At 27.6% G+C, this 144,179-nt stretch overlaps 4 protein-coding genes and 1 long non-coding RNA gene across 9 annotated transcripts in view; 1 reads left to right on the top strand and 4 right to left on the bottom strand.

Annotated features, from left to right (window-relative positions):
* The window catches only part of LOC100208712 (kelch-like ECH-associated protein 1), a 32,966-nt gene extending 19,031 nt beyond the window's left edge, over positions 1-13,935 (bottom strand). Inside the window, exon 1 of the mRNA XM_065801090.1 lies at positions 12,716-13,935. Within this exon, the coding sequence (XP_065657162.1) occupies positions 12,716-13,303 (588 nt within the window). The 5' untranslated portion in view covers positions 13,304-13,935. The remainder of the gene's footprint in view (positions 1-12,715) is intronic.
* Positions 13,936-36,350: 22,415 nt separating this feature from the next.
* LOC124806487 (uncharacterized) lies at positions 36,351-36,823 on the top strand. Its single transcript, XR_010639567.1, has 2 exons — positions 36,351-36,534; positions 36,644-36,823. It is a non-coding gene; the product is annotated as an uncharacterized LOC124806487 (long non-coding RNA).
* Positions 36,824-37,413: 590 nt separating this feature from the next.
* Positions 37,414-56,274, bottom strand: LOC101236554 (S-phase kinase-associated protein 2). The gene is made up of 13 exons (XM_065801097.1): positions 56,030-56,274; positions 52,679-52,718; positions 42,256-42,376; positions 42,047-42,164; positions 41,528-41,565; positions 40,094-40,172; positions 39,956-40,017; positions 39,754-39,852; positions 39,616-39,670; positions 38,244-38,310; positions 38,109-38,160; positions 37,898-38,005; positions 37,414-37,699 (listed from the first exon to the last, which is right to left on the bottom strand). The coding sequence occupies exons 1-13, from the start codon at positions 56,207-56,209 to the stop codon at positions 37,504-37,506; spliced, it is 1,215 nt and encodes a 404-aa protein (XP_065657169.1). The 5' UTR covers positions 56,210-56,274; the 3' UTR covers positions 37,414-37,503.
* A 46-nt stretch (positions 56,275-56,320) lies between these two features.
* Positions 56,321-101,825, bottom strand: LOC100197936 (protein phosphatase 1 regulatory subunit 21). 2 transcript variants are annotated; one of them, XM_065801096.1, is made up of 28 exons: positions 101,692-101,825; positions 98,239-98,307; positions 98,026-98,103; positions 95,306-95,371; positions 92,448-92,752; positions 91,935-91,981; positions 87,485-87,532; positions 86,844-86,896; positions 85,785-85,874; positions 85,619-85,678; positions 83,848-83,949; positions 79,525-79,613; positions 68,938-69,074; positions 68,743-68,820; positions 67,331-67,392; positions 67,193-67,258; positions 65,915-66,001; positions 65,582-65,647; positions 65,398-65,490; positions 64,393-64,431; positions 64,137-64,199; positions 63,916-64,014; positions 62,605-62,688; positions 62,357-62,389; positions 62,195-62,269; positions 60,311-60,352; positions 59,965-60,063; positions 56,321-56,718 (listed from the first exon to the last, which is right to left on the bottom strand). In XM_065801096.1, the coding sequence occupies exons 1-28, from the start codon at positions 101,749-101,751 to the stop codon at positions 56,554-56,556; spliced, it is 2,355 nt and encodes a 784-aa protein (XP_065657168.1). In that variant the 5' UTR covers positions 101,752-101,825; the 3' UTR covers positions 56,321-56,553. The 2 variants fall into 2 exon arrangements, with proteins under 2 accessions (XP_065657168.1, XP_065657166.1); XM_065801094.1 differs by having other exon boundaries at positions 65,582-65,650.
* Positions 101,826-132,619: 30,794 nt separating this feature from the next.
* The window catches only part of LOC105843033 (F-BAR domain only protein 2), a 90,587-nt gene continuing 79,027 nt past the window's right edge, over positions 132,620-144,179 (bottom strand). For 3 of the 4 annotated variants that reach the window (XM_065801099.1, XM_065801101.1, XM_065801100.1), the window contains exons 23-27: positions 142,026-142,161; positions 134,435-134,634; positions 134,144-134,205; positions 133,900-134,064; positions 132,660-132,982 (exon numbers count right to left, since the gene is read on the bottom strand). In XM_065801099.1, the coding sequence (XP_065657171.1) occupies positions 132,957-132,982; positions 133,900-134,064; positions 134,144-134,205; positions 134,435-134,634; positions 142,026-142,161 (589 nt within the window). In that variant the 3' untranslated portion in view covers positions 132,660-132,956. Of the gene's footprint in view, positions 132,983-133,899; positions 134,065-134,143; positions 134,206-134,434; positions 134,635-142,025; positions 142,162-144,179 lie in introns of all 4 variants that reach the window. The other variant, XM_065801098.1, reaches the window with a different exon arrangement.

The raw sequence follows: 144,179 nt of genomic DNA on the forward strand, positions 1-144,179 counted from the left end.
AACAATAAGTTACTAAAATTTAAAACGCATTTTCAATGACTTTAAAAGAAACCACACTAATACTTTCTTTAATAGCGTTACTTTTAAGTTTAATAATTAAGTACGCAACTGAAGAAACATTTTATTTTTTGCAATGTTTTGGAAAAAATAAATGTTTATATTTTAAAAAATAATGTACGTAATATGTATGTAATGTAATATGTATGTAATGTAAAGCAAAGTACGATAATTAAGCAACTTGATGCGGTAGTGGTGTAGTGGTAAGAGCGCTCGCTTTGTAAACGAGAGGTTCCGAGTTCGACTCCCACCATGTCCCTGGAAGTACCGCGCTCAACTTAGTTTCTCCGCGCAGCGGCCTTGCTAGGCAAGGTTCGTGTTTCGGAGTTAAAGAGTTGAGAGAGGGCTGCACCACGAATAACGACTAAAAAAAAAAAAAAAAAAAAAAAAAAATGAGTATCCTCCTCGACTGTAGTGGCCCCCCTCGGGCCTTGAGGAGGTGAATAATCTTAAAAAAAAAAAAAAAAAAAAAAAAACTTAAATAATCGAGCCATTTTAGTATAACAATAACTTGATTACTCACTTTGAAAAAAAAATGAACGCCTTTTTTTTTAAACAAAATTAAAAAAAGCTTTATTATACACTGCTAAAATTTTTAACATAGTTTTTTAACAGTTTTAGTTTTTTTATATTATTAACTAGATAAATAGCAAACTGTTTGACTTGTATTTCAATTTAGTTGCCAGCTTTTCTGTTTTTTTTTTATTTATGTTTTGTAATTTAGGTGTTTTGATTTTATTATTATTATTTTTTTAATGTCTTTTTATTTATAAAAAAACTTTATTACTTTGTTTATTAAAAGACAATTGCGAAAATGAATAACAAAAAAAGAAGAAAAAAGTTTAACAAGTGGTTTCAGAAAGAGAAAAAAATAAAGAAATAGCTAATAAAACATTTGAAAAACAGCTGCAAAAGATACCAAGACACACATCTTTTTTTGCTTCAACTTCAAACACAATACAACTAGATAAATATCAATAAATAGATGAAAGTACCAATATGACCGAAAAGTGTTCTGGAATAGACACATCAAATATGTCAAATACAACTAAAGTACCGCTAAAAAAAGCAGAAGTTAAAAACATGCAATTTTTCTGATATTATTTGAGAGCAAAACCATTCTGATTTTGAAAACTTTAAAGATGTTATAACGGTAGAAGAAAAAAAACTCATTTTATACCTCGGTCCTAGTTGCCCTGAAGGACCTTTTCCTAAAGATTATAAAAATTGTTCTTTCTTCATAAATTACTATAAAAAGGTTACAAAGTCAGGAATATCTATAGAAAGGACTTGCTTATGCTAATCACCAAACAAAAACTTAGTTTACTGTCAACCTTGTTGGTTATTTTCAAGTGAGAAAAAAAAAACAGTGGTTGGATACGGGGTATTAATGACTGGCAGGGGCTTTTTTTTAAAAAAAAGAAACATGAAGTTTCTGAGGTTCATATAAATACTTGTTTTATTTTGAAACAGCGGAAAGAGGAAAAAACAATAGATAATATGTTAGTCGAAAATATTCAAAAAGAATTTTCAAGGTTATGATGGGGCAAGCAACATGAGTGGTATTTACTCTGGGGTACAAACAAGAACAAAAGAAATAGAAAAAAACGCAACATTTATTGATTGTGTAGCCCACAATTTAAATTTAGTTATAAATGATGCTATAAATGGAGTGCCAGATAATAGCATTTTTTTTCTTGTATACAAGAAATATAAACATTTTTTGGTACTAGCATAAATAGGTGGGACATATGATCAAAAATAACAGGAGAATCAGAAGTAATGTTAAAAAAACTAAATCCTACATGCTGGGCATCTTGTTTATCATTTTGTTTAGCCATAAAAAATAGATATGTAGATGAAGTCTTCTCCGTTCAGCCAGCACTTTTGCGCTCAAGCCTTTTTGCGCTCGCTCACACACCTGTAAAAATTTTGGCGAGCACATAAAAAAGCATTTGCCAAAAAAATAAAAGTGTTTTGCTTTAAATTGCAACAAAACTTTTTTGTTCATTTGTTCAACTTTTATAAAATTAAGAAAAAATGGCTTTTTTTTATCAGTTTTTTCTTTTAAATTATTTCATCTAGTATTTATATAAAACATTCTTTTTGCTATTTTTATTTTAATTTAAATAGTAGAAAAAAAACAATTTATTATATTGCGCAAGCTAACTTAAAAATGACTATCCTGTCTGCGCTTTTTTGTGCGCTGGCATTAAATTTTAAACAGAAAAGACTGTAGATGTAATAAAAGCTTTATCTAAAATTATTTTGGAAAGCAATAAAAAAGCAGAAACAGCACAAGCGACCAGCTGAAAAAAGAAAATGGATTGTTTAGATTTTCTTTGCGTTTTGGCATCAATTATGAAATATTAGCACCAGTAAATATTGTTTCAAAATTATTGCAATCTAAAAATATAAGTTTCGATAAAGTTAGTTCATTATTAGAAACTGGAAAAAAATAAATAAAATCACTGAGTAATAATTTTGATAATATTCTTGCAAAAGCAAAAGCTCTTGCTATAAAGTGGAATACTCCCTACAAATCAATCGTTACCTATATATACTATATCGAATGTCACACATATCAAATATATTGTTATCTATATATATTATATCGAATATACTCTACAAATCAATCGTTACCTATATATACTATATCGAATGTCACACATATCAAATATATTGTTATCTATATATATTATATCGAATATACTCTACAAATCAATCGTTATCTTGCTCTACAAATTTCATCTTTTCTCTTCCAGTAACTTCCAATCTTATAGTGGTTGCTTGCAGCCTTGTTGGAAGCAAAGATGTAAAAAAAAAAAAAATATATATATATATATATAGTTCCAACTTTTAAACAGACAAGAATGAAACAAACAAAAAAACTGTTTGATGATAGTTGTGCAGATTTTTATTTTGAAACAGCTGAACATCAATTTAAAATTAATGTATTTAACACAGTTATAGATATAGTTATAAGTTTAACACAGTAAATAGCTATTTTTCATTTTTAAATCCCAAAAATATAGTATTATAAGATTCTGACAAAATATTTAAACATGCCACAAATTTGCAAATCAAATATCTGATAGATATATCCGATGTCTTTCCAAATCAAATGATCTTGTTTAAAAAAAAATTTTAAAATGGAGATTAAAGATGGGGACAGTATTTTGGGTTTGCTCAAATTAACAACAATAACATGTTGTGATATAAGTTACTCTTTCACAGGAATAATCGCAGCACTTATGCTTCATTTGACATTACCCGCTAGTGTGGCAACTGCTGTAAGATCTTTCAGCATATTAAAAAGATTAAAAACGCCTTTAAGGACAATGATGGCACAAAACCGTTTGTTTGAGTCAAATTTTTTGTCGTTACACTACTGAATGCACGCCATTCCTGTCCAAGCCTGATATATATATAAATATATATCATGGCCTACTTAAAGTTGATGGACTGATATTTCTTATTTTTGCTACAAAAAAAAAAAAAGAAGAACTCAAATGAAACAAAAACATTTTTTGATTCAGCAAGTTATCTCTCACATTTTTAATTAAATGCGCAGCATCATAAATTTTTATAGCCTCTCAATTTTATTCAACTGCAGTTGAATAAAATTGAGATTAAAGTTATCAGAATTTAAAAATGACTTTGCCATTGATAACAGTTTATTAAACACAAAAACATTACTTGCATGATTATCACACGCAATAGCTCCCACAACAAAACCACTATTAAAAGAAAAACTAAAAATTTCAATAACCTCATTTTTTAATCAATTTTTACAACTGAAACAGCTTTTATAATGTATGGAATGTTTTCTTTTAAACTATTTATCATGAAGCAAACAAAACTTTTGTGAAGCTCACCAATACTGTTTACACCTGTTATAGTTCTACCAGAGTATTTTATACATTTCTGTTTCAAGTAACAATTAACTACTAGTTTAGAGTACACTGTTTCTTTTTTTTTGATATTTTATTTTTTGAGTCCTTCAAAAACAGAGAAACTATTTTTTGCTTGATTTTGTAAATAGGTGGGAAAGTTTTTAAACTTTTATGAGCTAAGATAAAATATGACAAAACAATTAATTTAAGTTTTATATTAAATCATATTTTAAATATTCGCTGATTTGATTGTTTTGATAAACACGTTTTTTTGGAGATTTTCTTTCTGCTATTATTGATGTACCACTTCATTAAATGTCAAAAAGAAATAATTAAATCATTAAACCAAAAGAAGCGAAATTATATAAAAATTTTAAAAACAATCACCATTTCATAAAAAACATTGAGAAAAAAAAATTATAAAAACTTTTTGTAAAAATGCATATTTTTAATTTTTAATTTAAAAATGTCATTTTCTTGGCAGTGAAATCTAAAATAATTTTTTTATAAAATGATGATATTTTTAAAACTTTAATATAATTTCGCTTTTTTTGAGACCCAACATAATATAACTTTAAAGAACTACTTTTTTGATAATTATAGGGACCTGTCTCTGTTAAAGAGCCTTGAGCTATATCTAAAAAATTATTTTCTTTTTCAAAAGTTTTTTAATTCTAGTTCTATAGAATTAAAAAATGTGTTCTATTTTATTAAATAGAACACATTTAGAGGGTGAGAGCAGATATTTGAAAAAAAGTTGTTTTAATGACCACCATAATTTACCTTACTTGCAAAAAACTGCAAAAAATTTAGTTAAAAATACACATGAGTTCCAGAAATATTCTGAAGTGACTACAAAGCAACTTTGACAATAGTATCTTCATAATGGCTTAAGGAAATTTCCTAAAATTTGGTACCCCAGTAGATTTTTCCTTGCGGAATCCAAAGAGCACCCTCGAGACATGATTGTCTCAGGAAATTTTGTTCAAAATTATTGACTTGTAAATTCATGATTTTTGGAGGTAAAATAAAGACAATGGCCCAAAATCTCAAATTGAAAGTTTAATTGTATATCATTATTTTATCTTAGGTCTACTGAAAAAAATTAGATTCATCAATTGTCTCTCTAATACTTGATCAAAATTTGCGCTTAAAAATTGTGTCTTTTAGAAAAATTTAAATTTTGTAACAAAAGCAATTGAAATGTTTTTTAAAACATTTATTTGGATAAAACATCAAATAGTGTTATTTATTGACTAGTTTAGGACGTTTATAGTCATAGGCCAAGGGAGGGTCAGGGGGCCCAACTCTGCCCCCCCCTCCTCTTAATCTCTCTGGATTTTTTTTTAAATGCATTAAATGATATAATAATAAATAATAATTAAAATTCAATTTAAAAACATCATTTTTTTTTTTTAGTTAAAGTTTGAAAAACCTTTTTTTTTCATTATTTAGCTCTTATTTCAAAGTAAGCACTCATAACTAAGATCTTTTCACAATTTTAAAAATCATAAATTTTAAAACTAAAAATACTGAAATGATTTTTAAAACATTTTAACAATCAATATCTTTATGGTATTATTTAGTAGATTATTACTAATATAGTCATTTACATAATAAGGTGGACAGTGGGATTTATTTAAACCCCCCTCCTTCTCAGCCTTCCATCCAAGGATTTGAAAAAGAGAAAAAAAGAAAGACAAATTCTAAATGCAAAATAGGTAAATAAAATTACAACAAAATTATTTTAAATGCATTTAATTTTTTTTTTGTAACCAACTGTTTATAATTTCCAAATCTGTATCAGATATGTTGTACGTACGACCTGATATTGTTGTGGGTGTAGAAATTAGGCATATAACTTCAGAATTGAGCACCCAACACTCGTCATTTCTCATTGGCCAAAAGAAGTTTTTACCTGGTCCATGCGGATGCATGAATCTGACTTTTATATCTTCAGCAATCCCTACCCACTAAAATCCATCATAAAAACAGGGAATATAATCCATTTTTTTTAATGTTTAATGAAATCTCTTTATTATGTTTGCTTTTTGGAATGATATCAAATATTTCAATACATGTATCAATACTTGTTTTTTTATAACTTATAGGAGCGTTCTTCCACCTAAATATCTTTTTTCTAATTGTGCTCGTGTTTTCATCTCTAGAAAATAATTAAAAACAAATTCCATTTTACAAAAGGAGTACATTAAATTAACATCTAAAATATCCCCAGTAGTTATTTGTTTTAGATTTTCTTGACATACTCAGGCCTTGTTACGAGATTTTGCTGCGTAGCGAAAACGCATAACGCATTTCTAAGTTACTCAACTCATCAAATATATATTGCATCGTTAGAAGTTATATTGCGTCACTCGCGTCTTTTCAAGTACCGCATTGTAATTAAAGTTATTTTATTAACGCGTTAAAAATCATACAAACAGTTTGTTTTTTTCTCACTATAACAAAAGTTACAAATAAAATCTAAGTTCTTATATAAAAAATTATTTTTATTATTTTTTTCAAATATGAACTAAATTTTACTTTGAAAAAAATATTTTTTTCATGAAACGTAAAATAATGTTTGTTTATTTTCTTATGATTTTTATGTTTATTTTCTTATGATTTTGGTTTTTGGTTATTTTATTAACTGTTAATAAACTTTTTCTTATTTAATATATGAACTCATTTTAATGTTTTTAAACAAGAAAGAGTTTTTTTTTTTGTTTATCAGTTACCGATAACATATTCGTGATCATAATTTATTTTTATAAATTAAACGAACGTCATTAAAACTTTACGTTATTGAATTTACAATAAACAAAATATCTTATTAATAAAATATTTACATCAAAATAAATCGTGCATTTTTTAAACTATTATGACTAAAAATCAATTTTATATTTAAAAGAAATTTATATATTTAATTCCTTAAGATAAAACTTAAAACACCTAATTTTTTTAACTAATTTTTAACAACAACAAAAAAATTATTTAACAAACTGTTTCTTTAACAAAAAATCTATTAGTTTACAATTGCGGTTAAATACTTTATTTCTTCTGAATAAACGTCATGTTAACGACAATCAAAAGATAATTTAAATATTTTAAAAGATATAAGTTTTTGCGTAGCTAAAACTGTAAAACTGCTGAACGCGTAGGCAAATCGCCTTTTCGCAAGCAAAATGCGAGCTGCGTAGCGCTTCTTAACAAGGCCTGCATACTACTCTTTTAACAGTCCCACCAATACCATCGTAGGGGGATTTACCATGACTGGTAGCAAAAAATACCCATTCAGCATTTATATCAAAGTCTTTACTGTGATGACAAAGATTGATAAAGTTTTTAAATTTTTTAAATCGTGCTACAAAACCATTGGAAAAGTTTCACACTTGATACATCAGGTAGATTTTCTTTGATATATCTATTTATATCTTCCTGAGTCTTGTAAATAAATCCTGTGTCAACATCTTCTGAAAGGTAACAAAAAGATTTGTGTTTGAGAACTTTTTTCTCTATAAAATAAAGTACAATTGTAAAAAATAAACATTGACTTTTACTCCAGTGATAACTTTGAACCTTATCCTAAACAACATATTGATGATTTTCAGCAAAATCTCCTAAAATTAAGCATTCCTTTTGGTTAAGATTTTCTTTGCAGTTTTAAAGTATCTACTTTGTGTTTTTGCAATATATGAATGAGTGGTAAGGTTGTCAATGCTGTCACATAATAAATCATTAAATTCATCTAGTGGCAATGATTGTAATAGTAGTGTTGTACGATTGGTAATCTGCCATTGCTTGAATACTACATCTTCTTCAAGCTCATGGTCCATAAACTACTGCACTAAAAAACTTTTTAATGCTTAAATACCAGGGCATTGGTTATATCAATGCAACATACATTCTGCATTTTTAAGCGAACAAATAATATAATGCCATGAAATCTTTATAACTTTTATTCCACCTAAAGGCATCAATGAGAAATTTTGTATTTTGCTGATGTATTTATACACATACATTATGAGTACCTGACCCATTAGTTGTAATACACAATTTAGGTTTAAGAGAACAAAACTTTGACAAACTGACTTTGATGTTAGGGTAGTCTTTTTTAAATGCGACATGTAATCCATTAAGATTGAGTTGCAATAATCTTTTTTGAACATGTTGGTTTTTCTTTACGCTTACAAAATTTTTCCTGGCATCATTCTCGAAAATTCATCATTTTGATAAAAGTAAATCACTAAATTAACTGTTTCTGGTGAAAGTGGGTTTCCAGATTTTTTTTACGGGCAATCATAGAATTCCATGCTTATTTTTAACTTTTCTTGCAGTTCGAACAAGATGCTCAGCCACTTTAAAGTAGCTTGACATTTTTGTACATGTCCATGATTTTGTTGCGAGTGTTAACATTTGCACCTTATGACGTTAAGAGTCAGTCTCTGAATTTTTTTTTATTTCATACATTAAAATGTCTAGATCATGGTCATTGTTAATATTGTTGTTTGAAATTTCTGTTGTTAAAGAAGTTTCTTTAATGTTATATGCTAATGAGACCATTTTTGCAACTCTGTCAATAGTGTTCTCAAACTTTTGTTTTGCTGCAGGCAATTTGCTGTGTTTTTAAAGGATTTTTGGTTGGCGAAATTCCAAGCAATTCTATAGTGGTATCTAACTTAATTTTTTTCTCACTTTTTGATTCCCATTCCTCTTGTGAATTTAAATCTCTATCTGTTTCCTGCTTTTTTGTAACATTTACTGCAGAATTTCAAACCTGGGGTTACAGAAACATTATTTTGCGGAAAAATTCTGCCAAGTCTAGGGAAATCTTTATAATACCTAAGAAACAAATTTAGTTTTAAGTTTTTAAAATAACTAAAAGTATAAAACTTTTTATTAATAATAAAATGTTTTTCTTTTAATTTCCATATCAATTCTGTTGTAATTAATGTTAGATTACCTTTTATAGAAATTTTTTTACTTTCCTCATGTGTTCCAAAAGGATTGCAAAACTTTGTAATTTTTCTCTCAAACTATTTTCCATAGAATTGCTCATGATAACAATATATATTTCTTATTGAACAATACTTTTCCTTTAAATTTGCTCGCAATCGAAAATGCATCAAAAAATTGCGCAAAACATAAGTTAAACTTTTTTTTTTATAACACAAGTTAAATCGTAGCAATTTTTTTTTAATAAACAATATATACAGCAATATAATTTTAATAAATGGAAAATTAATTAGTTTGGAAAATTAATCTTTGCTTTCACAACAAAATCATTAATAAAATAGTAAACTTTTAATCTATAAAGTAAATAAATTAACATAATTTTTTTATTTGTTACTCACTAACTTTTTTAAATACAAAATCACTTGTAGTTGCAAAGCCGTAATTAGAAATTTTTAAAGTCATTTAAAAATTTAACATATTTTAATTCATTTATGCAAACATCGAGAAAAGAAAGAAATTTGTTAATATCAAACATTATTAAAAATGTTATATTAAATTTAATTCATTAATATTAAAAAAATAAAATAAACATTCCTTATAAGGGAATGTTTATTTTTAATAATAAAAAAAACATTGAATAATATTTTTTTTTTTTAAATAATAAAAAACATTTAAAATCTAACATATTTTAATTCATTTATGCAAACATCGAGAAAAGAAAGAAATTTGTTAATATCAAACATTATTAAAAATGTTATATTAAATTTAATTCATTAATATTAAAAAAATAAAATAAACATTCCTTATAAGAGAATGTTTATTTTTAATAATAAAAAAAACGTTAAATAATATATATTTTTTTAAATAATAAAAAAGACATTAAATAACATTTAACTCATTTTGTGGTAATTAATATTATTGCAGTAATTTAAATATGTCTTTAAAAGATAAAAAAACAAAGAGAATTTTATGACGTCAAATTCACATTGGGCTATTGCTTTACGCATTTTTCATTTAAAACAAGGCCTGACATATGTATGTATGTATGTATGTATATATATGTATATATATATATATATATATATATATATATATATATATATATATATATATATATATATATATATATATATATATATATATATACACCTTCACTTCCAACAAGGCTGCAAGCAACCAATATTAGAGTTAGAAGTTACTGGAAGAACAAAAATAAAGTTTATAGAGCAAGACAACGATTAATAAATGTCTTAAATATTGCAAGTTACATCAATCAGGAAACCAAGATGAAGGGAGTAAATCCTAAAAGATAAGCTATACATATACACACACAGATATATACAGTCGTGGACAGGAAAGGCATGCTATCACACTCTATTCCTGACTACATGTTTTTTTTTTTTTTTTTGCAACAACTTAACCACAGCTTTTAAGATTTTTGAAAACATTTTAAAAATACGCTAAAGTTTAAGGTAATAAAGCAAAAAATTGCTTTTAAAGATTGTATACTTTAATTGACATATTTAAATTATCGAAAGATATCATATTGTTAAAAAATGTATTTTTTATGATGAATGTAAATGTTTTTAAAACAATTTTTTTTTATAATATCTTCGTTTCCAACAAGGCTGCAAGCAATTGTGCAATTAATTTTATAAACAACAACGAAAATGATATTTTAATAAACTTTTTGATGAATCCATATATTTAATAGTCGAAAACATAACAAAATTATTTTTTTACTATGCTATGTAAACTTTCTAATAAAATTTATTTACAATAAGCTAAACGCTTTTAAATAAATTTTTAAAACACGATAAAATAAATTATCATAGAATATTAAGTAAAACTTTTATTTTGAAAGTTTTTTTTTTTAGTGATGAATGTAATTTTCTTTAAACAATTTGTATTCTTAAATAACGACAACAATGAATGCATTTCAACAAACTTTTTTTAAAACTACTTTCTGATAAATTAAATAAAGTTAGTTTTTTATTAAATATAATTAGATATAAGAGTTTGCCTAATTTTATAAAAACATTAGAAAAGATTAAAGTTTTATAGTTCGTCAAGCCAAAGCAACCAGTTATTCAACCTTAAAATAATTACTTAACATAACTAAAAATAATTTTCTATAAGAGTTTTAGCTTTTTAGATTTATATTAGTTAATTTTTTTTTTTTAGAGCTATAGGTTTTAATTTTTTTTTTTAATTTCTCTTTTGTTAATATTTCTTTTTTATTCAGTTTAGCCTGTTCATAATTTTTGTTCTTTGTCAATTTTATTCAGTGCATTTTTAATAATCTAAAGATAATTAAAAAAGCCATGGTCAAGCTTCCAAAAAAAAACAATTACATGCGTGGTCTAGATTGGGGTGCAATTGCATGCCTTTCCTGTCCACAACTGTGTGTACATATATATATATATATATATATATATATATATATATATATATATATATATATATATATATATATATATATATATATATATATATATATATTCCCATTACCTTTTTTTCCTCTATTACACATATATTAAATAAAAATAATAAAATGCAGTTATTCAAATATCTAATTATTTACAATTGTGACCCTCATAATCACCCATATAACTTTTTATTCAAAAGTAAGTTTTTTCTTGTTACCAGAAAGGGTGGCTTGTCCAAAAACTCATTCACTCGTTTCAAAATATGGGTCATTTAAATGCATCATTCAAACATAGCAAACCAAACATCACATTTTAAAAGAAAATTGAGTGAAACCAAAAAATACAAACGTTATTTTTTAAAAACAAAGTATTAAAGATACCTACTTTGTATTATCTTATAAAAATTGGTTCTTGTTGTCTGACAAAGATATTTAGATTAAAGCATTATGCCTACTTAACATTTTGTTAGACAGTCACCTCAATTTGAACCCAAAAGACAGATTCCAGACTACTTGATGAAAAAAATACACCATCTGCTAACAATTGATGTCACATCATTTGTTTTAATGTTACACTTTATAATAACATATTGCAGGAAAAAAATTTCAACCAGGTAATCCAACTAAAGTTCTGAGAATCATACTCCCCATTTAGTTCTCTTTCAGATGGCAGAATAGAAAAAAATAGTTACACACTTTACAAAATTTAAAAAAAATCAAATTATGACAAGCATTTGATATTTCCAGAAAACTAACTTTCAGAGCAACATAAACTAGAATAGAAAGATACAATCAACTAAAATAAAAAGAAACTAGTGAAAGATACAACATCATAAACTAGTGCAGAAAGCATAGCAACATACGTATTGATTTTTAAAATGTATTTTAAAACAATCAAAAAATCATCAGACTAGTATTTCAGGTACTATGACCTTTCAGTCCATAAAAAAGAAGTCTGCCAAGAAATGAGTATTTATGAAAACCATTGCCTAACCCAGACTCTAACCATAAGGGTTGCTTAATTAAAAACCATACCTTAACCCTAACCCTAAGGGTAAGGTTAAGGTATGGTTTTGACTAATTTTTGTGAAAGACTTGTTTTTTTGCATAAACATCAGCCTAAAAATAGTAATTTAATGTAAAAATAGTAATTTAATAGTTTTAAAAAACGTTTTTTTTAATTTAATAATAAACTATAGTGTAATACATTACTTTTATAAAATAGTTCACCAATCTTTATTTCACCACAAACAACAAGTTTACAATTAATAATAATATTTATAATGATAAAAACAAGAAAAACAACAAAAGCAATTATTCAAATTACTTAATTATCTAAATATAACACTTAATAGCAAAACAAATCAAAAACACTAACCTCAGTTTCAGAACGTACACAAAGCTCATCTTGATTAAGAAACCATTTTACTTGCTCTAATGAGAGGTTTAAAAATTCATCTTCTCGTACAACATCACTGAAGTGCCAATTGCAATACGTTTTGGCTCTAGATTTTAATTTTGAGCAACCATATAATTCTGCAAATGAATATATTCCCAACGCGTTGGAAGGATGCAGTTGACTTTCAAGAAAATCACAACATTTTTCTTGTATTAAATTTATTTGAAACATGGTTGCAACTTGAAGGATAGCTTGTACATTTCGTTGCGTAATAACTATTTTAGAAGTATAAACAAAATCTATTATACTTTCAACAGATTCAGGATCTAAATCTTTTAAAGTTATTACATTTTGTCGACTTTCAACAACGTCATGGTTGAACATTGAATAAAAATAAGGTACCGAACAAGCGAGCAGAATTTTGTGAGCATATATTTTTTTTCTTCCAACAACTAATGTAGTGTCGCAAAGAAACTTATCTTTCTTTAGTAATGGTAATTTACGAAATACTAGTTTATGATGTTGCTCTGAAATATCGAAACACGTTTCGTGACATTCAGTAGACATCTTATAGTTATAGATTTTAATTATAATATAGTATAAGTATTACTTTCAACAAACTCATGCTTTAATTCAAATAATTTATTTAAGAAAGTTGCTTAGAATGCTGTAAAATTGCTAGAGCTAATATATAGTCTGTGGAGGATAAAATTTTAATGCACAACTATTGTGACGATATCCTTGACAACTTGGTACTTTAAGTACTTTACGATGACAACTTGGTAATAAGTTATAAACTTAGTTTTTTTGTCGTGTGTCGTGTCGTGATAAGCGAAGGGTTATGGCTATTCACACGAGGGTACATTTGACGGAACATTCCGTGGAACATGAACAAATATCCCCGTGAATATCGTGTGAACGCGGCTTGAATAAAAATTCATGGAACATTTCAGAAACTTTTTTACCGTCCCCCCACCCAGAACAAATGAATGTTCCTGAACATTTATTAGTTTTTGTATAAAACATGGTATATTCAACTATTTTTAAAATAAGCGTATGACACAATAAAAATGGATTGCAAGATGCAAGTTCGTTGTGAAAGGCTCAAATTATTCTTTTTATAAAGTTGTTGTCATATTAACTAGAGTTTTTAGTCCTTGATCTCTGCATTGTTCTTGGTCTTGGTCATATATCAAGACAAGAGTATCAATACTATTGAACAATTTTTTGAATATTATTTCATAATTTTTTTCATTGAGTTAAAAACTTGTGGTAATTGCATGCAACCAAGGAAATTCTTATCGCGGATGAGTATTAATCATGAGTAGACCAGATGGTGGGCGATGATTTAAAAACGATTTATTTGACCATCAAAAATATTATGTTATTTTTAATGATATTTAAAATTTGTATAAATAGAATAGAAATTTATTTATTATTAGTTTATTATTGGTTTAAAAAGAAGTTACATTCATGTGAATCTTAAAAAACTTAATCCTCAAATATACTATTATTAAAAAGACAGTATTCTTAATTGGGATCAGATTTAATCTGAATTGAGAATAAGTATAATTCAAGGTAACACGTAACTTGCGTTAAGAAAGTTTAATTTTCATTGTTTAATAGTTTTTATTTAATTATATTTTTAGCAAGCATTGTTATTAAAGCATTTATAATAAACTTATAGAAATTTTATTTATAAAATTCAACTTTGAACTAATAAGCAGAGTTGTTTATCATTGTCCAATTATGATAATAACAATAATAATAACAATTATTATTATTATTATTATCATTATTATTATCATCATTGTTATTATTATTTAGATTAATATTATTAATGATATTATCATTGGTATATATTGTTATATATTAGCTTTGTCATAGATTTTATTATATTAGCTTTGTCATATCTTGTTATTTTAATTTGTGAACATTACTATTAGTATTTCCCTCATAAATATTCCGTATTTGCTTATTATTAGTTAATTTACTATTTGTGAATAATTACGAAAGAATATATTCAAAATATATATTATTGATTGACTGTATTGATATGACTGCACCATATATCTTTGCCACAATATGCTCCAATTATCGACATTTAAAAATAAAAACAAACAATAGTGCTGACAAATCAATGTTATTAAATGACATAATTATTACATTGCATGAAAAAGTAAAAATAAGAATAAAAATAGCATCTGGCTACCAGTTTTTAGCAATTTATTAAATTATTAAATAAGCCCATAACATTTATACCAATTGTAAAGTTTGCCCTATTATTAAGTATTTTTTGTTGTTGTTGTTGTTGTTATTGTTGCTAGGTTCAATGTACTTATCCTTTTTAGTAGGTAAAACTTTAAGTTTACACAATGTCTCAGCATTCAGATAAAGACAGTATTGGCGCCAGCACAACACATACTGGTCTTTGCATATCTCTTATAAATAAATTTGTATGGAATATCGCTAACACAAGAGTATTATTAGATTTGCAAGAAGAAACACAAATATTTACAAACAAATGGCGGCTGAATTTTCGATTACATTTAATATCGTACCTCTATTTACTGGATCTCAAATTCCATCTAAAATTAGTATTTTGAGGAAACAATTTAGGTATGTACATATTCTATATTTAATGTATGATACCTTACTGAAATGCTGAAAGTATTTTACAAAATTACCATGTATAATAATATCTAATTGCAATTTAGTTTGTAACTGAGTGATATATTAAAAATTACGTAAAATTTTATTCAATATTGTAGATTTACAGCTCGTTAACAATCTTTAATTGTCCCATTTAAAGTTATTTAATTCTTATTATATAGTATTAATGATCTGTTTATATTTATTAATATTTATTTATATTTTTCATAGACAAGAAAAACTTCAAGTAGGTTCATCGGGAGGAACTCCTAGTAAATGTGGCCTTATGATATTGTTGCCTAGATAATAGGTGGTGAAGCTTCCCTTGACAATGACCTTTTATCTCAAAGCCAAAACTTTTCTACTAAAGATTTTCAAAATGGTCAGGTAAGCTTAGTATAATTTATTGCTGTATATTTTAAAGTGCTATATATTTTTTAAAGTAATAACACCTGATGACTAAAAAATGACAAAATTTAAATCTATTTATGTATGCTATTCATAGTCATGCAACTGAAATAAATTAGTATATTTATAGGGAATTTAATACTCTATTAAAATTATATTATAGTTTTAAAATATTAATTAAAATGGCTCTGTATAAAACAAGTTTGCAAGAAGACCTAAGAAAACGCATTTTGCCAATTTAGAAGTTTTCATCTGGAAAAGCCAAAAATCTTCACAGTAAAACACTTTCTAGATGAAGGAGCATCGAAGCGACCATATATCGTGCTCTAGAACGTGTAGACAATAAATTAGGCTATCAACGAAAAAAAAGGAAGAGGTCCAAAGACAAAAAAATGGACAAAAAGCACATAGACCAATTAAAAAAAGGCATCACATCATTGATTGTGACTAATCGTATATATCTAAAATTCTTAAAAACAAGACGAATATTAGATATTACAAGAAGAATAAGATTCCTCGTCGAAGCGAAAGCCAACTAGCTTGAATCAAACCTTTGTGTCGGCATATATATAGCAATTTTAGGAATTTTGATTTTGTCTTAGATGACGAATCATATTTCACATATACGAGTACAACATTGGCTGGCAACGATGGCTTCTATTCTAGTGACGTGTCATCAACAACTAGCGACGTCAAATTCAAAAGAAAGAAGAAGTACGAGGAAAAGGTGCTAGTCTCTTTGATTATATCGCCCAAAGGGACTTCAAAACCAATGTTTTTTGAAAGTGGCCGGGCAATCAACAAACAAGCATACATCGGATGTCTTCGCAAGCGATTAATACTCTTCATTGATGAACATTATAAAAATGAAGAGTATTTTTTCCGGCCAGATTTAGCTAGCTCGCACTATGCAAATGAAGTGGTTTCTTTTCTCGATGCCAATAACATCAAATGTCTGCCAAAGGTAAAAAACCCACCCAATGTACCAGAAGCTCGACCAATTGAGGACTTTTGGGGTCAGTTGAAACGCTTAGTCTACGAGGACACTTGCGGTCGCCCGATGGCAAATGCAACTCAAATCTTTCGAAGGGCTACTGAAAATAATGTTTTGATGTAATTGAATCGCCCGGCCGGGCGACTATTAAAACTGGTTCATTTTTTAACTTATTACTTAAATTTAAGTTACTCATTATTCAAATTAATTTTTTTGCCGCAGTTTGCATTTCTACATTTAGTAACATTTTTGCCACTAAAAGTAAATTTGTTCTTTTGTTTTTGAAAGACTATTACTTTTTATCAACGAAATATTAATTTTTATCAAGAAAAAAGCTTTTGATAATTACTTTTTATCCTAACGTAACAATAAAGCAATATTTTTGAAGTCTTATTTTCCTTCTTTTCTGTTAACTTACATCATTCTGTTTAAATTAGAACGCCAGTTTTCGTTTTTTATAAAGAATGTGAATGAAAGTTTTGAAGTCATAACTGCTGTTAAATAGCAAACATTTTTACAAAATTAAATTATTAAAATTTCTTATGTTAAAAGTTTATTTATCAAACACTTTTAATTAAATAATAAACTTTTTTTATTTAATTTTGTTAAAACGCTTGTTAAAAGCACCTTCTTTAAATAATATAATAAAATTTTAATATACAAATAAAGTTTTATTATAAGCTCTATAATACATAAAACATACTAGTAAACATTCCATTGTTATATTATTAAAAATAATTTAAATATGATACATTTTTTTTTTAAAGAATAACTTCAAAATAACTTTGTTTGAAAGCTATTTTATCTTTCAATTGTTGTTCATTAAAAGTTTAATAACAAAAAAACTTTTTTTTCTCTTTAAAAAAGAGCGAGTGCGCAATAAAAATACCAAGTTATTTAAAACGCTAGTTTAAACGTTTTTAAAAAAAAACTTTGTTTTAAAAAGTCCTTAAAGTCGCATTTTTCATTCAATCAAAGGTTAATTACATAAAACGGACGCAAATAAAAATACCAAAATATTTTAAACACTACTATATAAATGTGTCAATAGTTTTTTCACAATTCTCATTTATTTAAAGTTTAATTACATGAAAGGTGGCGCAAATAAAAATGCCAATCATTTTAAATGCTACTTTATAAATGCAACGATAGTTTTCTTTTTTTTTTAATTTAGTTTACAATTATTAATCGTAATATAACAATACATAAACTTGGTATCTGAAAGAAGATCCAAAAGATCTTGTCGTCAGAACCATATAAAATATATCAAACGTGTATATATAATATAATAAAAATACAATTGATTTAATAATTATTAACAATGTAGAATAAACAAAAACAGAAAATAATTTTACATTTCAAAAATATTTATATATATTGCCAGTAGAAAGAATAAAGTTTTTTAATTTAGTTTTAAAAACAGAAAACGAAATTGACAAATCAAAATTTGGAACAACAATTTTGTTCCATAAATACGGTGCTCGATAGTTTATGCAAAATTGATTAAAATCTGACAAAAGGGTTCAATTATTAAATTATTATTTCGTAAAGTATATTTGTTTATAGCTTCATGGGTAAAAAGATCTTTAAAAATGAACAATGGTTGTTCACTTTTACAACGAAACATAAAACATAAAATGTTATAGACATTGACTTTGTAAACGTTAAGTGCTTTAACGTTTTTAAACAAAATATTAGAATGAGAAAAACGATTTTCAAAACAATTTAAGTAGAGATTTCGTAACTTACTTTTAGAGGTACTTCACCAAACAATATTGCCATAATTTATATAGCTATGTATAAATGAGTAGTAGAGTTGAATTAAATTTTGTTTATTTAGATAGTATCTGATCTTATATAGAATTCCAATACTTTTGGCCAATTTAGTCGAAATAAAGTCGATATGATACTTCCATGTAATATTTTCATCAATGTAAATGCCTAAAAATCTTGTGACCGACTCCTTTTTTATTTCAATTTTATCAATAAAAAGTTTAGGTAAATTATTTGGTAAAAAACGCTTTTTTGCGAGGGAGTGGAAAAGGATCCATTTTGTTTTGTCAATGTTTAAAGTTAACTTGTTGCACTTAAACCAGTTGGAGATGTGATTGAGTTCTTTATTCATATTTGAAAAAAGCTCATAAATGTCACTGTTTGACAGAAATAAATTAGTATCGTCCGCAAAAATGATACTCATAAGGTTAGAAGCTTTATTTAAATTATTTATATAGACTAAAAACACAAGTGGGCCTAGAATAGAACCCTGTGGAACACCACATTTTATGTCAATTAATTTTTCAGTTTGAAAATAATCTCCCATAGAAAACAAATTGCTTTCTATTTGTCAAATAACTTTTATACCATTTTATTAATTTGCCATTAATTCCATAAAATTTGAGTTTCTTAAGTAGAATTTTGTGATCGACCGTGTCGAATGCTTTTGATAGGTCAATGGAAAATACCTAGTGTATATTGTGATCTACCAAATGAATTGGAGATTTCACGAATGAACTGTGTAATGGCTTGTTCAGTTGAACAATTTTTTTATAATCGAATTGATTTTTATATAGAAGTTTATTTAGATTAAGGTAATTGTATGTTCTATTGTATATAATTCTTTCTAAAAATTTCGAGAAGGTTGAAAGAACTGAGATAGGGCGATAATTACTAATATTTGATTTTTTTCCGTCTTTGTAAATTGGAGTAACTTTAGCTATTTTTAATTGGCCGGGGAATACACCTTGCTGTATAGATGCCATGAACACTTTATAAAGAATACATTTTAAATTTTCAAAGCAATCTATGACTATGTTTCCATTTATTTCGTCGGCACCTGTAGCTTTGTTTCTTTTAAGAGATTTGTAAGCTCTCTCAAACTCATCAAAAGATAAGTCAGAATATAAATTATCTATAAAAAGCGAATTATTTATAGGCTCTAGGAAATCACTAAAAGTTTTTTCCGTAATAGGGATCTTATTTGCCAATTTAGTTCCTATATCAATAAAATATAAAATATTAAACTCGTTTGCAATTTCGTTTTTTGTTTGTTTTTGTTTTTGTTATTCACCTCCTCAAGGCCAAGAAGACCACTACAGATGAGGAGGCTACTTAATAGTGGTTATAACCCTCTCTCAACTCTATAACTCCGAAACACAATCCTCGACGAACAAGGCCGCTGGGCGGAGAAACAAGTTGAGCGCGGTACTACCAGGGATGTGGTGGGGATCGAACTCGGAACCTGTCGCTTATGAAGCGAGCGCTTTACCACAACACCACTACTGCATTTGGTTTGGGTTCATATATATTTGTTTTATTTATTTTAATTACTTTAGGAAGGTAATTTGAATTTATTTTTTGTTTTCCTGTTATTTCTTTCAACGTTCTCCAAGTATTTTTTGAATCGTTTTTAAATTTACAAATTAAATTTGAATAATAATTTTTTTTAAGTTTTTTGCAAATTTTTTCAAATAAATGTTGGTAATTTTTATATTTTTGTTGGTTTTCATCTGATTTTGTTTTTAAATATTTTATATATAGTTTCTGTTTGATTTTAGAGGATTTTCTAAGTCCTTTGGTAATCCATGGACTATTCAAGGTTGTTTTTTTTTGTTATTTGTTCACAAAGTGGAAAGTTTGCATTGTATATTGAGAAGAAAGTATCAAAGAACTTATTATATATTGTATTTGCGTCATCACTAAAGTTAATATGTTTCCAATGCAGAAGTGATAATTGATATTGAAAGGATTTTATATTGTTTTCGTTGAAGACACGTTTTTTTATTATATTTTGTCTTTCGGGATTATTAAAGGATACAGTATGAATTGTAAGAAAAATGGGGAAATGATCGGATATGTCGGTTTTTATAATTCCTTTTTGTAATTTCTTATTATAAATATCTGTTGTAAAAATATTATCAATCAACGTCGTTGAAGTTTTGGTTATTCTAGTAGGGCAATTAATTAAAGGAAGAGCTCCTGCCATAAATATTTCATCATAAAAACTTTTTACTTTTTTATCTTTACTATAAATTAGACAGTTCATGTTGAAATCTCCAATTATAAAAGTAATTTTGTTTTCTTAGCTACCTTTGTGAATGAAATTACGCTGTAAAAAGAAACTAAGATTTTCAGACGCACCATCCGGAGGTCTATAACAGCAGCTTAATAGAGTACTTTTTTTTTTATTGTTTAAAATTTCAATAGTTTACGATTTCTTTATCACCGTCAGAAACGCACGTATCATTCCCAATGTGATATACAATGTGTTCCTTAACGTAAATCAGAACTCCTCCACCCCGTTTATTTGTTTGTCTTTCTAACAAAATTGTTTCAAAACCTGGAAGATGGAAAATAGAATTATTTTTAAACTCATTCGAAGAAATCCATGTTTCTGTTAAGCAAATTAAATAAAAATATTTTCAGTTTCATCTAAAAAATCACAAAACTTTTCAAAATTTTTATTTAGACTTATAATTTTAATGTGAAGGATTCTGATTTTTTGATTTTCAGTGCCGTTTTTATTAAGAAATTTTTTTAACTTATTGGGATAAAGATAAGAATAACGTGTGTTCACATCATTAAAAAAGTTGACATCTGGATCTGAATTAAGATTTGATTTTAAGTATTTATCATGAAAATTAAAAGCAAAGGATTCGTAGTCATCCATTTTTGTTTTTAAATTTGATTATAGAATATTAAAAGAACTCCTTTAAATTATAGGTCACGCGTAATTAATTTATTGTAAGTTACTTTAGCAAACTTACCTTTCGCTCGCAATTCCTTCGCTTCTTTGAAAAGCTTTCTTCGTAAATTTATTGTAAAATCGCTAAAGTTTCGTTAACGTACAACCGCTCGTTCCAAAGCTTCATCGTCGTATATTTGTTTAACACTAGGGCTTTGTCTTTGTAGTTTTGAAATCGAACAACTATTGATCTGTTTTTTCCTGTTTCTTTTCCAACTCGATGGGCTCTATCTATTAAAATATTTTCTTGTATATTAAGCTTCGTATTGAGGAATTCTTTGATTTTTTGTTCACTTTCTTCCCAAGTTTCATTAGCTTTATCTTCAATCCCAACAAATCTCAAGTTGTTTCTACGGCTTGTGTCTTCTAGTTCTGCTATTTTCTCTTCTATGTTATTGTTTCCATTTTCAATATTACTTATATCTGGTGATTTTTTCGACTCTGTTTTTTTTAATTCTGTAAGTTCAATTATTATTTTATCATAGCTTTTGCTTATAAATTCAACAGCTTTCTGTACCTCAGATAATTATTTTTTTAACATAAAGTTTTCATCTTTTAAGTTATTAAATTTAATTTCCATTTTTTCTATCCGATCATTAAAAATTTTCATCGTAATATTCTCATGATTTTCAAGGATTTCTTTAAGTTGTGCTGGTGTAAAGTTTTTCGCCATTAATTTAAGTTTTTTAAAACGCTCTTAAAAACACGTTCGTTCGCAGTGAAATTTGCGTGGGAAAATTTTGATTTCTTTGCGGTGGGAAAATTTTGATTCCTTGATTTTCTTATAATAAATTTTGATTCCTTGATTTGATTTAAAAAAATGAATTCTTTGATTTGATTGAAAAAAAATGATAATTTTGATTCCTTGATTTTCTTATAATAAATATCGTAACATCAATAATAGTTTTCTTATAATAAATATCGTATCGTAACCGCTGAAATTGAGAAAAGATAAATAATCTTTTTTATAACTTTATATTCATCAAATATGAAAATATAATTTTATACATAGTGAAAACACACACTTTAAAAAAACTCATTTGATACATATTTAGAACATAAATAAAACTTTTTTTTTTTTATAATAACGGACGACTCAAAATAATGGCGGGCGACCAAGATTAACTAAATTATTTCTCTCAGTCGCCCGCCGGACGACCGACCAAAATCCTAGTGTATACCACTGGAGGATAATTGGCAAGCAACAAGCATTCCTCAATTCAAATGGTGTATCGTGAACTGTCTTAACAAAATGGATCCGGAAGTGGCAAAACGTTATGCCTCAATGACTTCAGTTCGTCTAGATCGAATTGCTTTTAATGATGTTATTGAAAACAAATAAATATATTTTTTTTAATATATTTATTTTTTATATATCAATATATCATATGATTGTTATAAATTTATTTTAAATTAAATTTGAATAAAACTGCAAAAACTAAACCGGTAAGAACAAATAAAAAAGCAAATTTTTCTTCAGAATATTTAAAAATAGCAAATAAAAATCTAGATGTTCAAAATCCGTTCACATGAGCTATGAATCAGAGAGGTTGCTTTAGAGCGTATATGGGATGAAATTGAAAATGCATCTCAAGCTCAAGTAGATGTGTCTAAAGCCCAAATAGAATATTATAAATTCTTAATAAAAAAAATTCTATCAATAAAAATATTTCTTTAGTAATTAATTATGTTCAAGTCAAAAGGTCAATATCTTTTTCAACAGTATACCTTGTTTACATATCTATGCAATATATATTTAATAAGATTTTTCAATGTTTTAACTAAAAGGATAGTTAGTGAAATATTGTACAAGCTTGTAGATGAATCTCTATTTATGTTACCATATTACAATTATCAAAGGAATTTTTACTTTGTGATTTCAAGCATTAAAATGCATCGCTGGAGATATTTTTTAAATTTGTCATATTATTTAACAAAGTGTATTACATATGGTACTTTTTTTTGCATCTCTGTGCTATATATAATTAGTATTTTTAACCAAAGAAATATTTTCTTTGCGATATGATACAAGCCTGTAGATGAATTATTGTGATATATTTTTTTATTACGCCAGCGTGATTTGTTTTTTATCTATACAAATTGCATTGCATGTTTCATTTTTATTTTTGTTAACAGATCATGTTGTATTAATTCTAACAAAATGGTTTTTAACAATGTGTTCTAATTTCCCTTGAGTTGTAATATAATAAATATTATATTAATGTAAGGTATTTATATAGTTTTAATAACTTTTTAGGGAGATATCTGTAAAGGAAAAAACTATTGGAAAAACATGGAAAGCGTTTTGCCCTTCAATCAAGAAGTAGAACATTAATCGATGATGAATCAATCACCTACCCATTTATAACCAATCACCTACTCATTTTCATATTTAAATTTAGCTTCCTTTAAGTTAAATCAATAAGGGGATCAAATTGACAGAAAAGTTTGGGTTAAGTCGAAAAAGTTCTAAAATGGTTTAATGATATTTTTAATCAAATGAAGGAATGTGAATTTAAAGAACATTTTCGAGTAAATCGTAGCACATTTAATTTCCTAGCTAATGAATTGCATTCACATTTTGGCAAAACTACCACAACTATGCGAGAACCTATTTCAGTAGTAAAACGTGTTGCAGTTGCATTACATTATCTAGCTTCATGTGAAGAGGATCGTGTTGTGTCTAGCCTTTTTGGAATAGGAAAGTCAACAGCAAATTTAATTGTTCATGAATTTATTAACGCTGTTAATGAAATTTTGCTCCCTAAATATGTTAAATTTCCATTGTCAGAAGATAATTTAAATAAATGTAGTAGAGATTTCGAATTTCTTCTTGGTTTTTCCCAATGCGTTGGAGCTTGTAGTTTGTGTAAATAACTGTATTATATATAAGCTATTGTTGTGTTGCAACAGAAGGAACGTTGTGGGTGCGTCATTTATTACATTGTATATAACGTTTATAATGTTTATTATACCCTCGGGGGTATTTGCAAATGTATATATATTGAGTAAAGATATTCACGAAGAGTGTGAGAAAAACAAATATAGAATTAATATTACAAGCTATTTCGGCAATGAGTATCGTGATAAAGTTTGCAGATTTGGTGTCGCAATACTATGGTTCGGGTGAATTTTCAGAATGGATACAGAAATTGGAACTGGTAGCAAAACTTCAAAAAATGATGAGTTGCATGTGGTGCTCCCCTTGTTTCTCTCTGGCGGAGCGTTTGTCGTTTATCATGGTCTTAGTGATGAAATAAAAGAAGATTACAACGAAGTGAAAAATGCACTGACTAATGCCTTCTCTGCTTCTCCTCTAACAGCATTCGAAGAATTTGTAAATCGCCGTCTTAAAGAGAACGAGTTTGTTGACGTATATCTCGCAGAATTAACGAGGCTGAGCAAGCTAATATCATCTCACGTAAGCGAAGAGTGGATAAGGTGCGCATTCATTCTCGGGTTACCTGATGAAGCAAGAAAACAGCTGCAAACCGCATGCTCAATATCAACAATGTTGCTGTACCAGATCGCTGAAAAATCAAGAAGTTTGGTAATCTTACGTCGTAAAGAATCATGTTTTGTTAGTTGCGCGAATCCTGTTGCCATCAGTCCAAGGCAGGTTCCTCAAGGACGCGGAAAAAAGACCATAACTTGCTACCGTTGCGGCGAGGATGGACATATCAGTCGAAATTGTAGCGAAGAAATTGACAAGAAGAGGTGCTTTGTGTGTGGAATGGACAATCACCTGGCCCTGCACTCCTATAAAAAGTGTACAAACAAAAAAACTTGGAAGGAAAGCCATCCGTTTTTTTTTAAAACCGCCAACTCTCTGCGTATATTTAAAATCGCCAACTCTCTGCGTATATGTTAATGGAAAAAAAATTAAAAGCATTGTTGGATACTGGATGCTCCAAATCCATTTTAAGTCAGGAAATTGTAAACGCAAAAAATGTCAAACATGCAAGAGAAAAGGTTGTTATGATGAATGGAAACTCAATTGAATTAAAACACCAGATTGTTGTTAATCTTTCTATAAATGATACCACCATCGATATGGAATGCCTGGTGGCAGACATTGTTCCCGAACATCAAATGCTACTTGGTATGGACGCAATACGACTGCTTGGAAGTGTCCAAGTCGGGAGAGACGGCGAAACCATAAACTTCAATGTGGAACAATTAACTATCGGTGCTACTGCTGTTTCTTAAGAAAAAACAAGTGAAGTATCCTCTTCTACTATTCTAAAGCTGATTGATAAAGACTTCGTAGCAGAATTCAAAAATGGCAGTTGGAGCGTGACTTGGAAATGGCTGATGGAACCACCAACTTTAACTAACAAAATTCCAAACTATCATGTCTCTGAGGACGTTAAAAGTGAGTACGCAATGGAAATAAGTGAATGGATAGCACAGGGATGGCTGAAACCATTTGAAGGGAGATGTAATGGCATCATTCCATTGATGGCAGTAACTCAACGAAATAAATTAAAAATACGTCCGGTAATGGACTATCGGTTGAATCAATTTGTATCCAGTCATACTGCAGATGGCGATGTTTGCAGTACCAAACTTCGCAACTGTAGAAAGTTGGGAAAAAATCTTGAGATAATCGATTTAAAGAAAGCGTACCTGCAAATTCGTGTCGACGAAGCATTATGGAAATATCAAGTTGTGGAATATGAAGGGCAGCGTTACTGTTTAACAAGATTGGGTTTTGGTTTAAATGTGGCGCCCAGAATAATGACTAAAATCTTAAAAAAGGTATTATCCTTAGATAAATTTGTTGAGTCTGGGACGGATTCATTTATTGATGATATCATTGTCAATAATAACATAGTGCCAAGTTGCAGAGTTCAAGAACTCTTGAAAAAATATGGCTTGGATTCTAAGTTGCCAGAAAAACTTGTCGGTGGTCGTGTGCTTGGATTGCGAGTGTACAAACGATACAACCAAGTCCGTTAAAAACGTGACAACATACCCAAAGTTCCTGAAGGAAAAATGACACGTCGGCAAATCTTTTCTTGGTGCGGACAGCTGACTGGACATTTTCCAATAGCAAATTGGCTGCGCCCTTCGTGCAGCTATCAAAAAAGTGTTTCAAGTAGTTGTGGATGGGACTCTTTGGTGAACGAACGTGTTGTTAAATTAGTACGCAGTTTAAATGAAAAACTTACAAAGGAAGATCCAGTTCATGGGTCATGGAACGTCAAAAACATTTCTGAAGCAACAGTGTGGTGCGATGCAAGCAGTTTAGCTGTTGGCATAGTTTTGGAAGTGGCTGGGGAAATAGTAGAAGACTGTTCGTGGCTGAGGAAACAAGATGATACGGCTTACATTAATCTTGCAGAGTTAGAAGCCGTGTTAAAAGGAATTAATCTAGCAACAAAATAGGGATTCGAATGTATTACAATAAAGTGTGATTCGGCTACTGTTGTCGGTTGGTTGAGCTCCTTAATTATCGGTGACAAACCCGTTTGAGTACACGGTCTTGGAGAACCACTTGTCCGTCGCCGGTTGTCTTTAATTAATGACCTTGTGAAGGAGTGCAATATAAAATTAAAACTTTTCCTGGTAAAGTCAGCAGAAAACAAAGCCGATGCTCTTACGAGGGTACCACAGAACTGGATGCATTCAAACCATTCTGCAATGATAACAAACATTGTACCGCCTTATGTGAAGTCGTTTCATAATCTTCATCACTTTGGAGTCAATCGAACACTTTATTTGATAAAACAGACATATCCGAAGGAGAATGTTTGCAGGAAAGACGTTGAATCAGTCGTGAAAAGTTGCGAAAGATGTTTATCAGTGGATCCTGCGCCAATTAGATGGGAAGAAGGAAATCTTGAAGTTGGAAAGAGCTGGCATTGTTTGGCTATTGACATAACCCACTACAAATCAGAGATTTATTTGTCTATTATTGACTGTGAAAAAAGGAGCAAGTTTGCAATTTGGAGAAGGCTACAGAACGAGAAAGAAACAACAGTGTGCTTCCATTTAGAAGAAATATTCCGAGAAAGAGGACCTCCGTGGCAAGTTCTACTTGACAACAGCAAGACTTTTTGCTCAAAACTTGTTGATGAATTATGCGCAGAATGGGGAGTGTCCATCCTGTTTTGTTGCGCTTACAGGCCATCTGGAAATGGAATTGCTGAACGTCATCATCGCACAATCAAGCGTATGGCAGCCAGAAGTGGCAAAGACCCCTTAAAAATGGTATATTGATATAACATAGCTCCCAGAAAAAATGGCGAGGAAACATCGCTCCCCTACAAAGCTATATTTTCCTATAAGTGGAAACCACACAATTTCTGCCAGAACTAACGTGGAAGTTCTCCAAAACTATACACAAGAACAAGAAGTATTTGTAAAACCACCTGACTCAAAATGTACGAGCAAATAGAACAGAGGAAGAGTCTCAGATGAAGGACGAGAAGTTTCGGTAGAAATCAATGGATTGTCGAGACACATGCCGGACGTCCGTCCTGCTCCCATTGTAGCTGACTTGTCTATCAGAAAATCGGAAGAACCCATCGCGGATAACCTGAATCTCCGAAGATCGACGCGAGTGCGGAAGTTTCCGAATAAGTATGCGGGTTTTGTGATCTAGAGATCAAGGGGTGTTGTAATTAGTGTAAATAACTGTATTATATATAAGCTATTGTTGTGTTGCGACAGAAGGAACGTTGTGGGTGCGTCATTTATTACATTGTATATAACGTTTATAATGTTTATTATACCCTCGGGGGTATTTGCAAATGTATATATATTGAGTAAAGATATTCACGAAGAGTGTGAGAAAAACAAATATAGAATTAATATTACAGAGCTGTTGATGGATGCCACATCCCTATTTCAACCCCTAAAGATCAAGCAATTTCCTATTATAATTATAAAGGGTGGTGTTCCATTGTACTTTTTGCCGTTGTAGACTGTAGATGCCGTTTCATTTATAAAAGTGTTGGATCACCTGGCAGAAATAATGACAGCTATATTTTGCAGAATTCTTCTTTGAAAGCAATTTTAGAATCAAATCTTTTTGATAAATGTTATAAAGAGTTTTTATTTTTATTTTTTATAATTCACCTTCCCAAGGCCGAGAAGGCCACTACAGATGAGGAGGCTACTTGTGGTTATAATCCTCTCTCTTTAACTCCGAAACACAAACCTTGACGAACAAGGCCGCTGCGCGGAGAATCAAGTTGAGCGGAACCTCTTGCTTATGAAGCGAGCGCTCTACCACTACACCACTACCGAGCTGGGCTGTTCTCATGTTCCACTATGTTTGATAGGTGATTCAGCATTTCCTTTAATGCATCATTTGTTAAAACCGTATCCTGAAATTCTAAGTCATTTGCAAACATATGGAATGCAATATTATCTTTGCTACAAGAATTGTTAATGTTTGCGCCACTCTTCACAACATTTGTGAATATTATGACGACATTATAATAAAAGAATGGCTTACGCATCATCATGATGACAGTATGGCTCAACCCAATACAGTTTCTACTGCTGGGAACAATGGACCAGGAAAAAATGTTCGTGACTCAGTTGCTAAATACCTTTATAAAAAAGACAAATACAGTAGTAATAATGTTTTTTTATTACTTAAAGCTTTAGCTGTAATATGGTTATGCATTTATTTGTTTTAAACTAAACTTACTTTACTTGAGTTTATCAAATGTGTCTAAATAAATAAATTTTAAATACGTATGAACACAACATGAGAATAGTTTTGTGTCGGGATAGCTTATTAATGTATAATATGTTTATTCAGTACTATACCACTGACGGATTAATGTATAATACTGACGGATTAATGTATAATATGTTTATTCAGTACTATGACTGACGGATTCAGTAATACACTGACGGATTAATTTAGTACTACACTGTTTACACTGTTTACACTGACGGATTAATTCAGTACTACACTGACGGATTAATGTATAATATGTTTATTCAGTACTATACCTCTGTGTCGTCAAAAGCGACTAAAGGAGATATGACCTATCCATAAAAGGCAAGCTTTATAAGAAACGGGATAACAAAATTCCAACGTCACCTTTTGTATGGCAGGTATTTTGGGTTGGGTTTCTATTGTCTAAACCTAAGCTAGCTGGACCCTCAGTGTTGTTTGCATTTAGTTTTACCTCTCGTAAAATAATAAATATTAAAAATTAATAAAGTATATAAAAAATGTGTATATGCTAAATTGTTTGTCACTAATTTTTATTCGAGTTTTACTCACCGTTTGTTTAAGCTTTATGTACCGTCACCGTTTGTTTAAGCTTTATTTACCGTCACTGTTTGTTTAAGTTTTATGTACCGTCAAGCCAAATTTACATGAGAACGCTACAACGTACATTTTGTAGAACATTTTATTCCGCCAGTGTGAACATGGTATTTCACTAGTTTTACAAATTCTGCAATAATATAATAAAACGTAAACTTAAAAGATTTTTTTTTATGACTTCTTTTTTAGCTAGAAACGCCAGTAAGCATAGGTTATTTTTAATATCAAGTTATGTTTGCATGGCAGTGGATAAACGAATAATATAGTTTTAATTGTTGTTTACTTAACATATGTCGAAAATATTTTTTTTCCTTTTGTTGTATTGTATTATCAATAAAGAGGCATCGGTTTTGGGACGTATTTTTTTCTGAATATTGAGTAAAAAAGTGTCCATTTTGTTTTATCAATTTTGAGGGACGATCTGTTTTTTTTAAAACCAATATGAGATTTTATTTAGTTCTTGTCGTATTACTAATAAATGTATTTATGGTTTTATGAGGTTGAAATAGGTTTGTGTCATTCGCAAAAATTATAGTGGTTAAGTTAGAGGCATTGTTAAGGTCATTTATGTATATTAAAAATAATAGGGGGCCAACTATGGACCACTGTGGGACATCACATGTTACATTCATTAATAACGGCAAAGAATAGTCTTGGATATTAACAAACTGCTTATAATTACTAAGATAGTATTTGAACCAGCTTGAGGATTTATCTTTAATGCTATAGAGTTCTAATTTTTATAATAGAATGCGGTGATCGACAGTATCAAAAGCTTTTGACAAATCGATGAATACTCCAAGTGTTCAATAAGAATTTTTAAAAGAATCAGAAATGCATCGTGTTATATCTACGTGTTAGTTGGAGTACTCAGTAGAATTGTTTCTCTGGAAGCCAAATTGATTTTTATATAAAAGTTTAGTATCACAAAAATAGTTGTAAACTCTGTTATTTATACATTATTATTTCTAATATTTTAGAGAAAACTGGAAGAACTGAAATAGAACGATAATTTGTAATGTTGCAATGGTCACCTGATTTAAAAATAGGAGTTATTTTTGCTATTTTTAGAGAGTCTGAAAAGGAGTCTTGAGCAATAGATGCTTTACAAACTGTAAAGAGTATATCTTTTAAAGCGTCAAAGGAGTCTATTTGTGCGGACGTGGCGCAGTGGTAAGAGCGCTTGCTTTATAAGCAGGAGATCCAGGTTCGAAACGAGCTTTGGACATATTTCGCGTCACGGTAAGGAAGGAGGCGTGAACTTCCTGGTTAAATGCACTTCCGCGGTGCTCTGTGACAAGACCGTTAGGACTTCTTGGGGCACCTAAAAAAAAAAAAAATTTAAAAAAAAAAAAAAATATTACAACATTTCCATTGATGCAATCAGCCCCAATTGCCTTATTTCGTTTTAATGATTTAAACGCTACTTCAAATTCACTGTATGTTAGGTTTTAAAAATTTAAAGTTGAATTAGGTGATGTTATAAACTCATCAACTGCTTTGTCATTAAGATAAGAAATTTATTTGATAAGCTTGTTCCGATTGAAGAAAAAAATTTGCTAAATTCAAAAGCAATTTTATTAGGGTCATTAAATAATTTGTTTTAACTTTTATTGCATTAGCACTGATATTGTACTTTTTTTATTTTTCCCCGTGATCTCTTTCATTAATTGCCAAATACGCTTTGAATTATGTTTGTGCTTTGCAAACAAGTTGGAGTAGTAAAGGACATGATACGTCCTTGGCGTTAAGGATTATTTTACGAATAAAGGAGTTTGCGTCATTGATGGCTTTAAATGTTTTATATGTTTTTAAAAAAGAACCGTAAAAAGATTTGTTTCATCATTGAAGTTAATATTACTCTATTTTTGATTCGATATGATCCTTAAATGATTTCAAATTATTATTATTGTATACAGGCTTTTTTACAGGTTTAATTTATAGTTTGCATTTATAAAAAAAAAAAAATAGGAAAGTGATCTGAGATATCTGTTTTAACAACATTTTTTTAAAGCAGCTTATTTAAAAAATTATTGGTCAGAATGTTATCAATTAAGGATGATGAATGATTTGTTATTCTTGTAGGTTTATTTATTATAGGTATTGTTCCCGTTTCAAATAAGTCGTTGTAAAATTTTTTTTTGTTTGTTTTGGTTTTTATTACACTCAAAAGAGACGAAATTGTAGTCCCCTACTATGTAATATTTTTTTTCTTTCTTGATTAATTTTAAATATCAAGTCATGCTTTAAAAAATTGCTTAAGTGTTCAGTTCTTCCAGTAGGAGGCCGATAACAACAGCTTAGTAGAACATTTTTAGATTTTTTGTTTATAATTTCAATTGCTTAAATCTCTTGATCTTTATCAGAAACATTTATATCGCGTCTAATATTAAAAAGAATATTTTCTTTTATGTACAAAAGTAAGAATATTTTATTAAAAAACAAGAATTGGGTGAATGATGAATTGAATCTTAATGAAGAATTTATTGGTTTAATGCGTTAGAGATCGCCAAAGCTAATACTATTATGAAAGTGATTTTGCGGGAATTTCTCTCTATTTTAAGCTAACACTTTGATTAAAAAATTTTTTTTTTAGATTATTAGCACACAATATTTAAAACACAGTATTCTGATATAAAAAAATTATCAAAAGGCATAAACAACATGGAGATATAATACGAGTTTAGTTTATAACTTTTGATAGTTATATGCACACAGTTTTATATTTGTACAAGTTGTATTTAATTCTTTTCTTCCAATTATGATTTATATTTTGTTATTTGATTTGTTAAGATGTAGATAAATGGTTATGTAAAATAGACACTAGTAGCAAATTTTTTGGTTTCAGATGTGGTTTTTTGGTTTTTAGTATTTTACGATGCTTTCTTAACGGTTTGACAATAATGCTTTTATCCCAAACATCGGGTTTTAAGTAAATTTGCTTATTCGGTACTCTTGATTTTCAATTTGAGAAAATGATTGTGCATACTTTGATGTCTAAATATGTTATAGCCATTTTTTTGTTTTGTAGTTTCAAGTATCTTCTTTGGATATAGATAGAGTTTACAACCTGCGTCTACAAGTATAAGACTATTGAATAGTTTGTTTGCCTATCATTAAAATTAAGTTTCACTGGAATATGTGAAATTTGAACTATATTTTTAACTCTAACTATATCCATCGTAACAGTGTGTTACAATGGATATTGCTAGAGTTAAAGTTTTAAATTACCTTAAAAAAATGCTCAATTTTCGGACTTAGTACTGAAAACCAATGTACAAATCGACAATTTTAAATTCTATATACATTAAAAGGCATAAAAGAGTAACAATGTTTTAAAGTGGCAAAATAATACAGTGGCGAGCAAAATAATACAGTGGCGAGCAAAATAATACAGTGGCGAGCAAAATAATACAGTGGCGAGCAAAATAATACAGTGGCGAGCAAAATAATACAGTGGCGAGCAAAATAATACAGTGGCGAGCAAAATAATACAGTGGCGAGCAAAATAATACAGTGGCGAGCAAAATAATACAGTGGCGAGCAAAATAATACAGTGGCGAGCAAAATAATACAGTGGCGAGCAAAATAATACAGTGGCGAGCAAAATAATACAGTGGCGAGCAAAATAATACAGTGGCGAGCAAAATAATACAGTGGCGAGCAAAATAATACAGTGGTGAGCAAAATAATAGGTGTGAATAATAAATTTCACTTAAATTGACATTTTACAGTATATTTTATAAAGTGACATCTAGGAACTGATTGCTACACAAACTATGCTTATTTTGTTATAACAGAGAGCAGTATATTTCCAATTTCTTACAAATTTATGAGGGGAATACCCTATTTATATATTTAACAAACTAATAGGTGTGTGTTTATTTTAACCTGTTTGCTGAAGGATTAAAAACATCTTATTATTTTTATTTCTTGTTGATATAAAGGTAAGATCAATATTTATGCAACTTATATAAAATAATGACATATCATATTTGTATTGAATTAGAATTAGATATAAAATGGGACGAGGGAAATATTGCACAGCAATAGAAAGAAAACTTATTAGAAATTTAAGAAAACAAGGAAAAACTTACAAGGAAATTTCAGTTACGATGGGATGTTCTCAAAGTAAAGTTACAAATGCCTTAAAACCAGAAAAATCACGTGAGAATAGAGGAAGACCACGCAAAACGTGTCAAGCATACGGATGATCACATTACAATTATTTCAAAAAAAGACCCATTAAAGCCAGCAACAAAAATTTTAAATGAAATTAATGAAAATATTAGTGTTTCGACAGTTAGAAGAAGGCTTTTAGAAAGTAAGTTGCCAGCTCGAACTCCGAGGAAAGTACCATTACTTGGTAGAAAGAAAATTCTGAAAAGAAAAATTTTCGCAAAAAATCATATTGCTTGGCGGGGACCAGATATGACCAAATGGCGTAATATTTTGTGGAGTGATGAAACTAAGATTAATTTATTTAATTCTGATGGAAAACAGTATGTAAGAAGACCATCAAAGCAGGAACTTTCACCTCGCTTCGCTGCGAAAACAGTGAAACAGGGCGGAGGAAATATAATGGTGTGGGGTTGCTTTTCCTGGTACGGTGTGGGGCCACTTTTTTGGATCAAAGATATTATGACCCAATATACATACGTAGACATACTAAATAATGTCATTTTGCCATTTGCCGAAGAAAATATGCCAATAATTTGGCATTTCCAACAGGACTGCGACCCAAAACATACATCCAAAGCTGCGAAAGAGTGGTTTACGACCAATAATGTAAAAGTTTTAGAATGGCCACCTCAGTCACCGGATCTAAATCCTATTGAAAGTTTATGAAGGCAGTTAAAACTTAAAATTTCTGGACAAAATCCAAAAAATAGAAATAAACTGTGGGTGATGCTCCAGGAGGCTTGCTACAGCATTCCTGTAGAAGTTTGCAGAAAACTAGTGGATTCAATGCCGTCAAGATCCACGGAAGTATTAAAAAAATAAAGGGTATGCAGCAAAATATTAATAATTTGCAACCCTATTGACTTCCATCTTCATTTTTTATTTTACACCTATTATTTTGCTCGGTGTGGAATTTATTTTTTTAAAATTAAATATATTATATATATTTAATAACTTAATTTTTATTAATTTCTGTTTATTTATGTAATAAAATAAAAGTTCTAATAAAAATTCAAATTTTTATTTTATTTGTTTCAAAGATATTCTCGTATTTGTTAATTTTTTGGTTCGCACCTATTATTTTGCTCACCACTGTAAATTCCGGGTAAATTGATAAGGAATTTTCCTTTTATAGATGTCATGGTACGCATGAATGTATTTTTATTAGAATGCCGCAGTCAATGCTATGATGAATATTCACCAATGCAAGATCAAAACCTGAAGTTACAAAGCATAAGATTACAATTGAAATTACAATGCTCAACCATAAGATTATTAAAGACAATCAATTTTGAAAGAGCTTGATTGTGAAGCAGTCAGAAAACAGTTGATTGATACCAAAGAGTTTTATGAATTAACAAGATTTTATAAAAGTAATTTTGATGCATCTCTTTATAAATTAAAGTTAAAAATGATTGAGGAAAACATACAAAATAACTGGCGTTAGTTTTACCAATATTTGAGTAAAAAACCACCTTTTTCCAAAGTCTTTCTTCTTAAAATTGTTACTGGTTTCCACAGCAAAAAATGCCTAGATAAATCATTATTTAGTGCACTGCATTGTACTAAAATGTATCTAGAAAGCAAAATGATCCAGTAACTTTTAAACCATATTTTGCTTTTGCACGTGCATAAAGAACGAGCAGATGTGTTGGATCTCATTGACGTGGCCAACAATTTTGTAATTAGATTTGTGCAATGTTTTTCAGTATTTGGAAAATTTTAACTTTTATAAGAAGAAGCAAAAATTTTATTTATAACAAAATTGACATTTTTCTGTGGTTTAGCTTTGTTTTTTTTACGCACTATCTTAGGTTTTTCGATGAAAACATCAATGTTGTACAAAATTTTGTAAAGATGATACCTGATGTAAAAGCCTAAAAGCATATAAATTAACATAAAAATATCATTGCAAACTTTTAATCGCTAACTAATGCTGAATAAATTTAATTAGTAACGATAAAAATCTTAAACAATATTCAGCTATTTACATTTTGCATATAAATAATGCAAAAATTGATTAAACGTTGATTTAGTTTTATTTGTAAATTTACATTTATATTCTTTTCAAGCAATGAAGGAAAGCAAATCGAATACAAGTTTTCGGTTGTTACACTCATACTCTTTAGTTTTTATCGCTACTTAAAGTTAAAATATAAATTTACTAAAGGGAAAAAAATGTTACTTCTATGCAAATCTAAATTTTGTTTTGCTGTCACAACCATGTTGACGTATTTTTATTTTGATGCATTGAATCAAAGTTTTATAAGCGTCCATGGTTACAAAAACAAACAAAATTTGTTATTAGTTCATTTACACAAAGTTATACAGTAAATTCAAAAATGATACCAAAGGACGCTTGCAATGAAGACAATGATTTAAAGTATGAAAGTCTCCTTAGACGTTATGAAATATTAGAGACTGCTTTCGAGATGATTTTAGTAAAACAAGAAGTACTGTCAGAGCATAATCGTTCTCTTGAGCAGCAAGTGGCAAAACTTCAGCTCCTGCTTAAAATTTCGGTTAGCTATATGTTAATAAGGGTTATGAAATTTAAATTTTCTTACTGAGTTCAACTAAGACTTGTTTTTGTTGACAAATTTTTAGTAATAACATTTTTTTATTATTCAGGACGACAAATTGCTTAAATATCAACAATAAGTTTTCGCTGTGTTCATTTTCCTAAAGAATGTGTGCAGTACCGAACAGTTGTGTGTGGCAAAATAAAACTACTTCATATGTATAATATTTTTAAATATTATTACAATAAAAAATCTAAAAAAAGATACGTAAATATGAATCAAAAGATAATACTATGAAATAAATATAAAGGAAAAGGATAACTAGCTACACCACCCCTAATTACAATAAACCATACCTGTAGCTAAAATACCCACATCACATATAATACAAATATATATATATATATAAAACGTTAAAACTACATAATTTTGTTTTTTAATGGTAGAAGATGGTTATGAGATGGATTGAAATATAAATAACAAGGTATCAGATTTGATGGTTAATTGCTGAATATCCAAATTTATTAATTACATACAATATACAAAAAGATAAACAATATGATAAACATTACTAAAAAGAATTTTTTTTTGCTTTGATGATTCTTTCGTTGCGTAGAAGAGCGATTGAAAAGTATTAAAAGAGCGTAGAAGAGCGATAAAGGTTCCATATTGGATTTTTTAGAAATTAGTATGAAAAAAATTAGGTACGGCGAAACGTTTTTAAAACGTTAAGTTGTAATGTTTACAATCACTAACAATTTTATCAAACTTTTTTATTATACAAAAAAAAAAAAAAAAAAAAAACTCATATACCGCTCCGCCGTATCTGTTCATATGATGGTATTAGATTTAGTTCTAAAATACTTTCAGAAAAGAAAATTTCAAAAAAATATTTCATCACGTAATAAAAAAGATACTTGTTGTAAATATAACCTAAAAAAAACTCATAAGAAAAAGAGTTTTTGAAAATCAGATAATAAATCCAGCATATTCCTCCCAAATTTTTCCTTCGTATGAAGTAGTACATATAGGTCGAGCAATCGGTGAAAAAGAGCTTTTGTTAATCGCAACATCTGATCGCAAATTTGCAAATCTCTCTAGCGCGGCAGAATTCACAAAGCCAAATAAGTTTAACTGGCACAAACTATCTAAAGTTGTCAATTCACTAAAAAAAAAAAGGTAAAACTTAAACAAAAACACGATAAAACGGTAAAAGAACAAAATGATAATACAATCAAAATAACTTGAGAAGTTATAAAAATGAAATAAAATTTTAGTAGATATAACATATTTAAGTAGATATATACTGTAAACCATAAATTGCAGCAGATGTTTTTATGACGGATAGCAAAATACAACTTACAGCAACTGTTCTGGTTTTACATCAGAACATCTGCTTATCGAAAGCTCTTCTAGCGATATACAGTTGTCAGCAATCAACTTCATTATCCCAATCTGAAGCGTCACATCACTGTTAAAAAGATAAGCCCCAATTAGATTTAATATTATTTATATTATTCATAAAATATGTAAATATTTTATAATCTTCCCGGACTTAAAAAAAAACAAAATACCTTAGATCAAGAGCTCTTAGCTTTTTACAAGCCATAACCAAACATTCCATTGCTATTTATATATAAAAAAAAATTGTTTTTAAATGTAACTAATAAAAACAAATAGATTTGCCAACAAATAAAAGCTATACAGACCTTTTCTGTTGATACCGCCCCTCAAACCACTTAGGTTAAGCTCTTTTAATTCAGATAAGCGACAAAGCTAAAAATATTCAATAACTAAAAAATAGTACTAAGATACATATTAAAAAATTTAAACAATTTAGTCAAATCTATATTTTAAAAGAGAAAAAATTAAAATTCAGGCTAGGCTGCTAGAGCAGGTCGAACAATGCACATGTTTTTAGGCGTTGATAAAAAAAACAAACATTAAAAGTCCCATTCAAAATGATGGTATTTAGCGTGATATTTTTTTAATCTGATTTACATTTGCTACCCTTTACAACATAAATATTGGTATTTCTATATGCATGAATAGATATAAAAAACATTAATTGGGTTAATTATTTTTCTTCTAAATAAACTTAGTACAATCACTATTATAGAGTTGTCACTATATAAGTTTAAAAATGGTCATAGTACTTTTTACAGGAAACAAATGACTTCTGCAACACGAATCCAATCAACCATCTTAAGTAAGCATTATATATTCATAGTAGTGTGTGTGTGTATATATATCTATATCTATCTATATCTATCTATCTATATATATCTAGTAATTACGGTATAATAGAATTATAGCGAAACGTGAACATTTTTTGTAGAAATTTATACTCCCACAAAAGCGAAGTGTTCTTTTACTCAAAGGAGCATATGAAAAAAGTAAGTTAAAAGCAAATTCCGTTTAATAATTTAAGTTTTTTTAATTTAAATTGTTTAAGGGGTATCTTACCCCACCCGATACTATTTTTTTTTACCTTACCCAACCCTATTTTTGTTTATCATTTGTTAATTTTGATATTCTAAATTATACCATCATACTGAACACTGAATAATGATGTTATATTTCGGTCATATATATTTTAAAGTCACAACTAGTATGCAGTGAATAAAGGCTTATAAATATCTACAGTGGTTTATTTATCGTATATTCTTTTGTTATTTCATGTTTCAGTCGTTCAATGACTATTAAAAATATTTCAATTTGTATTTTAAAAAAACTTTCTAGAATTTTAAAAAACCCTAAAATTAACAGAAACATCTATAATACTGGATATAAACGGAAAAAGATAACTCTAAAAACCAAAGTAAAAAGTTATCTGTTGTATTTTATTGAAACAATTTTAACACAAATTCTTCTATTTGTTTTTTAGAAAGCTGTAGTAAATTGGAAACACATTTTTTAATCAACTTATTTTTAATATGTATCACTATAACTTTTATCCCTTGTGTATCACTTTGTGTAGTATCACTTTGTCTTAATCCTTGTGTAGTATCACTTTGTCTTAACATAAGCACATAAATTAAAATATAAAAACAAAAAAACTTTACAAAAAAAACAACACACAAAGCGAATACAATCTCTTGTTTGATTTGTCCAAGCTAAATTCAAAGATTCTAATCTAAAATTAAAAAAAAAAGTTATGTAACAAAACAGAACTCATAAATAACTTATTAAAGCTCAAATAGATAAATAAAAAAAAACCTTCTGCATTGTTTGGTTAAAATATTGATAGATGAAAGCGTAACTCCAACTGCCATTGATAAATTCAAAACTTGAAGTCTTTTGTTATTAGAAATTGCTCTAAATTTAATATTGATCTGTTCAATTTTCATCCAAATAAATTCTTTTTAAAAAAAAATCTTTTTTCAAGAGAAAAGAATTTAATTACATTTAATCAACGTACGCAACTTCCAACACCCCAGCTTTGCACCCCTCAAGTGATAAGTTCACAAGTGAAACACATTTCTACAAAAAAAGTAAAAAGAAGACAAAATACAACAACATAAAACATTTGAGAATAAAAATAAAACTGCAAACTTACAATTAGTAAATCAAAGAGTGTATTTTGTGAAAATTGTGTCATAGAAGCATCCAAATATTTCAAGTCAAAGTCTTTACATCTAACAAAAAAAATAAATTATTTTGTACAAAAATATTATTTTTAAAAATTAATTTTTTGGCTGTAATTTGGCTGTACCTAGGGTTATATAAGTTAATTTGGCTGTACCTGAGGTAGGCTCAAAGCTATAGAGCATTTTTTCCAAATCCCTGCCCCCCTTCCTCCAAATAAAATAAAAAGTTATGGGGATGGCATTCTGTTCACTTGAAGCAATAGGTGTGTATACATATAAAATATATATGTGTATGTATAATATATATATATATATATATATATATATATATATATATATATATATATATATATATATATATATATATATATATATATATATATATATATATACATACATATATATATATATATATATATATATATATATATATATATATATATATATATATATATATATATATATATATAATATATATATATATATATATATATATATATATATATATACACACACATAGGAGCTATTCTAGATATTTTTCGACAGCACCGACTATATACAGTCACGAGCAGTGAATTGTACACAGCTGTAATTTTGGTTACTTTTTATCTTTTCGTCTCGTAATTCAATGGTTACATATTCTGTATTTTTTTTTCATAACTAATCCATAACTAAGAGAAGAAAATACTACAATATATATATAAATATATATATATATATATATATATATATATATATATATATATATATATATATATATATATATATATATATATATATATATATATATATATATATAAATATATACTGGAGCTAGTTGCTTCTGTTTTTACTCTTTGAACTCTATAGCTTTTACTCTTTGAACTCTATATCCCTAATTTTTTGTAAATACTAAAGTGTAGTCTTGAATAGTAGAGCTTTGAGTTTAGGTAACATTTTCAAATTGCATTCATTAAAAAAATAACTTTCTGAGGACCCTTTTGGGGACTCAAAAAAAAATAATTTTTTTTTTTTTTTTGAGTCCCCAGAAGGGTCCTTAGAAACTATTCAACTAAAATAATTGTTAATGTATTAAGTGCAAAATTTATAAAAACTTTTTTACTATTTATTTTGCTATTTATTTTGGAAACAATTTTCAGCCTTAAAAATCAATATTACCTTAAGCTGGTAGCAAATAACATTCTTTAATAAACCTAAACAGTAGTCCACTTTTTTTCCATTGTAAAATTTATAAAGATATACATTTTTTCATAGAAAATACTCTCTCTCTCTCTCTCTCTCTCTCTCTCTCTCTCTCTCTCTCTCTCTCTCTCTCTCTCTCTCTCTCTCTCTCTCTCTCGATATATAAAAATATATAAACTATTTACAAAACATCTTTAGATTAAAAATAAATTAAAATTTACTCATCCTCCTCATCACTGTAACAAATTGGAGCCAGTATCTAGTATAAATAAAATTATATATAATATAAATTATGCACATCATTTTATATAAATTATGTATAACTTACTATTATGCATAAATTATGCATAACATATTTAAATAAGTTTAATTTATACAAAATATTTAATTAACATGACAAATGACAAGATAAATGTATGGATATAATACATTTTCATTGGCTCAAGATATGGCAATAAACATAAGGCACCCATGTTTATAGGTGTCAGACTAATAAATTTTTAAAACAACCAAAAGCAACTTTAAAGGCTTTTAAGTTCTTTTCTTTGTACTCTTTTACCTTAAATTCGCTCAAATCTTTAAAATCAAACAGAACTTAAAAAACAAACAGAGCATTACTTCTATTTTTATATAAACCAAAGCTTAGCTACTATTTTTATATGAACCAAAGTTTTGCTTCAAAATTTGAAAGAAATTTTAGAAATCATTTTTTTAAACTCGGCAATATATTAATTTATTACCTCTGCTTTGCTTAATCGCAACACTGCAACACCTCTATGAAGAAGAGAGCCAAGCATTCCTTCTTTTTTAAAACGACAATTATCTAGATTTACACTATGCCAAAGTTCGCTATCATGCCTATTATGAATTTAAATTTAACAAAGTAGGCAATTTAAAAAAATTATTTCACAAGTTGATAGTAAAATAAATTTAATAAACCTAAACTTACGTGAGAGTTTTCCACCTTTTATTAACTCTTGCAGCTTTTGTTAGAGAATTAATTGGTAAATATGAAAAAATCCTGATGATAATTTCATCACTTAACAGCAAAAAGTTGCTGATATCTTCACCTATATTGTACAAACAATATTTAATTAATAAAATCAAACATTCAGTACCTACTGAACTTAACACTATTTGGATCTGGCATTTTTGATACAATGTAATTTTACATCATTGATACAATGTAGTTTTACATTGCTGATACAATGTAGTTTTACATTGTTGATACAATATAGTTTTTTTACATTGTTGATACAATGTAATTTTACATTGTTAATGAAAAAGATGTTTCTATTGGTGAGACACACTACTAAAGGTAGAAATTTCTGCCTTAGAGAAGGATGTTACCTTAGTAAGGTATAATTTTTATTGTATGATTTGTAATAAATACAATAAAAATTATGACCTTAGTAAGATATAATTTTTATTGTATTTATTGTGAAAATTGTATGAAAAATCACTATTTTTAATATAAATCTCAGAAAATTATATATAAAATTATACCTTACAAAGGGTATATCACATATCCTACTCTAAAGTAGAAACTTCAACTTTTTTTTAAGTGTGTAAGGTAAACTTAGTAATAAAATATTTAAATACATTCAAAATCAGAAAGTTGAAATAATTAAGTTAGCAACTAAATCTTTTTGATTATTGGAATAAAAATAGTTTTGAGACCGTAACAATCTTTACTTTAAAGTATAAAAAAAGTGCAGAAATATTATTGAATGAGCAAAAATACAGAATGATAAAAAATAGCAAATTTTTTGGTTTTTTTTTTTTGACTTTAAAGTCAGAAAAAAAAAATTAATCAGGTAATTAAGTGCTTATGAATTTTTTATAAATGAATTACATTTTTTTGAACAAAATGAATTTGAAGTAATAACTTGAACTGTTAACAGTTCTTTTAAAACCCAAATAATAAATATAGCGATCATAAGAATTTAGGCAAAATAGTTATTTAATTTTTTTTGTAAAAAATCTGAAAAATCCCAGAAAACTCTACGGTCAACAAATTGGGGAAGGTATGTGGGTAAATTCTGGATTGGTGGTAAAGGGATAAAATAAAGTAACTAAAAACTACTTAATAATTATGTTTCTCTAAAATTCTTTAAAATCTCTATATATTACTGCTGAACTTAATAGTAGTAGTAGTGCCCCTTGGCAGCCATTGAAACCAAGGTATTGGCAAGAAAGAGTCGCAGCACTTTGTTTTATAAGAAAACTTGAATGAACATTATGCAACGAACGTGTATATCTAACGCACACAATTTCAAATTATATAATGTTAAAATATACCGAAACATTTTTCAAGTTTTACAGTTTGACTTTCACTTGAAAATTGCATTGCGTCAACCTCTCCTTTATTTTGACCTATAGCATTTATTCCTGTAGTGTTATATTTACTATATAGTTTTAAAATTTTTGTAAGTCGATGTACCAGCGTGGCTGAGTGGATAGCGCGCAGAGTTACTGAACATAAAAGCCATGGTTCAAGTCCTATGACTGGTGACTTTCCTTTTTATAAATTTTATTAATTGTTTTAAAATGCAAAACACTCTTGAAGTTTTATAAAGATTATATAAAAACAGATGTAACAATATTATACACTTTAACAAACAAAAAGATTTTTAAAAAAGCTAAAAATTCTAAAAACATCAAAAAACGGGGAGAAATTTGTTGCCTATGTGTAATGATTGAGATACTTATATTATTTTAGTTTTACATTTCAAGTTTTCTACAATTAAGTTGTGTTCCTGCAAGGAAAACTCGTATATAATATGTTTATATATAGAATATAAAATCTATAGAACTATAAAGTTGTTTTGTTTTGCATTTTTAATAACAAAAATTTAAAAAAAAGCAAGCTGATGATTTGAATTTGCCACACGGTGACCTTAACTTTTTCTAAAACAGTAAGCAGGTTTACAAAGTATGTTTTTAATAAGAACATAATTCGAAATTTTACATTTAAAATAAATTATTTTATTAAACTTATTAATTTTAAAAATAATAAAAAATTAAAATTATTTAATATTAAAGTAATAAGAAAATTTAGAAATTTACGGAAATTTTATTTTGCCCCCATTTAACATTCTAAACTGAGTGCACAATAATGACAGAATTTAGAAAACTATAAAAAAACTTGGACGATTTTAACTGATAATGCACAAGGCATTGTACAAAATTATTTAACTTTTATACTTCTGAAATATTTTTGAACCTTCTATTATTGCTATCATAAATAATATAATTACTTAATATACTTTTATTTATAAATAGTATGCTTTTTTAATTTTTTAATCTGTTTTTAAAGTTTCTAAATTTTAATTTTTTAATGTTTTAATGAAACATGTTCTGCTTTGTAGGTGATGTATTGAAATTGTATCTTGACAGGCTGTTAATTTTATAGAAGCTAAAGATGACCTTATTTTAAATTTAAATAAATTGTTTTGTTTTTTTTATTGGCTTTAAATAATTTTATGTTGGATATTCAATCATGTTTTATGAATCTAATTATTTATTACAGCGTTAATGTCTGGTGGTGATAGTTAGATTTCATAAAGTTAAATTTACTTATAAAGAATCTTTTAAATTTACTTCTTAAAAATTAACCTTTGCGTTTTTTTAATTTCTAATTCAACATTTTGTACAAAATGTTTAAAATGGAATATCGATATTTTGTTTGTTATTTTAATTTCAATACCACAGCTTATCACATACTGTTGGTTTTAATTTCTAATTTATCTTCATCTTTAAAATTGATATAGGAAAAAATTATTATTTTCTATAATGATTGTGTTATTCTATTTTATGAGATATTTTAATTACAAATTTTAATTTTCAATTTAATTAACTGTATTTTTTTGATACTTATTAAAGCCAATAAAGTTGTAGCAATCCCAGCAACAATAGTTGCTGCAACACCCATTATCTGTATCTGGTAAATAAATGATTTAAAGGTTTTATAGTTAAGTATGAAACTAAAATATCATTCAGCTATATCGATTGTTACATTTTTTATCTTTAGGTTTATCTTTATGAAATGTTTGTACGCTATTGATGTTTGTAAGGCCCCGCAACCTATAGTGCACACAGGGTGTGAGCCCATAAAAGGGGAAAAGATTTCCTTTATTTTGTTAAAAGGGGAAGAGATTATGTTTACTGAAAGTAAAGTGGTTGGAGTTAGAGTGGGCAGGGGAGAATACTTAACTACATCTACATATAGAAGATGTAGTTTAATGTTTTTTGTTTAATATGTTTATTTTTATTGATATTTTTTGTTAAATTTTGTTTGTAAAGAAATAAATCTGTAAAAAAACTACCAATTTTGTTTCCTTTTTTTTATACTAAGCTATGTTTATAAAGAAATTATGTTGAAAAGATATACCTTCTGTTTCTACACTTAACACCATCAAAATTATAGCAGAATATGCAAAATATTATGATTTGCTGCTGTGATCGTGTTTAAGATTCTCCATGTCAAAATAATATTTTATTGTCAGTTAAGATTTTGTGAATACTTCAAATTGCAGTTAATAATTTTCATAATAATCAGCAACAATCACTGAATTAGGAGGTATCTAATAAGTATATACAATGTAAAAATTTTTTCACTGTGTATGTACTTTATCGATGTGTCCTAATCTGTTCATGAAAACATTAATGTTTTTAATTAAAAAGATAATCTTATTTTAGATTAAAAAAAAACCATTTTACAATATGCTTTTTTTTATTATTTGCTTTTTTGTTTGTTTTTAAAATGTTTTCTCATGATGGTATAGTTTTTATTTCTTTAGTTCTATTCTGGTGTATATGATTCATTATAAATTTACTTAGTCTACTGTTAAAATATGGTTTTAACTTGTTAAAATTTAATTGTAAAAATTTACGATGTTGATCATTAGCTAATAGTTTAGAAAGAAGTTAGTTTGCCAAATTTAGGTAAAAGCTCAACCCCCACCTTGTTTTTTAACAGGGACTGTGAATCCTGGAGAATTTACAATATGAGGAGAGGGAGCAGTGGGAAAATAATAAGCTACATCTATAATTAGTATTTTTGTAGTTAGCTAATCTACCAATTGTTAATTGATGATGCAGATGTAGCTAAATTTTTTTTGTAAAACTTTTCTTTATATTTTTTGTTTTGTTATTATGTATAAATAAATTGATTACCAGTTAATACATGTAGTGTATTTTTTGCTTTTTTTAATTAGATTACTTTATTTAGATTAATCAGATGACATATTTGTTCAATATAGACTTGAATAAAATTGAAAACTATTGAAAATTGTTATGTTTTGTTAATTTGTTAATAAATGTGTAAATAAAAATATCTTTTATTTTACAAAGCTATTACACATTTTTTTTGAAACGATAATCTGTAATGATTCATATTTTATCTATGTGAACAAAATTCTATGCTAATATCTAACATTTAAACTTCGAGTTTTGTAAATAATTAAAAATTATACCAAATTTTACAGATTTACTTTTATCTAAAAATTTAGAAATAAGATTTTATATTTTTTAAGTAAACTCCTCTTATTAAAAATATATAGAATATATTTTTATGGGATATATTAGACTTTTAGACTAGTGTTTTAGTTTTTATCGTTTTATAGTCTTTAGTTTTTAATGGTCTAAGATATTAGTTCTAGCCATTAGTATAGCGTTAAGTACAAATGTCTGTAAGTGTAAACATCTTTGCATATGTTGAGTTTGCAGGCAGTGTATGGAACAATCGTGTATAATAAATCTATAAAATGATAAAACTTTTGAATTTTATTTCAACAATTAGAAAACTTTTTGCTATATTATAATTTTTTTGCTATAAATATATAAGCAATATTTAAAAAATTTCAAAATTTATTACGCAAAGGAGAGGTCATAAACCCCCAAAACGACAATGATGACAGCACACTAAACCACTGAGCTATCAATGATATGTGTTAAGAATAAAAACAAACATATTTATAAATCTCTTATAAGGTCTACGTATGCAGAAAAGGTAACAAAGAATAGGTATAGAAATGATCAGTGTGGAATAGAGAAGTACAGATATGGTAGGTTTGGTGAAGATCCGTGTTTTATGAGTCCGGAAATCTAGGATATATAAGGAAAAGCATAGAAAAGGTTGGTGTGCAATAGACTTACAAAGACCCGTATTTTTATGGGTCGGATGAGCTAGTTAAATATAATACCTCAGTTAACAATCTGCGAAGCATAATAATTTATTTATTTTTTAAATATAAATGTCAGACAATAGTTTAGAAATCAATACTTTTTATTCTTATAATTTTCTGTTGCAAAACATTTGTCAGCTTTTCTTTTACTGCACTTTTTTTCATTATCAATAATGGATTCTTTAACTATATTGCACCGTTCATGTGAGGCAATTTTTTTTCCGCATTGATTTTATATTAAAAAAACCTTCTTCAACTTTTCTATTTTTCCAATGGAATTTTTTTTTAATATAGCATTTGCTTGCAGTTTGAAAATGACCACAGATGTTTTTGTTAACTAGGTCATGCAATGTATCTCGTCTTTTAAAGTACCTTAGCACTGTGATCTTGTTTGCTAATAATTGATACTTAACTGAAGCTATAGTGGAGTATGTTGAAGCATGAAGTTGGTTTGACTTTTTGTTAACTATGGTACTTATTATGCTCAACTTCTGCACACCAATAGTCAAGATGTAGGAACTTTCCATCGGCAAATATGAGTGGAAGCACTATATCTATCTGAAGCTGCATAACTTCTTGATCAAATACTATTTTATTTATATTTACAGTGGAAAAGAAAGTTGGGAGTTTTTTTAGCATTCTCAGTAATTTCGTGACCTTGAGACATTAAGACGATCGCAGTGAGACATTTTAATAGAGGGTTCTTAAAAGGAAATTTATTAAGTAATTAAACTGATGATTATAGGTAAGCTTTGAAGTCAGGATTTCGAATAACTGTTCTTGACAAATATTTTTCAGCATTACTTTCAAAGTATATGTAATTTGTATGGCGATACACATTTTTATATTTTAGGTTTAAAAATTTCAACTTTGTTAATGTTTTTTTCATTTTTTATCATCTTTGGCTTGATAAAACAAGTTAAAATTGTTTTAACCAGTTCAATTTGCTCATAATAAATTTGATGGACTAACAGTTCTTTTCATTCAAAAGTTAAAAAAAATGATTTAAAAATAGGAAGAACTTCAAATTAATATAAAGTAATGTACAAATTAATATAAAGTAATTCGTCGGAAAAATAAACAACTCTAGCTTTTCTTTCTGTCAGCTTTTTCTACTGCATTTTTCTACATTTTATTCTGTCTAATAGTATTTTGTCCTGTTTTGATAACCAAGAAGAATAAATTAAGGTAAAAGCAGACATTGTCTCAAGCATAGAAGGGTGCAATCTAAAACAGATAACCACCAATGAGAAACCCTTTGTTTTGGAGTGTTGTGACAAAAAATTTTCAGATATATACAAAGATCTGGAATTAAAATCTTTGTCCAGATCCAAATATCCAAATCCAAATCAAAGTATCCAAAATCCAAAAACTTAAAATCATTGTAGATATCATCCAGTAAGTTTTCAACTACCTTGCTGAAAAAAAAAAGTAAATTTTTTGACAACATTGTGTACATGATGACAAGTATCACCATCAATAATAAGTGAGCTTTTCTTAATCTTGTTTTAAACCCACTGATTTTCCCCCTCATAAAATGGTAGAATCGATAAATTGAAAACTAAATTACTTAATGGAATTGCGTCTTTGTTAAATAAATGAATAACAAAATTAAAAAGACTTTCAGCATTTACTGTAACAAGCGATAATAATGCATAGTGTTTAATACAACTTTGTGAATTAAACTTTTTAATAATGCATAGTGTTTAATACAACTTTGCTTTTTTGCAATAATGTGCTATTACTAAATTGTGTTTAGAAATAAATGCGTGAGCCATTGCTTCTGCATTTGATGACTGGTCTCTAAAACTTACAATAGGTTTAATGGTAGACTTCATTCTATTTGTGCAAGTACTGCCAATATGCACATTATCTGGAATACTGTATAGCAATATACATGTATCTGTTTTTTATAAATTAATAAAAACTGACAACAGTCAATGACTTAATTGTATCTTTCTTATGTAGGCTGAATAATACACTCCATTATTATTTTTCTTTTGAAGCCAATTCCAGCGAAACTTGTTTTTAATATTTTTGTCTATTTATTATCTCCAAAATATCAGATAAACTCTTTACTTTCATTTTATAATTTTTTCTTCTTGATACTAATAATTGACAACAAAAACTTTACATCAATTAAGTTCTTACGAAATTACGAAATTTACATCAATTAACTTCTTACAAAAAGGAATTTCTAATAATCGAAAAAGTTGATTTGAATGATTTAAAAAGAAAAAGAAAAAAGAAAATTGTAGCAAATATTGATCTTATGAAAATTTCAGTTATAGAAAACATATTTGTTTAAATGCAAACGTTGTCATATTTAAAATTTTATATAACTTTTTCACAAATTGGTAGCAAAAAACATATAGAAATGTGGAAACTTAGAGGAGTTTTTTTTTTTACTATGCTTATGGTGTTTATAGCATACATATTTTAGAGTATTTCAATGAATGAACTTTTAGACAAGACACATTTTTCAACCATCAAAGGAAAGCTAACAAGTTTGAATTTTGGATACAAAAATGATATTACATAGATATTTATTTCATTTTGGTTAGAATAATATACACTCATTATGTACATACAAAATATGCACTCATTCTTCTAATGATGCTCTGTCTCTTCAAGACAATGTTCAAAAACGCATTGTAAATGTAGTTGGAACCGCTCTATTCTAAGCTCAGTAGTTGGACCCACTCTATGCTAAGCTTAAGCCTCTTTCCGATTGTTGTAAAGTTGCATCTCTTTCTCTTTTCTACAAATACTATTATGCTGCTCAAAGGAGCCATAATCTCTAATTCCATCAACTAAAGCTCATTCTTCCTTGACTCGTCATTCAGCAAAGTCTCATTCTTTCACTGTATCTATCCCCGCATGCTATAAAAACTTTTATTCGTTTAGTTTTTTTCCACACACTTCAACTCTTTGGAACTCTCTCCCATCTTCATGTTTTCCTGACTCATATAACCTTTAACATTTAAGTCTTCTGTCAACCGTTTCCTTACTCTATAACTCTACTCTTTTTTTCTAGTAACCAACTCCTAACTTAATCAAGCCTTCCCAGAAAACGTGTGCGGTTTTTTATCTTGTATGTCCATGCATTAGTATTTTATTTTGGACAACTTGGTCACAGTTTTAAACATTAAAAAGAATGATTTTCCTATATTTTAATTGTTGTTTTTTTTTAAAGAGGAAAGCGAAAATATAAGTTGTCATCTGTTTATAAAATATATTTGTATAATTTTAATGTAACAAGTATATATTGTCCCTATAAGAAAACGTCTATGTAATGCTCACTAATACTTTTATATATGACTTTTTGTATTATAAAACTTTATTTATTTTATCTTGAGTAACCGCACGTTTAGCTAATTTGGATAAGACATTACCTTCATACACGGAGTGTCTGTGGTTTGATCCCTACAACTGTCCAAAGTTTTTTTGTTTTTCTTTTTAATACCGCTGGTCATATGTTGCTTTGTAACCATTTATCTTTTCTTATTTGTATATAAAAAAATCTTTTTGTTGTATGTTTCTGAATGATACACATCTCATCGCATTCAGATTTCTTATACCGTTTAAGCCTTTCAGTGTATTTTTAAAGTAAGGGGCACATACTTATATACATAGTTTTTAAACTTCAATTAGACCATGCCGTCTACACATAGCCCTAATTGTTTCATGTTACCTTTCTTTTCCTGTACTTTTTTTTATCCCTAATAATTTAACAGAGTTGTTCAAATAACATTAGTAATTCCAAACTTTAATTAAAGTAGAAAAGAATCTAGAAAAAATAAAGTGGATAAAAAACTTTTATTGGTTGATTTTAAAATTAACGCATTTTTACGGACCATTAGTAACATTTTTCATAATGCTAAACTTTGTATAAAGTACATTTTTATAAAGTCGTTTAAGTAATTGGTAAAAGTTCCTGAAGATTTTAATAATATTTGAACACCCACTCTATTTTTCTAGAAGCTTTTCTACTTTTAAAATCTACAATTAAAATTTAGGATTACTTATGTTGTTTGAACAAAAAATGAATTATAAAAGTTATAAGTGCGTTACAAAAGTAATAACACTATTATAGTGTTATTACTTTCATAATGCAGTTAGTTACAAGATTGTTTTTATTTTTGTAGTCGTAAGTTTGTTTTATTTTTTATAACTTTTTCACTAACAAACTTAAGTTGATTCGCTCTTGAAAACAAAGAACACGGTTTTACATTAACTAAAATTTTGAAGACCAGATATTTTTCCAGATTTTGCATTTCGCGATCGCTTAAATCAACCCAGAGACGATTTTACAGGGAGGAGGGTGTGTGTGTGTGGGAGTGTTCCACCCCCCAAAGAAGATAATTTTAAAGTTATGGTCTGTTTTTGACGAATTTAGTTGGCAAGCCGGGTATTTGAAACAATTTAGTCGGGTAAAATTTAATTTTGAGGACCTTTATTTTTTTCTTTCACTCTCCCTCATTGTTTTCGTAGAATCGTCTCTGATTGAATCCTTGTTTTTACATTAAAATTATACAAATATATTTTACAAACACATTGCAATTTATATTTTTGCTTTCCTCTTTAAAAAAAAAAAATTTAAATAAAGGAAAATCATTCTTTTTATTGTAGACTTAAAACTGCTTTTTTTTTTTTGCTTTGCCTTATCTAATTTTGTTGCTGAAAATAACAACCACTCTAAAGAAGCAAAAATAAAAACAGTACACAAATTATTTAAATTATTAATTTCTTATTTTTTTCTATTTTGTTAGTTTTGCTTTTTTGGTTTTTGAAACTTTTTCCGCAATGATTAAAACTATAAAACTTGCAAACGGCCATGACCAAGTTATCAAAAAAAAATACTTGCATATGGCCATACAAGACGAAAAACCGCACGCGTTTCCTGGGAAGGCTTGCTTAATAGTAGTTGCTTGCACCCTTATTGGGAGTGAATCAGAATTAAAAACAACAACAACAACAGCAACAAAAACATACAAAATATGTACTCATTGTGTACATACAAAATATGCACTCATTGTGTGCATACAAAATATGCAACAAGGCCTTATTATAAAGAGGGTTATCAAGACTAGAAAATATGAGACTACATGCTTATTTAAATAATGATTTTAATTTCAATAATAGATCAATCAACTTCACTATGAAATCTAAAAATTAAATTACCTTGCTCTTTACAAACTCCACTTTCTCCACTGCTTCGCAACTATAATTTACAACATTAGTTTTAAGATACTTTCTCAACTGCTTCAACATGCAACTGCTTAATAACATAATATAACTAATAGTTATGCAATATTAACAATGTATTTATTTATACAAAACAATGAAATAAATTAAAAAAAAAACTCCAAAGAACAAATAAAAATTAAAATAAACAAAAATGCTAAAAATAGAAGAAAAAAAGTAGAATAAAAAAATGACGTGTCAATAACTAGAGTGCTCAGAGTAATTAGATCATCAATGAGGTTGTATATATATATATATATATATATATATATATATATATATATATATATATATATATATATATATATATATATATATATATATATATATATATATTTAAACAACTTTAAAATGTATTCATCAAAATAGAGCGCTCAATGTTCTTAAAAGAACAGAGCAATTATAAATAAGTAGAAAATCACTTAACAAAAATTTCTTTCATTTAGCACAGTGTTTCATCAATAAAAACTCATCAGAAATGAATGATCAAATTAATAAAACTTCAATTTATACCAAAAATTAAATTACAGTCGCAAGTTGCAAATGTCTTAACTACTGCTTAATTTTCTTAACATACAGCTTAACGACTGCTTTGATGTAACAATGGGCAGTTATGATGGAGCAAAAATTTGTGAATCTATTGGACTATATATTTTAGATTTATTAAGTAAAATAATCAATACAAAAGATTTAGGTCTTTATTGCAACGATGGTTTAATAGTAATCCATAAAAAATCTGGTCCACAGCTCGATAAAATTAGAAAAGATATTTTTAACTTTTTCAAGATAATTTTTAAAAATATTGGCTTTCAAATTGAAATAAACATAAATTTAAAAATTGTGAATTTTCTTGATGTCACATTTAATCTCTCTGAAAATTCATATAAGCCTTTCAAAAAAAACAAACAATGAATTATTATATATTAATATTAACTCAAATCACCCACCCCAAATTCTAAAACAAATCCCAATTTCAACTAATAACAGGCTAAACCAAAACTCCTCTAATGAAAATGTATTTGATTCCTTTAAATGAATATTTAAAGATGCCCTTAAAATAAGTGGTTTTGAAAACTTTGAACTAAAATTTTACCCTGAAAAAAAGAATACAAAAAAGCGAAATAGAATTAGAAATGTAATTTGGTTCAACCCCCCATATAGCAAAAATGTTTCCACTAACATAGGAAAAGTGTTTTTAAAACTGGTCGATAAGCTTTTCCCGTCCTCTAATAAATAAGATAAAATTTTTAATCAAAATACAATTTAAGTTAGTAACAGTGGCACAAAAAATATGGAAAGAATTATAAAAAGTCACAATAATGCTTTGTCAAACAAAAGCAAAAAAATCCTAAATGAAAAAACTACAGAAAATTGTAATTGTAAACAAAAAAACAATTGTCCAATGAGTGGAAGTTGTTTATCAAAAAATATGGTATATAAATGTGTTGTTTCCTCTAAGAATGTACCTAATAAACAATACATTGGCATAACAGAGGGTGAATGGAAAAAACATTTTGCCAATCATAAGCTTTTAAAAATAAAAAGTATTCAAAAGACACCATGCTGTCAAAATATATATGGGAATTAAAAGATAAAAATATTGATGATTTTATACTAAATTGGTCCATCCTTAAAACAGTGCCTGCATATAACAATATTTCCGAAAAATTCTTGTAGGCATAGTATGCCTGCAAGAAAAACTTGAAATAATTACACATGCAAACCAAGAATGCTTATTAAACAAAAAATCGAAATTAATTTCTAAATGTAGGCACAAAAATAAGTTTCTCCTAAAAAACTATAAAAAAAATGAGCTCAAATAATAGTTACCTTAAATCTCCCTTTTAAAAAATATTTTTTTAAAAAAGCATAAGTAATAATTTCGTGAAAATTAAGCAAAATCCACACATTTGTGGAATTTGCTTAATTTTCACACATTTGTGTCAGCAAATTCCACAAATGTGTAAAAATTAAGCAGTAGTTAAGACATTTGCGACTTCCTGTAATTTAATTTTTGGTATAAATTGAAGTTTTATTAATTTGATCATTCATTTTTGATGAGTCTTTATTGATGAAACAAAGTGTTAAATGAAAAAAATTTTTGTCAAGTGATTTTCTACTATATATATATATATATATATATATATATATATATATATATATATATATATATATATATATATATATATACACATATATATATATATACATATATATATATATATATACATATATATATACACACACACACATATATATATATAAATGCGCTAAGTTGTTCATGGATTGTATCACTCTTTTGGATTACAGTGCAAAAGAGTGATACCATCACTTATCTTGCCTTTACAGTACTTGTAGGTACTGTCAAGGCAAGATAAGATTTGTTAAAATTTTGTGCTGACTAGCAGGAATCAACTACTTATGTAAAAAAAGCTTATGATGAAAAAACGCTTTTTCTATCATTTATGAATATTTGTTGTCTTCAAAGTAACTTTTTATCTGTAAATTCTAATCTCTTTTATAACTAACCTCACCAAGTTTTTTGAAATTTTTAAAAAATCTAATATTTCATTTTTAGATATATGTATTGATGGCTATTATATGAATGGATATATAATATCCTTTGTTTTTCCTATGACTATTAAAGTCTTTCAAAGGGTCGCCATTGCAAAATGCTGACCCTAATTCCAACAGGCTGGGCAGGTAATATAATAACTTAATATAGTATACACTTAATATAATATAAATTATTATAAACAGTTAACATCATTTTTTTTTTTTTTTTGTTATTCACCTCCTCAAGGCCAAGAAGGCCACTAAAGATGAGGACGCTACTTAATAATGGTTATAACCCTCTCTCAACTCTATAGCTCTGAAACACGAACCTCGACGAACAAGGCCTCTGCGCAGAGAAACAAGTTGAGCGCTGTACTACCAGGGACGTGGTGGGAATCGAACTCGGAACCTCTCGCTTATGAAGCGAGCGCTTTACCACTACACCACTACCGCATATAATATAATATAAACTATAAGAAAACATTAAACATGTATAAATAAGTATAAAAAATAAGTATATATAAAAAAGCTATAGGGTCATAGGAACTGAAATTTTTACAAAACTAAAAATTTGTAAAAGGTTGCCTATTCTTACTTCTTTATATTGAATATATTTGAATACAAAATGAATATTCTTTTAATCAAAACAAAAATAAGTATAAAACCATTGTAGAAAACAAAAACTATAAAACGTTTAATAAAAAATAAAAAACTTTATTGTTTTATTATTACCTTATTATCCCATTTCATAACATTCCATGATGTTGATGTGGAGCATTTCTCCACATCAACATCATCATCATCTTCACTGTTCCGCACAACTGTGTCTGTCTTTTTACTTGATAAAAAAAAGCTATTTTTGCGTTCACCACCCCAACGATGTGGTATTGCTGCCATTTTTTTTGCAAGCATATTTTTTAACTTAATACTACCTAATCCTTTTTAAATCATTAAAAATTATTTACATATCACTAAATCTTGAAACTCCATTAACATCATAAGATTCCAAAAATACACATTATGTTTTAAAATTAACATTCTTTGATTTTAATATGTAATTTCATCTCTATTAACATATACCAACAATATAACAACATATACCCTTGAACTACATAATAAATTTTGCAACTAAATTAAAAACTTTTAATAATTTATTTTTGTTTTCGCTTCAAATAAACAAATTAAAAAAAACTACAAATGCATATAAAAAAAGATTTTCTGTATATATATATAAAAAAAAAAAAAAATAAAGCAATTTAATTTTTCCACTTAGATTTATTTTTCTTGTCTAATAAAGCTCCTGATTTAAGATTGTCTATCTCATCTTTTTGTAAAGTAAGCTTTTCATTCATTCCACACAAGTGATCAGTAAGTGTTCTCATCTGTTCTTCATAACTTCGTTTCGTGGTTTCCAATTCATCCTGTAAAAAAAAAAAAAAAAAAAAAAAAATACAAACAAAACAAAGAATAATCAAACATTATTTTACAAAACATTAGACAACAATAAACTTTTAAAAAAATTTTCTTCAAACTGTTTTACAAGGAGGTGCAGCCTCCTATAAACTTTTGATAATTTTTTGCTTTTAATTGTGAAATTTGTAAATTTGTATTGTAAATTTTAATTGTGACATTTAGAAGAATATTTTTAAAACAGAAGATTCTCTTCGATATTACTAAAACTACACTACCTCTAAACATTTAACTCTTATAAATTAAAAAGATTGGCACAGTAAGCTCAAAAATTTGAATGATTGTCATAGTAAGCTCAAAAATTTGAATGGTTGTCATAGTAAGCTCAAAAACTTAAATGATTGGTACTCCAAATTAAGTTAGCAAATTTTTTTAACTGATTAACTCATTAACTTTAAACAATTCAAAAAATAAGTTTTCTTTAAAATTCATTAATTTTGATAATTTTTAAATGTAAATAGATCAAAATAGAATTTACAAGAGATATCACTGGATTTTTTTCAATTTCTTTAAATTGAAACACTGCAAAAATATGAAAAAATAGCAGTACTTACAGTGTGTCAGCACATGTGATATCTTACCATAAGATACACATGTATAAGCAATAATAATGAAAAAAATTGTATTTTTGACAAATAAACAACAATATATTAATATATTGTATATAATATATCAATATAAACAATATATTGTTTATAAAAATATCCTAACTTGTTTAAAAACAAACTAAAAAAAGACAATCCCAAAAGTACTGTTTAGAAGTAGTAAACAACAATTTTTAATAATAAATATTGAAACTTTTTAATAATATTGAAACTAATATTTATATATTCAAAACTTTTATCGCTGATGAAAATTAGCAGCAAAAACCTATTTCTAGAAATAAAACAGATTATATATAAACGATTACAAAAAAGTTTAACTATTGATTAAATATTTAACAACTAAAGAGATTTAAGATTGATTTGCAAGTTAGAAGCAATCAAAAAGTGATGATTCTTTTTTCAAGATTGGAGTTTGCTGTGCCATCAGCAAATAGAACCAATAGACAAGAAACAACACAAGATCAAGAAACAATACATGACCAAGAAACAACACAAGATCAAGAAACAACACAAGATCAAGGATAACCCCTTGTAATACCCTAGAGATTACTGGAAGTAAAAAAGAGTTTTATCCATCTTGGATAATGTAAATATTGTAATTAGAAAGAAAAAATTCAATAATATTACCCCCCCCCCCCATACAATGTACAAAGAAATTTGAGAATGAAACCAGAGAATGTCATATCATATCAAGTCTTTAATAAACCAAAAGCAATAACCCTTGCCTCACCATTTTATTAAAAATAAAATCTTTCTATTACTGTGGCTTCTAATCCAGCAGTAGAAATCGAAATACATTTTGACGTTGTCGGACTCGAGGTGAGATATAAGAAGTTTGTTAAAGACTCAAAGACTTTGCTAATAATAGTAAGAAGACTTATTTATTAAGATTTCAAGCTGTTAAAATAATAGTATTAAAGATACTTAAAAACATTTAAATAAATACTATAATAATAGTTATAAGTATAATATTATTTATAATAATAAGTTAATAATTTATAAAATGTCTGGCTGATTTTTAATCAGCAGAAAACTATCATTATTTTTTATATATATAATTTATAAGGATGGTGTCACTTATACAAAAACTTGATCTTTTTTCATGACTTAAAGTGCAATGAACTTAGATACTGATTCAAAATAGTACATTTATTATTATCAACATCTTTCCTATATCTTAATAAAAAACTAATTTTAAAAAATTCTAAAAAAAATTTTATTCTTACTTTGCATTATTATTTCTTATCATTAAAATATACTAGTAATTTTCTTATTGTTATCACTACAATTATTATCACTACATTTTTGTTTGTTTAACTTTTTCCTCTTGTTATTATTACCTGCAAATTATGATTTTTTTTTAATTATATATGTTCTATGTGCTTATTGTTAATCATATATTCAAAACTTGATCTCACTCTTTTGATCAAGCTTCTGTATGAGTGACATCATCCTTATAAATTTTGTTAAGATCAAGCTTCTGAATGAGTCACACCATCCTTATAAATTATTAACTTACTATTATAAATAGTATTATACCTATAACTATTATTATAATATTTATCATCATTATACCTATAACTATTATTATAATATTTATCATTTAAATGTTTTTAAGTATTTTTAATCTTGCATTAATTTGACTCTTTTGAAAAAAATTGAGCTTGTTGAGTATTTTAAATGATTTCAAATTCTAATGCATTATTAAAGCTTTTCATATCCCTTAAGCAATTAAACTCAGAAATTGCATCCTAAAACTTTTTAAACAACATAACCTCTTCCTTGAACATTCAATCTGAAAAACAGGTTTTCTAAAATGCATTTGAGATAAAACGATATTGCAATTTTACAATCATGCTACTTAAACAGCCATTCAAACACCCAACAGACTACCCAATATTCGCTGTTGTAAATATTGAGAATATTCGTAAGCTTTCTAGTTTTTTAAAAATATAACAAAATATTATAGCTCATGACTAAATGACCTTTAAACTTTAATGTTATTTCATCATTAGGTTGCTACTTGAAAAATATGATATACAATTTTTTAAACAAAAAAGTTCACAAATCTACCAATTTGCAGTTGTTGTTTTTTTGATCTTATCAAAAAGATCCGACCACACAATATTTATAGCAAAATACTGTTTTTTGTACTGTATAGTGTATGCATTTATTACTAGAAAATGTTCTAACTCAAAAAACAACAAGAACATAAAAGAACTAAGTTGTCACAGTATAAAACATGTTTTAATACTTTGTGTGGGCCCCTCAACATTTTAGAACAGCCTCTATTCTTCTCAGCATTGAGGCAACAAGAGACACAGTATTCAGGCTTTATTTAATGAAACCACAATTTCAATATGACTTTTTTTATGATCTGCTAGTGAAGTTGGTTATTTTAGTCCCTAGCTATTGCTTAGTTTAGACTCCAGATTCAAATATGTTAGATTTTTGAAAAACGAAGGGAATTTTAAACTATTTTTTCCTTATGGAGTTTTATTTCTAAACATTTTACTCCAAGTTAAAGACAAAATTAACCTGATGTTATATAGACCAAAATAAACCTAAAATAAAACTGAAGACAAAATTAACCTGAAGTTCTTCTATTCTCTTATTGGATTCTAAAATATTATTAGAAAGCTTTTGTTTGTTTAAATCTGCTAGCACCAATTGTTTGTACATTGAGTGTGCCTATTTATAAATTATTTCATTATTACATACTATATATTTAGTACTAAAAAGATAAAACATACTATATATTTTGACAAAATTAAATGCTAACAAAAAAAGTAAAAAAAAAATAAATCTATAACTTTGTAGTACAAAATGAAATTATAATAATAATAAAAGAGTAATAATAAAAAAATAAAATAAAATAACATATAAAAAAAAAAAATAATAAAAAATAATAAAACATAAAAAATAATAAAAAAGTTACCTCATGGAAGAAATCAATACATTTGCTGTCTGTTATTTGAAGCTAAAAATATTTTACATTAAACTAAAATAGGAGCGGTGTAAAACCAGATTAAAAAGGTCTGGCAGATTTTTAATCAGCAGAAAACTATCATTATTTTTTATTATTTTGATTTTTGGAAATTGATAATTTTTGAAAATATCATGTGTAATAAACATCAGTGATAGTGACATAATGGAACTACTACCATGGATGAAGTGAAATAAGATAGTAAAATGAGATGCCTCTAGTGTCTTTAGCTGTGAGATGCAATTAATTAAAACACCCCTAGTATTAACAACAAAAAATAAAAATTCTTTTTCATAAAACAGTTGTCAACGGTTCCCAGAATTGTATTAGTAATATTTTTAAAATGTTATTGAAAGAAGAGGTTTATATAGACAACGAAATGACTTTAAAAAAATATGAATACATTACAATCATATATGATTTAAATATGTGGCGAGGAAGTTAAATCCATATTTTGGTAAGGCACTCTGATAAAAAAATCCAAAATGTACAAAATGTACCATAATTTATACTCATTGATTTAACAAGTTTAAAATTCCTTCAGCATGAAAGGGAGCTATTAAAATCTCATGTGATTTCATTATGGCTCATTTTATTCTTTGTCGAAATATATACTTATAGTGTCTATAGTGTATACCCTTAGAGTGTCTTTTAAGAATATTTAAAAAAAACCATTATTAAACTTGATTGCAATTGTAGAAAGTTTACTAATAATGAAATAAGAACTTTATATGATAGAAATAAACTTTGCACTTATCATCAGTAAAATTCTCATAGAAGTAAACCCTAAATAAATTTTAAAGTAATCCCAGTTTAATTAAACACTCAAATGTATCAAATTTTAAAGTAGGGAAAAGGCGCCTATGATGGCATAGCGCCAATGATGGCATATCGGTCATATTTTCATAAATATTGGTTATGGCAAAAAAGTTATTAGACCAACATGTCTATACGGACTTTACATTAATTTTAGTAAAAATACGTCCCTTATGCACAAATTTTGCTTTTATAATCAACAAAAATCAATTTTGGGATGAGCTGTTGTATTTTTAATCCCTTTAATCATTTAAGATGTGATTTTATTATCAACTGTACAGAAATGAAATTTTCATGCATTTTATTTCCAAGTTTTGTGCATTTAGTAGATTACTTGTTTTAATTTTATTTTTTGAACAAGGCAGACATAGCTTGTTTAAATGAAAATGATTACTTCTTCCTATGATGGCATACTGACGAGTTAGGTGTGTTGCAATATTGATGAATTGATAAAACCTTTTTTCTTTCATAAAAACAACATATTTGTGAGTAAAGTAAAAAGGAATTTTTGCTTCGCTAAAAAATTTTTGGTTCAAAAAACACATAAAACGCAATATCTCTTATGCGCATGAGCAAAACTCTACACTGCTGCTGTGTAGCACGAAAGGGTAAATTAGGATGATTACACAAAATTTCTGGCATTTCTGAGGGAAGACTCTAAGGTCAAATGAAATTGTCAAGTTACCCTTGATGCTAACTAGCCCCATCCTCCCCTATGCCATCATAGGAGCAGTAGTTGCCTATGATGGCATACTTGTGCTTTTTTTTTAAATAAAAATAACTAATATAAAAATAAAACTGGTAAAAACTCTTGGGGTAACTATTATTCTACATGTAACAAAGAATGTATCCATATCAAAACTTTTGTTCATGGTCTACAGGATACTGAAAAATGAAGCTTCAAAGTTAAGTATGCCATCATAGGCACCTTTCCCTAATCCCATAAAATTTAATTAAACATTCAAAGTTATATTTTAAAAAACATATTATTATGTAAATTAAAAAAACATGAATTTTTACTTGTTTTGTTAACTGAGCTATGCGATTGGTCATATGGTTTTTAAGCAAAACTTCATTTTCACTTTCAGATGATACCTTTGTAGATTAAAAAAAACAATTTTCAAAACATTAAAAAATTAAAAAAAAAACAATTACAAAAGATAATAAAGGTTATAAACTTACATGATCTTTATTTAAAATTTCTACAGTTCCAATCTATGGTGTCAATAGACAATAATTTTAAAAATTATTTTATTTTTATAAATTTACTCTTTATTTATTTATAGTTTTTTTTTAATTTTCTATTGCCAACTTATTTCTGAAACTTTTGTTTTGTTTAACAAAAGATTATAAAAGTCCTTTGGTTAGAATAAGCAAAGTTTATAAAAAAGAAAAACAAAAAACATAAAACACTACTAAAGATTAATTACTTTCGACAAAACAGCTGGTAAATCAGAAGACACTGATGATGTACTGCGCATAGATCCTCTCCAATCAGACTGCCCTGCACTAACCTAAAAGTATTTTAAATATTGTTTAAGTTTGACTTGAATATTACAATCTTTTTAAACTAGCATCATTAACTTATACATCCAGCGATTAGCAATCTTTTTTAACAATTATCATTAACTTATACATCCAGTGGGCAGCAATTAATTTTTAACTAGCATCATTAACTTATAAATTCAGTGGGTAGCAAAATTATTACTTATACTAGTGAAAATTAATTAACTATTATAGCATATTTTACATATTTTAAAACTTTGTATTAACTTTGGTGTTCCTAGCTTAAATAAGTTTAAAAATTTTCAATAAAAAAACATTAATTTAAAAAAATTATAATACTTATATATATTTTATTTCAATATTTAAATTCTAGAGCAATTAATACACATTCTCAATTTGGTATGCAATAGTAAAGAAGTTTTCCAAATAAGTTTAATGACATTTGTTTAATAGTAGTTTCAAACTAAATTTTTCTTTATGCTGTATTTATTATATATTTTTCTTTATACACTGATAGGAGCAAAAACAAATTTTAAAGTGATGTTTGAGATTTTTAAGCTTTTTATTCAAATAATATAAAATTCTTGATTTCTTGGTTATCTTTATTATTCAAGCTTATTTACAACTCTGAATATAAATATCACAGCCAACTTTTGTAACATATCTTTGAAATTTCTTGATTTCATGACGAACTTTAATAATCAAGCATAATTACAGGCTTTGACAACCTTTATTTAGAACACAAAATAAAATATTTTAAGTAAAAAAATAATAACTTTTTAATACTACAAGATATTTTTTTTTGCATATTTATCTCCCTAAGATTAAGGAAAACACTAATATCACTTATTACTTTTTTCTTCCCCAGGTTAAGGGGAATGCTAAACTCATTTTTGAAAACTTTTTCAACAATTTAACAAAAACTTCACAACTTAGAACTATTTAATTTTATACTGGTAACTTTTTTATTTTTTTCTGTATTATATTTCCTGTATAATAAATTATTTGTTGCACAAAATAATTTCAATTTTAACTTAATCTTAAAAATGTGAATGTGAAATTTTTTCCTATTGAATGCTACAATTAATCTTTAAAAAACATATTATCCTCTATAATCTTCACGTTTGTACAAACTTTCTTAATAAGCCTTAACTTAATCAGTTTGCTGCTATGTTGGGAATGAGTTTGCTGTTTTTTAAAATAACTCAATAAATATTAATAAAAAATGTGCTTACAAAATTCTCTTCGTTTCTTAACATTGATCCTACTTCTTCATTTCTTAATAAAGATTCTGTTTTACATTTTTGCAATTCTTCTGTCAGCAATAACGATTTCTAAAAAAAAAACTGTATATTCATTTACTTGTTTCAAATAATTTAACAATACAAATTAAAAATATTTTTTCACAATTTATAACTTAAATTATAACTCATTATATTATAACTTATATGTTGACCTTGATTTCTTTATCATATTTAGCTTTCAGTAGCTGAGCTTCAACCAGCCATTTTTCTTTCTCCTATGATATAAAAACAACTTTTTGATATTAATGCATTTAAAACCTAAAAATTTTAAATAACTTAAACATGTTGATATATAATAACAATTGCAATAATAACAATTATAAAGATGACAGCAATGATGATAATAATGATAATTTTGATGATGATAACGATGATGATAATGATAGAAATTACCTAAAATCAAAATACCTGTTCAAGTCTTACAATTGTTTCTTGAGAATTTGCTGCCTAACAAAAAAATTGAAAAAAACATTAAATACAGCGAGCCCATCTAATACAATACTGGAATTTAAGTTTATTATTAAATGTTTGAGTGTTTCACAACTTATCATTTGTATGAAAAAATTGTTTAAACTTAAAAACAACACTAATGGCAGATGCACAAAGAAAACTAGTATAATTTTATTAAAAACAATGTCGAGAAGAGAACAGCTTTAGAAAGAATAGGAATGATTAAAAAACAAGGCAACATTAAGATTTAAAAGTTTTCAAAATTCTTTTGAAGAGCAGAGTTCAAGTAAAGATAAAATTCAAAAGAAAAAAAAATACTTAGGAAACAAAAAAATGGATAAAACATTTTCTTTTATTAATTTGGTAGTGACAATATTTTTAATGCTAAATATATTTTGGTACTATGTTTAACCTAAATTATTAATATCTTTTAATAAAAACTTTTCTATGAATCTAATAAACATCTTAAGTGTTTGATAAAAAAAGACTTTTCCTTTATTGAAGAATTCTTCTCCTATATTAAATTATGATAAAATTGTAGTTGTTATTTAAAAACTTTCAACATTTGAAAATACAGCAGAACACATACTATAACATAAAAAAAAAAAAAAGCATTTGAATTTTGATTAGACTTTAAATTTTTCAATTTTTTTGATTTTGAATTTATTTGATGAAATATTGGATATTTTAAACTATTCCCTTCATAAATTTTAAAAATTGTAATAAACCATGTATATTTATAATGTATTTACAACTATATTTATTATTATAAATTTAATCTTAAATTTATTAACTATTTTTGAAAAAAAAAAAAACAAAGTTCAAATGGTAGTTAAAAATGACATAAATTACTTCTTAAATAAAAATTCAAATATCCCTAAGTAATATAAAAAAAACTCTTAAAAATTTTTTTTTTTAAGCAATATAAAAAGAGACTCTTAATTGAAGAAAAAAAAAACTCACTTGTTCTTTGTATGTATGAGAAGAAGTTGTTGACATAACAAATGATTTATAATTATTCACAGCTACCATATAAGGAATTGAAGAGGTTGGGACCTAAAAATATTCAACAATTAAATAACATAATAATCAGCTTAAAATAACATGGCTTAAAATAGTGGTTTAAAATTAAAAAAAAACTAGCAACTTTTTTAACAAACTCTATGTATGAAGAAGCTTTTTTATAAAATGTTTGCAAACAAGGTGCCAGGCTCTGCTGAAAATAAAAAAATAAAAAAAATATATATATATACATATAATAAATCAACATAACTATATATGTAATATTAACATTTTTAAATAACCTGTTATATATAAATGTTGTTGTTTATTATATATAAGTGAACCAGATAGTTTAAAAAAATTGCTTTAACTGTGCCATATTTAAATAAAAAAACGACATTATGAAAACATGTCTAAAACCTATGAAAAACTTTTTGTTAGTTTTATTATTTTCATTATCATTATTTTTAGCTGACACCTGAGTTCCATCTTCTGGCATGCCTTTTCTTCTAAAACCATGGATTGTAGACAAGAAGTCAATATTTGAATTGAAAACTTTTTGAATCTAAAGACAAAATCATAACTGTTAATTAAAGAGAGCAGTGGCTAAACCATTCTTTTACACTGGCAAAAAAAAAAGTGAAACATTTTGAGAAATGACATTAGCATTTAGTCACCAATATTTATTTTTTTATAAAGAAAAAATCAAAAATCAAAAAATTATATATAAAAACAATGTTAAATAAATATCTGAAATGAAATTTTCTATTTATTAATAATGTATAATCTTCCTTGCTTTGCTGGAAGGAAAAAATACTCTCTATAAAGAAATTTCTTAGGATTGCAAATGTGGTTGATTACATCAAAAATATTGAATAAACTCTTTCACAAAAATTTTAATGTAAATTTTTGGTTTCAATTTACACAAAAATTGTATCCATTGGTCTTAATGCTTTGTCAAACTTTTTTCACTGTTATTTAGGGTTGACACCATTTCATTTTAAAAGAATGGGAACAAATGAGGTTCTGTTCACCATGCTATCAATGTGAAGAACCTCACCCATCAGAAAACATTTATCGGAAGATACAAGAAACTGAAGGAGCTGAAGACTTAAGCATTACTTGAAAAATTGATTCAATTTTGAGAAGCAATTCTGCTAATGTTAAAGCAGACTTAAATTTCTTCTACAAGCAGCAAAAAATAAAAAGACGAGCAAATGCAACTAGGGCTAAAAAATGATGTTGCAGCAAGCTGGAACTCAACTCTTTAGATGCTAGAACTCAACTTGCTGAAAAGAACTTTGAAAAAATCTTCTCAAAATTTTTTGCCACAATCCTCAAGTTGTTATGCTCTAGCTGCCATGCTCAAGCCATAAATTTTTAAGAGAAGACTAAAATGTTTGGTTACAAATTTAAAGAAATATATATATATAATTGATTTCCGAAAGTGAATCTTGTATCAGTTAATACATCTCCAATGTGACAACTATACAATGCTGTCACATAAAACTCTAAATGGATACTAACTTTATAATGGATTTGATAAATAGTTGCCATGAGAGGTCAGTAGTAAAAGATATTCAAATATGTAATTTAGTTATGTGTAGGTTAGTTAAAGCTTTGCTACGCCATAGATTTAAAGTTTAATTTAAAGTACTTAATTTTAAGATTTGGGTATGTTTTGTAACTATTAGTTAATTAAACTAAAAAAAAAAGATGAAAAAATTGCATAAAAAATATTTTTTTAAAATCAAACCTTAGCACAAATAGACTCCAATGATGATAAAGCCGAAATCAAACACTTATCTGTAGATTTTAATCTCTATAAATCAAAAAAGTGGAAACTAAAAAATAATTTTTTTAACTTGACAAATTGAAAAATAGAAATTAGTACTTCTGTATAAAACGGTAATTCATGTTCTTCTCCACACTTTTTAAGATGCGAAGAATGCAGAGCTAAAAAAATAAAATTTTTACTATTTCTTACTCACTGTAGCATCAAAATCTAATTGCTCTAAACATATATTACAATTCATTAAAAAAATGTACTATTTTTTTCAAAAATATTTTTAGGGAAACTATATATATAAAAAAAAAGATATAAGTGTTCTTCTCACAAAGTTTCTTGTCAAGAATGTTTATTGAAATAGTTCTTTTCAACCATCCTTGCTGATGACCCTTATATCATTCCTGATGACAATATTAATAATATTTGAACCTAAAGATGTTGTTTAATTACAGGAACTACTGATTTTAATGAGACCCAATTTATGTGCAACTCTATTATGAATATTTACATTTATTTTTTATTTTGTTTTATTTATATAAAACCCATAACAATCAAGTACAAAGAAGAAGAAAAAAAAACAACAACACAAAAAACAGAGCTGTATGAAAGTATTTTGCAATACAAATAGACTAGTAAAGCATTTTAAGGTTTGAATACATCTGGTCTGATCACTGACACGAGTATCATCTATAATACAAATACAGTAAAGCATTTTAAGGTTTGAATACATCTGGTCTGATCACTGACACGAGTATCATCTATAATACAAATAAAGTAAAGCATTTTAAGGTTTGAATACATCTGGTCTGATCACTGACACGAGTATCATCTATAATACAAATAAAGTAAAGCATTTTAAGCTTTGAATACATCTGGTCTGATCATTGACATGTTTACCATCTATAATACAAATAAAGTAAAGCATTTTAAGGTTTGAATACATCTGGTCTGATCACTGACACGAGTATCATCTATAATACAAATAAAGCAAAGCATTTTAAGGTTTGAATTCATCTGGTCTGATCATCGACACAAGTATCATCTATAATATAGTAAAAAATTGTTGCAAAAATTCCAAAAAACAAAAGTAAATGAATTATTTAAAGGCAAAACTTTTACTGAACTTTTGGTGGTAAAATATATGCCTTTAAAAATCCAATGAAATATGAAGGTTTACTCAAAAGCATGGTTTCTTAATGCCTAAAAAGTCAAACACATATTTATCTTTAAAATTAATTCATTAAATTCCAAAATAAATATTTGTATATAATACAATATAAAAAAAGAGTTTAAAACATGTTAACATTTATTTAACATAATGTTTTAATGATATAACTTATTGGTTGCATATTGCAAACAAATGAAATGCACTTTCATTATAAAAACTTTATTTACTTTCATCATAAAAAAAAATTATGATGCAAAGCTAATCAAAACGTTTGCAATAAAAAACTAGATTTAGATATACGAATATTATAAAAAATAATGCTACTATTGTATAAAAAAAAAGAACTTACATTTAAATACCGTATGAAGATCTTGCATTACTTGACAAAAAGTTTTTGAACATAAAGATAAAGATGAAGATGTAACATCTATAAATAATTGAAGTTCTTTATACTCAACAGATCTTTATAATCAACAGAAGTTCTTTATATTCAACAGAAAACATTTTAAAAAGTTTAGAAAACATTAAAATAAAATATTCTTACTTGTTGTTGCTAATAACAAAACATATGAAAGCAACTTTTTAAATAACACTAAAACTTTTTTCTCATTAGCTATTATACTCAAGTTACATTTTTCCAATGTATCTGACCAAACAGATGCTTGAGATTCGTCTTCAAGACTAAAATAAAATCCAATAATTATCAACATATATGTTAAGTATCCAATAAATGTCAACATAGATGTTAAGTATCCAATAAATGTCAACATAGATGTTAAGTATACAATAAATATCAACATAGATGTTAAGTATCCAATAAATGTCAACATAGATGTTAAGTATACAATAAATGTCAACATAGATGTTAAGTATACAATAATTGTCAACATAGATGTTAAGTATACAATAATTGTCAACATAGATGTTAAGCATACAATAAATGTCAACATAGATGTTAAGTATACAATAAATGTCAACATAGATGTTAAGTATACAATAATTGTCAACATAGATGTTAAGTATACAATAATTGTACATAAATATTAAGCATCCAATAATTAAAAAAACAGATTTTTTTTTTTTTAATAAACTAATTCACTCCCAACAAAGCTGCAAGAAACCAATATTAAGTTGGGAGTTACTAGAAAACAAACTTCTGCCTTTCTTAATCCCTAACTCAAATAGTCAACTTTCCAAATCGCTTTCCAGACAACCCAAATCATTTACCATCTCTACTCGATATATGTCTTGTTTCTGATCCTAGTCAGTGTTCAGTTTCTCCACATTCACCCTTAGTGCTTCTGATCACAGTTTGATCTCTTTAAAACTAATACCTCATTCTTCTTCATCATCAGAATCCCCCTATCATCATAGCTCTTACTACTACCTTAAAGCTGACTGGGACTCTTTCCATGATTTTCTTCGTGATAGCCCTTGGCTAGAAATCTTTTGTCTTTCTGTTGACTTCTTGTCTTCTTACGTAATGTGCTTCTTACATAACTTCATGGATTCAGGCAGGCATGGAACCTTTTATTCCCTCTCGATGATTCCAGGTCAAGCCTCACTCTTCTCCATGGTTTTCCTCACATTGTGCTCCTGCAATTGCCAATCAAAACCGTTACTTCCATATCAATATGCAAAATAATTCTCCAGAAAACAGATGCCTGTTTATTACTGCTAGAAACCACTGTAAAAAGGTTTTGTCTAATGCCGAAACCCGCTATTCTCAGGTCAAGAAATCTCATATTTCTTCACAAAAATTAGGCTCTCGTGACTTCTGGAGAATCTTTAGTATTATCAATAATAAGGGCAAATCTGTAATTCTACCTCTCTTGTATGGTTCAGACTTAGATACCTAAAGACAAAGCTGAATTGTTTGCTAAGAACATTTTATCAATATTATCTCTTGATTCCATTAGTCGTCATACCTGATATAGTCGCCAAACAGGTTGATCCATTGCTTGACATTCGTATCACTCCAACTTCTGTATCTAAAGTTCCTGCTTAGACTCTTCTACAGCTTGTGGCCCAAACAAAATACTTGTTATTGTCTTGCAGAAGTGTTCTCCGGAGCTGTCATCTATACTCTCAAAACTATTCAACAAATGTTTATCAGAGTCTTGTTTTCTAGCCTGTTGGAAAGTGGCATCTGTTACCCCTATCTTCAAAAATTCTGGAGAGCGATCTGATTCGTCTAATTACCATCCCATTAGTCTTCTTCTTATCAGAAGCAAGATTTTTGAATCTTTAATTAACAAACACTCAATTTCTCATCTTGAATCTAATAACTTACTTTCCAATCATCAATATGTATTTCGATCTTCTTGTTCTACATTTGTTTTGCTAACAGTAATAACCGATAGGTTTAATCATGCATTAGATAAAGGTAGAGAGGTTAAGGCCATTGCTCATGACATTTCTAAAGCTTTTGATAAAGTTTGGCATGCTGGCCTTCTCTATAAGCTTTCTTCTTACGGTGTATCTTTAAGACTATTGAATCTTTCCTTTCCAATCGTAGTATAAAAGTTGTCCTCGATGGACAGCACTCTTCTTCATTTCCTGTAACTTCAGGGGTTCCTCAAGGTTCTATCCTTGGCCCTTATACTCTTTTTAATTTACAATAAGGATCTTCCAGATATTCTCACATCTAAGGTGGCATTGTTCGCTGATGATACTATCATTTATTCTTGTCATGATAAGAAGCCAACACTCTCTGATTGCATGGAGGGGGCATTTAAGCTTGAAAAGGATCTCACTTCTGCTACAGCATAGGGCTCACAGAGGCTGGTGAACTTTAATTCTGATAAAACTCAATTTTTTTCAGCCAAGTGTTGTCACAATAATTTAGATCTTCCTATATTTATGAACGGTAATGTACTTAATGAGTCATCTACTCTTCATCTTCTAGGATTAACATTTACGTTCGATCTTTCTTGGAAACCATATATCAAATCAGTTGCAAAATTAGCATCTGCTAAGGTTGCATCTCTTTATAGAGCTCAACACTTTCTTACTCCGGATTCTATTCTCTATCTCTATAAATCTCAAATCCGTCCTTGTATGGAATACTGTTGCCATATTTGGGGTGAATCTTCTACTGATGCCCTTTCTCTTTTAGACAAGGTGCAAAAACACATTGTAAACATAGTTGGACCTGCTCTTGTAGCCAACCACCAACCATTATCAAATTTTCGTAATGTTGCTTCTCTTTCTCTTTTCTACAAATACTTTAATGGGCACTGCTCTAAAGAGCTAGCATCTCTTGTGCCATCTATTAAAATTCATTCTCATGTTACTCCTCATCCAATTAAGTCTCATCCTTTTTCTGTGGCTGTTCCTAAGTGCTCCAAAAACTCTTATTCCTCTGGTTTTTCCTTGAACATCAGTTCTTTGGAATTTGCTTCCTTCATCTTGCTTTCCTGATTCATTTAATCTGCAATCCTTTAAGTCGTCTGTCAATCGTTATCTTCCTCTACAATCTTTGTCTTTTCTTCTCCAGTAACTTCCAACTCTAATTAGTGGTTGCTTGAAGCCTTGTTGGAAGCGAAGATGTTTAAAACAAAAAGAAAACAAAAAGTTGTTATATTAAACCGTAATCATTTTTTGATCTTTTTTACATGAATATCTCTCTTTAGAACAAATGTATTTTTATTATTGCAAGAAGTCGATGTAAAAAGGTCTGATGCTCCGTTATTCTCATTCTACTAAATCTTTAACTTATTATGTTAGGTTGAGACTTTTAGAAAATCTTTAATTAAGTGAATCAAAAACAAACAAAAAAAAGATTAGAAAATCTAACTAGTGCTAATGTAAGAATTTTAAGTGTTTTAAAAAAGTTTGAAGTATCTCTATTGTTTAAGTTTTATTAATTAATTAAGTGCATCAAAAACAACAACAAAAAAAGATTTATTATTTGGATATTGACATTGAGTAGATAACAATTTATCAAAATTATAAGATCACAATTTATTAATATTGTGAATAATAATTTTGAATAAGTATATTAATAAATAGAAAGAACTAGTCTTAAATTAACTGTTGAATAATTTAACTAATATTAATATAATAATAGCAATAGCAACAATAACAACAGCAAAAATCTTAATAACAAAAGCAACAATGTTAATAAAAACAGCAACAATATTAATAACAACAGCAACAATATTGATGAAAATAATAATTTACACAGTCCTAACAATTTTCATTAACAATGCAACTAACAGTGTTGATTGCATAGAACATTTCCTCTAATTCGAATTTTGAATGATGGCTATACTCTCCTAGCCATTTTAAATAAACAGATTAACCTATTGTTAGACATCCAAATCACTCTTCCGATGCTTAAGTCAATTCTCAATTTTATGGCTTTTAGCAGGTCTAACTACATTTACGATGTTCTTTTGAACTTTGTCTGAGAGTAAGAGGGTTGTTATTCGTCAATATAGGAATGCCAACAATATTGCAATATTTTTTTGCAGTAAATAAATGAATTTTATTGCCTTAAAAAAAATTGTGGAATTTAAGTCCAGATTTTAAAACCACAAGCCACTGCAAACCTTAGGCTGTTACAGAAGAGAGATCCCATTAAAAACAGGCTGGAAATAGAGGAGCCTTAGATTAGAAAATAACATCTTATCGGACAACGTTTGTTAGAGAAGATTAAAGTGATTTAGGTATCAGGATGTAGACAGGTAGCAGCTTCAGGAGAAAATGGTAGTGGTGGAAGTAAAAAAACTTGAAGAAAGTGCCTTATATAATGTATGAATGAGGTTTAGTTAAGGAAAGAAAATGCTCTAGACTAGACTATAGCCTGATGATGATGATGATGATGATGATGATGATAATGATGATGATGATCATGGTCATGATCATGATGGTAATGATGATTCTGATGGTCATGTTGATCTTAATGATGCTTATATGCATATATATATACAAAATATAAAAATAATTTTGAATAAAAAAATATACTTTCGGATGTATAATTGTTTATGCAGCCCCGGTCACAAACCCAGCCCCGGCTATATTTTATCAAACCCAGCCCGAACCCTGGCCCCGGTTATTTACTATCTTTAACCTAATCTCTCTTCTGTAACAGCTTGGGGCATGCAATGGTTTGTGGATTTTAACTCCAATAAAACTCAGTTATTTACTGCAAACAACTATCACAATATTGTTGACATTCCTATATTGAAAAATAACAACCTCCTCACTCGCAAACAAAGTCCAAAAAGCATATTGTAAATGTAGCTGGATCTGTTTATTTGCCAAGCCTTTGGCAAATCTCCCATATTTGTAAGGTTGCATCTTATTTCTACAAATACTATAATGGTTGCAACTCAAATGAACAATCATCAAATGAACAATCATAGTTCGATCAACCAAAACCTATTCTTGCTTGACTTGTCATTCAGCAAAATTGCATAATTTTATTGTATCTGCCCTCCATGCAATAAAGATTTTTAATTATCTAGTTTATTTTCTTGCACATCAACAAAACCTCAAAACTCTCACCCATCTTCATGTTTTCCTTATCATAAAACCTACATTTTTTTAAGTCTTCAGTATACTGTTTTTTTTCTCTTTAACCCTATCTTTTGTTTTCTTGTAACTCATAACTCATAACATAAAGTGATTGCTTGCAACCTCGTCGAAAGTGAATTAATTTGAATATACATATACATACATACATACATATATATATATATATATATATATATATATATATATATATATATATATATATATATATATATATATACACACACATACATATACATATTTTCTTTTAAATTTTTTTATTTCAATTCACTTCCCCAAGGCCATGAAGGCCATTACAGTCGAAGAGGCTACTTTACTTAGTTTACTTCAAGTTTGTGTGTACTCCGAAACACAAACCTTGACAAACAAGGCTGCTGCGCAGAGAAACAAGCTGAGCGCAGTACTACCAGGAACATGAAGGGGATTGAACTCGGAACTACTCGCTTATGAGGCGAGCACTCTACCACTACACAACTACCCCATATATATATATATATGAATATATATATATATATATATATATATATATATATATATATATATATATATATATATATACACACTGCTTACACATTGTCAGTAGTACATGACATACCAGTAAAACAATAGCTTTACATAATATCTTGACCAATAATACAACATGACTTGAACAATTTCATTAATGTGTGGCAGAAAATAACATTACTTCAAGTGATAATGTTTCGATAATAACCTGATAAGAATAAAACATTTTTTTGCTTAAAAATTGCAAGAATACTTTGTTCTATGTTGAAAAACTATTAAATTAATCCTCATGCAAAAAAAGTTTTAAATAGATACTAACTGTATCGAATGTTTGACCTAGATTTATCTATATAAATAACTGTCGCTAAATACGCTAAAGTAAAAGGAAACTCCTTTTTTTGACTTAAAGAGTAGATTAGAGAGTCTGATAGAGATAAATGAGTTCTATAATTAATTCTTTTTTTAAGAATACATTTAGGAGGAAATTTCTGATAATTCTTGAAAAAAATCTACAGCCTTGAGAGGTAAAGTAAAAATACCAAGGTTAAAAAGACAACATCTAAATTTCTCCTCTTTATTTATAATTCTCATTTTTTTAGAATTTCTGCATCAATTGTCATTACCTGTTTCATTAAATTTCTTCACAGATTGCAAGGAATGAAAAATATTTTTTTGGTTATTAGAGGTTGAGATGAAAAAACCCAAAAACTTTTTGCCTATCTCTTGTCTCCACTTGAGGGGAAAATATTTATAAAAAAATTTCTGCCTACCCCCATTCTGCCTAGGCTCCATGTGAGGGTAAAACAACTTTAAAAAAATTTCTCCTTACCTCTAGACCCCATGTAAGAGTAAAACATTTTAAATATTTTTTCTTTACTAGATATTCTTAAATGAATCCAAAAATAATCAATACAATTCAAACTTTATCAAAAAATGTTTTAGCTTTTTGAAGCTGTGAGCATGTAAAATTTACATTAATATTAATAATATAATAATGATAATAATATTAATAATATAATAATGATATATTAATAATATTAATAATATAATAATATTAATAATATAATAATGATAATAATAATAATAATAATAATAATAAATTATTGCTATTTTATATATATTGTTATTTTTATAACAATTTTTTTTAAAAACTTGTTCAAACTTTTGAAAACACAAGTTAAATATTCCATTCATTTTTTCAATAAGAGATGACAACAATTTATGAAATTTCAAGGGAATTTTTTTTGAAGTATGTAACCAAGTGCTGCATACCTCAAATAAAATCCACAGAGAAAATCAATACTTCACCCCAGTCCCCAAAACTTATAGTTCATGCTAATTTTCAGTTTTAAACTATTTATGGTACCAAGAATAGGCTTTTTTTTTTTTTTTTTTTTTTTTTTTTTTTTTTTTTTTTGAACTCCCCAAGGCCCAGAAGGCCACTACAGATGAGGAGGCTACTTAATTGTGGTTATAACCCTCTCTCAACTCTATAACTCCGAAACACGAACCTTGACGAACAAGGCCGCTGCGCGGAGAAACAAGTTGAGCGCGGTACTACCAGGGACGTGGTGGGGATCGAACTCGGAACCTCTCGCTTATGAAGCGAGCGCTCTACCACTACACCACTACCGCATTATCTATGATACCTTGACTGGTTTTAAACTAGCCTTTACTGGATTTAAACTAGGGCTCAGAAACCGGTGGAAACCGGTTTCTGAGCCCTAGTTTAAATCCCTAGTTTTTTGTTCAATTTTCCTGAAACCGAAAATTGGTTTTTTTAGACAAAAAAAACTGCAAAACCGATTGTTAATTAAACATTTTGATAAATACTTTGAGTTTTTTACTGATATTAAGTTATTACCAGATTTACCACAGATTTCTTTATTAAAGAAGTTATCAATTGATATTGAAAATGCAAATATTGTGAGTAAATTGAATTATAAAAAGTACTTTGATAACACATTTACTTTTATTTATTTCAAATATATTTTTTACCAATTATTAATATATTACAGATTGACAAAATATTTTAACAGTGTTTAAATTTTATAATATTCAAAACAAAACAATCCAACAAAAACCAGTACCACTTACTAGAAATATTTTATCTACTTTTCTTTTTGACAAATTTTCTTATGTAAATTATGATAACAATCTCAAATAAAAAATAATGAAACAAGAAAAACAAATTTGTTGTTAACAAATTTGTTTTTGTAATGTTAAGAAGTGCTGACTTTTGTACTACTTTAAATAAATTGTAGCATATTTGTACATTATTCTATTGTAAACTTCTATTGTAAACAGATCACATTCATGAGCTGCAATATAATAAAAATAATAGATAAAAAATATTTAGTTGAGAATCTATAAATTAGTTAAAATAAGCTAATTGAGTTGCCTAAAAAGCAGAAGGATGGGAAAGGAAAAAGGAGGCATAAATGAAACGATGATCCGAGTTCATTATCAATATAGATTTGAACTAATTAAATAATAAATGATATTAAAGTTGTTGTAATAGCTTATTGTTTATAATTTATTGTATAATTCATTGTAATTATGTCGCGACAATTGCATAAGAAATTATGCCATAGAGAATTCAGAAAACTTATATAAATTGTACAAAGCAGAGAGAGACAGAGAGAAATATATAACTGTAATAGAAATATAGTCGCCTTGATTTTACAAAAGTAATAAAATACTACTGTACATTAATAAAAATTAATGTTTAATAATTAATAACAAAAAATAAGTTTTTTATTTTAGCCGAACTATGAACAGCAAAAGATCTGGAGTATGGCAAACATTTCAAAAAGAAACACCGAATATGGCAAAATGTAAAATATCCCATTCAGTTTTAAAATGTGCAGGTGGGAGTACATCAAATTTGGCAAACCATCTTCAAGAAAAACATAAGATTGAAATAAATAAAAATGAAGAGCCTAATCCAATTCAGCCTAGTCAGCCAACACAGAAATAAAGTAAAAACTAGTATTCTAAAAATCATACAAAGAACGTCAATGGAAGAATTATTGGGCAAATTTGCAGCATATGATGGGTTTTCTATTCATGCTATGAGATATTCAAGTGCTAATGCAGAATTTATTACAAAACATGACTATAAAATGCCTAGGAGCAAAAAAACAATTAAAAAATTGATCATAGGCTTTTCTAAAGAGAAAAAATTGATCATAGGCTTTTCTAAAGAGAAAAAATTGGAATTAAAGAATAAGTTAATGAGAATGGCACAATCTGGAACACCTTTCTCAATAACAATAGATGAATAGACAAGCTGTAACTCCAAAAGGTATTTTAATGTAACATTGCATTCTCAGGAGGATAGTTATAAATTAGGACTTACTAGCATAGAAGGTTCATGTGATTCATACAAAGTTCATTAGTTGAACAAAAACTGATGGAATATGGTATTAAATTTAGTCATATATTAGCATCAACAGAAGATGGAGCTAACATTATGAAAAAATATGGACGATTAAATGGAATTGAAAACCAATTTTGCATCAATCATGCTATTCATTTAGCTGTTCTAGACACTTTTCACAAAAAAGTATCTGTAGTCAATAAGGCAGTTGATAAAATATCAGATTCTGACAGTTCAGATTCTGATGAGGAAACTGAAAATCAGTTTAACTCTTTTTCTGGAGATCATAATTTAGATATAGATGTTGTCTGTAATAATGAAATTGAATACATTTTAGAAGATGCTAACCTTGTTGATGTTTTAGAAAACTCAAGAAAGATAATCAGATTTTTCAGAAGATCCCCAGTAAGAAATAACCTATTGCAACGATATGTTGAAGAGATAAATGGCAAAAAACTTTCACTTATATTAGACTGTAGAACCAGATGGAACTCACTTATACCTATGATGGAAAGATTTGTGCAACTTAAAGCTTGCATAAAAAACGCACTAGAAGAAATCGGGTGTGAAGATTTATACAATGAAAAGGATTTTTCTATCTTGCTAAATTTAATTCAAATATTAAAGCCAGCAGAATTGGCAGTAAAAGAACTGAGCAAAACCAGATCAACTTTACTCACTGCAGAAGGAGTACTGACATTTTTATTTACTCAAATGAAACAAAACTGTACAAGCTTGGGAAATAAATTTTATAATTCTTTGAAAATAAGAACTTCAGAAAGGCCAAATAAAGAATTAATTACATTGCATAAATTCCTACAAAGTGGAAATTTTCCAAAAGCAGAGTTGGCGGAACTTTCACACTCGCCTAAAGTGGCTACATTGTCTTTGGCAACAATGTTAGCTGAAAGATTATTTAATGATCCAGGTTTACAACCATCTATAAATGAGAATATGAACGAAAATCAAGTTGAGCTAATAGCAACAGCATCAGGATTGCCATCTTTAGTGCAGCAATTGCAGAAATCAATATCTGAAGTGTTACAGGTTCCAAAAGCATGTGGAGAGGCAAACAAAGACAGTTTTGTTTCATCCTTTCAAAATGAACTAAAAATGTTTAGTGTCACTAAGACAAAATTGAAAACTGTCCAAATCTTATTAAATGCTCTGGAATCGATACAACCTACATCAACAGAAAGCGAGAGAGTTTTTAAGTGACAGTTGCTTTATTATGTGTACTTTATGCAGTGCCCTTTAAACTATTCTTATTGTTAAAAAAAAATGATTTTGCTAAGTTTTGTTTTCTTAGACTTTTTTTGTTTTCTTCAGTTTACAAATCCAATTCCAGTAAAAAATTTCAGTAGGTTACTTTGGATAGGTTCAGTAGGTTACTTTGGATAGGTTCAGTAGGTTACGTTGGATAGGTTCAATAGTTCAGTTGGTAGGTTATGTTGGATCAATAATAAAAGTTTGTTTTTGTAATATTAAAACCGGTGTAAAATCGGTTAACCCATTTTACAATTTAAAAAACTGAAAACCAGTTTTTTGAAATTCTCTGGTTTTCTACGAGCCCTAATTTAAACTTAGCCTTTACTTATTACTTGACTGGATTTAAACTAGCTTTTACTTATTAGACACAACACACAGCTAATTAATTTATATTTTATTTAATTATTAAACAAAAATGTATGAAAAAAATAATACCTCAAGATTCTATATGGTAATAGTACTTCTAAATAGTTGACATAATATTTAAATGAAGTTGAAAACTCTTTGTAAGAAGACAAAGTTTCCTTAAAACATAATAAAAAAATTCAATATTCACATGATTATTATGACTAAGTAAAAATAAACTGAAGGCTGAACAATTATAAAAATTTTAAGAAAATTTTATATTTAGTTATATAAAAGTCAACTAACCAATCTTTACAAAACTTTTAAAGTGAAATAAAATAAATAAAAGTAAAATATAGCAGTTGGTAAAAAAAAAATTTATTCTCAATCAAAGAATATTAATCCTCAATCTAAGATTAGATAAGATTATATACAAGCAATTTTGTTACAACAAACATCTAACATATTTTATGAACAATTTTATTAGAATTCGTAATTAACAAACAACTGTTTTAAAGTTTCACTTATATTTTAGTCATAAAATAAAAGTAAAATAATGAAACATAAACCTTTAAAAACTTTTTTTAATTTTTTAAATTATTAACTTATTCTTCTGTAAACATAATGCAGTATTTTTTGTGTGGATTTTTGCATCTACTGTATCCCTAAAATTTTGCAGAGTAATCTTTACTGCATTAATCTGTATCCTTAAAGAAAACATCTCATTCTTCAATCATTTTGACATTTAACAGATCTTTCTCTTTTTCAACATATTTATTGACATTTGATTCACAAGTAAGTGGGCTGCGTTGTAATTTTAAACAAGCTAAGAATTTCTCTTAAACACCTGTAAAGCCACTGCCAACAGATGTAAAGGTTACAGTTCTTTTTTTCTAACCCCCTCTGTTTCAGTTGTTTTTGCCACTGGATCCAATTGTAATTTACATTTTCAAATTTTCAACAATGGGACACATTTTCCAAAACATTTCTAAATTACATGAAGATATTACTACAAAGAATTTTTGTAATTGACGGTATTTCCAAAGCTGATTGCATTGAGTGCCACACTGATGTTGAAGCTCAATGTTATTTGTTTTAATTGTTTTATCAACTACAAAAATTTGATATTGTACCTTTTTCTAGATCCATAATACTTTATTCATAATACAAACCCATAACAATTTCTTATTTTCTGTCAAAGAAATATAAATATAAACTATATTTGCATGATACAAACATCCAAGTTTTTTATGCGTATATATTGCTTCTGCGACTACTGAACAGTCAATCTCATTTAATGAAAATTTCCAAAAGATAATTTATTGTTTACTTCAATAAAAACAAGTAAAAAAAACAACCCTGAGAAAACTTTGATAAAACTGATGATGATAAAATTTGTCAACTACTGGGAGATTTCTAAAGAATTTTATTAATTTTGATTTATTTGCTTACTAGTTTATGATTTATTAATTTACTAGATTATTACTTCTTGCAATATTTTTCATTTTAATCTAAATTTACTTCTAATTCACCAAATTAATAGCAATTTCTAGCGAAAGCAAACTTTTTACACTATTTCTTCTAATTCACCAAATTAATAGCAATATCTAGCGAAAGCAAACTTTTTACACTAGAGCAAGAAGCAACTGTTTAGTTTGCCTTCAAGTATTTTTGTGCAATATTTGCATATGAAATGCGGTGCTCAAGATTTGTCTTGGTCCCCAACCGGCACGCCAAAGTATGCCTTATTAGAAGGTTAACCACAAAAAATAGCAAAACCTGAATTGTTTTTTTAACTTTTCTAAAAAAAATAATTAGGAATAACTGGTTAAACAAAATATTAACAACAAAATAAAAAATTTTGGTCACCCTTCTCCCCTATTAATAAATATATGATGGATAATAAGTAACTGTAAGCAAAATAACAACATCAATTTTTATATTGGAAATGCAGAAATTTTAGGTGACATGAAATCTTTATTTTTAAGGAAATCAGCTGATTGGATTAAAAATTGACAATCATCTCTAGTTTCAAACTAACAAAAGTGTAAGTCTAAGGCTTTGAGAGTCATATTTAGATGAACATCTTTACCTACTGATAAAGAAGGATATCAAAAATTTTTAACTTCACATTTGCAAACTGATAAGATTGCCAATTTTTTTAATGTGTCACCAAATGAATGCTGGTAAATTTTTAATTAATTTGTGTGAACTTGAAACATCTGAATGTATTTTAGCTGTAAAAACATCTAAATAATCAGTCAATGTCTAAAAGGAATGTAAAAAGAAAGATGATTTACAAGATAAATTGCAAAAATTTTTACAAGATAATGAACTTATTTTAACAATAAATAAAAATAGATTTCTGATGAAATTTGAAGGAACAATATAAAGGATTTTAAATGCAGACAAAGAAAAAGATTAAAGCTGAATTAAAAGTAGTTAATAATAAATAACAAAGGTGAATTATAATAATTACACCTTTAATTTAGTATATTGTAATATACATAATATCTTATTTATATTAATAAGATGTTACTTTGAGAAATATAATTATTATACTGAAACATTTATGTTCATAAAGTTTACAGTTATTATTCTTATTAAAATATTTTTTTTTTAAATAAAGTACAATATAATATTTATTTTAAAATAAAGTACAATATAATATTTATTTTCAATAAAGTACAATATAATATTTATTTTCAATAAAGTACAATATAATATTTATTTTCAATAAAGTACAATATAATATTTATTTTAAAATAAAGTACAATATAATATTTATTTTAAAATAAAGTACAATATATTATATTTATTTTCAATAGAAATGTTTCATAACTTTCTTTTTAAACAAAATCATCAGAAAAAGAAAAGTTTCTTATTTGTCAGACATTTATATATCATTTTAAACTTATATATTTTTAATTTATTTTAATTGTAGTAAAAGTGAACAATCATGATTTTAGAAGAATTGTTTTGAAAAGTTACACTTCTCATTTTTTGCTCTAAAAAGCAAAATCTCTGGCCGTGTTATTATAGTAGGCTGTAAATATATGCTGTTTTTCTAACTCATCTGATAATGTATTATTTAAAAGCATTTTTCCATCTTTTCTAGTTGTATATAGACTTTAAAGTTTCATTTTTTCAACTCAATAAACTTTAACTATTACTATTTTTGGTCTAAAATTTATGGTCATCTTTTTAAGAAACCAACATCAATCCAACATCAGAAATCATCAGAAAGATGCATTTGAAGAATTTAAAGCAGCTCTGGAAAAAATATTCTACAAGCATAAACATTTTTCATTAAATAGTAATAAAAAAAGTTTTCTTGTTAATTTATAATAGCAAACATATTTTACACCAGGCTGTTTATTGCCACATTTTAAACGCTTTTAGTATTGCTTTTAGATATTTTCACTTGCTTAAAACTCAAATAATTCTGTGTTGAATTCTTCATAAAATCATCTTTAACAATTGAAAAATCCTTGTTTAAAACTTTGTTTTTTGTTGTTCTGACTTTTTTTCTTCTAAATAATTCATTTTTAGAATTTTCATACTAACAATTAAAATCATTGTAATTGAAAGAAAATGCCCTTTACAGATGGCACTTTATAATTCAAGATTATTTTTTATATTTCTATGTACGTTTGTTTCATATGCAACCACACAACTATTTTCTATGTACATTTGTTTCATATGCAAATCCACAATTATTTTGATGACAATAATGGTTGCTTTAAAAAACAAGTAGTTTTTCTAAAGCATAATTCTTCTAAAAAGAACCTTCAATAAAACTTTAAAAGTTTATTTTTATTGCTTTTTTCATCATTGTCACCACAATAACCATCACCATCACCATCACCATCATCATCATCATCATCATCATCATCATCATCATCATCATCATCATCATCATCATCATCATCATCATCATCATCATCATCATCATTATCATCATCATTATCATCATCATCATCATCATCATCATCATCATCATCATCATCATCATCATCATCATCACCATAACTATCATCATCATCACCATGTCACCATCATTACTAAAACCATCATTATTGTTATCATCATCATCATCATCATCATCATCATCATCATCATCATCATCATCATCATCGTCATCATTGTCATCATCATCATCACCATCATCATCATTATCATCATCATCATTACCATAACTATCATTATCATCATCATCACCAATATCATCAACATAATCATTATTAACATCATCATCACCATTATAATTATCATCATCATCATCATCATCATCATCATCATCATCATCATCATCATCATCATCATCATCATCATCATCATCATCATCATCATCATCCCATCATTATCATACATTATGATTTGGTTATAAATTTTATCAAAATAAAAAATTACCAAAGATAAAAAAGTTTCATTTTGAGATTGTTCTTTTAAATTTCTTAAAGCCTGTTGAACTTTACGAGAGTGTTTAGCATTGTTAAGTAAGTGGTTACAGAGCTAAAATAAAATTCATGATTATAACACATGACAAAATAAAAAATATTTATAACAAATTTATAAAAAAAATAAAGTAAAAAAAATAATAATTTTGTATTTATAATATGATTTCAGAGTGTCATGGTGAGTATACAAGATACTGCAAATAAATACAGAAACCAGTTAACAAAAAATTTAAAATAGTTTAGATGAATAATAAATTCAGTTTGCTCACATAAGAAGTTTTATTTCATTGAAACTTTTTATGCCAACCTTATACTTCATCAACAATTTAAACTATCAATAAAATTGCATTTGCAATTTAATTAACTGTTAAACCTAATGATCTTTTTTCCCTTTTAAAAACTAAAAAGGAAAAAAGACAAAGTAAGTTTAAGTTGAAAAATTTTAACAAAAAAAAATTCAAAAATGCAACTAAAAATACAAATAAAAGTTTAGCTTAATAGTTCATAAGTCTGAAACACATTTGGCAATAAAAATTAATCTTCAATAATGGAAAAAATTGTGCCACCCTAATTATAATAGAAGTACACTTAGAAACCAAAAATCATAAACACTCTCTAAGCAACAAAAATATGTAATAATATAAAAGTAGGGCTAATATTTAAAAAATGTTTTTAAAGACTTTTTATATTAGCTTTGCAGGGATAAAAAAAAGATTAAATTTATCTATTCATTAGTAACTTGAATGAAATATTTATAATTTGGATAGAAAAAGAAAGATATGTATGTATATATATATATATATATATATATATATATATATATATATATATATATATATATATATATATATATATATATATATATATATATATATATGCATATATGTATATATGTATATATGCATATATGTATATATGCATATATATATATGTATGTGTATATATGTATAGTATATATGTATAGTATATATGTATATATATATATGTATATACATATATATATATATATATATATATATATATATATATATATATATATATACATATATATATATATATATATATATATATATATATATATATATATATATATATATATATATATATATATATATATATATGTATGTATGTATGTTTGTATGTATGTATGTATGTATGTATGTATGTATGTATGTATGTATGTACGTACGTACGTATGTATGTATATATATATATATATATATATATATATATATATATATATATTGGTACATACATATATACTACACACATAAATTTATATACACACACATATATATTGGTATATATGTATGTACCAATATATATATATATATATATATATATATATATTGGTACCAATATATATATATATATACATATACATACATATATATATATATATATATATATATATATATATATATATATATATATATATATATATATATAATAAAATTAGGAATAAATGACAGATAATAACAACATGTATGTATATGTATATATATATATATATATATATATATATATATATATATATATATATATATACATATATATTTTGATACATAAATTCATACCTGCATGCGTACATGGGAATATTTATATTAAAAAGTTATATATATGTATACACATATGTATACATATATATATAACTTTTATACATATATATGCTATTTTTATATACACAAATAATGTTAAAATAATTTTTCACATAATAAACTTACTTTCATATTTATGCTGTTAACATCTTCTTGCTTAATGTCCATTGAACAAACCCTTAATCTCTAATAGTTATAAAATTAGGAATAAATGACAGATAATAACAACATAATAAAGCATAAAATAGAAAAAATAAAAATTTATTTAAACTTAAATAAAAAAAATTATTACCTGTTCTAAATATGTGTGATAGTCTGATAGTGCTGCCATGAAAACTATTAAATGACTTGTTAAAACATCTAAAATATTTTGAACGGCATGCTGAAAATCAAAACAATTATTTTTTTTTATTTTTTATTTTAATTTTCTCAAACCATTGCATTAAAATTAAAAAGGGTAGAAAAATCTATTTAAAATTCTATACTAAAAACCATGGCTAATAAGGGGGCCCAAGTTTAGTCAAAATTTACATTTTCAGAAATTCCACATGCTTAGGTTTCCTATCTATTACACAACTTATAAAGAATCCCCCCAAAAAAATATTTTACTGTTGGGAACAGCTCCAAGTAAAAACTCAGTTTTTACTTGTAGCTGTTCCCAACAGTAAAATATTTTTTTGGGGAGATTTTTTATAAGTTGTGTAATAACTTATAAAGAATCCCCCAAACTTCAGAAACAACATAGTTCTAAAACCACAGGAGGGAGAATTATTTACATTATTAAACTATTTACTCTAGAGCAAACAGTAATCTCCGGTCACATAAATTGCAAGGTCCATCATTCCCTTTGCACTTCATATTGCATAATTAGTATTAATCTTTTAATGAAGGGGAGGGGGGGAGGGGGATGTTGATGATGATGTTGGTGGGCAAGTTCAATATGATTATGAATAAAATAATATGAATGATAAAAACAAAAGCATTTTTATAGCAGATCAGCAATATTCCACTATTTCCTGTGTTTGGAATTATCTTATCAAATGTCTTAAACATATTTATAAAACAAAATCTTTAATTCCTTTTAAAAATAGATTTTTACTTGTAGCTGTTACAAGCCTACAGATCACTTAAAATTGTGCATGAGAACTCATGTTACTTCGTGAAATCAATAGGACACCTCAGCATTAATTTTTTTTTTTTTTGCTTTATTGGGTCACCCTTATGGTTAATTTTATTATTTTTCTTTTATCCAAAACCTTTATCTTTATGGAACTGACAAAAAAGATATGAAAATATTAATATTAAGTCAATTTTCAAAATCAAATAACAATTTACAACATTAAATTTTTACCTGATGCTCTCTGTCGCAAGCTGGTATGTTAAACTCATTGAAATAAACGTTATCTAAAATTTAAAATTATCACATTTGTTACTAAGGTAACAACTGGTCAAGCGTAAAATAACAATCAATAGTTAAACAAAGCATTGAACCGTGAAGTGTCTAACAGTCAAACTCGATTAAGAACAATTGGACTGAAACACGTCTGATAAATCTGATATGATATAAACAGAGAAGAGGAAGATGAAATAGAGTTTGACATTGAGAAGAAGAAATATTAAGAAGAATTATAAGGTTACAAGTTGTATGAAGAGTTGGGAGTTATATAAGAAGTTGTGTAGAATATTAAGTATAAGGAACATTAAGCTACATGTAAAATAGTATCTGTTATATTAATTGAAGAGTTTATAATAATTCAAAATAAATTGTAATTAACTAATAGTTGTTTGGATTTATTATCATTACCTGGTACAAACACAAAGAATAAAGGTTCAGGAATATATTTACTTAACAGTAAAATACTACTGCGTAACACATTTATCAAATAAAGGAATTTAAGAGAGAGAAAAAAGGTTATTCAAAGAAACACTTACCATAGTCAGAAAATGGTACTCAAAGTAAGAAAAAAAAAAGTTATTCAAAGAAACACTTACCATAGTCAGAAAATGGTATTTTTTCTTTTATAAGATTTGTCGATATTTCTAAAAGAAACATTAAAAATTCAAAACGTTATAAATTTAAGACAAAATGTATAGTAGTGATAAAAAATAATATAAAAAAGTTATTGAAAATAAAAAAGTTATTGAAAAGAGAAATAAAAAAAAAACATTACTAGTATTATTGTAATAATAGAAAAAAAAAAAAAAAAAACAGAAACAGATTGGCTTGGCTGGTTTTTTTAGCACCTTGTTGCGTTATTTCAACCCAATTAGTGCTGGTATTTGGAGAAATTAATTTTTTTGGCTGTTTCTAAATCTATTTTGAGTTTTATTTTGAAAATTGGATTTTTTTTAAAAAAAAAAATCTATTTTATTAAACTGACAACTGATCTAATGGAAAAAAGCTCTGAAAAAAATTTTATAAAAAATCTATAGTAGCAAAATTAGAAATATCATTTTCTAATCCAAAAAACTTTTTTGGATTGGAAAACCTAATAATTGCTCTGATGAAGAAACATGGAAACAAGATTAATACAACTCAGATATGCAACATAAAAAAGATCAACAGGTTTCTTTAAATATTTCATCAAGAAATGATGCAGTCGTTGTATGACACAGTTTTCAGTTCTTGTAGAAATTCGAAAGATTTCTTACTTTCTAAATCTACTGGAAAAAAGAAATTGCTATGAACAAATTCAGTTGAATTCAATTGAAAAGATATTTTAAAAACTCAAAGCAGATTTCTAACAATTGCATATTTTGATAAAAAGATTTTGCAGGATATTAATAAAAATATAAAACAACAACAGAGAGTTTTGAGAGATTCTGGTAAATATTAATGGAAATTTAAAACTTTTTGGCATGCCACCAATGGAACAAGATAAGGGAAAATCTCATTATGGTAATTTATTAAAATTTTTAGATAAGTATGAGCTTATATACAGTATGTGGCACTACATTCGAAACCTTGGCACCTAAAATTTTAATTTTTTAGACTTTTATGGTTCATTTTTTTATTTTAACTTTAGAGTTCTGTGGGTCATTGATCAAAATAAATAAAAAGTATTAATTTTATCAACATGGCAAGCCAGAATTACTAAATAATCGAGCTGTACATGAATGCCTCACCCATGTCCAAGGAGTTATCAATGAGAAAATGATTGGAAGGGTGAAGCTGGACCTCAAGGCCAAGCCAAGAGGTGAAGAGGTGATTCACAAGTTGCTTGGAAGTTGATGATTCACAAGTTGCTGTGAAGTGAAAGGGTGAAGTGGCACCTGATTACAGACACTTTAAAAGACAAAACACTTAAAAAATATAATAAAGTTTTTAATATTCTAAAAAAGTATAGTAATAAAACTGTTCTTGGAAGAGAGGTTTTTTACAGTTGACTGGTAAAAAAATGCCTCCAGTTTTTATCAAATCCGGACTGCAAATTGATTTTGACATCTACATAGACATCCTGGACACACATGTCAAGCCCTGGATCTAGCCAATATACTTTCTGGAGACCAAGGTGGTGTTCCCACAAAATACCATCTTAGTCTCCAGAGAGTATGTGAACTTTATTTGCACTTGCTAAGTCATTTCCACATCTTTAACCTAACCACCAATTATTAATTGATTTAAGCATTAAAGAGTTGGCCAAAACAACTTGAGGAAAACAAGATATGAAACCTAGTATTTAATCAACCAACTATTTTTGACTCAACCTTCATTTTAATACATCAAAACATGCCTCTCAACATTCCATTGAAAACAAAAAATGTGAATGGAAAATAATGCCTGCTTCATTTTACTTTGGTGTGGATGTCCAAAAAAATGAATTTTCCTCATTAAAAGGCATTAATTAAAAATGTAGAGGCCCCAATGCAAAACAAGCAAATGAGACCCTGTTGTAATGATCAGGGATCAAAAAGTTAGCAGAATTCCTAGATAATAGGGTTTTACATTAAACAAATTTTTATTTTAAGCTTATTGACATTGGGTAATATCATTAAGCTTAAAATAAAAAATGTCCCAATATTATTTTTAATAGTTTTATTCCTCTCTAAAAGCCAGATACACAATTTTTATTATTGTAAGTTTTGAAATGGTTTTGAGTGTTTGTTCTACAATTTAAATGCTATAATCTGGTGTCATTAAAACTTTTCTTATTAAACATGAATAAAATAGATTTGATCTCAAGTTGTAAATGAGAATAGTCAGCTGATTAAATAAAAGTACACAAAATATATATTTTAACAGCTATATTACATGTGATAAAACCTTTTAATACATTTGAATGCTATTTTTTTTTTTCAGCAATTAACATTTAATTAACATTTTTCAAAATTTACCGAAAATTTTTACCTTTGCAACACAATTATGTCCAAATATAAATGTTTATGTTGCAAGATCTATTTCCTATGCATGTACTATGGTAAAGTCTTAATATTATCTAAAATTTTGTAGTAACCAGTGGATAGTTTACAAAAAATAAATTAATAGAATGGCAGAGTTTATTTTTCTATTTTGTACTGTCTTCTTTACTATTCATTTTACTTTTTCAAGAAATAAAAGTCTGGCCGAAAAAAAGGAAAGAAATAAAGCGAGTAGAATCATCAGAAGCTAAAAATATTTTTGCATTGAACAGGATTGAAGGAACATTTAAATCAATGGAGAGATATATGTGGAATTTGGTTCTATTATGTCTTGCAGATATAGAACTCAGAGATGACAAGAAAAAAATGTTGTGCAAGTTCTTTTCTCACAACTTTCCTACACACTATAATAAACTGTTCCTATACACTACCAATCTGTTTCTACACACTATAATAAACTGTTCCAATACACTACCAATCTGTTTCTACACACTATAATAAACTGTTCCAATACACTACCAATCTGTTTCTACACACTATAATAAGTCTAAAAATTTGAATTTTTTAAAAAGAGAAACCTTAAAAAGACTTCACCTTGATAAAAAAAAGAGTGGACTTCACCTTGAAAAAAACCTGCAGCTTCTTACATTTAGTTGGTAAGATCTTATGGTTTATTTTCAGTCATTAAAGTTATTTTATGTTGTTAAATTTGAATAAGAACAATAACAAACTTGCTGAACTGCCCTTTATCTTTTTATTGACCAATTTTAAAACTTTTATGGATTACTTTCAATAATTGTTCAGAAAATTCAATAATTGTTCAGAATCAAGCTTTGATCAGAAACAAAAAGCCATTTAGTGAAGAGGGAAGACAAAGAAAAGGGGAGACAAAAACTGATTGCCATTCAGTAAGAGGCACCAATTCTTTTAACATAAATGTATATTAAAATAGTTTTAAAATTTTATTAAAAAAAGCAAGTTATCATTGAAGTTCTTTTTATAAAAAGTTTTTTTTATACCTGTGCTTTATACCTTAACAGTAACAACTTATTTTATAAAGTAACTTATACTTAAACAGTAATACTTATTTATATTGACAGTTTAATCAGACCAGATTTCTTTTTCAAGAAAAAATAGCAGTTTTAGAGTATAAATAGAGTATAAATTCTAAAAATAAATTGTAAAACAAAAAAAAGATATTTTCTGCCCCAACCAAACCCTCAGTCGATGTAGCAACACTCCCTTGCGGGTCAGGCTAAAAGATAGTAGATGTAGCAGCACTCCCTTGCGAGTCAGGCTATTTGTCAGTCGATGTAGCAGCACTCCCTTGCGAGTCAGGCTATAAGATAGTCGATGTAGCAACACTCCGCGCATGATTTACAATAAAAAAAAATAAAAATAAAAACATTTTATTAAAAAAATTAAAAATAAAAACATTTTATTAAAAAAATAAAAATAAAAACATTGTTTATATTGTTAAAAACATTCAGAATGTTTTTAAAACATTCTGGTCAATTAAATTTGCGTTTTTGTGGTTTTTTTAAAAAACGATTTATTTGTAATTAAGTTAATGGTTTTTACTTTCGTCCAACACGCAAATGTTGGACGAAAGTAAAAAGTTATTAAAAGTGACCTATGTGTTGGCGTAAGAATCACTTTTTTCCTTCCGCTCTTCCCAAAGACAACAAACTATAGATCTATATATATATATATATATATATATATATATATATATATATATATATATATATATATATATATATATATATATATATATATATATATATAAACTGTAGTTTTAAAAAGAATGCTAATAAACCAGACTAGTAAAAGTTTAAAAACTTAAAGTTTTTTTTTTAAATGATAGATAGCTTGCCCAAACCTAACACTCAGTTGATGCAGTGGCACTTTTTTGTAACAGCAGGCTATATGAATATATATATATATATATATATATATATATATATATATATATATATATATATATATATATATATATATATATATATATATATATATATATATATATATATATGTAGTGAAAATATGTAGATATATAAATGAAAAAAGTAAAACATGTTACCAAGTTTACATCGAAGCTCTTGATGAATACTGTTTAATTGAAGTTTACTAAATATCAAGAAAATTTTAGCAAATTAAATTATTTTAGCAAACTATTTTATATATATATTGTGTTTGTTTTATAACTATTGTTTATATATTAGGGTGAATAAAAAAAAAAAAAAGCATTTGCTTTTACTATACGTGAATAAAAATTTTTATTCTTGTAAAGCTGACCAACTACTTTAAAAATGCTGAGTAAATTTTTTTATTCGTGTTTGTATTATAACTATTGTATATGTAATGTGTTTGTTTTTAAAATATTGATTATATATATTGTGTTTATATTATAACTATTGTATATATACTGTGTTCAAATATTATATCATTGTTAACTATTTGAGAATCAAAAAAAAAACAAACAAAAAAAACAGAAAGAATAAAATATTGGGTAAACAACTCCAACATAATAATGCATCACATATTTTATGTAAGTAATTTATCTTAAAATTAATCAGAAAAAATGGCTACTAACTACTTTTCTGCTGTAATATTTGCAAGATTTAAATCTTCATCTCTTTTTTTTAAACATTCTTGCAAACAATTTAACTCTTCTTTTAGGTGATCAACTGCATAATTATTTTTCAAATTCAAATCCTCAATTGTTTTGTCGTAACTTTGCTTTTCTTGTTCAAGTATTTCAAGTTTGGATTCAAGAAGTTGAATATTTAACAAATTTTCTTCCTTGAAGTTTTGAAGCTCTTTATGCAGTCTTTCATTTTCTTTAATTTTCATTTGAAGCTCTTGTTCATGTATTACATTTTTTGTTTGAGAAGATTGCTAAAAAAAAGTAAACAAGATTACTTCATTGCAATAAAGTATTAATAATTGCTTAGTTGATTGTAAAATTTCTATGCAACTAAATTTTAATGATTAAATAACACAAAAAAATACTTTACAAAATACAATTTTTTTTTCTTTCTAATTAAGGAAGTTTTTTTGGGCATTCTTAAAACTTTTAAGAACTGCCAAATAAAATTCTAAATTAGAAATGAACTTTTAATAAAAGTATCAAGATATTTCGAATAGAATGTGAAAACAAGACATTTCAAATAGAATGTGAAAACAAGATATTTCAAATAGAATGTGAAAACAAGATATTTCAAATAGAATGTGAAAACAAGATATTTCAAATAGAATGTGAAAACAAGATATTTCAAATAGAATGTGAAAACAAGATATTTCAAATAGAATGTGAAAACAAGATATTTCAAATAGAATGTGAAAACAAGATATTTCAAATAGAATGTGAAAACAAGATATTTCAAATAGAATGTGAAAACAAGATATTTCAAATAGAATGTGAAAACAAGATATTTCAAATAGAATGTGAAAACAAGATATTTCAAATAGAATGTGAAAAACACAAAACGATTTTTTTAATACTTTCATTTATATTTATAGTGATATCAAGATTAAACATTTCCTATAAGTAGTATTTATCATGCCATAACAAACAAGAGTTTGTGTAACCAATTTTGGTTTTGGTGGCCTACACAAAAATTTACAATTTATTAATAGAAACTTAATCAAGAATGAAATTGTTTTTTAATCATGTTATGTATCACTTCAAAATTTTCAAAAATTTTGAAATAAATTTTAAAAGAACTTAGGATCTATCAAATTTAATTGTTAACATAAAAATTGTGTAAGTTTATTAACCTTCTAAATGGAAGTATAAAAAACGGAAGTATAAAAAAAAAGTTACTTCTAAAGTTTTTTTTTAATTTTGAACTTGAAACAAGCATAATTTGTCTCAGCAATATATCATTAGAAAATGGAGTTTAATCTCCTGTGCCACTCTAAAGTTCATGCATATAATATTCATCTTTAACCTGATACCTTAAATGTTCATTATACGCTAAAGAGAACTTTTTTAAATTTAGAACAAGTGCAGCAGTGGTATGGAGCAGGAGAAGGGAATTATGAGAAGGGAGGAGGTTTCTGCTTCAGCAGTATCATTAGGAAAACTGTCAAAATATTGAAAGATTTGAACTGAAGAAAAAATTATTTCACAGGAAATTAAGGAATTATTAAAATAAATTTTTTATTAACTTTTTTGTAAGCAGGAAGTTAACAGTATTTTGTAAAAATTAATAATTTTTATTTGATTGTTTGTTTTCATGATTTTTTAAAAGGTTCTTATACTCATGTCTGTATTTAGAAATCAACTCTAATGTTTTATTTATCGATTGAACACAATGACATTCAACACACTTTAATCATTACTAAAAAACTACCTAACAAATATTTTTTTTTTTTTTTGCAAATGGAAGCTAATGTATTGCTGTTTGAAAGTAATGATAATAAGTAATGGTTATCATTGTTATCAGAAATGAACAAACATTATACTTTTGAAAAAAAGTTTTAGAAACTTTTCTTCAAAATCCTTCATTGTTACAAATTGACATTTTAAAACTGACAGGTGTTTCTCGATCCTCAGTTGCATATATTTTGCATAAATATAAACAGACTCAATGAAACCTATTGTAAACAAGACTTTTCACAATTGTTAGGCCAGCAATATTTTTATCAGTCGAAAAGTAGAAAAAAATTTTAATTATGTTCAATGATAATAGATTTCTTTAATCCAAAGGATAACCTTTTTTTTTTCTTGCAAACTTTTTGGAAAGATTATTGAAGGTAGGTGCTAATTTTAGAATAGACCAGTTTAATTCAAAACTAATATTTTTTTCATTTAGATCTCAAATATAATTTGACAGTCCTTTGAGTTTTTTTCTTTATTTAAAAAATTGTTTTTGTTTTTTATTCACCCTCTGTTAACACAATATATTATATACAATATACATATTATACAATACAGTTTATTTTCTTAAAATTGTTAAAAACATATGAAAATCTAGTCAAAAATCTTTTGTAACTAACAAAAAAGATGGACTGAGAAAATGCAAGGGGGCTCCTATATATATGTGCTTGATTGAAAACTATTATTAACTATATTATAACTATTATTATTACATTATTTAATTTTTTTAATCAATTTTTATTCTATCAAATTTAAAGATTAGAAAAAAGAGAACAAAATTATTTAATGTTTTTTTATTTAATAGTTACTAAAGTTAGTGCATTTTAAGCTTTTTCTATTGGTTTAATCATTATGTAAATTTTTTTATTCGAACTTTCCAACCAATTTTGGGAAAAATAAAAAATTTTATTTCATATTTGTAAATAATTGCTACAATACAAACCAAATAAAATACAATAAATAAATACAGGTAACAGTAAATTACTTATAAAAAAACATAAGAAAGTAATATATTTAGTTGTAAATATACATTTTAAAACATAGTAAAATAGTGTAGTAACACTCACTTTTTTATTTCCTTTTTTTTCATAGCTATCTAATTCATTTTGCAAGATTTCAACACGCTTTGAAAGCTGAAAAAAAGAAAACTATCTTAAACAAACTTTGAATTATTTTATTAGAATATTAGGTCATTCCCAATATTTCCACTCCACGTATCAGTATTCCCATATTTCACACTTAGTGTATTGAAAGATGTATCTTGAAAGATTATTCTCTTTTTGAGAGAAAGTTAAAGTAAGCTAAGCTTACTTTAAGCAATAATTGAAAGTTGTCCGGCTGACCCGTAAAATCATGTCTTGGTAAACCAGTTACTCACCCACCCTTTCTATACTTATTCCTTACATCAATATTTTTTAGTAAGTGGTAGAAAAATAATTATATATATATATATATATATATATATATATATATATATATATATATATATATTTATTTTTATATATATATATATATATATATAGATAGATATAGAGAGAGAGAGAGAGAGAGAGAGAGAGAGAGAGAGAGAGAGAGAGAGAGAGAGAGAGAGAGAGAGAAACTATACATATTGTCTACCATTTGAAGCTATGAAAAAAATTTTTTTTAAATAATTAACTTTAAAAAACCCTAAAAGCTATGGTAGCGATTCAGCATCATTTATCAGCAGATATTAGTACCTTGGATATTAGTATCTATCTAAATAATATTTAGAATACCTGCTTGAAATGTTTAATTACAATTGGTATAAAAAGTTGAAAAAAATGTGGCATTAGTCTTAAAAGTATGTAGAATAATGGAATAACTTACCATGACTCATATAGTAGTAATAAAATGTATTCAGCAAGTTTTACCAGATTGGGTATGTAATATACTTTTCATGAAAATGCTTGAATAATTGGACCAATTTGTCAACATAGGCAAATATCTTCTATGAACTCTATTCTTACTTTTTTGATGCAAAAAAAACAAACAAGTTTTTGCACTTGGCATCTCATAAAAAAGACTCTCAATATTAATTTTTTGTTAATCATCTTAACCATGTATGTTGTTGTTTTTTTTTTGTTGTTTTTTTATTCTGATTCACTCCCAACAAGGCTGCAAGCAACCACTATTAAGTTGGGAGTTACTAGGAAAAAAAGAATAGAGTTTTAGAGCAAGGAAACAATTGACAGAAGACTTAAAAAGTTGAAGGTTGTATAAGTCAGGAAAATATGAAGATGGGAGAGAGTTCCAAAGGGTTAAAGTGCGGGGGAAAAAACTAAAAGATTTTATATTTGTTTAGTCTTTTACAGAGAAAAAAACTAAAAATAAAAGTTTTTGAGGAGCGGCCATTATAGTGTTTGTAGAAAAGAGAAAGAGATGCAACTTTATGACGATGGGAAAGAGGCTTAAGCTTAAAAGATAGACCAGATCCAACTACGTTTACAATGCGTTTTTGGATCTTGTCTAGAAGAGAAAGAACATCATTAGAAGAACCAGCAAATATACAGAGATAATTAAGAGATTTGTAGAGGTAGAGAATGGAGCCCCAATCAGTTACAGAAGTGAGATCAGATTCAAGATTGGCTGCCTGTTCTAAGCGATCAAAAAGATAAGATTTTTGTCAAGACAGGAATATAAAGTTGAGTCATCAGCAAAAAGAGCTACTTTAGATGTAAGGTTGTCGGGAAGATCACTAATGTAGATAATAAACAAAATAGGACCAAGAATAGAACCTTGAGGTACCCCAGAAGTTACTGGAAATAAAGAAGAATGTTGGCCTTCGAGGATGACTTTAGTAAAGCAGTTTTTAAAGCTTAGAGCTTCAGCAGACCATACAATATCCTCCCAATTCATTATGTGATTTAGAGACTAGATTTTAATTTTTTAGTACTAAAATAATGTTTGTTGCATTCACTTGACTTTTTTCCATAACTAATATAGTTTTGTTAAAATCATTAGAAGAACCAGCCTAAGTATACAGGAATTTTTTTTTTTTGTTACATTCACTTGACTTTTTTTCACAGTGAATATAGTTTTGTTAAAATTATTTAGCTGTCCATACATACAAATATAACTCATCTGTTTCACTTTCAAAATAGACTTGCAAAGTAGATGGACAGTTCTCTAGAGAAATAAAATATGACTTTAGTGCTTCAAATGTAACCAAGCCAGCAACAGAGAAAGAAATATAGTACTTGTTTTGTTGTATTCCACATCTACAAAATCACAAAACTCTTTAAATTTAGTTACTTGAATTGTGTAGATATGAAAATACTTATGTATTTTTACTACAAGAACTTTGATTGATAGACTATCCATAGCAGACTAAAGTGTATTTTGCACAATATGTGCACCACAACCAATATCAACAGTATTAACACAACGTTCTGAGCCTGTGTATGTTAGAGCATGTGTATTTTATTTTTACCATTATTATGTACTCCACCAAAACTTGTGTTACAATTGTCAAAACAAAAATCTGCTTTTTATCAATCTTGCAATGTTGAAACTAGCTTATCAGTCTATATTTTAGATATTTTACCATGATCAGATTTAAAATCCATATTCATACATATTCATTAATAAAGCCAATAAGACAATAACAGGGCAAAATAAAAATCGTTGGGGCACTGCGACAAATGGTATGAAGCCAGGACAATTATGGTCAAAACAGGATATATGGTAAGTCTAATAATAGTTATGACTATCTTTATTGTAATAAAGTAAAATATTAAAAATGTAACAAATAGAATAAAATTGTAACCTGTGAATTTCTAAATTCTAAACTATCAATATCTTGTTGAATTTTTCTGATTTCTTGATCACGTTGCTTGAGAATCTCCTGGAAGATTTTAAATTATTTAAGTTATACAAACATCTCTGGTATCTACAGTTATCTAAAACTAGGATTTTTCAACAACAACAAAAAATAGGTTTATTTGGTCTAAGAAAAAATTTTTAATCCAAAATATTCAACCTGCGTTGCTTTACTACTAGCTTGTTCATCAATAACAGCTTTTTTAAGAACAGTAATTTGGGCTCTAGCCTAAAATAATAAAAATAAGATTATCATAACTATAAATGTAAGATATAAAGAATACAATAGTTAAATAAAAAACAATAAACATAAATTACAAAAGAACTTTATTAATAAAATATAATTATTTTGTAGTAACAATTTTTTTACAAATGTTGATGCACATTCATAGGTAAAGTCTAGATGCATACTCATAGTTAAAGTCTAGATTCAATATTTTCTTAGATAGATATTTCAATATAAAATGAGAGAAAAAGATCTTATTTAGCAAAATTTCCTAATCACTCCACTTAAATCAAAATTAAGTAATTATCAACAATAGATTCAATGATGCAGCTAGTTTATTTATTGTTGACAACAGAAATGTGAAGCATAATTTATTTGCACTTTAATTTTTATTTAATTTTAACTTTAATTTTTATCGTAACTTTTATAACTTTATTTGTCATATTAAATGTGAATTCTTTTGAGTTATTGTAAGCTACAAACATTTGCAGAAAGACATTATAACTACTTTTGATTACATTTACATGTTAAAAACAAGCAGCCCCCCCCCCCATCTTTTGTTGCTGCTAAGCAAACCAAATGCTCCAAGCAATCTTGATTTTTCAAAACACCTTTCCATACAAAAAAATAAAAAAAGTCATAACATTTTTTTGTTATTTCATTCATTAAAGATTTAAAAAAAAAGAATTTAATCTTAATAACCATGTTACTTTGCATTTTTGTTTACTTTAGCAATCTAAGACCAGTTTCCAGTGCTCAAAGTGAGGAGGGATGAGATGAGATGCTCATCAACCTCACTTTGAGCATCATTTTTAAAAAGCGAAAACAATCCTTATTTTCTTTAACATAGCAATTATATTGGAGGACATTACAGAAAACTTGTTTTTCTTTTGACCCACTTCTTTTTTATCCATACCATCTTTAATAAATCTTATCTCCATCTTTTCTGATTCTTTCTTTGATGATAATTTATGCCCGCATTGAGAACAAAACTTCTCACCTGGTACTAGAAATTTCCCTTTGCAGTATTGGAACTTGCTGTATCCAATTTGATTTTATGAAGCCTGCCTGTAAAGTAAAATAAAAAACTCTCTTCATATTTATAAAATTTTTAGCAAAGTCATCTAAAACTGAGTGTTGTCTAGTGTTCAATTGTATAATTTCAAAGATGAGCTAAAACGGAATTTTTTTGTGACCATTATTAGTGGCTTGGTGCTAAAGTCTACAACACTTGCAACAATACTGCAGCTATATTGCTTTTATATTATCAAGAAAACTGGTATTTGCAACTAGTATCAGTTTGACTTAAACTCTTTTTTAATGCTTTCTCTTTTTAAACCCAGCTCTAGTGCCATCCAACACATTAATTTCAGATCAACTTTGCAAATTCTAGGTGATCTTCTTCCCGATGATGCTGGAATTCCTTGGAGTGTTTGACAGTCCATTGTATTTCTAATTGTGGGCAGTCCTCAGTCAGTTTATGGTATAGTCAATAAGTCTCAATGACTTGGGAAAATAGAACATGAATGTGTACTGTCATAATAACCTGTTTCTACATTATGCAACAAATTTTGGGTTCAGCATTCCCAAAAAAAGCCAGGTGAAAAAATATAATTTTTTGTTCTACTTTAACATGGAATTACCTGGTAATGAATGTAAAAATGGAATTACCTGGTACATATTTATAATATGTAAAAACATCTGAAAATGTAAAATATGTAATATATATATATATATATATATATATATATATATATATATATATATATATATATATATATATATATATATATATATATATATATATATAATATATGTAAAACCTGATTTAAATAATAAGTTAAATCAAATGAATCTTTGAATGACCAATAATTTAAAGTTTTTATTTTATGCTAAGTCAAGGCAACAACAGCATAAAAACATTTTATTTTTTTTTTGATTGTCAAAGATAGAAAAAGAGTAGATTAAGTAAAAAAAAAAGTTATGTAAAATTTTTTCAACACCAAGTGGATTAAGTCTTTAAACCATTAGCAATTCAATTTGGAACTATAAATGACTTTCCTGTCCTTATATTTGAGGATTTACATGATACCCCTGTTGAATCATCAGAACAAAAAATATTTCATGAAAAAGGAGTTGCAACAGGCTTCTAAATGTAGGTAATAAAGATTATGTTCATGTTTCTAATCAACAAGTCTGGTCTAAACTAAAAACATCTTAGAGACCTAAATTTATCCAAATAATTAGCTGATCTTTGACATGGCAAAGGCAATCAACATCTTATTATAAAGAACAATTTGATTTAGGAAAAACTTAAGCTGCTAAACAAGCTCTTGCAATGAGCTCTTGGTATAAATCAATGCACAGTAGCACAAATGGAACACTTTTCAATCACTTATCACAGACATTTTATCTGGTGCCACAGATTTACACACCAATTACTTTTTATACAAGATATAGGCTCAAGTACAAAAACATTAGCATGGTTTTTAAATTACGTACAAGGCTGTAGACAACTTTTTTTGATATTTGAGCTAAGCAACTTTGACACATGAAGAAAACTCCATATTTAAGTATGTTCATCTATATGAGGAATGAAGATGCTATGCAAAAAATTGCGGTGATTGGAGACTGAGACCAACAAAAACCTCAAAACATTAGCCCCTCTCCAGCCCCAAATAGGAGCGCAAGGAGTCAAAAAAAAATTCAAATTTGACTCGTTGCCCTCCTATTTGGGGCTGGGGAGGCTAACATTTTGGGTTTTTGTTTTTGTCCCAGTCTCTAAACACTGCAATTTTTTGCATAGCATCCTCATATAGATGAACATACTTAAATATGGAGTTTTCTTTATGTTTCAAAGTTACTTAGCTCAAACATCAAAAAAAGTTATCTACGGCCTTGACATATATATGAGGAACCAAATAGCTACAGATTCTAAAACAAAATTTATTGGTTCTACAATACATAAATGCAATGGCACATAAAGTGTTTTAACAAAAGCATCCTCATTACTTCCAAAAGAACTACTAGCACTGTCATATACTACTCTTATCAGAAATAAACTAGAATACTGAAGCTCTCTCTACTTATCAACTGCAAAAACTCACTTAATAAAAATAGATGTTATAGAAAATAATAATAATAACAATAATAATAAGAATAATAATAATGATAATAATAATAATAACAATAATAACAATAATAATAATAACAATAATGATAATAATAGTAATAATAATAATAGTAATAATAATAATAAAAAAAAACTTTATTAGGGCCAATGATGTGTCTAGAAGAAAAAAGAATTTTTAAAAACATTTACATCTAAATTACATAATACCACAAATTAAAGAAAAAATAATATCAGCTTATATCAGTATAAAAAACCTTTTGGTACTCTTGCCCTAGCCTTTGGTATTTTATTGTAATGTCTTCAGTGTTCTCCATTTATAATAAGATATGATTAAAATTTCATTTTAATTATAACTTTGAATAAAGAAAACATTTTAATAATAAAAACTCTAATAATAACAATATATATATATATATATATTTATATATATATATATATATATATATATATATATATATATATATATATATATATATATATATATATATATATATATATATTATATATATTATATATAATAAAAACAATAATAATAATAGTAAAAACAATATATATATATATATATATATATATATATATATATATATATATATATATATATATATATATATATATATATATATATATATATATATATAGTATGCAATATTATTTGCATATGTAAATACAAACAAAATATATTATCATTATTATTACTATTATTGTTATTACCATTATTATTATTTTTTTTATTATTTTTATTTATATTATATGAAATTTATTATTTATATTATATACATTATATATTATATAAAAATTTTAACACAGTTAACAAGGTATTTCAATAAAAAAAAATGAAAAAATTGGTAAAACTGAGATATTTAAGAATGATTTAGAAGCTGCAGTGTGAACTATAATCAGTAGTTATATATATACTATACTTAGTAGATATAAATGAATCTACTGTATATATATAAATAATAAATATATCTACAGGAGATATAAATATATCTACTGAATATAATTATTATTAGTATAACAGTATTACTGCTATAATGGCTTACAGTTAAGTACTAATTATTAGCAAATGTTACCAAATAAAGGTAAACTCATTACGTTAATCTTTATACAAAAAAACATTAAAGATGTCACCAGTGTAAACTAATTAAGTAATAAATACCGAAAAGACAAGGTAATTTTAAAATATTATTACGCGTTTTTTTGTGTTTTTTTTTTAAACCATCACGCGTATTACTTAAGGGTTATTTACAAAAAGGCGCGATCAACTTTGGCACTGAAAATCACGGATGTGAAGTCGGAGCCCGGAGTCCAGGAGTCCCTGTTTTTACCCGGAGTTCGGAGTCCCACTTGTCCTTATAATTATTGGGACTTCGGGATTTTTTAAACTCTTATATTATATAAACCTTTCCAAGCATATAAACCTTTCCTAATAAACCGTTATTAACTTCTACAAGTTTGTTAACTTAAAATTGTTTAACCAATAGTAACGTTTCTTTTTTTTTTCTTTTTTTTGTTCTTTATTATAATATTTATTACAATTTAAATAAACAAAACTTTGTTACAATAATAAAAGTTAACAAGTCAAGATATTGTTAAGAAATAAATATTAAAAATAAATATAAAGAACGCGGATTACTCAAAGAAGACCATCAGGTCTTGTCACAGAGAAACCGCTAATTGCTTGTGGATAAAAAAAAAAAAAAAATAAATAAATAAAAAAGAATATACATTAAATATATACATATACTAATATAGATAAGGGATTTTCAAAAAATTTTAAAATTTAAAAGTAGTTAAGTAATCAGTTGAAAAAATGAGTTTTTTAAGATTTTGTTTAAAAGAATCAAAATTACATTCTTGAGAAAAATCTTTAGAAGTATTTAGAACTATACTATTTCATAAAAATGGTCCGCGAAATGAAATAAAAAATTTTCCAAAATTGGTTTGAGAAAATGGTTGTCGAATTAAATTATCGTTCCTTAAAATATATTTATTTCTATCTATTTGTAAATACAAGTTACGAAAAGAAACGGGTGATAGGTGGGTCTTGTATTTATACATAAAACAAAGAATATTAAAAACATTTAACTCACGTATATTGAGTGCTTTTATATCATATAAAAGAGGCTTGGCGTGAGCAAAACGGTCCTTGAAATTTATAAGGCGTGCTACGCGTTTCTGTTGCCGATAGGGAGGTTTAAGTTTACTTTTATAAGTGCTACCCTAAGCAATGTTTGCATAATTAATATGGCAATGAATTAGAAAATAATATAACTGAATTAAGGTATGTTTATCTAGAAAGTTTCTTATTTTGTATAAAATGCCTATACTCTTTGAAATTTTATTGCACAAGTTAGCAATATGGCTTTTCCAATTAAGATTTTCATCGATATATACACCTAAAAATCTTGTCACTAGAACTCTTTTAATAATTATGTTATCGATAAAAAGAAAGGGTAAGTTGCTAGGCAGCTGTTGCTAATTACCATAAGGATGAAAAAGAATCCATTTAGTTTTATCAATATTTAATGATAGTTTGTTTAATCTAAACCATTCGGAAATTTTGGCAAGTTCAATGTTCATGTTGCTAAAAAGTGAAAAAATGTTTTTATGAGAAAGAAATAAGTTAGAATCATCAGCAAACATAATTTTCATTAGGTTAGAAGCTTTCGGTAGCTCATTAACATATATTAGAAAAAGGAGGGGTCCTAATATGGATCCTTAAGGAACTCCACATGAAATATTTAACAAATTAGATGATACGTTATCATCTGCATAAACAAATTGTTTCCGAATATTCAGTTAACTTTTAAGCCAAATTAATATATTTCCAGTAATTCTATACCACTCCAACTTTTTAAAAAGAATTTTGTGATCAATAGTATCAAAAGCTTTTGCCAAGTCAATGAAAACACCTAAAGTAAATTGAGAATTTTCAAATGAGTCAGATATTTTTCTTATAAATTGCAAAATGGCATGTTCAGTGGAATTGTTTTTTTGGAATCCATATTGATTGCTGTATAATAAAATGTTTATAGTAAGATGATTATAAATTTTATTGTACAAAATTAATTCTAAAACTTTAGAGAATACAGAAAGTAGTGAAATTGGACGATAGTTACTTATATTCTTAACGTCACCACCTTTTAATATTTGTATGACTTTTGCTAATTTTAGAGCTTGTGGAAAAATTCCCTGTTTAATTGATATCGAAAAAATTTTAAAGAGTATATCTTTTAAAACATCAAATGAACTTATAATAATGTTGCCGTTAATACCATCAGGGCCTACTGCTCTGTTAGATTTCAACATTTTAAATGCAATTTCAAACTCTTCAAAAGATAATTCAAAAGAGTTCAAGTAAGAGTTTAGAGGGAAACATAGATCAATCATTAAGCTGTTTGCTATAGGAATGTTTTTTGCAAGATTTGGTCCTACAGACACAAAATATTTATTAAACTCTTCCGCAACTTGTCTTTTATCATATAAAAATTCATAATTATGTTTAACCATATTTGGCAAAGGGTGAGATGTTTTTTTTTTGCTGCCAGTAATTTCTCTTATCATTATGTTTAACCATGTTTGGCAAAGGGTGAGATGTTTTTTTTTTGCTGCCAGTAATTTCTCTAATTATAAAACAAGTGCGCTTAAAATTAAATTTTATATTTATCTAGTTTTTTAATTTAAATAATATTTTTTTTAATTTAAATAATTTTTCTTTTTTTGTTTTTTTTTGAGGCTTTCAAAAAGTTTAGCGTAATTTTTATATATAATTTTATTTTCATTTGTTTTACATTTTAAGTAATTAATGTATAATTTTTGTTTAATTTTTGACTTACGCAAACCCTTTGTAATCCGAGACGATTTAATACTTTTAGCTTTGAGATTTAAATTAACTTCAGGGAAATTAGTGTCGTAAATATCATAGAAAGTTTTGAAAAAGGAGTTATAAACTAAGTTTGTATTATCAGAGGCGTTAATAAAGTTTCAATCAATTAAAGATAATTATTCTTTAAAATACTCAAGGTTTTTATTTGTAAAAATTCGCTTTTTGAAAACTCGTTTTTCATTAGGAAATAATTTATTATCTATATTTATAGAAAAGAAAACAGGAAAATGATCAGATATGTCATTTTTAATTATGCCTTTTTTTAAAGATACGTCAAAAACATCAGCGGTTAAAATATTATCAATTAAAGAAACAGTTGATTGAGTAATTCTTGTCGGTTTGCTAATCAAAGGAATCGCACCATTTTCGAGAATGCCATTATAAAACTTTTTAATGTTATTATTGACGTGGTATTGAAAACAATCTAAATTTAGATCACCCAATAAGTAGATTAATTTACTTTCGCGGTTACCTTTTTTAATAACGTCATTACATAAAAACGAATTAAAATTTTTAATCTCACCTGAAGGTGGTCGATAATAGCAACTTAGAATTTTATTTTTTAATTTATTGGTTAAAGGTTCAATCGTTAAAACCTCTTTATCAGCATCAGTGATGCTCATGTCATGCCGGGTAAAATATTGTAAGTTATTTTTAACATAAATAAGAACGCCTCCGCCATGCTTATTTGTTTTTCGTGCCAATGAAATTACATTAAAACCCGGTAGTTTAAAATTGGTAAAAGAATTTACGTCATCCGAACTGCACCATGTTTCTGTTAAGCAGATTATATTAAAAAGATTACTAGTTTCTTCAATAAAATTACTAAAGATTTCAAATTTTTTTTTTAAACTTCGAATAGTAATGTGAATTGTGTTAATATTATTTTGATCAAGAAATCCTTTAATTTCATGGGTATAAAAGTAGATGCATTTATTTTGCAAAGCATCAGAATCAGTAAAATATTTAAGACCAGGATTAGATTCCTCGTCTAATATGAAATCATTAGTTCGAAAAAAATCATAAAAACTAGATTCGAAATTTAAGGTTTTATTAGAATCCATTTAAATTTTGTTTTTCCATATTCGAAATGAAATCAAAGAATTTCTTTTATAAATCCCATGAAATTAAAGGATTTCTTGATCAAAATAATATTAACACAATTCACATTAATATTCGAAGTTTAAAAAAAAAATTTGAAATCTTCAGTAATTTTATTGAAGAAACTAGTAATCTTTTTAATATAATCTGCTTAACAGAAACATGGTGCATATTCGAAATGAGATCAAAGAATTTCTTTTATAAATCCCATATGATTAATTTATTATGTACAACTTTAGCGTACTTACCCTTCGCCCTTAAATCTTTTGCCTCATTTAGGAGTTTTTTCCGCAATTCCAGCGTATGATCACTATAATCTTCATTTATGTAAACCTTTTGAGTCCATAATTTCATCGTCGTATTTTTTCTTAATATCGTGGCTTTGTATCTGTAGTTAAGAAATCTTACTACGATCGATCTATTTTTTTATTGTTTTCAGGTAATTTTTTGCCAACTCGATGCGCCCTTTCAATTTCAAAGTTTCCGTGTAGTTGAAGTTTATAATTTAAAAACTCCCCACTTTCATTTTCAATTTCTTCAATCCCGCAGAATCTTAAGTTGTTGCGTAGACTTCTGTCTTCAAGTTCTGCCAATTTGTTAATCATTTTAGAATTTGCATTTTCATTTATCGATGATGTTTTTGATGTTTGATGATCAGCGGCTATTTTATCATAATTATTACTCACAAATTCAACAGCTTTATTAAGTTCGCGTAATTCCTTTTTTAGTTCCTTGTTCTCGTCAATTGCTGAGTTTAATTTGCTTTCAAGTTTTTCAATTCTATCATTAAACATCTTCATAATATCTTTTAAACATCTTCATAATATCTTTTAACTGTGCAGATGTAAAATTTTTAGTAGCCATTTTAAGTTTTTTTTTTTTTTTGATAACCAGCAAGTAAAAAAAAAAAACACGTCCGCTCGCGGTGAATGATAATAGCTTATTAACGTAAACCAGTGAAAGCTCGAACAAACTGAATTGCGCTGTGTACGGCAAGCTCTGTGGCATTTATATTATTCAGAAATTTGCAGCGTGTTTATAGCATACATCGTCTATAGTATGCATTGCTTTTACAGAATATAAGAGTTAGACGAATTCCTTCATCCTAGATGATTTTTTAAAAGTTAACCCATTCAATGCGACTGACCGTTTCCCAGAAATTATAAGGAATACCAGCAGAGTTGCAGACATTTGCCTATCTCTCGAGTAAGCGTGAAAGTTTGTCTATGCCTACCTCTCAAGTAAGCGTGGAACGACTGTTTTAGGTGTTAAAGCACATGACTCCATGTTGAAGCACATGACTCCGAACCATCGCTAGTTAGTTGATAATATGCTTTTTTTGCGTATGAATGAGTTTTTTGTTTGAATGCAATATTATATATATTTTTATTTATATATATAGTTTATTTATATATGTATTTGATGCTATATAACTGAAAGAAATAACACGTTAAAGTTATTTCAAGTTTTAAAACAATTTTAAATGATTTAATGATTAAACTGAATTAACAAAATAAAATAAAAAAGCTTTTTTACATTGTATGCAAATCCGCCAGTCAAAGTATATATATAAAAAAGTTAACAAATCCGCTAATCCAAATTATATTAGTAGTGAGCAAAGCAATGAAACCAATAATAAATAGTAATTTTTTACAGTATAATAGAAACTTTAAATAGTCTATTCTAGCATTTTTGAGACTTTTTCATCCGCAAAAACTCCGTTTAAGACAAAAAAAAGTCCGAAGTCCAAAGAGTCCCTCTTTTTTGACCCCGGAGTCCCTAAAAATCGATAGGGCTTTGCATACCTGCTAAAAATGAAGCAATGAAGTTTAGTTTTTAAAAATAAATTAATTGATGATTACATTAACAAGACTTTTTTTATTTAATTTATATTGATTTTTTAGTTCAATGCTCAAATTGACCACCAAGTTAATTTGAAAATTTTGAATAGTCAGAATCGACAACAACGAGGGGGGAGGGGCGGGGGCACGTGCCGACGTGCACCCTCCACTTTTTTTCTGATAGACCTTTTTTTTTTAAATAAAAAGAAAAAAATTTTAGATTTAGAGAACTTTTTTTTAAAATTGACGATTGTGCCCCTCCACTTCGAAACCCGTGTCGTCGGCCCTGTTTGTATGGTTATAAATACTATATATGATAGTATTTGAATTTCCTAATAAAAGTGCTATGCTATTTTATTTTAAAAAATAAATTGTGTACTTTTATTTGTTTCAATTTAATAAAGTTAGCGAATACGTGGACAAATCCCTGGGAACTTTTAATCAATTATAAAGCTAAAAATAATACGACAATGTTTAGTGATTTCTGTGTTTGTCTGCAGCATGAAAGAGCAAGTTCAAAGAAGTTATTTACAGTTTCGGAACTAATATTTCACAAAAAATACTTCTACTAGTTAAAATGTTATATTTTTATATTTTTATATTTAGGTATATTATAGTATATATCTTTTTTTTATTCCTCCAAGCAGCCGGAATCTGTAAAAATGTATAGTTAACATGTTAATTATCAAATAGGTAATAATAAATAGATAATAGAAGTTTTAATAATATAGATTTAATAATATAGGATATAGAAAATAAAATAATGTAATTTTGAGAATGTACTTTTTTTTTTACTTTTGTCCACCACCTGGCCCACTGTGCAGCGGGGGCTGGACCTCTATCAAACGCCAATCATATTGCTGCATTAGCTCCTGTTGTACTACCTTTGCTACTTCCCGAGCGCAACAGGGTTAAATTGCTTGTATCAACCTGTTCTTATACTTTGCATTAATCTGTCTGGAAGAGCTCGTACTGATGAGAGTTAGAACAAATCTCAAACACTCCAATAACCACCATAATTAAAAGTAATTTGAATATGCTGGCCTTGCATTTTTATTATGAGTTTATTAATAATGCTTCGACCAAGATTTGCTATAACCCTTGCAGTAAGGTCTGTACCTCAAGAGAGAACAACATCGTAAAGCAAACGGACTGACCTCGGCACACTTATCATTGATGGTGACTAAGTTGGAAATTGCTCCAACTTTGTCACCGTCAAATGTTCCCGGATTTAAACTAACGGTGATGATTTATTTTTCACCTTGAACACCGTTTACCGTAGTAAGGTTGCGCTGAGCGTCTAATAAATGCCATTACTCAAATAATAAATACCATAACTAAAAAAAGGATAGAAGAGCTTACTACTCAATTTGACAGCGTTGTTGCACCTATTTTTGGAAATAACAAAACGGTAAAATGTAAACGCATAAAAAAAGAAATATTGAATATAAGTGAAAAAATAGGAGATTAAAATAGTGAAATACGTAGACTTTTAGATAGGTTGGATAGAACTAATCAAAAAATCAAAGAAATAAAGAATGGGGTACCAGGAGTTGGAAAATAAAAACCGTTTTGAATGTTTGGAAAATATCAGTAAAACATATGTAAATCTTAAAACTTTTAGCAAGAAAACTTAATAGTCAATACTATAGGACTCGAGAACTTTAGCACATTATAATATGACAATAGGCTTAATTTAAGACAAAAAAAAAAGAATTATCTTTACTTAAGAAGGTATACAACCTCTGCTGTAATTTTTGCTATTAGTGCAACTAACTACGAACTAATTAGAACTTTAAGCGTTCATCTAAAAGTTCTACTAAGAAAGACATGACTGATGATAAAGGCAAGACTGACATAAAAGGAGGTGACAAAGTAAAGAATCATTGTGGACCTGAACCACAAAAAGTAAAAACTTTCTTGATTATCTTGCAAACTTTCTAAAGTGGTGACCCTCAAAAGCTGTAGACCCAATGTTAGGTAAAATTTATATTGGATTTTTCATACATTATATAAAATCGTTGGATTTGTTGCAGAAAATATATGAATCCTTCTTATAGCTGCTGGAGCCATAATCATGCGAGCCATTGATAGATATAACAACAAAAAGAAACGAAGTGTTAGAAATAAACGACGTTAAGTAATAAAATGTTTGTTGTTATTGGTACTACCACTCGCGGAGGATGGGATCTATTTGAATATTTTAACATTAATATAAAAGGTGAATCAGGCAAGTACAATGATTATCCAAGTTTGAATAATTTACCTGTTGCAGGGTTAGATATCTTGGGGGTGGCAAACATTATTGCCCAACTCCAAATTTTTATCCAAACTTTAAATATGAATCTATAGAGCCTTTAGCATACATAATTTTATCAATACAAGACGTTAAGCAAACTGACAAACCAACTACCCCAACAAAAGGTGTATCACGCTATCCGATAACAGCTGCTGATTTAGAAACTCCAGTGATATATGTTAACGCAAACTTTTCATTTTGTGCTGTATACAGAAATATTTTCTTACTTACTTAAATCCGTAAGTAATGGATCCACCTAAAGATTAGGTAGAACCATCTGACAGTATTACCTATATAAAGGTTTTAAATTTATCTGTATCATTAGCTAAGGTATATTGTGGAATATCAACACTTATGCTTTATTGTACAGACTCTTATATGCGATTTATTTACAGATTTCTTGTTTACTACACTGTGAGGCGTTTTTTTTTGGTGGTTAGGTTTCACATTAGCATCATCAACAAATTTTGACCCATAGAACATTAAAATTGATAATGGTCAACTTAAAGAAATAAAAAAAGAATTTAATATTTCTGAAATGGGGTTTAAGACTTGGGAATACAATTTTGATGAGAGACATTTTGTTCAAGATGGGAAAACAGTAGATATTCAAATAATTAACCTTTCAATGAGACAAACTCTAGTGATCACTGAAAGATTTACTTCTACAGGAGTCAGCCTTTATTAGATAGCATACAAGCGAAAACAATCTGCATTATTAGCACTCAGCAGGCTGTTGGATAATCTATTGTTCTTACAAATTCAGCAGCCAAGGAAGTACAAAACGAGTTTGTAAACGCCCCAGATTGTATAGCCCCAGATCTTAATTTATTACCATCAGATCTACCTGATCAGATCTAATTTATTACATCAGTTTAAAAACCGACACAACTAAAGAATAAAATAACAAATATTTGGAAGCTACCGCAATGAATTTTGGTCTTAAAAGCTTAAACGAAGTAAAAAAATAGGACTGACGGAGTCAACTAAAAATTCTAACCAATTGATACAAAACCAACGGACACAAAATCAACAGAAAGGGAAACAGATAAATACGCCGAAACCAACATCCATAGAAAGGAGCTTACGGCTTTAGTCGCTGCTGCTGGTATAGGTATTGCAATTTATCACGCCTTTGCCTATTAAAGACGTTTTGAAAAAAAAATACGAAGTGTCTCGAACACACAAAGTTTGTGTTGAACACACAGTACTGCATCAGTAACTCAACCGTAACATTTATTCTGTTAATTACATCAAGCTATTCAGAAATCGCTCTGAAATGGATGATGTGGCAAGATGGTCCAGCCTCTTTAAGTATTTCTATCGGTCTTTCGGAATGTGACATATTGGCAAGCAACACAACAACTTATCAAGGATCTCCAAAAAATTGAGGGAACGAGTACTTACCAAGTTTGGGAACCTAATAAATTGAGTTGGCACGGTCTCAATCAAGTCATTAACCAGCTCCAGGTTAAAGTTTTATAAACCTGATGGAACAGCAATTAGTTCCTCTGAAGCTTTATTTGTATTCGAAACTAGACTTGCTGTAAATTAAAGAATAAACATAATATATAAATAGTAATGGAACAATGTTTACATCTGATACTACCCAACGCAACAATGGTTGAAATATCACTACAGCAAGTATCTGATATCCCAAGTACATGGCGCTTTTATATAACGTTAACATGGGTTCAACGTATCACTTCTATTTCGGACGACTCTTGCAATAAAAGTATAAAACATAAAATAATTTCAAAAAATTTAAGCATAGCTGCAAAGAGTTCTGAGGTTAGTTGACGCAGAAATGCAAAAAATAGTGCTTGTTGACAAAATAACAACAGACCTGAAATTGTGCTTGTAAATATCCAACGGTATCTGACAATGAGAAGAGGTTAACAAGCACTCCATCAATTTCTTTCAGGTTGTTCAACCAGAGGAGCAGCTATAAATGAAGTAACTTTTGGTTTCGTTTAAAGGTAAATTGCCCCAATTTACCTTTAAACGAAAAAAACCCCAAAAACTTCCGCAATTACATATGTAATTGTATTTAGAGATATAACTGTTGGATTTTCTCTTTTTTTTTTAAACTCTCTCTTTGACTTTCTCCTTTTTTAAGAGTTCTTTTTTACTTTTTTCAAGTTCATTTAGTAACGTAGCTTGTTTCTCTTTTTGCTTTGAAGCAGATACCCGTCCAGTCTTTATCCTTTTTTCTGATTTCATTTCTGGTTGCTTGTCTTCTTCCATTTTCAATTAACTATTTACTATTTTATTTTCAATTGGAAGTTCAAGATTGCTCTGTATTTGCTCAGGATTGCTAATCAAATGACGAGGTTTCTAAATAGATGGTTTTGTTGCATCAACATGATTTATTGTAATCAAAGCAAAAGTGAGAGGAGCAAGTGCTAATCCAAAACGGTGACAGACATCTCCCGCCAAGATACATAAAGCTTGCTGAAGGACAAAATTATTATTAAGATCATCCTTAAGAGCGTCATAATCACCGACTGGAAAGACCTTTTTATTAATCCTAACATACGTTTTTGCAGCCATTTTTGAAACTGAACTTTCCATCCTGCGACCTCATTCTTCTTGTATATTCAGAATAAAGGCTGGTCATTTGTTCAAGTATCATTTCTGACAACTCTTGATGTATCAACCGCCGTCCAAGAAGTTTTGCACTATTTCTTTCTGAAACAGCAGCGGCTAGACGTGATTGGTAAAGCTTGATCAAACTAGCCTCTTCAGAAGACAACTCCTCCAATTCAGCCTCACCCATAAAATTCTCAAAAATGCTCTCCATTGTTTTTTTCTTATATAGCGTAATATTTTCTACCTCCAAATAAATAATAACACAAAAATTGTAATAATGATTCCAAGCAAAAGCAAACATATATAAGTTAAAATCATAGCAGCTCAACTCTTTCTTGAGCGTGATCAGTAACATGTATCAAATCAGCAGCATATTCTCTAGATCTAAGGTGATTTTTAATCAAGTTAATTTGTTCATTCGAAATGAGTAGTCCATTCTCTTCCACAATAAATTTAAACGATGACCGGTCTTTTGACGGAAGAATAGCTATTGCACTTAACTGGTATCTAACAATCAATGAGTCAGCAATTTAATGCTGAGTTAAAATCAAAAGACTTTTCTTTATTTGACGACCACTAATTGCTGATTTTGCTAAAGGTTATTGGGGGCTATCAAGGTCAGACTCATCGAATGATTGATCAGAAAAATATATTCATCTGCCTCCATCACCTTACTTATGAGGTCAACCATCGATTGTAAACGACACCCATCAATCCAAAAAATTGCCACGACATGAAACCGCTTATCATGGATAGTTTCAGTTTTTAGGTATGTTTGATTGTTTTTAATAGTTAGGCAAACAATAAAGAGTGTTGGCAATAGCAACTGTTGGCTTCTTCTCAAGAAGGCAAAGCACAAGCTCCGTTTTGCCCAAGTTTGTTGTTCCCACGACTGATAGATGACCCTGCATATTTAAGTACAAGTGTATTTATTTAAAATGCAAAACACCCACCTCTAGCCCCTATCCCCGACATTTTTCAAGCAATGATATTTGCCGAAATGGTCGGAAAAAATAAATTTGATGAAATCCAAAAATTATGTTTAAGTTACATAGCTACGGAAAAGTGGCTCGTTCCTATTGATTTCTTTAAACTGAGCCGTGGTATTGTGGTTGCTCAATATTTAGCTCTTGAAAAAAATGCTCGGCGTAACTTTTAGCTTCTATTTTGATGAAACGACTATTTAAAGAAAAGTAGTTATAACATTAGTAGAAAATGAATATCTACAACAAGAGTGATCCTTATAAGAAATATTTTGCTGACGTTGCTTATCACAGTATCGCCGTCGGTCTTGAAGCCGTAGCTTTGCCTGCTATTGCTGAAAAGCTTAAAGTAACAAAGCAAACCGAGCTTGATTTTCAAATGTCAGACCTCGGTAAGTTTAGATTATTTTTAACCTACAGCTAAAAGGGCTGTATTAATTTTTTTTTCAATTTTTATTTAGGTGCTCCAAGAAGTCCTTAGGTCTTATCACAGATCACTACTATGAGCATTTAATTGGAAGTTCACGCCTCCTTTCTAACCGATGTCGCGAAACTTACCCAGAAGTGGGGCTCGAAAAAATACTAAATTAAGGAAACGTGTTTAAAAATTTATTGCTGCTTGAGTCTTTTTGATATGCATATCATCTTCAGATCTTTAATTGAAAGTTTAAGACATCGGTAATAAAAAGGGTCTAACTTTTATTAGAGAAAATAATATTTTAACCCTCGGTCCTAAAATAATGCTAAAATAATGCTTGATGAAGATTTTCTCATGTGGAACAAAAGCTTTCTTATCAAAGCAATAAGACATTGACATCTCGATATTGTTAAATATTTATATAAAAAATGTCCTTGTAGTAGAAAATTTGATTCTAGGTGGCAGATTAATGCTTTCAGGAGAGCTGTATAAAAAATCTTAAAATATTAAATATTCTTACCGATAAAATATCCCATTGGGTTATAGTGCCATCGCCTTGGATGTGTGAATAAACAGAGAGAAATTGTTTCCTAACTTCATAGCGTTGCACAGTGGGCTAGAGATTGGTATAAATGCCGAAAGAAAGTATTTGTGGAGTCTTTTTGCAAAATTTTCAAAACAACTACTCCACAATGAAAAAATCTGTCGTTTAAATAATTTCATTTTTGCTTTAGGAATTCTGGGAAAGTTTTCAAGCTCGTCCATTTTAAAAATGTTTTTTTTTTCTTTTAAAAAAAAGAGAAAATTCTCATAAATTGAACTTCCCATCGTAAGCGCAGTTTTCTTTAATTTAATTAAAATTTTATAGTCTCAATATCAGGGTACATGCTTTACTTTAGAGAACAAATAAAAATAATCTTGTATTTTATAACTTTTTTCTTAACTTTAAATATGCCAGTTAAAGTATTACAAAGTATAACCTTCGAATACACGCCAAGCTAAACAATCAGGAACTAAATTTAAATGTATAAAACGTGTACTAGCACAAGAAGCTTAAAGTATCCAACACTAAAATATTTCTCCATCAGAATATATATTTTTCACAAATAATGGCCCACAGTAATCAATTCCTGTGTACATAAAAACATAATCATTGTTTACTCTACTTAAAGGTAACTCAGGAACATTAGGATAACTATAGGTTTTGCCTTCGACACAAAAAACATTTTTGAATTAATTTTTGAATTAAATTTCTAACTTTTGGAATCCAAAATTCTTAGAATTATATATAATTTGTTGGATAAATTTAATCCAAATTATTTTGGCGTTTTTTAATTCAAAAGAAGAAAGTAAAAGATGTCTTTTCGTACGTGCGTATTTTTTAAGCAAGATACGAATTTTAGCATAAAAGCTGTTACTCGTATTAAACCGGAATAGGAATTAAAATAAGTTATATCAATAAATTTTAAATCTATGAACAATTCATTAGTTATTGGTATTATTTTTGTTTCCTCTGGAGGGTTTTTTAATTTATTTTGATCAAAGGAAGGCCAAGTCTCTGGATTATAAAGAAATTTGGGTCCATAACTGATTATTAGTTAAATTTTCAATACTAGCACCTTGTATTATAATATCCGCAGGATTGCAATCTGTTTTGACGTAATCCCAAAAAGAAAAGTCAAATAAATCTCTAATTTTTTCAAGACGGTTTTGAATAAATGTTTCATAAATTTTATCAGAATATTTTATCAAATGTAAGCAAATGTAAGAATCTGAAAATAATTTAATTTTAGAAATAAAAATGAAAAAAAAAAAAAAAGAATCTGAAAATAATTTAATTTTAGAAATAAAAAGTTGCTTACTGCTTGCAAGACATAAGTGTTGCAAGTAGTAAGCAACTTTTTAATTCCAATCAAGGTATTGTACATTTACTTAGTGAGGCTATTCTAGATTTTGAAATGACAAGAGAGGAACACTGTTTGTTCTAATTAAAAATACATCTTGAAAATATACAACACCCAAAGGCTTTTAAACTAGCATCACTAAAACCATAAAGTTCAAATCGCGTGCATCTTGCACTCGATTTCGAAAAAAATAACATCTAGGTACATATATTGACTGTACAGAACCTTAATCCTTATAAATATCTTGCCATACGTTTAATAAATCTTTATTAATTTTACAATCCCATCCTATTTTAGATATACAAATTTGTTGAAATAAAATTTTTAAACGCATAACCACTGGGTCCCAAGGGATCGAAAAAACTTGCTGTAAAACTAAGTATGTCTCTTTTGTTGGAGAAAAGGACGGCAATCTTAAATAATACAAAAAACGAAAAAAGTAAATAAATCTAATTTCTTGTTCCTAACACTTTAGTAATTTTTTGACTCTGAAAATTCGTTTCATTTATTAACTTATCTAACTCGACCGAATTAGATTCAAACTTTCTTAAATTAAAACCAACTTCACTTAGCCGGGAACGAGGTTTTTCATAAAACTTAAAACATTCAATTACAGAATCAGAGCAAAAACTCAAATCGTCAACGTGAATAGAATTTATTAATCGACTTGCAAATATTGGATCAGAACTTAAATAACGCTCCGCATGGCTAAATAAAGTTGCTGAAAGAAGAAAAGGAGAAAAAGTGACTCTAAATAAAACTCTACATAATCTATATGTTACTAATTTATGATCTTTTAAATTTTATGTATCTAAATTATTATTATTTTCATACCATAAAAATCGCATGAAATCGCGATGTTTCTCAGATATTAAAATGTTCAAAAAGGCTTTTTCAATATCTGCAATAAATGCTATCTTATTTACATGAAAACGTATCAAAGCTCCATTTTGTTTAAGAAGGACCTGAATGTAAACAATCATTTAGCGAGGGACCCGAGTTTGTCGCACCTGCATCAAATACAATGCGCATCTTAGTTGTAGCTTTATCTTCTCTTATAACTGGTCTATGAGGTAAGTAATGAACAAGTCCGACCTTAGATCTATTACTTAAAGCTTGCTCTACCGTTCCATTTAATAATTGTTCTTTTATAATATCATTATATGAATTAAATAATTTTGCATCATTTAAAAACTTTTTCTCTAATGAGTCGAATCTCTTTAAACATAAATTATAATTATCGCATAACAAAGGATGATTCTACTTAAAGCGTAGTTGTACTTTATACTTATTATTTTCAAATTTAATGCTTTTGCGAAAATGTTCGACAACTAGATTGTCATTAACATTATCTTCGCTTCTATTCCAAATTTGAAAACTTATCTTTTAAAAACGTTTTATCATTATATAATTCTGCTTCGACTTTTAAAACATGCGAAGACAGAACAGAACTATCTACTTTATTATTATTCTTAACCGAGATAGGACCACTGACTAAGTATCCTACCTTAGATTTTATTGCAATTGGGCCTTCAAACCCTCTAATTATCTTATTTTCAATTATTGAACAATAGTAATTGGCCCCTATTAAAATATCAACTTCTAAGTATTCATTTTCTCTACGATAATCTGCTAATTTTAAGTATTTTAAATGATTATAATTTTTACACGCAGTTTCTATAAACTGGCCATTTAACAAAGAATAAATTTCTTTTACAAATCATATAATTTCGATATCAACCCCGTCATTACCTTGAACATAAACTTTAACTCTATCTAAAATTTCATTTGTATTATTATTTCCGAAAGCTTTGATATTAATTTCTTTACTATTACTGTTTTTAAATTTAATTTTTTACATAATGAAGGCGTAATGTAACTTAATTGGGAACAGTTATCAAAGAGAAGACGACAATAATTAAATCGGGAATTATTATTTTTGACTTTTACCCAGGCTGTTTGGAGTAAAACACGTTGATTAATTATACAGTGGTTTTCATAAATTTAGAAGCACTCATCTTTTTTACATATATGTAAGAAAATACTTAAAATAAAAATAAAATGAAAGTGCAACCGCTATGTTTGATATATAATTTAATAGAGGAAGTGAAACTCTATTATAGAGTACCTTAATTTTTTTTACAGGATGTTTATTACTCATTCTATACCAATTAACACAAAAAAGTTAGTCAATAAGCTTGATTTTATTTTATTCATAAATTTAGACGCACAATCAAAAAAGTCTTATATCTTGTTAATTAATAGTTAATTAGTAGCTTTTTTCCCATATTTCTCATTAATAGGCCTAAATTAATTGATTTTGTCAAAAAACCTTATATAAAATGACTTACTTGGAATTAGTTAATCATTATTTAATAAATAAACAAAAGTTAAGTTAGTTTTGCACTAAAAAGACGCGAAAAATGGGCAAAAGACGTATCACTCAAAGTGAAAGATGACAAATTATTGCTCACATCAAAGAAGGAACCAAAAGTAATAAAGAAATCGCAAGGTTAATTGGAGTTTCTGAGAAATGCGTTCGGACAACGAGGCAAGTCTTTCTTGACACTGGTGGTGCCAGCGATAAAAGTAGACCCTTGTCAACTACCAGAAAAGACGATAATGCCCTTTTTAGAGCTGTCAGAGCTATTCCAAGAATTAGTTACAAAGAATTGACCACAGAATTCAATACAACGCGAAATACATCAATTTATCTAAGCACAGTCCGCCAAATACTTATTAAATACAAGATTGGAGTCTACTCTGCTTTGAAGAAACCGCTGCGTCCATATGATCAACAAAGGAGACTAAAATGGTGTTGTGAAAGAAGGTATTGGACAATAAAACAATGCAAAAACATGATGTGGAGTGATGAGAGTAACTTTGAGCTTATCAATCGCAAATCTAACATAATAGTCAAAAGAATGGCTCACGAAAAGTATTACGCCAGGTACATTAGACCGACTGTACAAAGTGGAGGAGGCGCGATAGGAATCTGGTCATGCTTCAATTACAAAGGTGTTGGGATGTGCCAAAACATACACCGAAAGAATCAACTCTAGAATATACGTAGAAGTACTGGAAAACAACCTAATTTCATCAATTGACCTGCTTATGCTCAATAATAAACAATGGAAACTTCAACAAGATGGCGCTACTGCACATACTGCATACTATACAAAGGAGTGGTTAAACAATAATATTATCAAGACAACACTGTGGCCTCCATACTCACCTGATTTGAACTCGATTGAAAACATTTGGGCTTGGATTGACCGTGAATTGGTAAAGGTTCAAATTTTCACACTTGGCCTGCTGAAGGACGTCCTTAAGGAGACCTGGTATATGATCCCAGAAGCGATGTGCAAAAATCTTGTTGAGTCTATGTCTAGAAGAGTTCTTAGTCGTATTAAAGCAAAAGGCGGATACACTAAATATTGATTGGTTCATAAATTGTACCTCCTAATGTATCGTGTGTCTAAATTTATGATTTTTGTCTTATTTTTTTAATACCATGAAGTTGTACCTAAGTTGTACCATGAAGTTGTACATAAGTTGTATTTTTTTTTTGTAAATTTTTATTTAATTTTGTATTCTGTATGTATTTATCTAATAGATAAAAAAAAAACTAAACCGAAATCTTTTTTCGTTATTGTTTTATCGTTAAAAAACTATAAATTTCTATTCTCAAATATGAGTGCGTCTAAATTTATGAAAACCACTGTATTTGCTTGCGTTGGATAAAAAATTTTAATAAAGTTTATGAAACATTTATTCAAAACCGTCTTGAAAAAATTAGAGATTTATTTGACTTTTCTTTTTGGGATTACGTCGAAACAGATCGTAATCCTGTGAATATTATATCACAAGGTACTAGTATTAAAAATTTAACTAATAATCAGTTATGGACCCAAATTTCTTTATACTCCAGAGATTTGGTCTTCCTTTGATCAAAATAAATTAATAAACCCTCCAGAGGAAACAAAAATATTACTAATAACTAATGAATTGTTCATAGATTTAAAATTTATTGATATAACTTATTTTAATTCATATTCCCGTTAAATACGAGTAACAGCTTATATTCTAAAATTCGTATCTTGCTTAAAAAATACGCACGTACGAAAAGACATCTTTTACTTTCTTCTTTTGAATTAAAAAACGCCAAAATAATTTGGATTAAATTTATCCAACAAATTATATATAATTCTAAGAATTTTGGATTCCAAAAGTTAGAAATTTAATTCAAAAATTAATTCAAAAATGTTTTTTGTGTCGAAGGCAAAACCTATAGTTATCCTAATGTTCCTGAGTTACCTTTAAGTAGAGTAAACAATGATTATGTTTTTATGTACACAGGAATTGATTACTGTGGGCCATTATTTGTGAAAAATATATATTCTGAAGGAGAATTATTTAAGTGTTTGATAATTTAAACTTCTTGTGCTAGTACACGTTTTATACATTTAAATTTAGTTCCTTATTGTTCAGCTTGGCGTGTATTCGAGGGTTGCGAAGACTCATTAGCAAGTTTGGCGCTTCCTACGAAACTATTAGCGATAGTGGATCGTGTTTAACAGCTGATGAAACACAATAATTTGCATACTCAAAGGCATTTTACGGCACTTCAATGTTGCAGCCGCTCCGTGGTGGGGAGGATTCTTTGAACGTATGGTAAGTTCAGTCAAGAGAATTCTCAGAAATGTATTGAAAACTGCAAGATTATCTTGCAAAGAAGTACTCGCAATTCTTGCAGAAATCGAAGTCGTCACGAATAATCTCCCGTTAACGTTTTCGTTTGAAAAACCGGGAGACGAACCGTTATCTCCTAATCATCTTGTGTTTGGCAAAAGAACAAGCTCAAAAACATTATTAATAAAAAACAGTTATATAAATATGGACATAAAAAAGCGTTGTATATAAAAAATCTATTTTAGAACATTTATGGAATAGGTGGCGCAGTGAATATTTAACAGAGCTCCGCGAATTTCATAAAAGTTATAATATAAGTGGAAGTAAAAATATTATAAATAAAGGAGATGTAGTGATAATCCAAGATTCGAATTTGGTTTGAGGATTATGGAAATTAGGCATTATTGAAAAACTTTTACCGTCAACGGACGGACAAGTGCGTGAAGCAAATATACGATGTGTCTCCGCTGGAAAAATTATATATTTAAATCGTCCAGTTAATAAATTGTGTTTACTTGAAGAAAATAAATTTGATGTTGTTAAAACTACGTTTGTGAATGAAAATAACATTCAGCTATTTGTCACTACTGTTGATGGCGGGAGTGTTGCGCTAATCAAATCGTCATGGATTGTAATTGCGCTAATCAAATCGTCATGGACGTAAATCGTTTGGATTGGCTGCCTATATAAAACAATTAATGTCCCTCTTGGGAATATGAATAAATAGTGGGCTTATCGAAGCCTCACTCTCTTGGAGTAACTTATCAAACAACAACAGACTCGAGCAACTCTTCTACTACTAGCTGTGATCTACGATATCTTCTTTTTGTTTATCTCATATTTGTATATACTTTTTTTTTTTTTTTTTTTTTTTTTTTTTTTTTGCCGGTAAAAAAAGATTTACAGTCGTAACTTATAAAAAAATAATTACATGACCAGGGCTAGAAGAAGACAAATTTAGTCCTATCATTAGGCCCCAAAAAATGCGTCATTACTAGACAAAATATAGTTTGACAATAAAATATAGTTTCAATGTATATGTCTCTGATATATATTCTAAAAGAAAATTTAAATATATCGCATATCGTTTAAAATTTATAGTTTTTCAAAAAATAAGATAAAACAATTGCTTTGTAAAATAAAAGATACAAAATTTATTAAAATATTAAATGACAAAATTAACATTTGAGAATTGGTTTGAAAAATAAGAAGATATGATTTTATATAAAAACATTTTGTTGGTAGAGCATTTTATAGTTTAACTTACTTAATTATATTTATAATACTTTTCATTGCCAATTAAGTAAAAGCAAATAAACAGTATAAAATAAAAGTAAAAGATTAATAAATAACGCAAAAATAAAAAATAAATTTCTCAAAAAGAAGATTATCATTTAATATGATAAAAATATATGTTCAATTATTGATTAATTATGTATTAATAATCTAAAGTAATTAATTAATTAACTATTAACTATTGATTTCTAATATAAAGAAGTTTTATTAGAAAATATTTAATTCATTTTCAGTTAACAAAAGTAATTTCTTAAGTTTTGTTTTGAATTGGTTAAGAGAATAATTAGTTTTCATTTCATTATTTAATATTATGTTCCACAACCTTGGTCCTCGGTTTACAATAGAGAATTTAGTAGCGGAATAATAAGTTTTGGATTGAATGTAGTTGTATTTTGAAAATCTAGTAGGGTATATGTGATTTATTTTTTCAAAAATTGAATAAAATAAGATTGGTAATATATTTTTATCAAGTTTGAACATGAAAATAAGAACTTGATAGAGGTTTACTTTATATACATTTAGGATATTGAGTTCATTAAATAGTGTTTGTGTGTGTGAGAAGCGATCTACGTTTGAAGTTATCCTTATAGCCTGTTTTTGTTTGCTAAGCAATTTTTTTATTTTCGTCGCGTTAGTGCTACACCAAGCAATGTTCGCATAACTTAAGTAGCAATAAATAAAAGAAAAGTAAATGTTTTTTAAACAAGATCGATGTAATAACTGCTTTGCTTTGTACATTATACCTAAACTTTTAGATATTTTATCTTCAACTACACCTATATGTTCCCTCCAGGTTACATTTTCGTCTAGAAACACGCCTAAAAACTTTATTGATTGCTCTATCTTTATTAATTGATTGTCAATAAAAAGGTCCGGAAGTTCTAAGGGAATATCTGATTTTTTATGTAGGCGATGGAATAAAGTGTATTTTGTTTTAGTAATATTTAAAGATAACTTGTTTGATTTAAACCATTGGGTTAGTTTGTCTAGTTCTTTGTTTAATGTTTGGAATAATATATTGATATCTTTATTGGAATAAAACAAGCTGGTGTCATCTGCAAATAAAATTGTATTTAAAATGTTAGAAAATTTATTTAAACGTTTATATAAACAAGAAATAGAAGTGGCCCTAAAATTGATCCTTGAGGAACACCACATGTAATTGTCACATAATTAGTTTTTCTTTCATCATAAACTATATACTGCTTCCTATTAGTCAAATAACTCTCGAACCAGGACAAGTTAGTATTTTTTATACCATAGCTTTTGAGTTTCGATAGAAGGATTTGATGATTGACTGTATCGAAAGCTTTACTTAAATCGATAAAAAGACCAAGGGTATACTTGACTTTATCAAACGATTTAAATATGTCCTGAACAAGGTGAATGATTGCATGATCAGTGGAATAGCCAGATTTGAATCCAAATTGTTTATGGCAAAGAATATTATTTACATTTAAAAAAGAATAAAGCCTATTATACATAACTCGCTCTAATATTTTAGAAAAACAATTAAGAATTGAGTTTGGACGATAATTTGCAACTTCAGAAGGATCGCCTGATTTTAAAATTGGAATGATTTTTGCAATTTTTAGGTTTTCTGGAAAAACACCATGTTTTAAAGATAAATTAAAAATATGTAATAATGGAATTGTGATGTATTTTATCGATTTAATAACGACATTACTACTTATAGAATCGAAACCTACACTTTTTTTGGGCTTTAACAAAGAGACTGCGTCTAATAATTCATTTTCCGTAAGTTTAGGATTAGACATAACACTAATGTTGTTTGAGGTTACGTAAGACTTAAAGTGTATTTTAGAAGTTGCTATATTTAATGATAAAATAGGACCTATATTTACAAAAAACTGATTAAGTGTTTCGGCCACTAAGGATTTATTTACAATACAATTGTTATTAACTTTAAGATTTTTCGGAAGTAAATTACCGTATAAACGTTTTTTACCGATTACCTCCTTTATAATTTGGCATGTTTTTTTCAAATCATTTTTGTGTTTAAATAATTGTTCCGAATAGTAATATTTCTTTGAGCGTTTTAAAACTGATTCATATAGCCGTTTATAGGTTTTGTAGTTAGTTTCATTTTTAAGAGTTTTTTTTTTAAGAAACTTGTTATATAAACGTTGTTTTTTTTTTTTGAGGATTTAAGAATGCCCCTCGTGATCCAGGGGTTTAAAAGTGTTTTTGTTTTGATAACTTTAGTAACTTCCGGGAATGCTTTATTATAAAGATTAAGAAATTCAGTTAAAAAGATATCATATGTTTTATCGGCATTTAGATTTAGTTGTAGGGTGTCCCAGTTGACACCAGTAAGAAGTTTATGAACATTTTTGATGGAAAGCGTCGTTTACTAACCGTGTTGTAATTAATTTTTTTCTATCACTAAGAGCATCATAGTCGATGCATTTTTGCGATAGAATAAAAATAGGGAAGTGATCAGAAATGTCAGATTTAAATATACCTGTCCTTATTTTAATATTTACGAAATCATTTGTAATAATTTGATCTGAAGATGTTGCACTTTCTCTAGTTACTCGCGTTGGTTTATTGATTGGGGGAATATAACTATTTTGATTTATTTAAAGATGATTTTTTTTTATTATACTTTTAATGTGATTTTCAAATGCCTTAATACTTCCTGAGGGCGGTCTATATAAAGCATGGATGACAATATTTCTTGAAGTTTTATTAATAATTTCAACACATAAAGATTCATAATCATTAGTGGTTGAACTTAACTGTGGTTTCCTTTTGAATAAAATTGAATTTTTTATGTATATACACAAACCTCCACCTTCCTTATTTGATGCTCCAACTTGATGAATTACTTTATAATTAGATAATTGAAAATTGGAATTGTTTTCAATGCTTACATCGTTACACCATGTCTCGCTGAGACAAATTACCTAAAATCTAATGTCAATTTTATGTAAAAATTGTTTCAATGACTCAAAATTTTTTTGAATACTTCTAATATTAATGTGAAGCATTGAAAACGAATTATCTTCCATTCCTTTATCAATAATTTTTGAATTTGGGTTATAGTATATCGGGCTAGTATTTTTAATTACTTGACTATCGTTAAAAAAATTATAATCGGGATCCGAATAGTTGTTTAAAATCATTGGCTTTTTCTGTGAATTAAAATTTATGTTTGATAAAACAATATTATCAGCCATTTTAAATAAAAAAATAAATCAATATAAATTTAACTAAAAAAAAAAAAATCATTTAACAGGATTTTTTTTTTCTAAATTCTTTAACAATGAGCTTATCATATATAACAACAGAATATTTACCGTTTATCCTATGCGTTTTGCTTTCTTCAAGAAGTTTCTTTCTTAAAAAAATCCTCGTTAATATAAATTCCAGAACCTTTTAGTTTGTTGGCGTTTTTTAAAATCTTCACTTTTTCTTTATAATTTAGTAACTTAATTACAATTGTTCTAGGCGTTTTAATATCGATAATACCAGTTCTGTGCGCTCTTTCTATGATTACATCTTTTACATTGAGGTTATTTTCAAGAAGGTTTATTATTTTTACTTCCGTATCATCCCAGTTTTCGTTATCACTTTCTTTGACTCCTTCGATTCGAAGATTGTTTCTCCTTTGACGATCTTCTATTTGTCTAAACCTATTTTTTTCATTCTCCCCTATGTTTGCATTCGACCATATTTTTTTTTCCACATCACTGACTTTTTTATCATTTATCAATTTTTTTTCCAAATCGCTGACTTTTTTATCATGGCAATCCTGATAGAACGTTAGACTTTATTCAATGTCTTTTTGTATTTTTTCATACTTTATCATCTGCTTGTTTGTTTTTTTAAGATCGGAATTTCGGTTTTCGTTTTCCTTTTTTAAAACTTCACAAGAATTCTTTAATATATTAATTTCTTTTAGCAATCCATCAATTCGATCGTTAGCCAGTTTTAAATTTCCACTTATTAACACTAAAATATCTTTTTGTTGTTTTTGGAACATTTCTTGAAATATTTCACGAACTAATTTTATTGAGACTTCAGTGTTAAGTTTTGAACTCATTATTGACAAGATTTGAAAAATAAATAAATAAATAAAACTTGCAATATCAATTTTATTATTTTATTTCTTTCGTAGCAAAAGCACGTCTGTTTACTACAGAACCGCAATCGCAATCGATTTTATTCTTTTACTTATTCCTTATAATAAATTAAACACGTTTTACAATACGACTCTTACGTAAAACAACATGGAGCCCACGGAGAGAGTTAATAAAAAGCTAGCATAAATAGCTCAAGATCTTTTTTCGCCCATTTTTTCTCACATTGGGAATAACTTTTTTACAGTGTCTTGATACTATAGAAGGCCTCTCATTAAAAATATCTTGCGCTATTTAAAGTTTAGCAGGTTTTAAACATACCACTCGTTTGTCACTTTCAATTGTTCAAAGCACAAAGCACTCTAAATAATTAATTGCAATTACGGAAACTACAAGAGACAACAAAATTTAATGTTATTTCACTTTATTAGGTAATGTGGTTTTTTTATTTATAAACTTCAGTTAATTATCGATTATGTTGTGAATTATATAAAATACGAATACTATTTAAAACTTTAAAAAACTATAATTATATTTTTAGATTGAAATTTTCTTGTACCAATCATTATGAAAGATAAAGAAATTGCTCGAAAATTATTTAATGCTTTTGAAAACAACTTAATCAAATCAGTTACCGATCCTGATGCTTATAAAATTACAGGGATCTCTGGCATAGACTTCAAATTATTTTCTAAACAATTTAGCTAAAAATGGAATAAAGTAAACTGACACAAGGATAGATTTGAGTTGCATTACAAAATCTGGTTAGAAAAAAACTACAAACAAGCGATGCATGCTTTGAAACAGATAAACTAGACAAGAGCCAAAACTCGGGCTTGGCTTCTCCTACTTTTCAAAATATAGTTATGATATTTCAAAAAAATTAAAGTAATGGACTAATGATGCTTTTTAGCATTTAGCATGCGTTTATACTAAATACAATCATCTGATATTTTAATTTAAATTAGTTGTCTACGAAAGACCACCAGGTGCAAGTTCCATACTATTCACCCAAGCTTCTGAAAAAATAAAGAAGAGTAGAGCAGAAAAAACAACAGTGCTGTCAGAAAAGAGGAATTATTTTACTTACTTATTTTGAAACTAAAAGTGGAAAAAATAGTTTAGCGATGCTAAGGTACATTATCTCCTATGCTATAGTATATAAATCTTATTTATTAAATTTAAATCTTATTTATTGAAAAAAATCTCCGAAATACTACGAGTGATAAATTTTCTTAGTGGATTGTGTTCTTCTCACTTTTAAAATTTACATTTTTACACTTAAGGTTGTGGAAGCAAATATTTAAATCAGAGAAAGATGGTGCAGTTAATTAAACAACAATGTATACTAACGAGGAAGCATTGGCTTTGATTTTGGACTGCCGACTTAGTAAAGCCGATTACCAAACAATTCGTATTGGAACAGTTTCTAAAGGAAAACATAATATCCTCATTATAAAAAAGTAGGGGAAGAAAAAGATTCATGCTTACCTCGTTGTGGAATACAAACTACTGATTATTCAGCCTCAGTTGATTCAAGAGCCTTATTGACCATACTACATACAGGTTGTTAAAAATACTCAATGTAAAGGTCCTGAGAAATTCATTTTTGTCTTTATACACAAAGTAGGATTTGATGGTTCAACCGGCCAATCATTATACAAGCAAAGTACAGAAGACGAGGTAAGTATCAGTTATGTTAAGGAACAATTTTTATTTTTTCGAGTGACAGGAATAGTGTCGAAAAATAAATTTCAGAAAAGTGTCAAATATATTAAAAAGGCGGTAATGTCGCAAAAATGAGGAATAGTGTCGCAAATGAATTTAATGAATAGTGTCGAAAACAAGTAAAAGAAATAGTGTTGCAAATAGTTAATTTCAGCGATTGCTTACTCGTTTTGCTAACCTTTATAGCATACCGCTTTTACAGAAAAAAACAAAGAAAAACAAAAGAAAAAATAATGACAGAAAAGATTGCTACCCAACTCCAAACCCTCAGTCAATATAGCGGCACTCCTTTGCGCCAGCAGGCGCTATAAGATAGTTGGTGTATGTACTGAAGCCCCCGGCAGCAGGCTATTTTAGTATGACATCAGACGTGTTATCTAAATAAACATTTATAGTTATTATTATTTTTTTATTTTTGTTACTAATCAACTCCTTTAGGACATTATTCCTTTTTCCTATTTTCGACACTATTCATTAAATTCATTTGCGACATTATTCCTTATTCAGTTATTCGATAACCAATAATGCGACAATTTGCGACACTATTCCTTTTTCATATTTTCGACAATCAATTTTGCGAAAATCAAAATTTAGCGACACTATTTCGCTACACCTTTCTATCCTGTATCGTTTCAATCAAACTTTATATTAAAGAATCTGGCAAATCACTATGGACTAATGAAAAATCGTCCTCTACACTTTACTGCCGTCCAGTACAATTTCATATGTAAAAAAAAGTGCTGAGGTTATTTCACAAGAATATATTTTTTACACGAACAGTTATTTGAAACCAACAGTCTTCAATTCCTTTATTATCAAACATAAGTTGGAATCCCCATTGATTGATGGAAAAGTGACTACTATAGTTTTCGTACTATAATTAGTAATTCTTTTTAAGTATGTAGTATTTGTGGACTGACCCCTGCAGATATAAACAATCTAAATGTTGCTTTTTCAAAAAATTCTAATACAGTTTTCATTGAGCTTGGATTAAAAACATTAAATGCATTGATTGAATGCTGCCTTTATATAAGTTATAAAATCGAATTAGGATAGGTGCTAAAGAAATTGTTATTAAAAAAAAAAGAAGATTATTGTTCAACAAAAGATGAAATATTACTTAGGTTTAGTTGTATATGTACCAAAAAGCAGCAGTTTAGGTACAACAAATAATGGAAACACGGCACGAAAAGTATTCCGAAACTATAAGTTGTCTGATGAAATACTTAGCTTAGATTAAAATCTCATGAAACGTTTCTACGTCATTTTTTGTGTTTTATCGTGCAAACATCAAACTAACGCTGACGAACCTGAAAAGTATATCAAAAAAACAGGAGAGCTCTACGTTTCTCTGTACCCATGGTTCCCAATGCCTCACATGGTACATAAAATTATAATTCATAATTCTCAATTTGTAAGAGATAAGCCAGTAATAGTAAATCTTCTTTCTGAAGATGCTCAGAAATGTCGAAACAAAGACGTTAAAAATTGGAGAGAACACCATACGAGAAAATATTCAAGAAAAGTCACTAATGAAGACGTTATGCGAAGATTATTGTGCAGTTCAGATCCAATTATTAGTTTTCTATGAATGAGTTCGAAATATATTAAAGAACTTGAACTTAACAAAGATTGTATTAAACTTTTAATGTAACTTTTTTTTTAGTTTTAAGTTTTTTATATTTTTACTCTGACTTCTCATGATGACTAAAGTCACTGATAAAAATTTCGAATTGACAACTTGAAAAATAAACGAGTTATGATTTTCTGTCCATTTTATGTCAATCTTGGCCCACTGTGCATAGCATTAAAACCCAAAATTTAATTTTCCTTTGTATTTTTTTTTTGTTATTGAATTTCGCAAAGAAGACCGACTAAAAACGCGATATCCTGAGAACCAGTACTGCGAATCATTTCAAAATTTCCGTAAATGGTTGTTATACTATTTTCAAGGGGCCGACATTTCAAAATTTTAAAATTCTCTTGATTTAAATTTTGATAAACTCCTAAAATTTTTAAACTTTATAAATTTTTTTACTATTAGTTTATATAAAAAGATGCCATAATTTTTGATGTACTCTAATAATCTTCCAATGTCGTTATTTAACTTAAATGTTTCGAAAACATGTAAAAAATTTCATAGGTTTTGCGTCTGTATATTTCAAGTTATTGTCTTTAGAACCGATTAAAATGAATGTTTTCCGATAAAATTGAGGCAAAAAAAAAAAAGAAAAAAAAGTAGTATTCTTAATTCATGTATTTTTTATTGATACAAAACTTAACGTTTTTTTTTTTTAATAAAGTTTTGAGCTATTTTAAACATTTGGTGGCGTTGAATCCTTTGAACATTTGAATATCTTGAATACTTTTATACATTATATAAATTATTTTTCCCATCGAAAATTAAATTTTAGTCGAAACTCGAATTAAATTTCAAATTTAGTTATTTGTAGCTTGTATCCAGGTTACGACGTTATGCGCACAGTGAATAGACCTGTAAAATAAAGTACGCTAATGCTTACAAATGTATGTGCGAATGCTGTAACCGTAACTTGCGCCTTCATTAAGTTGAGAACATTTTTTGATAATCAAATGATTAAACAGTGGTGGGATGTTGACTCCATCCATTTCAACGCACCCACCACCAATATACGTTTATAAGTTCTCCTTATGTAAAATATATATATATATATTTTTTTTTACATAAGGAGATAAGTATAAACGTATATTGGTAGTGAGTGCGTAGAAATAGATAGAGTCAACATCCCACCACTGTATAATTATTTGAAAATTATATATATATTTTTTATATATATAATCATTTGTAAAAAATATATATATTTTACATAAGGAGAACTTATAAACGTATATTGGTGGAATGTACGTAGAAATAGATAGAGTCAACATCCCGCCACTGTATAATCATTTGATCATCAAAAAATTTTCTCAACTTAATGAATTATATATATATTTCTAAAATTTCATCCAAAAATATTTAAAAATAAAATTATTTTTAAAGAAAAGGTTAAATATATAGTATAAAGAAATTAGAGCATATTTTAAAATTTTTTTAGTTAAATTTGTTAGAATCAAGCTTCGTTTTTAAGTTTTTGTATGAAGTTCGGATTTATAACTTGTTAGTACAATTACGGATCTTTAAGCATAAAATTTAGTTTCTCTGTTCCTTTAGTAAATAACTAAATTATTTTTTTATTTAAAAGTAAATTAAAATAGCAACAAACTTATTACACAGTGTGTTAGATTTTGCCCTTAATTCACTCCCACCCTATTGAAAATAATAAAAAATTACAATACAGAACAAATAATTTAAAAAATAAGAGTTTTAAAAAAATAAATTAAAAGCGCGAGAGAATCATAAAACTTTTTAAATATGATTTCCACAAGTGACGCTCAAGTATACAAATTTTTATACTTCATTAGATAAAACATAAAAAAATATATATATTTACATATATATATATATATATATATATATATATATATATATATATATATATATATATATATATGTATATATATATATATATATATATATATATGTATATATATATATATATATATATATATATATATATATATATATATATGTATGTATATATATATATATATATATATATATATATATATATATATATGTATATATATATATATATTTATATATATATATATATATATATATATGTATGTATATATATATATATATATATATATATATATATATATATATATATGTATATATGCATATATATATATATATATATATATATATATATATGTATGTATATATATATATATATATATATATATATATATATGTATATATATATATATATTTATATATATATATATATATATATGTATGTATATATATATATATATATATATATATATATATATATATATATATATATATATATATATATATATATATATATATGTATATATGCATATATATATATATATATATATATATATATATATATATATATGTATATATATACGTATATATATTTATGCACATATATATATGTATATATATACGTATATATATTTATGCATATATATATGTATATATGCAAATATATATATATGTATATATATATACGTATATATATTTATGCACATATATATATATTTATGCATATATATATATATATATATTTATATATTTATATATATATATATATATATATATATATATATATATATATATATATATATATATATCTATATTTGTGTATGTATATATGCATGTATGTATGTAATGTAAAATATGTACATATTTTACAGAAACATGTATAAAACCATTCGATTTCGATTATCTCTACACTTTAAATAAAAATAACACAATATATGAAAAGAAATCTTATTAACAAGCGAGGTTATCTTTTAAGCAAGCTATTTTAAAGGAAGCAGTGATTGTTTACGTTTTCTCACAGTATAAAATTCGTTTCAGAGAATTTCCAGAATAAGCTTAACTTTAAATTTAATTAATGTAAGCTAATTATAACGGCTGCTTTGTTCGAGTTAGTAAACGTATTAAAAAAATATATACTATTTAAAGTGCAGATCAGTGAAATAGTTGAACTTTTTTTTAATTATCTGCGAATAATATAATATGATCGCGCCAAAACGTTATGTAAACATATTCATGATCCCTCAACAAGAAATTTCCCTAAATTAGCAAAATAAACAATAATTAGTAGTTATAAATAAATAAAAAGAAAACTACTAAAATAAGTATAAATTTATAAAAATAACAATTTCAATTATACTTTTATTATAACTTTATTAAGTCAGAGACTAAAAATGGTGTATTCTTAAAAATATGAAATTTTGACAGACAAAAGATAAAAGGTAACAAAGACAAAAGATAAAAAGTAACAAAGATAAAAGATAAAAGGTAACAAAGACAAAAGATAAAATGTAATAAAGACAAAAGATAAAAGGTAACAAAGTTAAAATTAATTTTGATTTTAAAGCTAAGAAAAAGATAAAGTTGAATAAAATTTTAATTTTATTCAACTAAAACTGTATAAAGACATAAGTCAATTAAAAGACCATTTTCAACACAAATGGTCATTAAAAATGGGCCGGCAAACTGTTGATGTTTGTAAAGCATGTCTTTTAGAATTTTTTTTAAGAACCAAGATATATTAAACATACTGGTTTTGTTAAGAACCGAGTTACACATACTAGTTTTGATTAGCTAGAATGCAAAATAAGATCGAAAAAAAGAAACTTGTTACACGATTTTGATAATAAATCCATGATCTTTATAGATGTTAAAATATAATGCTTACTGATATTTATTAATATAGACTTCTCAAAAAATGTTGATCAATAGCTTTATGCTAAAAACTTACTAAAACTTATAAGAATTTAAAACTTATAAAAGTTTGACAATCATAACCATAAAAATTTTAGAAAAAAATAAAAATAAATTCAAGTTGAAAGTAAAATGTCTTTGGGTGTTTAAAATAAAATTAAAATAAAGAGGGAGGTAGAGAGAGAAAGTGTGTGTTTTGCGTTATATTCAACAGACAATAATTTTATTAACTTAAAACATTAAATAAAAACACGAAAAATTACCAGTGGCAAATCTTTTTTTAACAAGAGATAATTTATACGCAGGCGATGTTAGTTCAAACTGTAATAAACTAATAGTGCTTCCTTCGCCCATAAACTGAACGTTAATTGGAGCAGGGTCTGAAGGACCACAGGTAACACTAAAGCTTGCAAATAAAGAATTGGAACCTATAATTAAAAAAAATACAATTTTATATCTGAATCAAATATATAAAAAAGTATTTTTTTTTATAATAAAAGTGCTGACCCTGAGATTCATCAGAAGAAATAGATGATAATTTCCAAATACACTTTTGTTGTTCATCAATCCTAAAATAATATTAATGATTACAGCAAAACACATAAATTTTAGAATATTTTGAATCTGCATTACCTTTCTAGAATCAGTTAGAATAAAGCAAAAAGCTTTATAACTTTTGATACTATAGAAATGATACTTTAGAAAAAGACTTAAGAAAAAGAAACTAAAGAAAGAATTGAAGGATCCACTTTAAATCTAAACTACTTGTTAAAAATGTTAAAAAAAAAAAAATCTCACCAAATTGCTGCTGGTTTCGATTGTACCATTGCCGCTTCACCATTCACAGGAGCAATTATTGATACATTAGTTAATGAAACTGGTGAAGACATACAAGTATCATTTACTTTGTAAGCCACTTTAAAACTTGTTATTTCTTTTTCACATTGCCAATTAGCTGTCAATTGAAGAGGTAATGAACTAGCACCATTGCAGCGTACCTTTTTTTTAAAAAAGATAAACGAAGAAATAAAACATTTAAAGAAACAAAGAACAAAAAAAAAAAAAAAAAAGTTAAAGGTAAATATAACAAAAAAGTTAAATATAACTGTCATCAAATAGTTATAACAATGTAACTATTAATTTGAAGAAAAATGTTTTCATTTGTCTTTATTTTGGATATTTATATTTTGAATTATAATTTGATAAATGTGCAGTTAATATAAAAATAAAAAAATGTAACAACGTTAAAACGTTAACTAACAAAATACCATTTTTATACATTTAATCTAAATTTACAAAGAACTAAATTTAAGTTTATAAAAAAACAACAAATTCTAGCATTTCTTGCTGAAAATATCATTTTCATCTTCTGCATTTAACTAAAATTGTTCTAAATAATAGGAAAATATTTTGCAAACAGGTATTTTACTTTGTTGTTTTTGTATTTAATTATATTTCTTAATATGAAGCATATTATGAAAAATAATTAAGTTAAAATATTATTATTGAGTAAACGCTTAACTTTAATGCAACAGCCATCTTGTTTAACAAGTTTCATATTTTAAAGTTTAAGAATGAGAAAGAGTTGCAAATAAATTAATCAAAAGATGAGAAACCTCCATAACTGTAGTGGCAATGTTTGCAAAAAAACCTAACTCAAAAAAAACCACCTTAAAAAAACCCAAATATATATATATATATATAGTTTAAATATTCTACTCTACAACTGATTTCTAGTTATTTAATATCTTTCCTCTTAAATGCCTATATATGCGAACAGGCATTTAGACCTGTCATTTTATATTAGTATTTGATTTTTATTTTGTAAAGTTTATATTGTAAACTGCAAAATTCAGTACAAGGTCACAAGCATAACACTATATATTAAAATTATTACACTTTATTCAGAGCCTGGAAATGGAAAGATGTCAGGCAAAAAAATTTATGGTACTGTTTACTAGACTGTGGACTAGTAAACATACCATAATGCAACATGTTTGCTCATTTGATGAGAGAACATGTTGGAAACTTGTATGCACTTCCCAAGGACAAAGTTTGTTGTTGAAAATGATACTCAAGCTCATCTGTATGCTTTACAATCTTCTTATTCTACAGCTGACTTGCTAACTGCTGAAAGATTCTATCATGCATAGATGGAGGCAACGAGGCAAGCGCTACTGCTCTTTCAATATGTGCAAGAGCAATAACAATTGATAAACAATACCTCTCATGGAAATAATATATACAGTATTGGACAAAACTTTTGCAACCAACATCGAACAATGCTAAAAAGTGTTCCTAATTTTACATGTCTTAAAAACGAAACGAACTATACTACCACAGCAAACAGTTCAGGAGTCTGGAGTCATAGCATGCCATGACATGAGCAATCAGCTGACAGGTGACAGCACACAGGCAGAATTTCGTTGACAAGTGCCATTTTGCAGCGGACAAAACAAGTGCAACTTTTTTGGTTTGTTTCATTTTGTTAAGTCTGGTCCATGCCAACGTCACGGAAGTTTTTTAATAGTTAAAGGAAGTATCCAGAAGTTTCCAGAAGCATGCAGAAGCTTCCAGAAGTTTCCAGAAGAAGCATCTGGAAGCATCCAGTAGCATCCAGAAATATCCAGAAACATTCAGAAGCATCCAGACGCATCCAGAAGCTTCCAGAAACATCGAAAAGAAGCATCTAGAATCTTCCAGAACAGGTTCACACAGGTTCATTTTACTATATAAGAGACATGTAAATCAACATGTAATTCAGCCAGTATATGGCATTCAATCACTTAGTATTATCAAGACAGTTTATCGAAGTGAGTTTTATCAAAGTGTTTTATCGAAAAACATCAATACAAGAAGTGAAATACAACAAGTGTTTCATTACATCAATACAATCCACATCCAACCAAGATGTTGTGTTCCACAGAGCATTATTGCATCATCACAAGGTAAATGTAACACGGTAAGCCTTGAGAAGCGTGATTATTTATTTTTATCATTTTTATGACTTCAAGTGCAAAAATGGCTCCCGACAGTCTTGGATTGAAACTAAGAAAGAAAATTATTGGCGATTACGTAAGTGGAATGTCATAAAAAAGGATTTGTGATAAATATCGCGTGAAAAAATGGACCGTATCAAGACTATGTTCCAAATATCGTTCTACGGGGAAGTTGGCAGCAGATAACAAAGGTGGGAGACCGCATTCCACCACTTCTAGAGAGGATTCTATGATCGTCAGATCTGTCAAGAAGGATCCCTGGATATCATCAGTCGAGATACAAAAGCAATTAGAGCTGCCGGTATTGGACCGAACAATCAGACGACGTGCTGTTGAAGCCGGATTGTTTTCTCGATGCCATGCAAAGAAACCGCTAATTTCATTAAAAAACCAGAAGAAAAGACTCCTGTTTGCTACATCTCATATTGACTGGAATGTGCAGAAATGGCGAACTGTCCTGTTCAGTGATGAATCGAAGTTCAACATCATTGGGAGCGATGGCATTTGCCGTGTACGTCGACCGGAAAACGCCTCAATTTACGTTACTGCCATAAGACCGTGAAGCATGGTGGAGGCAATGTAATGGTCTGGGGGTGTTTTTCCGCTAACGGTCTAGGTCCAATACATCGAAAAGATGGAATAATGGACTGTTTCATGTATAAAAATATCCTGAAAGATGTTATGTTACCTCATGCTGAATGGAATATGCCAATAAAATGGGTTTTTCAGCAAGACAACGATCCGGAACACACTGCAAAAGTAGTCAAGCAGTGGTTTCAAGACAACCACCTATCGGTGATGGATTGGCTGCCTCAATCTCCGGATCTCAACCCTATCGAGAACCTGTGGGAGATCATCAACTGCAGAATTAATCGTGAAGGTGTTGGTAATAAGGATCAACTGTTTGAACAAATCCAAAAGGCCTGGGCAGCGATTCCACAAAGTTTCATTGATCACCTGATCGAATCTGTGCCTCAAAGATGCAAGGCTGTGATCGACAACAAAGGATTCGCCACGAAATATTGATAGCGAAATACAGTTTGGTCAACATTTTGTCGAGTTGCACTTTTTTGTCCAGAAGGAAATCAACTTTTTTTAATACTTTTGATTAATTGATAAATTTTCGTGTACAAATAATGAACTTTGTGATGAATAAAATTTGAAGAACTTTGTCTCTAAACAGTTACATAGTTATTTCTGTAAATTGAAAAAATGCAGCACTTTTATATAAAGAAACTAAATTAGCATTATTTGGTTGCACTCGTTTTGTCCGATACTGTATATATAATCCATTAAAATGTTAGCATCTGCTAAGGTAGCTTCTTTTTATCATGCTTGTTGATACTATTGTAATATTTGGGCTGGTTTTTCTAATGATACTCTTTCTCTTTTAGACAAGGACCAAAAACACATTATAGATATAGTTGGACCTGTTTTATCTGCCAGGCTTGAGCCTCCTTTCCATCATCATAAGGTTGCATCTCTTCCTCTTTAATACAAATACTATTATGATCTCTGCTCAAAAGTGCTATCATCTCTAGTTCTATCAACCAAAACTCATTCTTGTTTAAGTCGTCAAAACCTTATACTGTATCTGTCCCTTCACACTCTAAAAACTTTTATTTATCTAGTTTTTTTCTCAACACTTAAATACTTTGGAACTCACTCCCATCTTCAAGTTTTGCTGATTCAAACAACCTTCAACTTTTCAAGTCTTCTGTCAACTGTTTCCTTGCTATTTAACTTTGTTTTCTAGTAACTCCCAACTTAATAGTTGTTGCAGCCTTATTGGAAGTGAATTAATCTTAAAAAGTAATAATAAAAATTAAAAAATCTTTGTGTAAAATATCAGATTCAATTTTGTTTTGTGCCAAGCTTGAGTAATAATATCTGATTGGTTAAATGCATTTTCCTAGATTTTTGATCACTGAATAAAATTTTCAGATGCAACTTTATTGATTTAAAACAAATCATAAACTTTTGTGACATGTAAGCAAAATTAAATTGGATAAAATTAATAACATTCTTTAAATAATTTACATTTACAATACTGGAAAAACACTAATGATGTTATAAATTGGTTCTAAACACAATTAAAACAATTGAGTTTACAAAAATCCACACAGTTATTACAGAAGAGACAATTCATATAATAAAGCATTGCAGAAAAACTCTATTTTATTTTAATAAGGAAACATCGAAGAAAATTTGTGAGTGGATGAACATTTTGTGCCCTCTAATAAATTACATACAAAATTTTATCCAAAATACAATTAAAGTTAGCTAGAGTTGCATAAAAAAAAGAGGAAAAAATTACAAAAGGCCACTAAAATGCTTTGATATATATAAAAAAAGAAATTCTAAAAAAAAAAATTAATTTTGAATTTTGTTAGTAAACAAAATTTTAATTCACCCATAGCACTCTTTAAGTAACAGACCGTGACACGCAAATCTTAGAAAAAAATTTGGGGGCTGATGTTAACTTCTATAAAATGGATGCAGAAGACTAAAGAAGTTTGTTTGATTCTTTTATGCTTCTTTACTTAGTCTGTTAAAAAAAATGGCAAAAAAATGCTGTGTCACAAAGCACAAAGTCTACAAAGGGCTGTTCTACAAATTACTTATCACAGAAAAAAAAGTCAAACAAATCTAAAATGTCAGTTTATAGATTTCCAAAAGATGAAGAAGAGAAAAAATGTTGGATAAAATGCATTCCTAATGCAAATTTAAGTGACAAGCAACAGTGTAGTCGTGAACTACACTGGCCCAAAAATTTTGAAAAAGTTAAAGTAAAAGGAAAAACCAAAAAACCCACAATCAATTTGGCCCAATGTTCCTTTAAGTCAAATACCAACATCTATACCCTCTTTAAGATCAACTAAACGTGTATTATCCTCTAGTCAAAATTATTTTGATGAAATTGATTTATTTTTAGCACAACTACGAAAATGACTTTTGTGACACATTGTTAAATAAAAAACGCAATTTTTCTGCAGAAATTATAACCTTCATTTCAGATAGTAAACGTGTACAACACACAGACTTTGTTAATTATGCAACACCAAAATTTCTCATTAAATTTGATAGCTATTCAAAGTTTGAAGCATATTTCAAAGGTGTAAAAAGTAAAATATATACATGTCTAATGTAGGGATGTACCGGAATGGAAATTTTGAGTTTCCGCCGGAACGGGATTTGCCAGAATTGTTAATAAAATTCCGGCCGGAATTCTGTAACAAGAAATATATTTATGATTTTTTTTCCTTCAAAACTGAAAGTGAAAGTCTGTACCTTAACCTCGTGGATATATAATATATATTTATAACCTATAATATTTATATAACCTATTTCATTAATTTGATTCTTATTTCATTTATATCTAATATGTTGTTTTTATGTGTTTTTTATAATTTTATTTATTGAAAGTTTCAACCTGCACAATATTTATATTTAAGATTATTTATTTGTTTTCTATTTTTCCATTTAGGTTAAAATTGAAATATTTACGGAATTCCGGTACATCCCTAGTCTAGTGTTGTTAACACATGGTCTAAATTTGAAGAAATCTTGGGATATTTGAACCGTTTGACACCAAAAAGATAAGAAATAGTTATGAATGAGCAAATTGATTTCAAGAATAAAAATAAGAATAGTCTTAGTGTAATCATCAGAGCATTTGAGTATTTTGCAACCTCTGATACACCTTATAAAAAATTACGTGATGATTTTAAACTACCTTCTATTCAAACATTTAAAAGTAGTTTTTGATAATTTTTTGATCAAAAAGCTTGTATAATTCTCTACAATCAGGTGCAAAAAAATGTTATTGTATCATGGAAGTGGTCTTTTTGGAAAAGTATTAGATTTGAAAGTATTGGAGAAATGGCAATTACATATGACAAGTAATCAGGGGAAGCGTATAAAACATTTAACACATGATACAGGACATTTCATACATGTAAAGGAATTGTTGAGCTGACATTAAGATTATTAAGAGAAACACACAAATATGTTATGTTGGGAAAACTTTCCACAGACCCACTTGAAAAAGAATTCAGCTAGTTAAGACAAGGATCTGCCACATATTTTTTAAGTGTCCAACAAATAATTAAAAAGTCAAATATTTCAAAAACTTCACATTTGTTGTCATATAACATTCCTTTTGATAATACTGTTCAATGGGTTTTCTTCTCATTTGTACTCTTTAACTCTATTATAGATAAAGTTTGTTGGATACCCCTGTGCAACACTTTTATGCTTATTTCGAAGCATTACTCTTTTGATATGGAACGACATCATGGTAATATACTGTCTAATTTTTTTATCAACCACTGCAAACTTTCTACACAAAATCAAACAAAGAATGGTCTCTGAAAATTTTAAATCTGTTCTTACACTAATGCCTTAGCTTTGTCGAGCCAATATTTGGCCAATGTAGTTGCAGATCATTTTTTTGGTATATTTTAAAAACTTGTTACATAACATTTTTAAAAAACGGTATCATTTTATAGGTTGTCTTGTTAAATTATTCATTAAGCTAAACATTCATTTACACTTTAGTTGCTAGTTTTTTGTTATTACTAATTGATTTAAAGTTTCTGTTCTGTAATTTTAAAAGTATTCCTTGTTTCTTTAAAATATATTCTTATTTAAAGGTGTAGTTACCCTAACAGTATATTGTTTAACTTTTTTTTTTACATGATATTAAACTTGTTTTATATCATTATTTACATGATATTAAACTTGTTTTATATCATTATTTACATGATATTAAACTTGTTTTATATCATTATTTACATGATATAAAACTTGTTTTATATCATGTAAATAATGGGCAAATATGTTAAATTCTGCAATATCATAAATTATAAATTAATATCAAAAAAAGGGCAAATATGTTAAATTCTCTGGCTCAGAGATGTTTTTTTATATTTATTCTAGAATTGTTAAGAGGAGTTTCAGAAAATTTATAAATAAATATTATTATTAATTTTATGAATTGAAACAACAAAATAAAAAAATAATAAAGTTTATTATTAAAAACCTAGAAAGATTTATAAATTGTTTTTAAAAATTGTCAAAGTTTATATATCAATTAATGCATTTTATCATGGGAGACATTTAATAATACATATTTTATTTAAAATAAATATTATTCATCATATTGATCATTTGAATTATCAGCCCCCACATTTTATCCTAAGTTTTGTGTGTCATTGCTTGTTAATTATAAGGCGCCATGAATTTATCCAATGCTTTTGAAAAAATAAATTTTTTCAAGTCTCTAGTGTTAACTTACAAAAATAAATTTTTTCAAGTCTCTAGTGTTAACTTACCAACAAAATCTGTTACAATAATAAATAAATGTTTCAAGTTCTTTTAATAAATACCTGGTATTTAAGAATATCAATATTGTAGTAAGAAGCCTTAGAGCCCTGTTCAGTAGACTGTTTAATTAAATATGATGCTAATGCTTTCATATTAAACTTAAATGCTAGACTGTCATTTCCAAATACTTGTCCTTCTCTAAAAAAAACAAAAAAAACAAATAAAACAACATAAAATTCAAATTAGTAAAGTTAGAAATATAAAAATATAAAAATTGAAAAGTTATCAATAAAAAATAAAATCAATAAATGTTTATTACTATTTGATAATTTTTTTTTTTAAAACATCTTTGCTTCCAACAAGGCGGCAAGCAACCACTAATTAAAGTTGAAGGTTACTGGAAGAGAAAAGATGAAGATTGTAGAGCAAGATAATGATTGACAGACGCCTTGAAGGATTGCAAATTATATGAATCAGGAAAGCAAGATCAAGGAAGCAAATTCCAAAGAGCTGATGTTTGAGGAAAAAAACTAGACGAATAAAAATGATGAGTAGCACGAGAATGAATTTTAGATGGCACAAGAGACGCTAGCTCTTTAGAGCAGTGCCCATTAAAGTATTTGTAGAAAAGAGAAAGAGAAGCAACATTACGATGATGTGATAATGGTTGGAGGTTGGCTGCAAGAGCAGGTCCAACTATGTTTACAATGCGTTTTTGCACCTTGTCTAAAATTGAGATATACAGAGATAGAGAATAAAATCTAAAGTAAAGTGTTGAGCTCGATAAAGAGATGTAACCTTAGCAGATGCTAATTTTGCAACTGATTTGATAAATGGTTTCCAAGAAAGATCAGAAGTAAGAGTTAATCCTAGTAGATGACTCATCAAGTACATTACCGTTAATAAATATTGAAAGATCTAACTTATTGTGATAACGATTAGCTGAAAAAAATTGAGTTTTGTCTGTATTGAAGTTCACCAGCCCCATGCTGTAGCAGGAGTGAGATCCTTTTCAAGGTCAAATGTCCCCTCCAAGCAATCAGAAAGTGTTGGTTTCTTATCACAACAAGAATAAATGGTAGTATCATCAGCAAACAATACCACCTTAGATGTGAGAATATCTGGAAGATCATTAATGCTTATTAAAAAGAGTATAGAGCCAAGGATAGGACCTTGAAGAATCCCTGAAGCTACAGAAAATGAAGAAGAGTGCTGTCCATCGAGAACAACTTTTATATTACGATTGGAAAGGAAGGATTCAATAATCATAAAGATGTTACCATGTACACCGTAAGAAGAAAGCCTATGGAGAAGACCAGCATGCCAGACTTTATCAAAAACTTTAGAAATGTTAAGAGCAATGGCCTTAACTTCTCTACCTTTATCTAATGCACGATAAAACCTATCGTTTATTACTGTTAGCAAACCAGCTGTAGAACGAGAAGATCGAAATCCATATCAGAAAGTTATTAGATTCAAGATGAGAAAATAAGTGTTTGTTAATTAAAGATTCAAAAACCTTACTTCTGATAGGAAGAAGACTAATGGGACGGTAGTTAGACGAATCAGATCGCTCTCCAGAATTTTTGAAGATAGGGGTAACAGATGCCGCTTTCCAGCAGGCTAGAAAACAAGACTCTTATAAACACTTGTTGAATAATTTTGAGAATATAGATGACAGCTCCGGAGAACACTTCTGCAAAACAATAACAGGTATTTTGTTCGGGCCACACAATGTAGAAGAGTCTAAGCAGGAAATCACTTTAGATACAGAAGCTGGAGTGATACGAATGTCAAGCAATGAATCAACCTGTTTGGCGACTATATCAGGTAGGACGCAACTAATGGAATCAAGAGATAATATTGATGAAATGCTCTTAGCAAACAATTCAGCTTTGTCTTTAGGTGACAAAGTCTGAACCATACAAGAGAGGTGGAATTAAAGATTCGTCCTTATTATTAATACTATTAAAGATTCTCCAGAAGCCGCAAGAGCCTAATTTTTGAGATGAGATATGAGATTTCATGGCCTGAGAATAGCGGGCTTTGGCGTTGGACAAAACCTTTTTACAATGGTTTCTAGCAGTAATAAACTGACATCTGTTTTCTGGAGAATTATTTTGCTGATAGATATGTAAGTAATGGTTTCGATTGGCAACCACTGGTTGCCAATCGAAATCATTGGATTGGAGCCTTTACGAATTAAATTATCTTGC

The sequence above is a fragment of the Hydra vulgaris genome, chromosome 07 (genome assembly GCF_038396675.1).
Source record: "Hydra vulgaris chromosome 07, alternate assembly HydraT2T_AEP".
NCBI lineage: Eukaryota > Metazoa > Cnidaria > Hydrozoa > Anthoathecata > Hydridae > Hydra > Hydra vulgaris.

What these genes read in the sequence shown, in the direction of transcription:
- LOC100197936 (XM_065801094.1), bottom strand. Translation starts at nt 101,751, where the DNA reads ATGGAGAACACTGAAGACATTACAATAAAATACCAAAGGCTAGGGCAA. An exon ending in CTTGCGACAGAGAGCATCAG is followed by an intron (nt 85,875 to 86,843) that starts GTAAAAATTTAA and finishes TTTGATTTTCAG; the next exon opens with CATGCCGTTCAAAATATTTT. An exon ending in TGGAGTCTATTTGTGCTAAG is followed by an intron (nt 66,002 to 67,192) that starts GTTTGATTTTAA and finishes TTTTGTCTTTAG; the next exon opens with ATTCAAAAAGTTTTCAATTC.
- LOC101236554 (XM_065801097.1), bottom strand. Translation starts at nt 56,209, where the DNA reads ATGCTTGCAAAAAAAATGGCAGCAATACCACATCGTTGGGGTGGTGAA. An exon ending in TACAGTGATGAGGAGGATGA is followed by an intron (nt 40,173 to 41,527) that starts GTAAATTTTAAT and finishes TTTTTTTGTTAG; the next exon opens with ATGTAAAGACTTTGACTTGA. An exon ending in CTAAGAGCTCTTGATCTAAG is followed by an intron (nt 38,006 to 38,108) that starts GTATTTTGTTTT and finishes TCTTTTTAACAG; the next exon opens with TGATGTGACGCTTCAGATTG.